Source organism: Adiantum capillus-veneris, chromosome 22 (genome assembly GCF_014529385.1).
Source record: "Adiantum capillus-veneris isolate H3 chromosome 22, ASM1452938v2, whole genome shotgun sequence".
In the NCBI taxonomy this organism is placed as follows: Eukaryota; Viridiplantae; Streptophyta; class Polypodiopsida; order Polypodiales; family Pteridaceae; genus Adiantum; species Adiantum capillus-veneris.
Window position 1 is genome coordinate 102,377,298 of NC_140952.1, and position 144,179 is coordinate 102,521,476.

Consider the following 144,179-nt stretch of genomic DNA (forward strand, 5'->3'; position numbering starts at 1 on the left):
GAAGACTTACTGGACTCCCTAGGGCATTAAGTAAGGGTGGCCGTATGGTATCACATGAGTGTACCATAGGGAGGTCATAATAAATCATAAGCGATAGATTTTACAAAGGAGGGTCCACGCAAGTGATGTCTCCCTAGTTCCACTGGCGAATCTCGCAAGCCAGATCAAACAATCATATGAACAGACACACACTCGACATGCCATATAAAAAGTCTCTCCCCAATTTGGTGGCTTAGGTATTAGATAACTTCCAAAGATGTAGGGAGACAAATGGCACGACTTCCAAATGAATGCTAAATATATAAAGGGACAAAAGAGTCTAAAAAGTGTAAATATGCGACACCACACATACAAATTTATGAGTGGAGAATTTTATGAAATCATAAGTTGCAAAATAGGTCTGTACCCATGTCTCTTTAATAGGAATCTAGAAAGATCCCTTAGGTTGAGAGATAGAGTAAAGAAAAGGGAAACTTTTCCTTGAACAAGAGGGGGGCAATCTCGCGGGGTGGGTGCAAGACAAGGCTTGCACATCGACGAGTGCAGGGGTGGGTAACTAGAGCCCCGGTTTTTTTTTTGGGGGGCCCTAAAATTTCAAAAATTTCTTAAAATACCCATATATCTATTTTGATTGGATTGTTTCAGATTTTCTAATCTTTATTCCTTTTTGACAATTGTGATTTGTTTCCGAGTGTTTAGAGCCAGGTCGCACGGGGGTTACAATATAATTTCTCTCTCTTTGATCTTACGGTAGCTAGAGCCAATGACAACGAAGCATCTTTACTAGATTTTTTGTACCCTAGTTTTTTTTTGCGCTGCTGTGATGCTGGGTGCAACTCGGGAGTCGGAGCATCCCACTCCCCCCACTGGCACGGATGAAATCCAGCTCTTAGGAGGTTATTTGTCAAAACTTACTTCGCAAAAAAACGATTATGTCTAAAAAATGATGAAGCAATCCATTTCCAGAGCCTGCATAACCAATGTCTTGTATTGATAGACGATCATTCTTCGTATGAAAAGCTACAATCTTTGGAGATATTTTACTCATCGAGTCTCTCTCTCTCTCTCTCTCTCTCTCTCTCTCTCTCTCTCTCTCTCTCTCTTTTCAGCGTGGAGTCTGGACGCATCCCTCTCTTCCGCGTGCAGGTCTCTTTCTCTCGAGATCTTTGCCTGGTAATGGCGAGGTCGGGTGCAGGAGATCGAGGCAGTCTCTCTCTCTCTCTCTCTCTCTCTCTCTCACACACACACACACACACACACACACAGTCTCTTTCTCGTTGTTCTTTATACGCAGGGAATGAATCTCTCTCTCTCTCTCTCTCTCTCTCTCTCTCTCTCTCTCTCTCTCTCTCTCTCTCTCTCTCTCTCTCTCTCTCTCTCTCTCTCTCTCTCTCAGGCGAAACCTGGAAAGAAGAATGGTGCGCATTTGGGTGGAGAGGAGGGGTACGGAATCACTATGTGGAAGGGGAGAGGAGGAAACGTGACTTCTCGGTGCAGAGGCGAAGAATTAGCCCACCAGCGCAAGAACCAACTGCAATTGCACACGGTGCAGACAAGCAGGGCAGCGGATGCGGCAAGGGGATTAATCTGCAGGCACATGAGTGCGTTGAGTTGCCAGTCCTGAGACCAAGACGGGTGGGCGATGATGCGCACGGGATAGTATCTCTCTCTCTCTCTCTCTCTCTCTCTCTCTCTCTTCATGTCCTCCTGTGAGGCTTGAGGCCAGCAGAGGTCGGCGACTGCCTTGAGGCCATAGGTACACAGAGAGCACCGCCCTGGGGGAAAGGGCATCTGCTGAGATTCCACTTAATAAAGCCGGACCGATTAGTAGGAAGTTGCCTAAGTTTTACATCAAAACTAGAAATATGATAACCCTAAATTTCAAAGCATGCTTGTTAGAGGTTTTGGAAAATTTTCAAAGTGAAAATTGTCACTTATTGACAATTGAAGGTAGCCTTGTGCTCAAATGATTCTCGGCTTGGCACTTATCGCCACAATTGAGCCATGGATTTTCTTGCTTCATTAAAAACCCGATAACATGATAAATCACCTCGACATACTCAACATGCAAGGAAAATGCGTCCCATTGATTATAATCGTCATCATTGTCTCCATCTTCTTTGCCATTGGTGGCCTTTTTTCATTTTGTACTAGATGGTTCAGCTTCATGGTTATCCGCACTCCGTCGTTTTTTTTGGCTAGGGGTGGGACTTTTTCTAGATGCTGTAATAAGTGCGTTTACTAACCACTATACTTGATGGCCTCTTCTGTTGAAAACTCTCCATCTAGGTAATATGACCACCATGGACAACTCATCCACAAAGTTTTATTTCGAAACTTTTCGATTCAATCCTCTGGGTAGAGTCTGATCTCCTCTCTCCCGCACTCATTTTTTTAAATCAATATTTTGACATAGACATAAATTCAAAATTATGATTTAAGGAATGCCTAAGGTCAAGTATACTTAACAATTTGATGAGCTTCGGCTTTATGTGTCTTACTAACTAGTGAGATCACTTGCCGTCTATTGTTTTGATGGTAAATGTTTCCTATCCGAAGCTCTTATGAAACATAAATAAAATTCTCATAACCAATTTTGATTTTCCCAATTCAATTCGATGGGAATTTTTCTATGTTCCTTGATACATGTAATCAGTATTCAAGGCTTGAATCACGAAGATGATTATCATAAATACCTCTTTTGATTTTGAAGCTTTACCAAGATAGATTTCCTTGATCTTTGCTCCAATTCTACAATACTTTGATCTTTGTTAGCAAAAAATTTCATGCGCAATTTTTAATTTACCTTGGCCTTCTTTATGCTCACAATTGGTTGTCGACCATGGTTGCATGTTTGCATGGATACTTCTTGTTAATCAAAACGTACACTCTGATGCCATTATTAGTACCAGATATGGGCTTCCACCCATTGAATCAACCTTGCCACGCTAGAGAAGGGAAAAGGAAGGGTATAATGGGGAAGATGTTACACACACACACACACACACACACTCTCTGGTTATTGACTAAATATGATAATAGCTCCTTCTGCCACTTATAACTTTGGAATCTGAGCCTGGGACTTTTAAAAAAATATATAAACACCACACACACACACACACACACACACACACACACACACATTGTGTTCAAACAAAAAAAAAATACCCATCTTTGATAGGAAGTGTATGAGTTTGGGAGAGAACGCACACACTCACACACGGAGTTCATTACCAAAACTTAAGTGATAACCTCTGTCACTATTATTTACTGTGGACTCGGAGTTAAAAAAGGTTTTCTTCTCTTTTAGGTCACACTTTACCCAGTCCTTAATTCGTCTCAACCTTTTTTAGGGGTCTCTCTCTCTCTCTCTCTCTCTCTCTCTCTCTCTCTCTCTCTCACACACACACACACACACACACACACAGTGCATTAAACAAAACCAGAGTGATTAACCCTATCACTATATATATATATATATATATTTGCTATAATCTCGGAGCAGAAAAAAGTTTTTCTAGGACACACTTTACAAGGCCCTAAAGTTGTCTTGAACTATTTTTCCTAACTATTCTCGATGAATACGATTAGACAATAAAAATCCCAATGGAAATGCACCCTATCAGTAGGAGTTTTTTCTTTTCCAACTACATTATAAAAACAAAACTGACACCCCGTTTTGGCCCTTCTGCAACTTGCAAAGACGGAATTCTGTACCGAAAACAAAAAATGAAATGGATTTCATCCTTTACTACTACTACACACACACACACACACCTTAAATGAATCTACCGTTTTGAGGTTACTGCATATCACACTGTATTTTGCACTCTCATTGCTTCATCATACCGGCAGTAAACAAGTTGTTTTCAACACACTTTACAACCCCCCCCCCCCCCCCCCCCCCCCCCCCCCCCCCCCCCCAACACACACACACACACACACCCCACCTTCCATACTGTAGCTAGTTATACTGACAACCGTGCTGCCTAGCAAAAATTGAATTCAACGTCTTGCTGGATACACATAGTATAGGCCTCGCTATTCTTAACACTCACTCCCCATGCTATTTAAAGAGCGTCTTGCAAGGACTCAATCCGCATATTGCTACATTCGATTCTCCATACCATATACTTGCAACGATGAAGAATTCTCTTCGGCATAATAGCCCATCCATTTATACTGAAGAACACTTTTCTTCAATATAAGCCCATCCTTCTATATGTAAGTTCTCGCCTCAGCGAAATTACACACTAAAGCTTAAGCAAGCACAGGGCCATAGTACATCCATCGTTGCCACCATTCATAAAAAGGAGAATTAGGTGGTGATACCTTGCAAATTTGGTAAGGAATACACAATCTCAAAGTTATCTATCGACAAATTCTTCAAAGTGGCCACTCTTATGGCGGGAATACAAGCAAATATTGGAACCGTTGATTCATCCTCCTCCTCATAGGTGGATTGTCTCCTTTACATAATTTGGGTTTTGTTTATCTTCCTAATGATTTGATTATCACAAAATCTGGGCTTATTTACTTTTTTAGACAGAAGAAAGAATGTTTTCATTGCAGTCTTCAGACATTCATAATAATAGCAGTTAAGAAATGTCTAATATACAATTTGCCATATGACTAATCATATATTGCTCACATACTACATAACTGTTTACCTATGCCGTTAAAAGGGTTTTTTTGATAATGGTGTACGGATAGGGCATATGACACCGAAAACCTATTTATTAGTGGGTTCTCAAGTATAACATAATTTCTCCAAAACCACGAGTAGTAGTGTTCTTCAACACAATGCTAAAAAACTTTGCTTGGGAGGTAGCTATCATTGCCTACACTCTAATGCCATTTTTAGTACCAGATACGGGCTTCTACCCATTGAATCAACCTTGCCACGTTGGAGAAGGGAAAAGGAAGGATAGAATGGGGAAAATGTTCTCACTCTCTCTCTCTCTCTCTCTCTCTCTCTCTCTCTCTCTCTCTCACACACACACACACACACACACAGAGAGAGAGAGAGAGAGAGAGAGAGAGAGAGAGAGAGAGAGGCAGAGATGTTCCCACACACATGCACACATAATAGTAAAGAAGATAAAAAGAGAGAAACTTGTACACCCTCTTACAACATGATAGGGAAGATAGAGACACACCAAGAGATATTTCATGGCCCAAGACTTAGTGTAAGAGAGGATAAAGGGAAAATTACTAGAATCTCACACAAAAATGGCCTAAGATCATATAGACCAAGGTCCAGTGCACACTTGTGTCCCTTAAGTGTGTCTCTCATGCTAGATAAGATGAGCATAAGAGTCATAAGTCCATTAATATTAAGAGCGTGGAGTGGAGTCCTACACCTTCTTTGTGAAGAATGCAACAAAAATCTCTCTTGTGGTGTATATTGTTCTTCATGCATTTACTTTGAGTGCATATAAAATTTATCATGATTGGAGAGTCTTTTATGCTTCCCACACATGCACCTATAGTTGACTACAATAGGCAAACACAATTTCCATCTTGTTATGCTGAGTTTAACGCCATCTCATGTTATAGTGATATATATTACTTTGGCAAGCAAATTATGATATATGTGTACCTTCTCAATGGTTCCCATGATTACTATTACTACATACATGTGCGTACAAAGAAGGATTTTTTTTCTTGGAACTAAGTTTTTTCCCTTTGGTCGTCAAGGTTAGTAAGAACCCAACGTAGCATTGCCTCTTTATGTTTACTATTGTATATAACACATAACAAATAATGTATCGTATTATGCAAATGCTACTACCATGGACATATCCTTCCAAACCACCTTGTAGTAGTCTCTTATCTTTTGGAAAAATGTTATTGGTGTAAAAAAAACCATTTTCGGATCTAAACCGGAAAAGATAGGTAAAGTATCCCAGTACGTGTCTAGAACAAAATAGTTACATTAGTATTTTCACAGGTCATTAGTATCCTACGAAAAGCTATGATCACATCATAAACATTTTAGCTTTTGGAGGTCAATACTTCCATGCAGAAAGAAGAGAGGAAGCACAAGAAGATGTCAATCTTCAAAGGCAGGAGCTTTTGTAGCTACATCTAATAAAAGTAACCAGGCTTGTTCCAAATGTTAAAAAAAAGGACATCTAAGGTTGTTACTCATTGTTTGCAAGAGGAAGGATCACCCTCCTTTCAAATTCTTTCAAAAGGACAAGGTTAGTAGCATCAACAACAAATCCACAGCATCAGTTGGTGTAGCAAAAAGTAGAAGTTGACAACAACCATGTATAGTGACTACTATGAGAGTGATAAAATTCTCTATAATTATTTACCTTTGCTCTCTTGTAGAGGAGTCAAGTTGGACATTAGTTGGATTAGTTTGGCCTCGGTCTTGTCTACATTGTTCAAAGGTGAGAGGTCCTAGGGTGTGGAAATCAATACTCCACATAGCCATCTTGCCCTCTACTTATATGGCAACCCATGTGTCAATTTTCCACTTAGCCCTTGGCCTCACATTACTCCCCATCATCAATTGGTGTAGAAAAAAGGAGAAGTTGACAACAACCATGTATAGTGACTATGAGAGTGAAAATTATCTATAATTATTTACCTTTGTGCTCTTGTAGAGGAGTCAAGTTGGACATTAGTTGGATTAGCTTGGCCTCGGTCTTGTCTACATTGTTCAAAGGAAGGTAAGAGGTCCTTGGGTGCGGAAATCAATACTCCGCCTAGCCATCTTCCCCTCTACTTATACGGAAACCCTTGTACGAGCCTCTCTCTCTCTCTCTCTCTCTCTCTCTCTCTCTCTCTTGTGAATAGATCTTTAGGTCCCTTTGGATAGTTTTCTATGACGTTGAAACAATGTTCTTCTTCTTCTTCTTCTCTCTCTCTCTCTCTCTCAAATCTTTGGGTGTGTGTGTGTCTCTCTGCTTCAAGCGCTGTGCCAAGAGCCCTAGGCAGTGCTTTTGGCAAGACCATGCAACTCTCTCATTCCATATGGGATTACCTTCACATATGGCCTACACAAGACGTCGGTGTTGTAGTAAGACATAGGGGCAAGAAGAACAAGTAAGAGGGGCCACGGCCGGGCAGCGGGGGGGGGGGATTTTTAGGTTTTTAAATATTGAATGAGTGTGTGGCTAGTATTTAAATGAGTTGGATTAAATTTAATCATTCATTAAAAAAATTAGTTTAAGTGAAGAAAAGTCTATGTGTTTTATTAGCCAATTGAAATTATATGTCTTATACACGTAAAATTTAAATACTAAAACCATTATGGCATTTAATTATGTAGTCCTACAATTGGTTGTGGTTCCCAAAGATGGGTAAGGGCTTACTTTAGTCATAATCTTTATGCATTGATCAAATCACTTCAATGTCTATCACCAAGGATTTTGATGATTCTGATAATCATGTTGATGAGAGTGAGAGTCTAGACATTGGCTTGGATTCAGTGGTTGAAGATCCAAACAAATGACCACGCTGCATCTTCAGCATCTCCTCACCTTACGAAAAAACATATCCCTGCCCCCATTGCACTAATGGTCAACCTGCTCGCGACTAGCCCCTCCCCACCCCCCCCCCCGATTTATGCAAACAAATTCTATAGGCCATTTGCGTTTGCTTCTGATAGGGCATCACCTCAGATTCTCATTAATACTGATTTTTTAGAAATCATTGGCACATACACGCTCGTTTTTCCATTGCTCGAAAAAACTCGCTCACCATCTTGCAAGACTCATTTTGTCGACTTCTGCTGCGCTTTCTATTTTTGAAAGAAATCTCGTAGAAACTTTAACTCTCCTAAGCCAGACGCTTGTGGCCGACCTTGATGCTCAATCACCACATTGTAAACCCTCGTTGCCAGTTGCTTTAAAGGCTGCTCATAGGGATTTTGCGTGAGAACGAACTCCTGTTATCTTTAAAATAATCAAGTATGTATCTTAATAAGCCTCAAAACTCGTCCTCCTGCACATTTCCTAGTCGCCTCAACTCAATACCCTCTGTTCGGCATGTCAACGGCTTTTTATTCCCCTCGCTGCCCAGTTGCAACTAGCCTAAACCATGGCGCTCCTCAACTCTGTTGCAAAATCACCAGTGCTCGTAGTGCCCTAATTCTACTTGTCCGCACCGGTACCTGGTTTGCAGAAGCCACCTCTTCCTATTTGTTGCCAAGCTCCTCCTCGCTGGCGCTTTTTCACTCCTGGTCGTCGGCGTCTCCTCTTTCCCTTTCTGCTAGCAACTCCCTGCAATTCCCGCCTCCCTTTCTTCTTGTCGTGTGCTACTCTCGGCCCTCCTGCTGCAATTTACGGCGCGCTCCATTCTCTCGCTCTACCACGGTGCTTTTTTCTCTGCTCGACGACTCTCTATCCTATTCTCTGCCTGCGCTATCTATAGTTGACGCCGACGATGATCCCCGCTTTTTTCTCCTCTCATACATATTCAGAGCTTCACAAAAAGTCTCTATTAATAAACAAAACTTGCTTTGTCTTTTTGGAATGGCGGCCGTTTAGACCCTTAATGAGCAACATTGCCCATTGATCCAAACTCCCCACCATCGAATTGCGGCTTAGGCTTTTAGAGAAGCCGATTTCCCTAATGGTAATGATGTCTCGCAATCCATATGGAATGCAAAGTTGCCTCATTATGATGTCGATTATGCCTCGAGTGCTTCGCTCGCTCTTCCTTATCGTTCATGAGTGCTTCAACCGCTCTTCTATCGGCATGAGTGATACTGTCAGCCAAGGTCAAAGCCCATAGCATAATCTTTACTCCAGAAATTTTTGACATTAACATTAGTTTGGTACCAAAACAAGACACTTTAAGTGTCCCTTGTTAACAAATTTAAATAAAATGCTACTTGCATTAGATGGTTTATTTAAGAAAACTCTTTTGATATGCTTAAATATGTTAGCTAGAGGGTCTTTTAAAAATATAATCTTGCATTTTAGAATCTATTATGATCAAGAACTATACTCATCAAGTTGACCCTCGTAAAACGACTCTTTGAAGAAATCGCCTTTATAAACTCAAGAAAAAAATGAAACGACCTTGTAAAAAATTTTAGGTGACTCTTCCACAATTTTGTTATAGATAATTGAAAGTTTCATGTGCAAAAAAATTACTTTGGAGTATATAAAATAATGAAAAGTTCCATGTGTTTGATATGGTCATTTCAAGCATATCGTTGTATACAAAGAAAAACATGTTTTTGATATATTTATGAGTTTTAGAAAGCGATACATTGCTTGCCCTTTCCATTGAGCACTCGAGATGGCAAGTAGAAGGGCTTTGGTATGCAACAAGTATTGGATCATTTTAAATATTCAAAACTGCATAAGAGAAAACTTTCATATTTTTATTCTTGAGACATAAGCATTCAAAACCTCAAATAATATCAAACTTTTCATGTAGATCAACTAAATGTGTCAAAGTACGCGGTACATACACAATTGGGGTGCGTAAAACCTTGGTTTCAATGTTATTATGAAGAACTCAAGATTCTTAAGAGTTTTTGCACGATAAAAAATTCAAGATAGAGTTCAAGCAACGACATTTACTTGAGTTAGGGAACCCAAAAAATACATAGTTCCTTGGTTTAAACATAGAAAGTCATTTGTAGTTGTCAAATTGCACTAGAATAGCACCAATTTTATCAGGGGACCTTTTGGAAACCAAAATTATGCTCTTATTCAGCACGTGCTCAAGTATGAAATTATGTCTATAGCTTACATATGACTTGAAAACTTATCTTTGAAGTGCATTCCATTGTTTTGTAACACTAAATGCTAGCATTGGCTTTTATAAACATAAAAAAAGGCCATCTCTGCAAAAAGATATAATAATTTTATGATTTTTTTGACAAAACAACTTAAAATTTTACTAAAATTTATGTCTTAGAACTTACGAGAATTCTCTCCATCCAGATTGTATTTTGATATGGAGAAAAATCCAGTGTCTTTCCCTCATAACCAATCTATGGTAGAAGCAAGGTGTGAAAAACTTCTTTTTAGCTTGACAAATAAATTGCCAAAACATGGTAGAAAAACAGGACACTTTAGTGTTTCAGGACACTTAAGTGTTCAATTACAGAACTAGTGTTAACAACTTCAAATTCCAAGTTATTGATATAAAAATCCATTCCCACGCCACATAACGGCCATTGCAAGGTTGCCTTCATGCGAAAATGCTATGGTCCCAACCATAATCCGAGCACTCATAAAAAACACTAAATATGTGACTCCTGCATAAAATTCTCCATACAAATGTACGATAGTACAACATCGTTGCTCGTTGTGGGAATGTGGTGAGAGAAAAGAAACAGCACAAGATAATTTAGTACAAACGATACCTTGGAACCTTAAGTTGTCATACTAAATGAACTTAAAATCTGGATACAAAAGAAACTTCACAGTAATAGGCATTAAGTGCTCTAAACTCTATCGAGATACTGAGCAAACGTGCAAAAGCCAAAGCTTTATGGCCTCAATACACTTCCCTTGCTCTTCTCGACCCCTTCCATGAGACAAACTTTTCCTTTCTTAGTTTCTACTTCGACTCTTCCCTGCTACAACGATACGTAGCCCTTTGATTTGTTACTTGTCCTCCTTATCTCTTGCTCAACGACTCGTTCCTCCTTGTCAACGGCTCCTCATCCCCTTAAAGTTCTCGTCGACAAGGAGAGTTGAACTCAAGACCTGTTGTGAGATATGTGTGTGTGTGTGTGTGTGTGTATATATATATATATACACTAAGCAAGTGCAGCATTGCAGTGTTGTGATTCGGCCAGGTAGCTGGAGGACAATAGAGGGAGTTCAATTGGCAAGCCGAATTTTTAATGCTCTTTCTCTCCGAATGCTGCACTTGCTTAGTAGCACCTCAATTTCCTCTCTCTAATGCCGCTTGTCTCATTGATCCCCTCTTTTTTGCTGCAGCTTGTCATTTCTTTATTTAATGCTACTAATGAGTTATTTGCCTGTCTCCCAACTCGTCCTCGTTCTTGGCCCTCACCAACTCGTCTAACTGCTTTCGGCCGCCATGCTCCCCTCAACGCCTCCTGCTTGCTCGCCAGCTCGTTGCCTTACCTACATCTCGTCTCGATCGCACCACAGACCCCTCTCCTCTTGGTCGACCTCGTCCAAAAACTTGGTCGACGATTACAATCTCCCTGTCGCCGCCTTGCAAATTGGCCCCCGTTCAGCAGCCCTTCTTGTTCTTCTTTTTCTCCTCTACAGATACCCTTGTCCTCTCATACCAGCCCTTGATTTCACGCTCCATATCCTTGTCACCAAGCGCTGCTTGGCGGCCTCCAAAGTTGATGGTCGATCTCCCTCTCTGTAGATGACTTGTGATGCCTTCTTCTACTCGTCGACGTAGCTGGTCTGATTGTTCTCGGCTCTATCGGCCCTCCCTAATCTGCACTTCGACAGCGGCTATGTACGACTCTTCAATTCCTGCAACCAGCGCTCGTCTCCAATTCCTCCCTCTCCTGCTGGCTTTGTCACAAGCAACCTCCGTCAGCTCGTCCTCCAGTTGCTCGACGACTCCTTTCGTATTCAGTCGCTCCGGGCTCTACTAAGCCATGCTGCCAAACTGATCCCGATGGGCAACAAGCTCCTCAAACACATTTTAAGCTTCTTTGAAGTACACCACATTGGAATACTTGAGAACATAAACATCACATAGCACTTCTATGGTTTACATATCAATCAAAGCATCTTCGATCACATATCAATTGAAGTATCCTTGCCACCGCTATGCTAGCCGCACTTAGTGCTCTCTAAAGTACACTGCAATAGACTTATGTATCAACCATGGATTTGCGGAGCACAACCCCACAAGAAATATACTCTAAGGAATGGCAATTAGTAATCCGTCTGGGCGATAATAATGCCTAAAATCTTGTGTTCTGTAAGAGCTTCACATTATGGACGTAGAGCGTCATAACATTCACCCCCTCTGAATCTGCACATTCTCTGGCATGTGCCAACCATCCTCAAAATTTGTAAGTATAAAACCAGTTGGCATGCAAGCAGTGGTCCATTGTAAGCATGCTACCAATAACCTTAAAAATTTTGACTTCAGGTAATCATAAGCCACCAGGATCGAAGGAAAAACTCAACAATTTTTTGTCAATAGAGTTGATCCATCGAGTAACCCATAAAAGTGCTACAGGGTAAAGCATATAGATAGCCTGCCATAACCTACAAGCATGATGATCACCACGGGGATCATACGATGTATGGGTCAACTTCCATAGAGTAAAACGTACCTAACGTTGTCCTCCTGGATCAAATGGCAACCGATGACATTGTGCATCCAAAAGAACCCAACCATATTCAACCTGCTTCGTAAGGACCTCAAAATCTCTTAGATAGCATTGCAAGCACATAGCATCTATGAGCCTCACAATAAAGTAAAACTTTCCTTGAATCATTATGCAACGCCCAAATCTCATAAAAACTTGACAGCTTTTTCTCAGCAAGCATATAGGAACATTGCATTGCTTTTATCGGCAACCATAATAGCACAGACATAAGCATTAGTAGAAAGAGTATACATAGCCAATAGCTCGCTTTAAAAATTGAAGAAGCATGTGCATCCCTTGCTTTATCCATAGTGATTTAGCATCATCACCCCCTCTGACTTCATAGTTATCACGAACCTCTGAATATCCTGGATCAGTATTAGAGACATCATTACTTGAAACTCCAGCCTGACCATGAAAAAGAGCTCTAACTTGTAAATTTTAATCTACCTTTAGATCAGTAGAGCATTGACTACCCTCATCATCTGTTAAAGAATTGTGGGTTGCTTCCTCTTGCAACTCATGAGAAATAACACAGGGAGAAACTTTGTGGGTATCATGTACTTCAGTCATGTCATAAATGTAGGCACATAAAGAACATCATCTAAGCACTCTTCATAAATCTCTTCATCACGCTCTGCTTCACACACTTCTATGGTACCCAAAGATTAATCAATACCCTGTGAAGATTCTTCATGCACCCCCTCTGAATAGGTACTAACAACAGAGAAGTCATCCATAATATGTTGCTTATAAGTACCATATTTAGATAAGAAAACATCAATAACGGCATCTTCTTCTCTTAACCCTGGCAAAGAAGCATCATTCTTAGCATCTTTCTCTCGCTCGGTGATATCAGCACCTGTAAACATATGGTCAATAGCAAGTGTAGACTCGTGTATACGCTCATGCACATCCTCTATTGACTCCATGATTTCTTGCACTTCATTGTTACAGTATAAATGATTTTATCTTTGCAATCGTCTTCAAGAAACATGATGTTCTACTTGGCCTCACATACTTCCATTGTGCTGAGAGGACCATCAACACTTTGTAAAGGATCATCTGAACTTCTTGAGAACAATCCATGCTGCAAAGATTACTAGTATGTGGAACACTCATAATAGAATTTTCACCTTCGTCTAATTCTTCACAAGAATCAATGATAGAGACAGCTACCATGTGAGCAAGCTCTGAAAAATTTTCATCAATGGCTTTAGTCTGAAATTCATTGTTTACCTGTGTTAGAATGCTTAAAGCATGACTCTCTAGGACAAAATCTTGTACTTACAAAGCTGCATCTGCTTTAGCTTTACTTCTTGCATAAATCTGCTCCCAAAATTCATCATAGCTGATTGTCTGTATATGATCTCCATCACCTTTACTGAAAGTAACCTGCTTTTGTTGATTCATCTGCTCTATTTCCACGGCTATGTGTTGGTCACCCAACTGTGCAACTGCTTCTTCAAATTTTACTCAGTTATCTGCGTACATACCGATCAGCTCATGTATTTGTTCACGTAATTCCGGATCTACTAATTGTTCGAACAGCTTGATCATGCGTTGAGTTGAAATACCCGGAAGCTCCATCTCTGACTTATAGCATGTAAGGTATCCATCACTATCGTAGCCATCAAACTTACCTCTTTCAACATAGACTTTATCCAAAGCTTCGTCCACCACTTCATCCGCTTTTGCTTGCTTTATCAACTTCATCCGGACGAGAAAATCCTCGCGATAAATCTGCTTTGCCCAAACCAAATTGCTCATAAGTAACTTGCGGTTGTTGCTGCTGCAAGAAGGCATTAAATAGTTGCATCACATCTGCTGCATCATTTCTACTTGAGATGTCGTTGTCATCCTCTTTGCCAAAATCTCCCACCCCAGCTCGCTTCGCGTCGGGTTCACCAAAGATGTCCAAGAAAAATAAGTGCCGTTGGTGAGCCGGGATCAACACTGGGTTGCTCGCTGTGGGAATGTGGTGAGAGAAAAGACACCACAAGATAATTTGGTACAAATGACACTTTGGAACTTTAAGTTCTTATACTAAATGAACTTAAAATCTGGATACAAAAGAAACTTCATTGTAATAGGCATTAAGTGCTCTAAACTCTGTTGAGATTTTGAGTAGAAGGGCAAAAGCCAAAGCTTTATGGCCTCAATACACTTCCCTTGCTCTTCTCGACCCCTTCCATGAGCACAAACATTGCCTTTCTTAGTTTCTACTTCGGCTCTTCTCTGTTGCAACGATATGTAGCCCTTTGATTTGTTACTTGGCCTCCTTATCTCTTGCTCGGCGACTAGTTCCTCCTTGTCGGTGGCTCCTTATCCCCTTAAAGTTCTAGCCGACAAGGAGAGTTAAACGAGAGAGAGAGAGAGAGAGAGAGAGATTTGCAAATGGGGCTCTTCCTCTCCTAATTCTTCTTGCCAATTGAACTCCCTCTATTGTCCTCCAGCTACCCGGCCTCTCAATCACAACATTGCAACGCTGCACTTGCTCAGTAGCACGTCCATTTCCTCTCCCTAAAGCTGCTTGTCTCATGATCAGTGCCCACATTTTTCGTGCAGCTTGTCATGTCTTTATTTAATGCTACTAATGAGTTATTTGTCTGCCTCCCAACTTGCGTGTGATCCTGTCCCTTTACATGCATAACAATACGGCCGTCCTTGTTCTCGGCCCTCAGCAACTCGTCTAACTACTTTCTACCGCCCTGCTCTTCTAAGTGCCTTCTGCTTGCTTGACGGCCCTCCCTTTGGATTGTAGCTTGCCATCTTGTTGCCTTAAATACATCTCGTCTGGGCCACACCACAGACCCCTCTCCTCCTGGTCGACCTCGTCCAAAAGCTTGGTCGACGACGTCAATCTCCCTACCTCCGCCTTGCAAACTGGCCCTCATTCGGCAGCCCTTCTTGTTCTTCTTTTTCTCCTCTACAGATACCCTTGTCCTCTCATATCAACCCTTGATTGCACGCTCGCTGTGGGAATGTGGTGAGAGAAAAGACACAACACAAGATAATTTGGTACAAACGACACCTTGGAACCTTAAGTTGTTATACTAAACGAACTTAAAATTTGGATACAAAAGAAACTTCATTGTAATAGGCATTAAGTGCTCCAAACTCTATCAAGACCTGCAAATACCCTTCTCCTCTCATTTCAGCCCTTGATTGCACGCTCCATATCCTTATCACCAGGTGCTGCTTGGCAGCCTCCAAAGTTGCTGGTCGATCTCCCTCTCTGTAGATGACTTCTAATGCCTTCTTCTACTTGTCGACGTAGCTGGTCTGCTTGTTCTCGGCTCTATCAGCCCTCCCTAATCTGCATTTCAACGGCGGCTACATACGACTCTAGCTTCAATTCCTGCAACCAGCGCTCGGCTCCAACTCCTCCCTCTCTTGCTGGCGTCACCAGAAGCAACCTCCGTCAGCTTGTCCTCCTGCTGCTCGACGACTCTTTTGCTGGTCCTCGTTATTTCCTGCCCTGCACTCGACGGCGACCTTTCTTTTCTTTATAAAGTGCTCGTCATATCTATTTTTACCTTATGAAAAATTATCTTAACAAACATCTTTCTTCTTATTACTTTGAGAGTCGTTCACACTGTTCATGAACATTCGTTAAAATATTGTCGATCTCCACATTCAAGACACACGTGTAGGTGAATGCTTTGAAGAGAAGCGGTCCCTTCGTATCTAGTAGCTCCAAGCTTTCCTAAGCCTTGCCGCCAAATTGATCCCGATGGGCAACAAGCTCCTCAAACACATATTAAGCTTCTTTGAAGTACACCACACTGGAATACTTGAGAACTTAAGCATCACATAGCACTTTTTTGGTTTACATATCAATCAAAGCATCTTCGATCACATTTCGACTGAAGTATCCTTGCCATCGCTATGCTAGCCGCACTTAGTGCTCTCTGAAGTACATTGCAATAGACATATGTATCAACCATGGATTTGCGGAGCACAACCCCACAAGAAATATACTCTAAGGGATGGCAATCAGTATTCGTCTGGGCGATAATAATGCCTAAAATCATGTGTTCTGTCAGAGCTTCACATTGTGGACGTAGAGCGTCACGACAACGTTGTTTAAACACCTCCTTGCGAAGCCTTTTCTAAATTTGTTCAGTGATGGTTGATGAACAACCAAAACTAGATGTCAATTAGCCATGCCAAATCAAAGCGTCAAAACCAAGATAACTTGTCACAACTGATCCGATACGATTATGAACGTCACAAATTTTCTGAAAGCAATAACCCTTAGAAGCAATATTTCAATTTTTCGAAGTCAGTTGACAAACTTGGCCGAGAGTTGCTCTAGCAAAGAATCACTTGTCTTAATAACAACCGAATCAAGTTATGATGGCTTGAATATTCGGTGTATATTTGTGTGTCAAAATAAAATTCTAAGATGTAGCCTTGAAGGCTACTACCTTGTTTAAAGTAGTGCTTCGCTTGATGGCAATTGCCTTTGCCGACTCCAAAATAGTCTCTCCAAGCTTTAACTTCCTTCGAGCTTTGCTTGATGTAATTTTTTCTTTTTGTAAGTTATTATGATTTTGAAAGGCAAAGACTTGGCAAACAATTCCTTGTCAACGCTCACGGTGATAAGGCTCAAGAAAGAACTACGGGGAACTGAGCTCTTGATTAAATTAAGAGACCAAAAAATTAAGGTTGTTGTGGTCCTTGAGTATGAACTCAAGACCGCCCCAACTCATCCATGGTGAGCTATGTAAGGTCTCTGACCTCGACCAAAAAGAGCACCCTTGTACCATGAAATGAACATAATGAAAAAAAGTTATTATTTTTAGCAATTTTTCAAATTCTATTAGTGCCATGATGTTTAGAATGTTTTAAAGCTTCAAAATGTGAGTTAAAATAATCTTTTGTAAAAAAAATCCAAAAATAGTAAGCTTTTGGTCACCCGACCCATCTAGTTTTGACGGTCTCGAAAAACTGCACCCGTACCTCGAATTTGAAAAAAATACATTTTCGGAGCCCGGGGGCTGCTAAATATGACAGGTACTCGGACCACTATGCCTTAGTTAGAGCTTAGTATAGCAATTTACGGCATTAAATTCCGACTCGTATGGGCCGTTTTAGCCTAAAACCAATTTTTCTTAAAGTTGTACGGAGAGGCACCGGGGCTTGAGGCTGTGTGGGAGCAGGTTCCAAGCCACTCTGAGCCAGCTTAAGTAGCTATGGGACGCCCATTGTCTTGTGGGAGTTGTGGGAGAGTTTCCAAGCTTGAGAGTGAGTGTGAGAGCCAGTTAGCTAGTCTAACTGTACACTTGGTAGGCAAGAAACTAGACTTGCCAATGCATGAAGTGAGTGCCTACTCATATGCTTATAGCAGCTAAGTTCAATTTTCAGCTTAAAGGAGCCTATTTAAGAGTGTGCTCACTCTCTCTCACACACACACACACATGCTCACACACACCCAATACACACATACACCTACACACATGCTCACACGCACAACCAATACACACACACACACACACCTTGGGGAGGTGCTGCCGGTACACACAATTTTTGAAGGAGAAGCAAAAGAGGAAAGTGCTGCCGGATTCTCGTCTTAAGAACTCATTTGGATCAGAAAATCGAGAGGATTTCAACCCCTAATCACGGTAATCATGATTTAATTTATGCTCGTCTGTAAACCTCTTCATCATTCTCTCAATTCTTCATCTACTATGTTTAATTCTAGCTATAATTCTCAATAGCAGCTCTCTAATTTCACCATATCAATATTCTATTACATAATCATCATCCAATAGCTAATTATGCAGCCATTCATCACTCTTAATCAATGATTAATACATGATTAAAAGAGAATTCTCTCCCTAGACAACATAGTAATTAATTGATTAGCCGATAATGATGTATATTTGATGAAATTCATTCTTTTACCACACAATATAGATGTAACTAAGTTAGATTCAATTTTCTCATACATTAAGATGTGATTAAGATAAAATTAATACATCATTAAACCACTAAGAAGAGAATTTTCTCTCATCTATGCATGCGGTAATTCTGCATCTTTCTAATTGCATTAGGAGAGTGATTGAGTTTGCTTAATTCATCTCTCTTGTAACTTAATTAGTAAAATTCTGAAATTCTTAATCATCTAAACCTAGTGATTAACTTTAGAGCCGGTTCCCATAGGACAAGTAAAGTATTATCCATAAAATTACTATGTCTCGAAGGAAAAATTTAACCCTCTTGTATAAGGAGGATTGTTCAATGATTCTAATCTATCATTTGGATTGTTATGATGCTCTCAGACTTTAGCACTTTTCTCCAAGTTTATCGTTTAAAGTAGTGAGTATAAAATGGCCCTGGTTAAGAGAACTCGCTTCGGTGGTGCCCACGACCGCGAGGCGGGAACGAGCAATGTGAATGAAAAAGGAAAAGCTCCCATGAACGAATAAGCACCGGCCATCTCACGAGCCATTGACGAGGAAATGGAAGAGATAGGTCACAATTTTATTCAAGTTGTTTAATTTAACATTGCACACGTTTAGCTACGAAAGAACATATTCCCAAACATGTTGGAGAAATCCGACGGAAACCTCGGCATTCGAATTTATCTGTATATTAAAGTATAACGTAGAAAAGAATGATTGACGGATATACTGTTTGCAATAGAAAAGAATGTCTGCTAGGGAAAATTTAGCTCGACATGTTCATTCTATTTCCAATGTTGAACTAGGTCTGATCCCTCTACTGATCACAAGGGACAAAGTTCCTGGTTAAGGGCTCTTGAATCCACGACTTGCTTTCTATGCGATGGATACCCACGACTTGCTTTCTATGCAGTGGTAACCCACGTCTTGCTTTCTATGCGGTGGACATACCTAGTTGTATGGCCAGCTAGGCCACAACGAGAGGAGTAAACTCTCACTGGAGGGAGAATGTTGTACCTCTAGAACATTGGAATATTAATAAATAAATTTAAGTAGAATTTTTACTAAAACTCTGTCTTGGTACCGTTTTACAATACTAGTTGAAGGGCTGTCTTAACGAACATTGTGAATCGGTATTTAATCAAAGAACTTTTATGTTGAACAACTTTTGTGGTAGTAATTAGGACACACAAGGAAGTGTGAGTATGGGGATCAAAAGTGGGGGCTTGGCTCAGGTTGCCAATGCCTATGAGAAGGGTGGTCCCGATTGGTCGAGAACTCTCTGTCCCCATAGTGTTTCAATCGACACTAGTAATACTCATTGCCCCTAGAGCGACGAAGTCTCAAGTGTACGTGCCTCTGAAACATGGGAAAAAAGGCACTCGAGATTTCTCTCATCTTGGAAGGTGGGTCTTACTATCACTAGATAGGTTAAATTACGCTTCCCCTGTGAGGTGGAGCGAGATCTCACTACTAGTAGGCTCGAACTCGGCTCACTTTGTGATGAGAGATCGTCCACTAGATGAACCCTGAACCACTTTGTTTGCTTCCGCTATAGATCTAGTGGCCACCAGGTTTACCATCAGATCCGCCGTTGATCCGACGGGGTGAAGACCTCGCTAGCTACACCCTAGCACGAGAGAGAAGACAACACACCGCCTTGTAAGGATGTCCTCGTGCCACGTGCCACAAGCAAAAAAGGAGACTCGAGTCATCGCACACCCACCAAGTGCAGTTGTGAGCAATATGATGCAGATCTTCAAAACCCTAAGTTTATGTTAAGAGTCCTTGCACACGACCGTCGCTCATCTCTATCACCACGGTTGCATGCTCCACGTAAATACATGCATCCATTTTCTCGCAAAATAGAATTGCTAACTCAAGCTCTGATACCACTACGAGGCCCTAGGATGTGGAAAACAATACTCAACCCAACTATCCTGCTCTCTAGTTATACAGCAACCCAGTTTTCCACTTAGCCCTCGAGCTCACAGAAGGTAAATTCATCTCTCTTTGATAACAAATGCTTTGTTTCGCAAATTGGGGGTAGTCTCCTTGATTAGCGATATTACTTTATTTGCTTCTAGATACTTTATTACTTTTTTGTTTCCCCAATTGGTGATGGTTTCCTTGATTAGAGATATTACTCTATTTGCTCCTAGATTGGTGTGTGTGTTGTTGTTTTTAAACTTATACTAATACACAAAATAACATAACATTTTAAAAGACAACTAACTTCAAACAAAGGACAATGATTAACACAAAAACAACTCAATCTTTGATTCATTTTTATACATCATAGTGAGAATAAGGTATCATTTTAGTGTTTTGTATATAAGATAGTCAAGAAAAACTTATTTTGAAATAAAAGAGATCAGATTCGACAGCGATGGATAGCAGCCAAGCAAAAAAGATCTTAAGTAAAGATAAAAGTCCTCACTTGCATCCATATAAACAAGACAACACATTCGTTAGCTTCGATTTCGTATTACAGATGTCAACGAACCTATCAATTGTTATCCATGTCCTACTTAAAACCTTTTTAACTTATGCTTACCATCCATGTAGCATTCAATATCAACAAGTATTCATTCTTAAAACATAGGCCAAAGATGAAAGTGACACGTGTATGTGTGTGTGTTATAACCATCCTTACTTTGTTAAGATCTACATAAATTTTTCATGAGTAAGAGTTCATTAACATATTGGAGGGAGAATCACACACTATCAAGTAATTTATCATGCACTTAATAAATAATTCTAACGATTGGAAAATATAACTGTAGACCAAGACAACCAAAAGGCTTATTGCCGAAGGGGGTTAACAAGTAGCCTAATATCCATCAAGGCTAAGTATGCTTAATCATCTAGTGATCTTGGAAGCTTAAACCATCTCAACTTTCTCGAGAGGCTAACAGGTAACTGCGGGGGTAACTATTTTGAGTCGGTAATTTAATATTGCACACCCATGTACTTGAAAAATCAAGATGATCCGAACAAAGGTGAAGGAGTAGGGTGTACAAGTACACCAATCTATCAAGTCGTTTAAATCACTTTTAGTTAATCTTTGCCAATTCCATTAGGCCAATTATTCTCTACAAGCCTTCAAAATGGAAAGGAGCTCTACATTGTATCAACACTCTTAGATAAAGGTTATAGAAGGTTCTTTGGCACGTCAATTGTACCCTAGGAGTATCAAACACATAGGGATCTACGTCAATATAACTTGGATTCTCACTCCCGAGTGACCTTTAGTCCTTATTTTCGCAATGTGCCCTTAACCCCTTCAAACTTCACCAGTTAAATGTCTTGTACAACAACAAATATGCTTACGCGCACGCACGCACACCCTCGGTTCATTCGCAATGGAGAGAGAGAGAGAGAGAGCAATGTTCTGCTATTATTAACAACATCCACGACTTACAATGACGGCAAGGGTATCCTTAAACACTCACAATGAACTTGCGTGATATAAATAGGTGAACTAAAGGGCTATATGACTAATCCGATGGAAGAGCCCTATAAGAGATGCTAAGTTAAAATAGTAATTTTGGGGGCAATTTTGTAAATCTAGTCATTTTTGTTAGGAGAATAAGAAAATGATTGACTACATTAAACACAAGATTGTAATATGGATTTTGTCTAGTTTCGGAATTTCATGGATGGCATATTTTGCTTGTGACATTCTTGGTAGTAACTACAATATCTGTTGGCTTCGCAAGGTAGCCATGACAATTGAGAAATTGAATTAAGATAGCTACCAAGGGATTGGAACAAAATCTCATATGAGGAATGGACTGCCGAGCTAAGGCCTTGTTGGGACACTTGATGGACAATGAGATTCATCCCTCCACCATGACTTACCGAGCAAGGATGACGTACGTCCCATGCAAGAGAAGCTTAAGGCGCAATATAGACGTAATCATGATTAGGACTCCCTCTCTCTTCTTCTTCTTCTTCTTCTTCTCTCTCTCTCTCTCTCTCTCTCTCTCTCTCTCTCTCTCTCTCTCTCTCTCTCCCCCCCCCCCCCCCCCACACACACACACACACACAACAAAAAGAACCCATTTGGCATCATTACAAACATGATGAAGAAGACCTTGTGAAGAACGCAGCCCAGAAATTTCACAATTATAATATAAAAATTCATTCAAAGTATCCAACAAACATGGCTCCTGGGCGTCGTCGGTTTTAATTGACACAAGGTCTCAACCATGGATCAACGGTCTCACGCAAAAGATGCCCCTTTGCTTAATCTCGATCGTTGATTACTGTGAAAAGTACTCATTACTTTCTTCAATTTATATCTTGACATGCTCACATCTATTTGAAGCAAACACAAGGTTAAGGTGTAGGGGGTCGAAAGATTAGGTGTAACCTCCCAAAATTAGTTTTTCTCCTACTAATCTTGGCATCTCCAGCTAGCTTTATCGATAGCTTGAATACGAATCTATAGTATCAAACATGTTAATATATCATTCAATCATGTTTGATACTATAGATTCGTATTCAAGCTATCGATAAAGCTAGCTCGAGATGCCAAGATTAGTAGGAGAAAAACTAACTTTGGGAGGCTACACCTAATCTTGCGACTCCCTACACCTTAACCTTGTGTTTGCTTCAAATAGATGTGAACATGTCAAGATATAAATTGAAAAAAGTAATGAGTACTTTTCGAAGTAATCAACGATCGAGATTAAGCAAAGGGGCATCTTTTGCATGAGACCGTTGATCCATGGTTGAGACCTTGTGTCAATTAAAACTGACGACCCCCAGAAATGAAACCACCCCACCTTCCCAAATATGGAAACTTGAATATGAATTTGGGTCAAGTGTAAGGAAATATTTTGTCGCATGGTTACTAAACAAACTCACCATGATGATACTTCAGCATAAACAAAAGCCTTCACAATTCTTCACTTAATCCGAGTACGGTGGTGTGCAATGTGGAGCACCTTGATCGTTCAACACGGTTGACTCTCATTTCTGGATATGGAACTTGAATATAAATTTTGAAAACTTGTACAGAACAAGTATATCCATTATGCCTTCTTCTGTGCCAAAGACCTTTAGGGGAATTCCACATCTTCATTTAAAACTTCTTAGGGCTCAATTCAAAGTTCTACTCAGCCTCATAGTCAACATATTTATACAAATTATACAAGGGCTGGTTGGAGGACTACTCAGCCTCATAGTCAACATATTTATACAAATTATATACAAGGGCTGGTTGGAGGACTACTCAGCTTAATGTTTATCTATATGTTTTGCGGAGAACATCAAGCATGAACCTATATCCTAGTCAATTCAATCCTGTCGTTAAAAAACAAAAATAACTGCACCAATGCAGTTTCAACAAACCCTCTCAAGGGTTGCTACTCCGTTGCTAGATTGGTATTTGCTTCTTATTTGACAAAGAAGATGTGCCTTCCATGAGGCTACTATACTCAGCTTATTCTCCTTATGTCTTCAGCTTGTATGAAACCACTAACCCTACCCCTTCTCATATACACTACCAGTGGCTTAGAGCTTCATATGTCCGTGATTATCGCTAGATAGATTGTCGATGCCAAGATCGTAAGAGCAGCCTTCATGGAATCTGGTGAAGAGGCTTAAATTGTTGATCAACCTTCTTAAATACTCCAAAACTGACAATTTTACAATGAGAGCAGGGGTATACCTCGCAAACGAATTTGCTTGACATAGATAGGTGAGGTAAAGGGCTTACCCGACTAGCCCTAAATTCCATACTACCCATAGCATGGTGGAATATGACGAAATAACATAAAAAATAAGCCCAGGACTGGGCACCCTTAAAAACATGCTAAAAGTGGCTTAAGGCCGAGAGCTGCTTTAGTGGTTGTTCTTGACCTAATGTGGTAGCTTCTCTAATTCTTGGTCATTAGTGCCATCTTTGTCACAAATGCTGACCTGTCAAAACCCTAAAGAATGGAGCCAACTTGCAGATGCTGGCCGAGGGGCCTAAACCCTAAGAGAACAAGTAACAGAAGAAGAAGTCCTACCAACTTATGGGGACCCCGTCCGATGGGGCCCCAAGTGACATAAAGGATTAAAATAGTAGGACCTGCACACACGCAAAAACAGATGACGTGGCAGATTTCCGAAAATTACGCTGGCATGATGACGTGGTAGGCTGTACGGATTTTCGCGTTTTGCGCAGGTCGATGACGTGGCAGCTGTACGGATTTCCGTGATATACGCTGGCAGCTTTTTGGCTTTGCTTTTGGACCAGATGCTTTTGAGTTTGAAGGCTTTTCACTGTAATTGCTTTTTAGGCTGAGGGTCTTTATATATGAGGTTAGGGCTCATTCTCTGGCATGCTTCCTGGAGAAGGTGCAGAGTCTGGAGTACCGGCTTGTACTGGGTTGATGCAATATAGAGAAATACCGGAAGGGGCGTCAAGGTTTGGGGCCAATACTCTCTGGGGTGGAATTCCGCCACTCCATGTCGCGTGTCGTCTCTCTCTATTTCAGTTGAGTTGTTATTGAAGTGCTAAAAGTCTGTCAAGTCTGTTCTTTTCTACTGGCACGTGGTGCCCGTCTTGTGACAATCTTCCCGCGGCCTGTATTGCTGGTTGTGCCCATTTACGAGGTGGACTATCAGCTCTGCTTCGAGAGATGACAAACTCTTTAACACCCTCTCTCAACTCCTGGGATGGAGGACACAACAACGGAGCTGCCAGGTGACAGCTGAAGAAGAAGCTATCTAGTCCATCCTGCTTCGACGTCCAGAAGAAGACAAGGCATGGTATCCCACACACTATTGTCTGACTCTGCTAGGTTGTAATTGGCGTATGTGAGCACATAACCAGTCTCGCACATCTCGGATCCTGGGAGCCGCGATGCTCAAATGTTGCCAAAGTGTGTTTTTGATGACTGGGAGTCGGGATGCTCAGTTGTTGCGAAAGTGCATGTTTATGGGCTGATTATGTAGTGCTCAAAGTGCTCTCCATGCATGTCTTTACGTCTCCTTCATCGGAGTCCGGACAGGAAAGTTATTAGCATTTTAAGATTTTCCAAGGATCGGGTCTGCATTTTTTAAACCGGCTCTGGAATGTGTGCCCGGGTGACCAATTTTAGTTTGCTAGGGTTTGGGTTGATAGCCTCTAACACAAGCTACGAGATGTGCTCTACGGTGCTTAAATGAGATTCCATCTAATCAAGTTATGTTCAAAACAGTTACAACTGAATAGCTTAGCCGTTTTTAGGCTTCACTAGACAAGGAAAATACAATGCGAGGGTGGAAAATTGAATTTGCTACCAAAGTTGATGTTTGAATTTCCTTTGATGAGTTTTAGATGTGTTCAGGCATTACTCCACCCGATTCGGGTTCCAAATAAGGTCTTATGGTTAATATACGACTTTATTCATCGATTTTTATGAGGGTTTTGGGCTTCCAATGCACAAGATTTTTCAAGTTACGGGCCAAACTCTAGGGTTTGGATGATGGCCGAGAGTTCGGAAGTTTGCTAAGCTTTTTGGTTCACTTGAGCTGCAAATAAGCTTGTTGTGGCCAAAATGTCATTTATGGGGCACTTTTATGGAGGTTTTTTAAGTCTCAAAGTGGAGTTCACCCTGGGCTGCCACGTGGCAGTCGCTTACTCTCACATGGGGTTTTTTTACTAAGATGTTTAAACTATATATAAAGCAAAGGGGACCTTGGCATCCAAGTTGAGGGGTGCTCCTCTCCCACGTGCTCGTGGAGCTCCAATCTTGTCAGCTATGGCCTGCCACAGGCCCTGCAGGGGCGGCCAACAATGGCTCGGATGGCGTCCCAATGGGGTTGTTCACATGGGGGCTTTGCCCGCTGCCAAAAATGGGGCCAAACCTTTTCAAAAGACATATAAGGGGAAAGACACCCCCCACCCCCCCAAGCCTTGGAGATCAAACAAAGTCCTAAAAATAGGAAAATATTGCATGAGCACAAGCAAGAAAAGCGGAGAAGATCTTAGAGAACTCACTCATGTTTTTTCCCTGGGGTGTTAGAAGAAGGGGAAGGAAAAGGAGTTGTGTATGGTGGGAAGAAGGAAGCAGAGCGACATCTATCTCTCGCTCTCAATCTCAGTATTGGCGAAGGAGAAGGAGAAGAGCATAGTGTGTGGTGACAAAGAAAAGAGGAAGACAAGCTAAAGGGAGGGACATCAAGCAACTCTCGATCTCTTGGCTTCCACTCTCGCTCGAAGTGGATGACGAGGGAAAAGGAGGGAAAGAAGCTCGTAGAGAAGAAAAAGGGTAAGTAAAAAACTAGGGCTCGCTCACGCTTTCTAATCTTTTTGGGTATGCATGTATCCTTGACGTATCTCTAGGGAGCAAGGGAAGAGGAAGAAGAAATGCAAGTGCCTAGAGCGAGGGGAAGAAGCAAGATACGAGAAGAGGAAGATGACATGTATGTATCCTTTTTGGGTATGCATGTATCCTTGACGTATCTTTAGGGAGCAAGGGAAGAGGAAGAAGAAATGCAAGTGCCTAGAGCGAGGGGAAGAAGCAAAAGATACAAGAAGAGGAAGATGACACCCTCTCTCTCTCTCTCTCTCTCTCTCTCTCTCTCTCTCTCTCTCACACACAATAAAAGAAAAAATTTAGTTTATTGGGTAACAGATTTGTGCAGCACAGAGGGGTTCAATCATTTCTCTCTCTCGAGATTGATTGCTAAGACATAGACCAATAATTTCTTGTGAACATTTTATCATATTAAAATAGAACAAGTGTTCATAGAACCTTGCATGCTATGAAGCTGAGATCAAGAGTCGAGGTGTTCTAGAAGATCATTGTAGCTTTTGAAGAAGTGAGTTTTAAGTTCAAAGAACAAGCCCGGGAGCTAGCAAGGATTTATCCCAAACAATAAGACCATTTTGCAAATGGTGTAATCCATGAAAGCTTAGAAATGATGGACTTAGCAATGACACAGGTTACTGAGTAGAAGTGGATTACTAACAGTAAAGGTGATGAGGATCAATTGCAAGCACTAAGCTGTGATGAATTTTGGAAATAAGTTTGTACGAGACTTAAAGCAAAGGAAGATACGGCATTGGAAGTAGCAGACCTTATCCTAGAAGATCATGTTTTGGGCAACTTGATAAAGGTGGATAATGAATATGAAGTTAGAACTGAAGTTGATGGCAATTTTTTAGAGTGCACTTGCCTCCATCAGTGACTCCAATGAGGATATAGATGAAGATAAAAGTCGTGTTGTAGTTTATTTGCAGGTTAGTGCCATTTGTATGGAGAATATATATACCTAGATGAATCCAGGATAAGCCCAGATTCACCCATAAAGGAAAGTGCAAGGTATTGACCCATGGTAGTCACCCACAAGACAATATAACCATCAGCTCCATCATGCATAGTATTGACTATACCACGACATCCCCTGTCTACTCAAGAGGATGCCTTTGATTGTGGTTTCAATGATTGGTAATCTATTTTGGAGGATGAGCATGATTTTGGAAGTGTTTATTGTGAGGGGGTCCAAGAAAAGACTGTATAGTGTATCAATGGATCTCTGGGTGCCATGGAAGCATGTGAAGCTAAAAAGAACGACAAGTTCACTAAAGAGAATTGCATAGATTAAACCATTTGTACGTCTTTTACATATGCAGAGACCGATGAAGTGCAGGGCATCTCGGAGATAGCACATGATATGCATGAATCTATGTTTGATGCTGATGACACACTTGCAGGTGTAGATGTCACAGGGCAAGACAAATATGTTATTATTGATGCTTCTTTATCGGAATTGGAGAAAAGGACATCGTTATTGATGTTTCCTTAGCAGATTGTGATGCATATAAACAGAACAATATCGATGGCTTTTCTGATGTACCTATGCAAAGGGGGTGCAGGAAGAGCCTTCACAAGGTATTAATGGATCTTTTGGTACCATAGAAGCAAGCGAAGCAAAAGAGAATGAGGAAACATATGAAAATTCCATGGGCGAAGTTTTTTGTGTCTCACATTCTTGAAATGGCTGACGTGCAAGATATCGAGGGAATTTCTCCTTGCATGCTTCCTCATGAGTTGCAAGAAGAAGCAACTTACATCTCTTTGACAGATAATGAGGGTTTTCAAGGCTCTACTAGTGCAAAGAATAATCTGCCATATTCACGTTTTTACGAGGGTGTTACAAGTTAAAACTATTTTTCATGATCAAGTTGGAATCCCAAGTGAAGATGTCTCTGATACAGACACAGATTGCTCAAAGGTTCATGATGGCTATGAAGTTAGAGGTGGTGATGATGCTAAATCACCATGGGTATTGGAAGAAAAGATGTTAGTCCTTCACGAAATCCATCCTGCACACATGACATGACACAAGCCATACGCATAAACGAGTGTTAGGTGCAGCGGAATGATTGTTTGCGCTTTGCTCAAGATGAGTGCTCCGAACTGTGCTCAAGGTTCCTTTTGTTCTTATGGAAGGTAGAGCCTTCCGTTCTTAATGAGAGAGTGCTATGATCACAAACAAAGTGAGTGCACACTATGTGTGCAAGTGTATAAGACTAAGAGATAGAGAGAGAAGAAAAATACGACACCAGAGACGTTGTAAAACCCTCCTCCGAAGGCCCCACTCTCGTCGGCGAGAGTGGTCTACTTATGATTGCACAAACTGGTACAAACTGAATGCATGTGACTGATGCAAGTCTAGGCTATGTTGACGACGACGACGGGGATGACGAGGCCGACACTAGGGCAGAAATCTGCAATCTTTCTACTGCTATCGAAAACGCTATGGGCTCAAATCTACGACTAGTCCAAAAACGCTGATTTTGGGGGTTGTTTCTATGGGTCTTTGTCGCTTAAAATCTGCAGGTTTAGGGCTGAAAACTGATGGTCTTTCCAGGCTGAATTTGCTACTTTCTTAGGGCTGAACTTGCTGGTGCTTCAATGCTGAAAACGCCCTGCTGAAACTGCCAAAAACGCTAGGTCTATGAAGCTTCTCAAAAACGCTAGGCATAGGGAAAAACGCCAGGTATGAGAGTTGCAGAAAAACGCTAGGTCTGAGTGTGTGGATGGCGATGATGCTGATGCAAAACGCTAGGCTTGGCTGGTCTTTGCTTCTGGCGATGATCTCCTTGATGAGAAAACGCTAGGGCTGATTCTTCTTGCTTGTAGGAAATCCACCAAGGGTTCTTGTTGGAGAAGTTGCCTGTTGAGCTTGGCTCCTGTTGCCTCTTCTGCCAAATAGTGCTAGCTCTAGTTTGCTTATATACAAACTTAGCAAAATTGCCCTACCTACTTTCCAACAAAAGTCACTTAAAAATAATAAGTGAAAAATATCAAAAATAGGTAAAATAGGCTAAATGCATTGGAAAATTCCCCTGATGGAATCTGATGGATTCTGATGGGAATATTGATGATCATGCTGTGTGTAACCGGAGGATATGCATCTACACTGAGTGACTGGGCATGCACGGTCTACGAATAGACTCACAAAAGTGCCAGATCACTTCTAATCTAGACTGATTGGACTGACTGAACCCTGATCATGCTGTAGCTTGTCCACGGACACATAGGGTTGGATGTGTCACGTGACATCCCCTCCTTTTCAAAGTGAGGTACTGGTACCGAACTGTATGGCGTCGAGGGAGATCGCCAATAGCATCCGGAATCCTGGAAGGGACTCTTCGGCGGCCCACTCTGATGTGTGGGTCGTGCGGTACTTGAACTTCATAAAGGTCTGCAACGCTTACTTCTTTGGGCCGCGCCAAAAGCGACGCAAAGTCTTTTGTGGCTCCTTCAATGCTTCAACTTCATCGAGAGTCATGCTTCTTTCTTCTTCAAGAATCTCCATGGCTGAAAATTCATGAACCCATTTCCAACACAAAACCATGAACATACCTATTCCATGTAAAGTGAGTGGAAAAAATCTTGTCTTCCTCAAAGACTATGTATGCAATGTAGATGAACAAAGAGACGGAGTGGCAAGCCGTTCACCACACACGCAAACAATGAGGTCAAACCTTTCTCTTATGATCTAAAGCATTCAACTGTGGCAATTCACAACGGAAATGCCCATGCTTGGTGCTCATACTTTCATGTGCTCGTTCTACGAATGTTTCATGCCAAGGAAGAGACATGGAATGTGACGTCCTTGAATGCATACTTTTCAGCTTTTCATGAACAATCCGCATACATTCGTGCTCATTCATGAGTGAAACGTGCTCAACGTACAATATGTCATGCCTAGGAAAAGGGATCACATAGAGACACTGACTAAAATACAAAAAACGATCACGAATGAAACACTCGTACAATGCGTGCGTATCAATCATGCGAATAAGACTTCCTTGGACCTAGGCTCGAGAGCCAAGATCGCTTCTTCCTGAATGATCGAATCGTCCTGTGGAGGTCCTTTGGACCTCGCTCGAAAGCCAAGATCGGTTCTTCATGATTGATCGAATCTACAACGAGGTTAGCTTCACTAGAAAAAGCATCCACTAACGCATCATCCTTGTGAACAATCACATCATCTTCATGCAAATCATCATGCTTGTGAGAAATCACCACATCTGGATCATCATGCAAATCATCATGCTTGTGAGAAATCATATCTTGATCATGCAAATCATCATGCTCATCATCATCATTCAAATCATTGGCATTCAAATCATCATGAGGCTTCTCATAATCATGCAAATCCTGTCTGTCATGCTTTGGAGAAGAAGAGACTGAGAGAGTCTCCGTTTCTTGAATCTCTTACATCTGTGCCTGAACTTGAGAAAAGAGTCGCAACATCTCTTGCATTCTTGCTCTGTTCTCACGATCAAATCTTGATTGACTTTCTGCTTCTCTTTCTTGGTCCAACTCCTCCATAGGAGTTAGCGCAATCCTTAACGTAGATGGGGAAGTGGGAGGGTCGGAAAAACCTCCTGGTGGGGAAAATTCTTCTTCGCCTCTCTCATGCTCATCACTTCCAAGCGAAGTATCCATTCCGCTTCGAGTGATGACCATCCACTGAAGTCGTGGGTTCTTGTGGGTTCTTGTGGTCTTGGGTTCTTAAGTTCACGAGGAACTTGGGTTCTTGGGGGTCTTGGTTCTTGGGTTCTTGAGTTCTTGAGGTTCTTGCGGCTCTTGAGGTTCTTAAGGTTCTTCTTTCACTTGCAATCTGTGTTTGAGAAGGATCTTCTCTTCACCAGAGTTCTACTCCTTTCTACGGACGCACCCCTTGGCGGCCTTGCGCTCACACCAAGGTTGCTTTTTCCCACCTCACGTCGATTGACCGGCCGCTAAGTGCACGGTTTGCTCTCAATGAGTGAAAAGAGACACAAGGGGAGGCTGGACAAGCCCTTCTTTCTTTGGATTCCTGTCACTCTTCAAAAACACGATTAGGAATCGACACGCCCAAGCGAACTTGGGTTCGTGCGACCTCAACAAGCAAAAAAAAAATTATGTGGTTCTTGTGGTTCTTTCCTTGAGTGATACAGAACACTGCTAAAGCTCTGATACCAATGTTAGGTGCAACGGAATGATTGTTTGCGCTTTGCTCAAGATGAGTGCTCCGAACTGTGCTCAAGGTTCCTTTTGTTCTTATGGAAGGTAGAGCCTTCCGTTCTTAATGAGAGAGTGCTATGATCACAAACAAAGTGAGTGCACACTATGCGTGCAAGTATATGAGACTGAGAGATAGAGAGAGAAGAGAAACACGACACCAGAGACGTTGTAAAACCCTCCTCCAAAGGCCCCACTCTCTATCGACGAGAGTGGTCTACTTATGATTGCACAAACTGGTACAAATTGAATGCATGTGATTGATGCAGGTCTAGGCTATGTTGACGATGACGACGGGGATGACGAGGCCGACACTAGGGCTGAAATCTGCAATCTTTCTACTACTGTCCAAAACGCTAGAGGCTGAAATCTACGACTAGTCCAAAAACGCTGATTTTGGGGGGTGTTTTTGTGGGTCTTTGTCACTGAAAATCTGCAGGTTTAGGGTTAAAAACTGAGGTTTCTTTAGGCTGAAAACTGATGGTCTTTCCGGGCTGAATCTGCTACTTTCTTAGGGCTGAATCTGCTACTCTTTAGGGCTGAACTTGTTGGTGCTTCAATGCTGAAAACGCCCTGCTGAAACTGCGAAAAACGCTAGGTCTATGAAGCTTCTCAAAAACGCTAGCCATAGGGAAAAACGCCAGGCATGAGAGTTGCAGAAAAACGCTAGGTCTGAGTGTGTGGATGGCGATGATGCTGATGCAGGCTTGGCTGGTCTTTGCTTCTGGCAATGATCTCCTTGATGAGAAAACGCTAGGGCTGATTCTTCTTGCTTGGAGGAAATCCACCAAGGGTTCTTGTTGGAGAAATTGCCTGTTGAGCTTGGCTCCTGTTGCCTCTTCCGCCAAATAGTGCTAGCTCTAGTTTGCTTATATACAAACTTAGCAAAATTGCCCTACCTACTTTCCAACAAAAGTCACTTAAAAATAATAAGTGAAAAATGTCAAAAATAGGTAAAATAGGCTAAATGCACTGGAAAATTCCCCTGATGGATTCTGATGGGAATATTGATGATCATGCTGTGTGCAACTGAAGGATATGCATCTACACTAAGTGACTGGGCATGCACGGTCTATGAATAGACTCACAAAAGTGCCAGATCACTTCTAATCTAGACTGACTGAACCCTGATCATGTTGTAGCTTGTCCACGGACACATAGGGTTGGATGTGTCATGTGACAACGAGTAAAAAGTGCAGACATCAGACTCACCTCCCAACCATAGAGCCAATACGAGCTCACTCTCGAGCCTAGGAGCCTGCAACCGACGGGCTAGCCTCTACCAGAAGGGCCGGTGCCCCATACCACCGAGCCCACACCAAACGGGTGTGCTGGTAGAGTTGCCAAGGGTCTAGAGTCCAAGTGTGGTAATCACACATCACACAAGATGTAAAGGGACAGCACGTGTCACAGATTCATTGTCGCAAAGTGATGACGTGGCGGACAGCAGAAACCCTAGTTTCTACCAAAAACCCTAAAATTCTTGCAAACCCTAATTTTTGCCAAAAACCCTAATTTCCGGAAATCGCGGAGGCTATTTATAAAAGTATTTTTATAAAAAATGGAAAATGATGAGCGACGCAAATTTTGCTTTTTTTTTTATAAAAAAAGAGAAAAGACTCTCTAAGAGAGAGAGAGAGAGAACTAATGCTTTTTTATTTTAAAAGCTTTTGGGGCTCTGCTTTTGGGCATCCCTTGTAACCTTTAAATTAGTGGTGAGGGCTTCACTTCTCAGAGCATCTGGACGCAAAGTCTGAGAGTGAAACCCTAGCCACTCTCTTGTACTTTGATTTGATTAATATAAAGAGAAATACCGAAAAGGGCACCAGTCTTTGGGGCCAATATCTCTAGGTACGGAACTCCGCCGGGCCACAGTACATCTATTGTGATCTGTGACTTGTTTTGAAGTGGTTATTTGGTGCTGTCGCGGTTGATTCTTGACTTGGAGTGTCCAAGTCTGTTACAGTGGTATCAGAGCACGGCCGATTTCTCTTCTACGAGAAATCCGATCCCCGAATTTTTTTTCCGCGGCACCTATGGCTTCAGGCAATGATCAATTGACTCCCTCTGCATCTGGAGATGCGGACAGGGATCACAACGAAGATTCCGGCAGAGAGTATGGCCCGCCTAGGCCTACTCAGACGGAGCAGCAAGAGATGGAGCATCGTCAATTGATTGGCGATGCAACAAAGATGATGCTCAATTTTGTCGAGGACCCGAAGATGGCAAAATATATGAACCAAATCTCTTTGGAAGAGGTACTGACGGAGTGGCAGAGAACCACAACACCACTCCCGAAACCCGCTCTCAAGAAACCTTTTGCCTCCAAGAAATATACGGAGAAGGAACTGGAGAACGTGGTTGATGCACGGATTGCACAGCTTTTCGACCTGCAAAAGAAAGACAAAAAGCACGGCAAAAAGCAGAAGAAAGGCACTGACTTCCCAGGATATTTGGGTCGTCGGTCGACATTCGACAAGGCAAAGAAACAGAAGAAGCGTGTTCGATTTGAAGGAGTACCCAGTTCTTCTTCTTCTTCTTCCTCTTCTTCTTCTTCTTCTTCTTCTTCTTACACTTCTTCTAACTCCTCGGATTCGAGCGAAGAAGACAGAAAAGGTAAAAAGCGAAGCAAGAAACAAAGCTTCGAAAAGGGCAAGAAAAAGGCAAAGAAGGCTACATCTCGCCCAGAGACTGACAGTTCTACTAAGGACTTGTCTACAGACAGCTCAAATTCTGATGACGGAAACATTTATGTGAACAAGAAAAAAAAAAATTACAAAGCTAACCAGTATGACTTTCTCGAAGATAAAAGCAAGAAAGTCCGAGAGTTTAAGGAAGGTGGCCACTCGATCAAGTTTGATACTTTTTCAGGATACTCAGATGCTTCGAAGGCTTTGTCTTCTATACAGCAGTTTGACATTGCTTTCGCGGGAGGACGCTATTCAGAGCACTCCAAGATTCGGAGAGCTACCTCTTACTCTAAGGGGAATGCTCGTACTTGGTGGTCCACTCTTCTTTTAAACAAGACTGTGCCAGTTGAATGGCTGAAATTTAAGAGGCTTTTTATTTCTTCTTGGTTGACTCAAGAGTTTGAGCGAGATATACGAGCTGCTTGGAACCATCTCCGGATGACCAAGAGCGATACAGTGAATTCTTACTGTGAAAGATTCTACAGCTCTTTTCTACCCGCCTCTTCATTCAAGAAGATCTCGTTCAGAGAACAGATTATTGAAAGTAGACGATCCAAACACTTAGATCAAACTCTCACAAAGCTATTCAAACCTGGCGATGACTGAAAACGCAGGTTTCCAACCTGATTTCGGCAGCATAATGGCGCCAGAACCACTGTAGATCAAAAGTACTTGTCTAGGACGGATTCCCTCGTAATTTTGAAGCTTTCTGGTGAGCCGTAACAGAAATTTCAGCGTGCTGTAATTCCCTGTTTTGCCATTGCCATGTGGCCAAAGCCCTGTCTAAGCATGTCAAGGCCTTCCTGAGGCTCCCCTGGTGTTCCCTTGCTGTTTAGGTGCGAAACCCTAAACGTGCAGAAAAACACAGCTGGCTGTAATTCTCTGTTTTGGATCATTTTAAGCGGAGCGAACACATCTACGTATGTCCCAAGGGCTCCCGCACACCATGGGACAGTTCCTCTGTAATTTGGACAGGTTCTCACGCGAGAAAACTCTCCAAGCTCGCAATTTTTCACAATGGAACTATGCGTACGTGTGGGGGATTAACAATTAGCTAATCCGGTATCTGTTCAGAAGGTTCTTGCCTTGGCTTATGTGCATAAAATCCTCATAAACATAATCATCTGAGAAGCCTAACTATGGGACATTATGATATGTGCAAAGGGGAGAGGTGAGAGCAAATCATCGCGCTACATGAGACAAAGGAGAGGCAAGCTTTCCATTAAAGCTGTGAACCTGCACCCACTACTCACACACACTCTGTAGATCACAATGATAAAAATCAGACTCCACTCTCAGTTTTGGGTGCCCCCTCTTGGGATGAGAGCCTAGAGTGTGTGTGTTGACTTGTAGGTTGCTTTCCTACTGCCACGTGTCCAATTTGCTCCTTTTGGTTTAAACTGTAATTCTCTAGTTCCCACCAACTTATAAAGTTGTAAGTGACTTGCCGAGTGGTCCAAATTCCATCTGGCGCACACAGGCTTCCATACTCATGAGAATTCAGTGCTAACTGGCTCGACCAGTCCCAGACTGACCGAGCTAGTCTCCTAATGTGAGAAACCCGTTTGGCCACAGCCGTTTCACATTGGCCATGCAATGTCCACTTACACCTTTTCAAGGGTTCCAGGGAAAACAAGTAATTTGGTATGACTGAGTGCAAACTTATCTCAACCCCTATGAATCTCAGTCAGAAGTTGTCATAGTATAATTTCCGAGATGTAATAGATGCTACAAAGTATCGGAAACTAGTTGGTTCTCTCTTCTCAACACCCGTTTGATGTCAGTTTCCCGGTGGGACTTCTCAATTCTTTCATGCTGAAACCTACCAAGTGACATTTGGAGCAGGCTCTTCGGACGCTATGGTGTTTAAAGGCGACCGAGTCATTAGGCATTCACTTAGCGCTATGTGGCTGGAGGTACTCGCCCTCTCGGTGTGTCATTGCTTGAAGTGCGTTCCCGTGGTTGTACATTGGCCGGTTTGTGCTAGAAGCTAGAGTACGAGGAGATCCGTTGCGATAGATCCGAGATTTATTGGCTGCTTGATCCGGAGAGGAGGTTTGCTCACGGTTGCAGACAAGTTCATCACCTAATTCACCCTTTTCTACTGCACCTTTGGCATGTTCAGTATGTTCTTTTCCATTGGCATGCGGTGCCCTCCCGTTGGATGCGGTCTGGGGGTGGTCTTAATGTAGGAGGGCCATGTTGTAGCTTATGAGAGTAGAATGTCCTTGTGACCAGAGCTGGTTGCACTGCCGAGATGTGCCCTTGCTCCCCGTAACCAAAACACTTCCCCTCTTTGAGATAGTCGGCTCACTGTTCTGCAGTCAAACGGGTTCGTGCATCCTTCTTTTTCTGGGAGTTCTTCTTCTTTCTATTGTCGTTTGTTGAAGTCTGTATGGTCCTCTGAGTCAAAACTTCATCAGTGGGGTAGGTCAAGTTACCCAAATGTATCGAGGATTTGTGCTTAGCATGTCCCATCTTGTTGTATGGACTCGGACTTTTGCTCAAGGCAGTAGTCTCGGATCTCTGTAGGGAGCCCACAACAAAACCGCTCAATCTATTCTTTGAAAGTGACCTTCTTAAACGAAGAGGTCGATAGAAAAGAATCCCAAAACCTTTCACAATATGCATCCAAAGTGTCACCCTTGGTCATCCGAAGATGGTTCCAAGCGGTTCTCACATCTCATTCGTATTCCTGGGTCAACCAGGAAGAAATAAAGAGCCGTTTGAACTTCAACCACTTGGTCGGGGCTTCTTTCCTCAAAAGAAGAGTGGACCACCATGTTTGTGCATTTCCCTTCAAAAATGATGCTGCCCTCTTGATCTTGGAGTGCTTTGAGTAGTGTCCTTTAGAGAAGGCTATATCAAACTGTTGAATGAAAGCCTAAGCCTTCGGAGCATCTCAGAATCCAGAAAAAGATTTAAATTTCATTGACTGTCCACCCTCCTTAAATTTTATTTTCTTTTTGTTCTTGTCTTCGAGGAAATCATGTTGGTTGGCTCTGTAAAAGTGTCTCTTTTTTGCATGATCGTTGGAGTCGAACTGTCAGAAGATGAATCCCCCGTAGAACTGTCAGAAACTGGTCAAAATCTGACCTTCTTTGCCTTTTTCTTGTTCTTTCCGTTTCTTGCTTCGCTTTTCGCTTTTCGCTTTTCGCTTTTTGCCCTTTCTGTCCTCCTTGCTCAAGTCGGAAGAGGAAGAGCTAGAAGAACTGTCGGAAGAAGAGGAAGAAGAACTCGGTAGTTCTTCGAAATGCAAACGCTTCTTCTGTTTTCGTGTAGTTGCAAAAGAAGATTGACGGCCCAAGTAACCGGGGTAGTCAGTCCGTTTGTTGTGCTTCTTCACTTGCTTCTTTGTGTCTAGAAGCTGATCGATTCTGGTCTCGACAACATCATGGAGTCTCAGTGAACATCCTCGGAGTAGGAGGTTTCTTGATTGCCGGTTTGATTGGTGTCTCAATGGCTTTCTGTCAATGAGTATGCACTTCACTTATGGGGTGCCGGGTCAAAAATTTTGCATACTGGGGATCCTTGGCAAACGGAAACATTTGTTTTGCGCACTCGTCAACTTGCTGTTGACGTTGCATCTCCATGAGTTCATACTACGAGGGCCGAGGTGACCCGTACTCATTCTGCTCTAATCCGCTTGAATCTCCGTACTTCCTCCCGCTTCAGTGGTGGAAGATGGAGTTGTCTGATTCTTTTCGGAATCCATAGGTGCTGTGAGAGGAAGGATCGGATTTCTCGGTAGAAGAGAAATTGGTTGTGCTTTGATACCATTGAAACAAACTTGGACACCCCAAGTCTAATTTTTGTCCCGACATGAGAGAGATTCACTTATCACACTTATCACACTTCCTAAGGGCCCTTCTATTCTTACAAGGCAAAAGCAGAGCCCAAAAGCAGTTAAACTCAAAAGCACTATTTCCAAAAGCAAATTGGTCCAAACAATGCCAAAAAGCAGTCATCGCAATTTACGAAAATCCCGTACAGTTGTCTACGCAAATCAGGAGGGTCCGTTTGTTCTACCACGTCATCATCGGTCCGCGTTTGTCTGGGTAGGACTGCCACGTCATCAATGTAACAGACTTGGACACTCCAAGTCAAGAATCAACCGCGACAACACTAAATAACCACTTCAAAACAAGTCACAGATCACAATAGATGTACATTGGCCCGACGAAGTTTCGTGCCTAGAGATATTGGCCCCAAAGACTGACGCCCCTTTCGGTATTTCTTTTTATATTAATCAAATCAAAGTACAAGAGAGTGGCTAGGGTTTAACTCTCAGACTCTGCGTCTAGATGCTCTGAGAAGAAGCCCTCACCACTAATTTAAAGGTTACAAGGGATGCCCAAAAGCAGAGCCCCAAAAGCTTTTAAAATAAAAAAGCATCAGTTCTCTCTCTCTCTCTCTCTTAGAGAGTCTTTTCTCTTTTTTTATGAAAAAAAAGCAAAATTCACGTCGCTCATCATTTTCCCCTTTTTTTTTTCAGCGTCCACGATTTTCGGAAATTAGGGTTTTTGGCAGAAATTAGGGTGTGCAAGAATTTTAGGGTTTTTGGGAGAAATTAGGGTTTTTGCTATCCGCCACGTCATCACTTTGTGACATACCCCCCTCTTGAAAGCATTGTAATCGACCGCGATTACGTCTGCAAAACCGACAAAAGCCATAAACCGTCTTAGCAGACACTGACTGGTAGTACCTACGTACTGGGAACACACATCTAGCACATGTACAAAATCGACAGTCACATCACACGACATCACAGGACATCACATGACATTCAACATTCATTCGGATCTTAGACCATGATTTATCGGGATTCGGCAATGTAGCTAGCAATCACATCTAGGTCCAATTGGGACCTCATCGATGTCCGATTGACTAACCCCTATTGCAACCATGTCTATTCGAGATCAATCAGACCAAAATGCTGCAGTCATTTCGGTTATCATTTCTTGCACTCACAAGAAGTCAAGAACAAATCAGTATCATTATCAGGAATTCCATTTCATAAAGTCAACCAGCAGAATACTGTTAGCTCTCAGTATCCCTGAAGCTCAAACAGACATCAGTGACTTTAGTATCAAAATCAAGGCATCTGTTGACAAAGGAGTGGAGTAACTCCCCTCTTGTGCATCCCACTGCACTAGATCTCCGGCCAAGCTGAATTCTGGGTTCCGTTTGGAGTAGACTATGCTAAACCAAAACATCGATGTAAAGTTTCACAATCCGAGGAGTATCTGCTAGGTCATCCTCCTCTATCCACTTCGCATCAAATGCAGGAAAGTTCTTGAACTTAACCAAGAACCGCCTTCGGACTTTACCTTTCTTCGTATCATTATGTGCCAAAATCTGTTTAGGAACAAGGATCTCCTCGTTTTCTTCCACTTCGGGTTGCTCATCAGGCTCCCCATCATCAGGCACATCACCCTTAACAGGTTTCAAGAGACTCACATGCAATGCATTGTGAATCCTCCAAGTATCTGGCAGTTTCAATCGGAAGGAGACATCATTTATCTTGTCAGTGATCTGGAAAGGTCCGTAGTATCGCATACTAAGCTTTGGAAAAAGCCTTTCCTTTCCCTTTTTCTTTCGTAGGCGTGCCTTCTCAAAAGTAAGAGCATCCAATCATCCTCCTTCAATTTCAAGTCGCGACGATGGCGATCCGCTGCCTTTTTCTGTCGTTCTTGAGACTCCTGCAAAGTCTCGCGAACCTTGGCAAAAGCCGTATCCAAATCTCGCGAATATTCATCCGCTTCAAATTTCTAATCTTTCGTGCTCAGGAAGGATGGAACCTTCGCAGCAGTTTCAACAATCTCTCATGGCGTCTTCCCCGTCGAAGAGTGTATCGTGTTATTGTAGGCAAATTCCACCAAAGGTAAGTTCTTTTCCCATTGAGTCTTCTGATGCGAGATACAAGACTTCAATAAATCTAAAATCAATAATTTGGCAATCTCAAATTGCCCGTCAGTCTGCAAGTGGAACAATGACCAGAACTGCAACTGCGTGCCAATGTTCTCCCAAATTGCCTTCCAAAACAAACTCATAAATCTGGGGTCTCTGTCTGAGACAATCATCTCAGACGTGCCATGTATCGGAAAATCATCGTGATCGTTCTGTGTTCTCGGGAGATCAAAAATGATATCCATTTCAATACTTTTCCAGGGGCGGGTGGTATGGGTAAAGGCTTTAACAATCCCTGTGCCTTATGCCTGTCAAAATTGACCTTCTGGCATACTGTGCACAACTCTTCCATGTCCTTTTTGAGTCACGGCCAAAAGAAGTATCTCTCTACCCCTTTCATGGTGGTAGCAATGCCGCGATGACCCGTAAAAGGTGGACAATGGCATTCAATCATAACCTTTTCCCTCAACTGCTGTGTAAAGCACAACATAGTCTTTTTCATCAAGTAGCCTTCCCGAAGGGAGTATCCAGCTACTGTCTCCCCATCTCGTATCCGTGTGAAAAATATTTGCAAAATCTGTATCTGTGGCATACCGATCGACTATATCCTCGAAGCTCCTATGATGTATCGCGGAAATAGCCAGAACCAACGGTTTCCGAGACAAAGCATCTGCCACCACATTCTTCTGTCCCTGCACATGGACAATCTGGAAGTGGAACTGTGACAAGATGTTCGCCCACCGCATTTGCTTTTCCGAAAGCTGCTTCTGTGACAAGAAGTAGCGCAAACTCTGATGGTCTGTAAAGACAGTAAAATCCGCTTCGAGTAGGTAATGCCGCCATTGAGTAAGAGCATGGATAACCGCCAAAAGCTCTTTCTCATAGATCTGTGCTGTCATCTACGGCCTAGAGAACAAATGGCTCTCGTAAGCTATGACATGGCCTTCTTGCATCAAGACCGCACCCAGACTACGACCACAAGCATCACAATATACTTCAAATGACTTCTGCAAGTCCGGCAAAGTCAAAATAGGTCCCGTAGTCAATTTCTCTTTCAATGTCCGAAAGGCAGTCACCTTTGTGGGTCCCCACGAAAAAGGTAGTCTTTTCTGTGTCAAGGTATGCAAAGGGGAAGCAACCTCTGCAAACTTTTGTATGAACCGCCTATAGTACGAACACAGTCCCAAGAAGCTTCTTACTTCATGGACATTCCTCAAATCGGGCCAATCACGGATAGTCTCTATCTTGGCCGGGTTTATTTGCACTCTTGCTGCTGCTGACACAATGTGTCCCAAAAAGTGTATCTCTGGTAGGAAAAATTCACTTTTCTTTGCATTAATCACTAACGTGTGATCTCGTAATGCCTGAAAGACTTGAAGCAGATGATCTCTGTGTTCTGCCTCATTCTTGGAGAAAACAATGATGTCGTCAAAGAAAGTGCCAACAAATAGCCTGTACTCTTGAAAAATCCTGTCCATCATCCGGTTAAATGTCGCAGGAGTATTGGTTAAGCCAAAAGGCATCACCAAAAACTCAAATAACCCAAAAGTAGTCCGAAAAGCAGTGTTGTAGACATCTCCTGGCGCTATCCTGATTTGATGATATCCACTCTTCAAGTCAATCCTGCTAAAGCACGAGGATCCCTGTAACTTGTCGAGTATATCATCAATCCTAGGAATCGGAAATCTGTTCTTGATGGTGATTTCGTTGAGAGTGCTATAATTGATGCACATTCTCCAAGATCCGTCTTTCTTCAAAATTAACAACACTGGAGAGCAATACGGTGAAGTACTAGGCTGGACACGACCCTTTTCCAAGAGGTCTTTCACTGGGTTCATAATCTTTTCATTCTGTACTCGGCTCACACGATAAGGTGGCCGATTCGATGGCGTGCTTCCAGGTATCAGATCAATGGTTTGATCTTCAGGCCCTCTGAAAAGCAATCGGCATGAGTGTGGAGAAAAATCTTGGCGTTCTTTTGATCAGGTCAAAACATATTCAACCTTTATCCAGTGTTCAGTTCTCTCCCAAAAGAATGAGTAAGAAATTGAAGTTCATCAAGTACAATCTCTAAGCCCTTCATTTATCAAAGTCGCTTTCTCGGCCCGGTAGTCAACGACGGCGTAGTTCTTGTGGTACCAAGGGATCCTGAGCAGAACGTCACTCGCATGCCCTAAACACCCCTGTCATTGCAAACAAAGTTTGCCAATGCTCGGTGTAATGGCAACATCCCATCCGGGTGCCAGTCAAACTACCTCCGCCTGTGGCGTCAGTCTGTCGGGTGTAATTCCAAATCGAGCCGCCAATTCCAAGTGAAAAGAAGTTGGCCTTGGCTCCTTCAAAAGAGCTTCTTGATCCTTCACTTTGCCCCAAAAGCGGTAAAGTTTGTACTTTCATTAATTAGATTCGGTGCAGGTCCCACGCCATGTGGTACCAGTTCTGCTTTTCTATCTGCCTTTTCTGCCACATTCCTCAGCTGCTCTCGAACTCTCAGACCTGTCGTCGTCTTTATCATTCTATTCTTTCTGTGCCTTATTAGGGCACTTCGCGGAGATATGTCCCTGTTCCCCGCATCCAAAGCACTTCCCCTCTCTGATGAATCGAACTCTCTCCTCAGGAGTAAGCTTGGGTCGTGCATCATTTTTCGCTGGGTTGCTCTTTTTCTTTCTACTTTCATTCCCAGAAGGTTGTTCGGATCGTTGTGTCAAGGCCTCATCTGTGGGGTAGGTCAGACTGCCAGAGTGAATGGCAAAGCCACGCTTCGCATGACTCATCAACTCTTGAATAGATGCTGACTTCTGTTCCAAGCAGTGATCTCGGATCTCTGTAGGTAGACCCACCAGGAAGGCCAGATGTAGCAATCTGCGTCGTAAACTTCCTCTGAAACAAGGAAAGCCAAACTAAACAGTCTACACTGCAGAAGCTGCCGTAAGCTGCAACAATCACCGATAGACTACACGGACCACCACCGGATGGTATCCTTTCAGTAGGTAGGGTAATCCAAGATGAGGGGAAAGACTCAACAGTCTGCGTTGTGAAGGGCCTCTGAGAAGAGGCGTGGTCAGACCAAGTTGTATGCACTGTAATCATCCTGTAGAAGTAGTCTGCGCTGTGAATAATGTCACAAACTGCTCACATGTCAAGTGTCACCAGGAGGTGTATTTTCCATTTGCCTTCTTTCAATATGTACTACATATTTTTATTTATTTTTACTTTTATCTGTTTTCCCCGGAACCCTTGAAAAGGTGCAAGTGGACATTGCATGGCCAGTGTGAAACGACTGCGGCCGAACAAGTTTCTCACATCGGGAGTCTAGGTCGGTCAGTCTAAGATTGGTCGGGCCAGTTAGCACTGGATTCTGATGAGTATAGAAGCCTGTGTGCACCAAATGAAATCTCGGCTACTTGGAAAGTCACAACTTTATAAGTGAGTGGAAACTAGGAAATTGACTCAAAGGGGCAAACTGGACACTTCGCAAAGGAGAGCAACCTGTAGGACACCTCAGCAAGAGGAGGTGCCCAAATGAGGCTCGGGGCTGATTTGACCTACACAAGTGACCTACAGTAGTGGGTGCAGGTCTACAGCTTTAATGGAAAGCTTGCCTTATCCTCTATCTCATGTAGCGCACTGATTTACTCTCGTGCATCTCTCTCTTCCCTTTGGCACATATGGTTATGCCCCACTAGTTGGGCTACTCACGTGAATATGTACAGTTCTGGGGGTTTATGCGTGTTTGCCAAGGCAAGAGCCTTCTGAACAGGAACCGGATTAGCTCATTTATGATCCCACGCGTATGCACAGTTCCATCGCGAAAGATTCCAAGTTTGGAGAGTTTTCTCGCATGAAAACTCGTCCAATTCACAGGGGAACTGTCCCATTGCGTGCGGGAGCCCTTGGGATGCACGTAGGCTTGTTCGCTTTAGAGAATTACCGCCTACTGTGTTTTTCTGCAGGTTTAGGGTTTCGCATCTAAACTACAAGGGAACACCAGGGGAGCTCCGTGAGAGCCTTGGGATGCGTGTACAAGGTTTTGGGCACCCGACAGCAGAAAAACAGAGAATTACAACAGGTTGAGATTCTGTTACAGCTCACCAAAAAGCTTCTAAATTGCGGGGGAATCCGTCCTGGACAGGTGTTTCTGACCTACGGGCATTCTGGCGCCGTTATGCTGCCAAAATCAGGTCAGAAACCTGCACTTTCAGCCCTCGCCAGGTTTGGACAGCTTTGTGAAAGTATGGACTAAGTGTTCGGATCGTCTACTTTTGATTGAATAAAGAAATACCGAAAGGGGCGCCGGTCTACAGGATGTCGGTCTCGAGTGCACGGTGACATTCTAGTCGCTGGACGCAATCGTGTTCTCTTTTCGTCTCAATGCTCTGTGTAAAGTTAACAGGTATTTGAAATAGTACCGCCCTCTACTGTGTACGAGCCGGTTATATGGTTCCATTGCCTCAAGTCACTAGAGAATAGAGCCAACCTTCAGATCACGGCCAAGGGGCCTAAACCCTAAGTGAAGAACTAGTAGCAGCATGAGAAGTTTTACCAACTTGCAAAGTCTTGCCGAGTGGCCTATTTTTAAAGAAGAGTTCCCACCAACTTATGGGACCCCGTTCAATGGGGCCCAAGTGACCTAAAGATGTTAAAATAAAACAGGACCAGCGCGCGCGCACACACACACAAGCTTACTCGCGTGGAGCTTGATGACGTGGCAAGCCAGTACGAAATTACGGATTTTAAACTGACTTGTTGATGTGGCAGCATGTACGGATTGTTGGGTTAAAGGCCTAAATAACCCCTTTTTGTACATTTTTATACTTTGTCCAGGTTCATATTGAACCTCGACAAATATGAACCTGGACACATTTTTTAAAGGTCACTTATAATAAAAGTGGGAAAACCCAAAACTCACTTATTGAGTTTTCCCCAAAAACGTGAGCTCTCTCTCTCTCCCTCTTCTTCTGCTAGTGCTTCCTCTCCTGCTGCTCTTCGCCTCCCCTCTCTGCACACACACTGCACTTCCTCGCGTGCTCTTTCACTTGCACACACCGCCGCGCGCTCATCAACTGGTATCAGAGCCGGATTAGGGTTTGCCCCCAAACCTGCAAACGCTGAATTTCAGCCAAGAAGGTCAACTTTATCGCGAGATTTTGCAATTTCGTCGCCAAAGGACTCGTCCTCAAACACTAGAGAGCTCCCGGCAACCCAAATTGACCTAAAACAAGCTAAAATTAGGTCAAAAACAAAAAATTACAGGTTATGACAGCGAAAATACAGGTTTTGCAAATGATGTATCAAAGTGTTGGAATACTTTTGCTAAGTCCCTGCTACCCGAAAACCCTGAAATTGCCGAAAAACAAGCCCTAAAACAGGTATTTTAAGCAAATTTCAGATTTACGCAGGTTTTACAAGTGTTTTTATAGTGTGATTACATTTGGGAAAGTGCAAATTGATGCAATCTACGCACATTTGACAAATTTTGTCGATGTATTACCATTTGTGGCTCAATTTCATGCAATTTTGATGCTACAAATTGGGGCTTTTGCACTTACATGCTTCTAAAGGCTGTGTATTAGCCTCATGTGTGTCTTCTGAGGCTAAAAACAACTAAATTCGTTGTTTTCGAGCACAAATTCGATCGCTAAAATTTCCTGCGCATAAATTTCAGAAATTGAATTTTGTGCCCAAAACGTCCTATTTTGCCCCAAATTGCTCCTGTGACCATTTGGAGTTATAGTGCACATCTCTGTGAGGCTATACTCCAATTTTTGTGCATTTTGCCCAAAAATTCAGCGTATTATCCCTCTTATTTCGTGCAACTATGGCCTCATCTTCTTCGGATGTGAAGAATCTCTTTGAGATTAGGAGGTTTGATGGTACAGGTTTTGATCTTTGGAAAGACAGGATTCAGGGAATCCTATTTCTTAAGGATTGCGAAGGGGCACTTGAACAGGTGAAGCCACAAAATATGACAGATGAAGCATGGGTTAGCATGAACAGGAAAGCCGTTACATACATTAAAATGGCCATGACAGATGAGACCGTCATTGATGTGAAAGGTCTCACGACTGCTTTTGATGTGTGGGAGAAGTTAAAGGGAATGTATGAAAATACAACGCCTGTCAACCAGGTGCACTTGATGCGAAAACTTGTTGGCATGCAACTAGATGAGTCCAAGAGCGCGGCAAAGCACTTGTCATTGTTCGCAGGTACTTTGTCGCAGTTACAGGATTCTGTCTTGCCCCCTTTTGATGATAAGCTGAAAGCTATCTTCTTGCTTATGACCTTACCTGAGTCATGGGAAACTTTGGTGGTTTCGTTGTCCAATAACCCCAATTTGACCTTTGATGGTGTTAGGGGTTCTATCTTGAATGAAGAAATCAGGAGGAAAGCAAGTGGAGAGGGAGGCAGCTCTGCCAACATGGTTAGAGGCAAGACAGAAAAGAAGAATGCTTATGCACAAAGGAGTAAGAGTAAGAGTAAAGAAAGGGGAAATGCAAACAAAGGCAAGGGTGATGTGACTTGCTATCAATGTGGCAGGAAAGGTCACAAGAAACCCGATTGCAGGTACTATAAAGCTGAGTTAGAAAGAAAAAAGAATGGCGGAGACAAAAAGAAAGAGAAGAAGGAAGTCCAGGCAGATACACAGGATAGCTCAAAGGACAAAGAGAAGGCCAATGTGGCTTCTAGTGTCGTGATTGAGGAGCTGTCAGATGTAGAGGACATCTTGTGTGTCACTTTGTCAGATGATGATGCTTATGACTTTGATGCCTCTCTAAATGTTCATTCACAAGACATGCAGATCACCAAGAGTGATCTTATTGATGCTTTATTGACTGTCAATGATGCATTGTCCCAGACTTGGATTGTTGATTCCCGTGCTTTATTTCATGTGACTCCTATCAAGGAGTGTTTCTCTACTTTCGATACGGGGAAGCGTGGCCATGTATACCTTGGAAACAATCATGCATGTTCCATTGAGGGTATTGGCACTGTGCATCTCTCCATAGATGGCACAAATGAGCTTGTCTTGCATGATGTTCGATATGTGCCGGGAATCAAGAAGAGTCTGCTTTCTGTTGGTCAGATGGATATGCATGGTTACAGCATCTTGTTTGAGAGAGGGTCATGGAAAATGACTAAAGACTCAAGGCTGATTGTAAAGGGCACAAAGAAAGGGACACTTTACTGCATACATGGAAAGGCCGTGTTGGGCAAGTTTATTGCATTGGCTGAAATTAACTCTCACATGGAGTTATGGCACAAGAGGCTTGGCCATATGAGCCAAAAGGGTCTTTCTAAGCTTTGTACTTTGAACAAGCTTGATGCTAAAGGCACAAAGCTTGACTTTTGTAATGAATGTCAATATGGCAAGCAAGTAAAGCGTTCTTATTAGTCCGGTGTCTCTCGTAAATCTTGTGTGCTTGATCTTGTACATTCCGATGTATGTAGCATGCCTACTAAGTCTATGGGTAGTGCATGTTATTTTGTCTCCTTTGTTGATGATCATTCTAGAAAAATTTGGGTTTATTTGCTTAAGTCTAAGGATGAAGCCTTTGCTGCGTTTAAGAGATTTCATGCATTTGTGACCACCCAAACTGGTAGAAAGCTAAAATGCTTGCGTACAGACAATGGGGGGGAGTACACAAGTGCTGAATTTAACAAGTTTTGTGAAAATTTGGGCATTAAGAGGGAGCTTACTGTGCCATACAACCCCTCTTCTAATGGTGTGGCTGAAAGATTCAATAGGACACTTTGTGAGAGGGTGAGATGCATGCTGTCCACAGCTAATCTCTCTCATGGACTTTGGGGAGAAGCTTTGAAAACTGCAGTGCATATATGCAATCGATCCCCTCACATGTCTTTGAAAGGTGACATCCCTGAAGAGGTTTGGTCTGGCAAGCCTGCTTCATACGATCACTTACGCATTTTCGGTTGCGAAGCTTTTGTGCATGTTAGACCTGAGTTGAGGAGTAAACTAGATGCGAAGTCCATTAAAGGCCTCTTCATGGGATATGGTGAAGACGGCGAAATGGGTTACAGGATTTAGTTACCTCAGCTCAAAAGGGTTGTACGCAGCCGGGATGTTTTTAATGAGGCAAGGCTGCTTCAAAACAATTGTGCCTCAAAGCATGACCATAAAAGGGTGAAATTTCAACATGACCAGCCACCTGTTATACCTATTTTTGACCCTCAGGATGCACCACAAATGGCTGAAAATGTAGATGATCCAGTGGTGTTTGAGCCAGATGATGTTGGACAGCAAATTGAGGCTCTTGAAGGGCATTTGCAGCCAAGAAACAATGCTGAAAATGGTGCTGAAAATGATGTACAGCAGCCCATTGTTGATGATTTTGTAGTGCCACCTGATGTAAACCCATTGCCGGATAATGTGGATCATTGGGTGAGGCGGTCTACTCGTCAAAGACGGCCTGTGAGTCGATATGACCCCTCTTTGCATTACATTATGTTGACAGATGAGGGAGAGCCTCTTACGTATAAACAGGCAAAGACATGTGAGCACAGCGACAAGTGGGAGCTTGCTATGCAGGAAGAGATTAAAGCTTTGCATGCTAATCATACTTGGGATTTGGTTGAATTGCCCAAAGGAAGGAAGGCTATTCCTAACAAATGGGTGTATAAAATCAAGACTGTTGATACAAAACCCGAGTATAAGGCAAGGCTTGTGGCAAAGGGAGTGTTCTCTCCTGTTGTGAAGATGACCACTTTGCGTGTATTGTTTGCCATTGTGGCTGCTCTTGATTTGGAAATGGACCAAATGGATGTACATACCGCTTTTTTGTATGGTGATGTGGAAGAAGAGCTTTACATGAAGCAACCCGAGGGTTTTGTTATCCTTGGCAAGGAACATTTGGTATGTATGCTCAATAGAAGCTTGTATGGGCTGAAACAATCGTGTAGACAGTGGTACAAGAAGTTTCATCACTTCATGCTTAAACATGGTTACAAAAGAAGCCATGCAGACCATTGTTTGTATACCAAACGTGATGAGGATGGCAACCCTATCATTCTTGTGATCTATGTAGACGATATGTTGATAGCTGCAAAGAAAAGAAGCACTGTTGATGCTCTTAAAAAGAAGCTGAAATCTGCGTTTTCAATGAAAGACTTTGGGGCAGCTAAACATATACTTGGAGTGCGTGTTACACGGCAAAGAGACAAGCGCCTATTGTATTTGTCGCAAGAAAAGTACATTGAAAAGGTGCTGGACAGATTTAACATGGCTGAAGCAAAGCCTCTTGGTGTGCCATTACAGCCATATGTTAAAATCTCCAAGGATGATTGTCCCAAGTCAAAGGAAGAAGCCAATGACATGCAAAGTGTGCCTTATGCTTCAGCTTGCGGTTCACTTATGTATGCTATGGTTGCTACAAGGCCTGACATAGCCCATGGAGTGGGAGTTGTGAGCCGGTTTATGGCTAATCCAGGCAGGTTGCATTGGGATGCAGTGAAGTCCATTATGAGGTACTTGAAAGGGACTAAAAACAAATGCCTCTGCTATGGTAAAGGACCAATGGAGTTGAAGGGATTTTGTGACTCTGACATGGCTGGTGATGTGGATACACGGAAATCCACAAGTGGTTATGTATTTACTCTTGCGGGAGGTGCTGTTTCATGGTGTTCTAGATTGCAAAAGATTGTTGCATTGTCTACGACACAGGCTGAATATATTTCAGCCACTGAGGCTTCCAAAGAAGCTATTTGGTTAGCACGCCTATGCAGTGAGTTTGGTTTGCCTGCCAAGGCACCTATGCTTGGTTGTGATAGCCACAGTGCCATATGTCTGGCAAAGAACGCCATGTTTCATGCACGCACAAAGCATATTGATGTGCGGTATCACTTCATACCAGAAGTGCTTGAGAATGGCCTTATTACATTGGTTAAGGTCCATACATCACAAAATCCAGCCGATGCTCTCACTAAGTGCTTACCCAAAGCACAACATCATCTATGCATAGAGATGGTGGGAGTCACGTAGCTTAAAGGCGCCATTTATGCCTTTAAGTGGGAGGTTGTTGGGTTAAAGGCCTAAATAACCCCTTTTTGTACATTTTTATACTTTGTCCAGGTTCATATTGAACCTCGACAAATATGAACCTGGACACATTTTTTAAAGGTCACTTATAATAAAAGTGGGAAAACCCAAAACTCACTTATTGAGTTTTCCTCAAAAACGTGAGCTCTCTCTCTCTCCCTCTTCTTCTGCTAGTGCCTCCTCTCCTGCTGCTCTTCACCTCCCCTCTCTGCACACACACTGCACTTCCTCACGTGCTCTTTCACTTGCACACACCGCTACGCGCTCATCACGGATTTCCGTGATTTACGCTGGCTGATTTTCAGCGCCAGCTTATGGGCCACTTGCTTTTGGGTTTCAAGTTTTTCATGTAAACTGCTTTCAAGGCCATGGGCCTTTAAATAAGTGCAAAGGGCTCGATCTCTGGCACGCTTCAGTGTGAAGGTGCAGGGATTGGAGTATCGGCATTGTACTCGGTTGAAGTAATATAAAGAAATACCGAAAGGGGCGCCAAGATTTGGGGCCAATACTCTCTGGGGTGGAACTTGGCCACTTCTCGTGTTCTCTCTCTCTCTTTTAGTTCAGTTGTTATTGAAGTGCTAAAAGTCTGTTCAGTCTGTTCTTTTCTATTGGCACGTGGTGCCCGTCTCGTGACAAATAATCTCTTAGAAGAGGAAAGGCTAAACCAATTTGCTGCGCCGTCTTGCTTGTATCTCCTGCCTCCGATCCTCCGGTGTCCACCAAAAACAAAATCCACACCAATAACGCCACCAAACCGCAACTTGGTGTGGCTCTCAATGTGAATGAGCCGTAAGTGGCCTACTGCCCAAGTCGGGGGATAAGTCTGCTGTAAGGTTACCGGGGTGAGTGTAAGCAACTCTGAAGGTAGCAATCCAAATGATCAGTAGTGTAGAACAGCACCTGCACTACCATCTAAGCTCCGGGTGACTTCGGATGTAGTCGCAGGATGCATGATCTCTCGCATCTCGCGGGTAAACTCTCCAAGAGAGTCCAAAGCACTGAAGTCCCACTCCAGTCTATCGATCCAAGCGATGAACCTGTCCAAGATGAGATCCAAGATCCTCTCCCTAAGTCCATGTAGATGCTCCTGTGTAAGCAAGTGATATGGCGTGTCGAGGTCAAGTGGTGTCTGTCCGCCCAAGATGCTGGTGTCTTTCTTTGGGAATGTCGGAATCCCATATGCCATGAGCATGGCCATATCTCATGTGAACTCCTCTGATGAGTGCATAGGTGTGTCCATAGCAAACCACAAGTCACCACCCCCTCTGAAGTGCGCAACCGCCGAATGATGGTTGGAATGAATGGATCTCCCAAGGATCGTGCGCCTGTAGATAATCAAGCCGATGTCGAAGATATCGTGTATTGCAGCAGTCACTGAGAGACCGCATGAACCACCATCGAATGGTGTCCTTGCAGGAGGTCTCATCCTCTGTAAAAATCACAAGCCAAGAGGCTTCTGTCCACCAAAAACACAACTGCGAGGTGATGAAAACACTGCTGTCCAACAATTTTCAGCGTGCTCGTACGCTTCCGGTGTCATAAAGTGATGATGAGGCTACGGACAGCAGACACCCTAATTTCTACCAAAAACCCTAAAATTCCTGCAAACCCTAATTTTTGCCAAAACCCTAATTTCCGAAAATCACAGAGGCGTTAACACAAAAGAAAAAATAATAATAATAATGATGATGATGATGAGCGACGCAAATCTTGCTTTTTCTCTACGCAATGAGAAAGAGAGAGAGAATGCTTTTGCTTTCAAGTTTTGACTCTCTGTGAGAGAGAGAGAGAGAGCAATTGCTTTTGATTTGAAGCTTTTGGCGCTCTGCTTTTGGGCATCCCTTGTACCTTTAAATTAGTGGTGAGGGCCTCACTTCTCAGAGCATCTGGACGTAGAATCTGAGAGTGAATCCCGAGCCACTCTCTTGTACTTTGAACTGATTAATACAAAAAGAAATACCGAAAGGGGCGCCAATCTTTGGGGCGAATATCTCTAGGCACGGAACTCCGCCGGGCCAGTGCAAATCTATTGTGATCTGTGAATTGTTTTGAAGTGGTTATTTGGTGTTGTCGCGATTGATTCTTGACTTGGAGTGTCCAAGTCTGTTACAGTGATATCAGAGCACGGCCGATTTCTCTTCTACGGGAAATCCGATCCCCAATTTTTTTTCCGCGGCACCTATGGCTTCACGCAAGGATCAATCGACTCCCTCTGCATCTGGAGATGCAGGTAGGGATCACAACGAAGATTCAGACAGAGAGTATGACCCGCCTTGGCCCACTCAGGCGGAGCAAAGAGAGATGAAGCGTCATCAATTGATTGGCGATGCAACAAAGATGATGCTCAATTTTGCGAAGGATCCGAAATTGGCAAAATATACGAGCGAGACTTCTTTTCAGGAAGTGCATGCACAGTGGCAGAAAACCACTACACCACCCCTGAAACCCGCTCTCAAGAAACCTTCTGCTCACAAGAAATATTCAGAAAAGGAATTAGAAGAGGTGGTTGATGCACGGATTCCTCAGCTTTTTCACGCGCAAAAGAAAGCCAAAAAGCACGGCAAAAAGCAAAAGAAAAGCATTGACTTCTCGGGATATTTGGGTCGTCAGTCAACATTCGACAAGGCAAAGAAGCAAAAGAAGCGTGTTCGATTTGAAGGAGTTCTTCTTCTTCTTCTGACAGTTCTTCTAGCTCTTCAGATTCGAGCGAAGAAGACAGAAAAGGTAAAAAGCGAAGCAAGAAACAAAGCTTTGGAAAGGGCAAGAAAAAGGGAAAGAAGGCTAAATCTCCCCAGAGACTGACAGTTCTACTGAGGACTCGTCTACAGACAGCTTAGATTATGATGATGGAAACTTCTATGCCAACAAGAAGAATTTTTACAAAGCCAACCAATATGAATTTATCGAAGATGAAAGCAAGAAAGTCCGAGAGTTTAAGGAAGGTGGCCACTCGATCAAGTTTGATACTTTTTCACGATACTCAGATGCTTTGAAGGCTTTGTCTTTTATACAGCAGTTTAACATTGCTTTCGCGGGAGGACGCTATTCAGAGCACTCCAAGATTCGGAGAGCTGCCTCTTACTTTAAGGGGAATGCTCGTACTTGGTGGTCCACGCTTCTTTTAAACAAGTCTGTGCCAATTAAATAGCTGAAATTTAAAAAGCTTTTTATTTCTTCTTGGTTGACGCAAGAATACGAACGAGATATATGAGCTACTTGGAACCATCTTCGGATGACCAAGAAAGATACAATCAATGCTTATTGTGAAAGATTCTGGAGCTCTTTTCTACCCACCTCTTCATTCAAGAATATGTCTACCTACAGAAATCCGAGATCACTGCTTGAAACAGAAGTAAGCTTCTATTCAGGAGTTAATGAGTCATTCGAAGCGGCGCTTTGCCATTCACTCTGGCAGTCTGACCTACCCCACAGATGAGGCCATGACACAACGAGCCGAACAGACTTCTGGGAATGAAAGTAGAGAAAAAAAGAGCAACCCAGAGAAAAAGGATGCACGACCCAAGCTTACTCCTGAGGAGAGAGCTTACTTCATCAGAGAGGGGAAGTGCTTTGGATGCGGGGAACAGGGACATATCTCCGCAAAGTGCCCTAAAAAGGCACATAAAGAACAGAATGATAAAGACAACGACACGCCTGAGAGTTCGAGAGCAGCTGAGGAACGTGGCAGAAAAGGCAGATAGGAAAACAGAACTGGTATCAAATGGCGTGGGACCTGCACCGAAGCTAATGAATGAAAGTACAAACTTTGCCGCTTTTGGGGCAAAGTGAAGGATCAGGAAGCTCTTTTAAAGGAGCCAAGGCCAACTTCTTTTCACTTGGAATTAACGGCTCGATTTGGAAATTACGCCCGACAGACTAACGCCACAGGCGGAGGTAGTTCGACTGGCACCCAGATGGGATGTTGCCATTACACCGAGCATTGACAAACTTCGTTTGCAATGACAGGGGTGTTCAAGGCACGCAAGTGACGTTCTACTCAAGATCCCTTGGTACCACAAGAACTACGCAGTGGGTGACTACCGAGCCGAGAAAGCGACTTTGATAAATGAAGGGCTTTGAGATTGTACTTGATAGACTTCATTTTCTTACTCATTCTCTTGGGAGAGAACTGAACGATGGATAAAGGTTGAATATGTTTTGACCTAATCAAAAGAACGCCAAGATTTTTCTCCACACTCATGCCGATTGCTTTTCAGAGGGCCTGAAGATCAAACCATTGATCTGATACCTGGAAGCACGCCACCGAACCGGCCACCTTACTGTGTGAGCCGAGTACAGAATGAAAAGATTATGAACCCAGTGAAAGACCTCTTGGAAAAAGGGTCTTGTCCAGCATAGTACTTCAGCGTATTGCTCTCCACTGTTGTTGGATTTGAAGAAAGACGGATCTTGGAGAATGTGCATCGATTATAGCGCTCTCAACAAAATCACCATCAAGAACAGATTTCCGATTCCTAGGATCGATGATATACTCGACAGGTTACAGGGATCCTAGTGCTTTAGCAGGATTGACTTGAAGAGTGGATATCATCAGATCAGAAAACGCGGGGAGACATCTACAAGACAGCCTTTCGGACGACTTTTGGGTTATTTGAGTTTTTGATGATGCCTTTTGGCTTAACCAATGCTCTTGCGACATTTAACCGGATGATGGATAGGATTTTTCAAGAGTACTAGCTATTTGTTAGCAAATATCATTGTTTTCTCCAAGAATGAAGCAGAACACAGAGATCATATGCTTCAAAGATACATTTTTTTTTTTTGGGACACTTTTGTCTCAACAACAAGAGTGCAAATGGACCCGGCCAAGATAGAGACTATCCATGATTGGCCCGATTTGAAGAATGTCTGTGCAGGGACAGAAGAATGTGGTGGCAGATGCTCTGTCTCGGAAGCCGTGGGTTCTGGCTATTTTCGCGATACATCATAGGAGCTTCGAGGATATGGACGATCAGTATGCCACAGATACAGATTTTGCAGATATTTTCACACGGATACGGGATGGGGAGACAGTAGCTGGATACTCCCTCCAGGAAGGCTACTTGATAAGAAAGACTATGTTGTGCGTTACACAGCGTTGCGGGAAAAGGTTATGACCGAATGCCACTGTCCACCTTTTACGGGTCACCGCGGCATTTCTACCACCATGAAGGGGTAGAGAGATATACCTTCATAAGTTCAGAATAGTCTGAACTCACGAATTATAAGAGGAAATAAAGCACTCATAAAACTATAAAAGCAAGGGACACAAGAAAAGAAAAGAAAAACGAAAACTAACTAACTAACTAACTAAATCACTTTGTTTGCTACGAAACAAAACTAAATAAAACAAAACATTATTAACTTAAAAATGTTTTTAGAAAAAGCATGTGTAAAATAAGTTGACGCAACGTATTTTGCTTAAAACAAGTACTCAACTTTAAGCAAAATATAAAAAAAGGATAAGACATCTTAAAAACTTAATCCTAGAAATCAAACATCACACAACAATTTCTAACAAAACACATTTTTAAGTCCTCAGGTAAGCTAAATACAAAATCGAAAAATGAATACTATTACAAACCTATGAAGAGCAAAGAACCAAACTTGACAATATGTGATCTCAACTTCGCTGCTTGTCCAAACAAGAAGAATAAGATTATCACCTTTATCATGCATAGCTTCGACAACAGCTATGACATCCCTACTCACGTCGTCAGTGCCCAAGAGTAGGTGAAGGTTTATATAGAGGTCATTCATGCTTTGAACATACTCTACAAAACCAACGAGCTGAGTTTCTATCACCCTCCGGAGGTGATGGGCATACTCAGCCATGACAAAGGCTAGCATTTGTCAAGCTATATTAAAAATACTAGAAGCGCTAAAGATCAAAACAACAACATAAGGTGTTATTAAGTCAAACAATAAGTGGGCTTTTTAGCTCCCCACTTCTGTTGAATTTACTACTACTTCTATTGAATTTACTACTGATTATCTTGAACATTCCAAAGGAAGAAACATTAAAAATAAACTTACCACGATGCAAAAATGAATGAATGTTTTTCATGATTCTTTTGAATGAGTATCCTTTTTCAACTAGTAAAGAAATAAGATGGCAAGATTGAGCAACAAAAGTAGATTTACTAGAACAAAGACGAGAAATCTAAATAGTTGAGAGCAAATGACACTGTACTTAGCTAAAAGAGAAATGTTCAAAGAAATGTGAGGCATACGGATGATTTTTAGATTGGCATATTCTAGTTCAAGGCGCTTATCATAGATATCTACTTCTAATCCCAAGGGAGTCTAAAAAATCTTAAGGTCTAAAAAGGCACAACAATCACTATTTGTGGTACAGTTAAGTTGACAAAACTCCTTGGGATAAATTCCTCCGCCTAAAGAACTCGAATTCAAGTACATAAAATCTTGAAAAGAAGGAACGTTAGGGACAAAAAGATCATCTACAAAGCGTCTTACATTGCATAACTTGTGCAAAAATATTGGGCAAGTGTTAGCAAGGACAAGACGCTCCATAAAATCAAACTCATAAGTAAAAAGATAGAAATTAGCAAGAAAAACAGCACAATTGGTACCCATAGGGATGCCAATTGTTTGCTTGAAAAGAGAGTCGCCGATGGTTATATATAAATTGTCCAAAAGAAAATCTAACCAAGATATGATGTCAATGTCATCTACAATCCTGGTGAATTCTTTCTTCCTTTGTCTACATCTACATTCTTATTTTTCATCCATAAGAAGTCAAAGTTCAAGGCTGATATTTCTACTAGCAATGACTTGTACCTATCCTTCTCAAGCTTGTACGCAAAAACTTTTGAAATAAGAGACTTGAATCTAAATTTAAGTCCTCCAAATTTAGCTTTGTGTATAGCGTTGTAAAATCAAAAGTTTGGAGACGTAAAGATTTCTCCTTGAGGCTTCTTGAAGAGTTCAAAAACTTTAAAACAGGAATCACACCTACTGAATCATTTAAAATCCAACTTGAATCGGTAGGTACGTCTGCTTCCTTTAGCATATTTTTCCACAATTCATTTACGCTAGGTAAAATGTCTTTGAAACAATAACTAAGCCATTTGGAAACCTCGGTCAAAGAGGTGTTACAAGAAGCAGCTATAAATCTAGGCTTTATAGGGTTCTTGTGGAACTTCCAAACGGTATATAAAAAAAGGTAATTTAGGCTGGCACTTGAAACCAAAAGACTTGCAAAAGTCTTGATGTTTCAAGATAACCTCTTGCATTGAAAGATCACAATCATTGTAAGTCTGAGAGTTTACTTCACCTAACAAACATTCTAAATAGAACTTTTTGCATGTAACAACAAAGTTATTAGAGCACTTATCTACATAAGAGATTACAAAATCGCGATGAAATTTCCTAAGAGCGTCACGATCAGAAGAAGATAAGCTATTCCTTCCTGAAGAAACGTTCCGAGAGCAAGATGCTAATTTCAAAGAAGCTTTCTTGAGGATTACATGCTTCCAATGGGTAAAAACACCTTGAACTCCTAAAGACTCCTCAAACTTTACTACGAAACTAGAAATTCATTTTTCTATGGCTTTGAGAAGGCAAGAGTCGTTTGAGGAAGGGAGCCTATATTTAGTACCTCTTGAGAAAAGGTCTTTCAAGGAATCCGAAGATAGGATAGAACAATCGGCAGTAACTACATGACCCAAAGCTCCATTTACGTAAGAAGAAAAGGCAGTTTTACTACAAGGGCGATCAATACTTGAGATTGCTAGCCTCTCTTGCTTTTTAAGATTACGTCCTATGTCACTATAGTTGAAAGCTTTTTGTCCTAAAGTTTTCACATATTTGAAAGCTACGACAGGATGGTTCCATACCTTTCTCACACAAGGAGGGAGAGCATCCAAAGCTTCTTGAGATCTCAAAATAGAGCTTAATCCAATCTTGTCTAAGTCAGGGGAGGTAAAGATAGTTATCAACAAATCTTTCTTTCCAACCAATGGATTTTTCAGACTAGGACATTTGGACTTCAGAAATTTGCCTAACAGTACTCGAAGTTGAGTACTATGAGACTCTCTTAGCTCCAAATCTTCATAAGAGTAGTTCTCAAGGGTATACAAGAGCTTAAATAGGATCCTTATATTATACCTTTCAAATAATTTATAAGAAAAATAACCAAATTCCATGGCTCTAGATAGGTAAATCAATCTCCGTTTGAAATCTCTATAAGCAAAAATTATATGGTTAGAAGGGTCGTCACTCTCAATTCTAGAGATTGAAGCCCTAGGGAGACCTTGTACTCTACTAGAAATAGTGTTGTGCAAGACAACTGGATTGATTTCAAGGATAGAAGGCGGATCTGAACAAGAACCTTTAGGAATCCAAGTTCTTTTAAACTGACTTGAAGGGAGAACTAGCTCGGGTTTGGGATGCCTTCGCCAAAGCATAGGTTTCTTATGGTAAATTGTCTTATTTTTACGTAAAGAAGACTTTCCTTCCAAGTTAAACCTTTAGGGAAAAAAGTATGCAAAGTTCTCATCCAAAACAACTCTCGAGGCCACGCTGATTTATAGAACTCTTTAGAGTTTCTAAAATTACCTTCTATGTGTTCAATGGGAAAACAACGGAAAGACTCAAACCCATGTTTTGCTATTGCCGCATACAAGGGTTTCACACTTTCACGTACGGTGCTCTTACTTTGAACTTTTCTCGCTTCTCTTACATGTTCTTGAAAACGGACAAAAGTTGTTCGAAAGGTTTGGTCAACATACATCATAGAACTATCGTCAATATTATAAATAACATAAATAACTTGAGAGGTATGAACCGGACTTAGAGGACGATCTACCGCAAGATGTTTTTTTCTTAAACGCCTCAAACGATTGAGGGATTTTATGGAAGAACTTGTGTAATGAGTACTAACTAAGACATTCTTAAAAGAAGCCCAACGAATAGAACCATCACCACAAACATGCAAATTCTTCAAATTAGACTTAGCTAAAAACTTAAATCTTTCTTGATACATATTATGACTACTTCTAGCTACTGAAAAGAAAGAAGGGTCGAAAAGAAGTACCTGAGAGTCATTAACATTGCTGGTTGAAGCTGAAGAAGAAGTAAAAGTGTTTTTCATTTTTGTAGTAAGGTAAGTGTTTCAGATCAACGCCCGCCTCAAGGCTAAAGATCCTAAGGCTAGATTGGTGCTAGCCACACCCCTCATTTGTATAGCAGGGCTGCTGCCAAGCAGTGAGGTCCTTAAATAAGGCTGCTTGCTACACTCAAAAGATCATCGACAATAGCGTGCAATCGAGTGCCCGTGATCCCTTGCTAGAATCACTACTCAACCTCTCCTCTCACAAGAGATATTTCATGAAACCACATAAGAAACCCTTGATCCAAGGGACCAAAAATTAAGATGTTATTTTTATTTTTTAAGATACTTCTTTTGGCCGAGGCTCAAAAAGGATGTGGAAGAGTTTGTGCGTAGTATGCCAGAAGGTCAAGTTTGACAGGCATAAGGCACAGGAATTGTTACAGCCTTTACCCATACCCACCCGCACCTGGGAAGATATTGAAATGGATTTCATTTTTTATCTCCCGAGAACACAGAATGATCATGATGATTTTTCGATTACATGGCACGTCTGAGACGATTGTCTCCGACAGAGACCCCAGATTCATGATTTTGTTTTGGAAAGCAATTTGGGAGAACATTGGCACGCGGTTGCAGTTCTCACCATCGTTCCACTTGCAGACAGACGGGCAATCTGAGATTGCCAATTCAATGGTTTTAGATTTATTGAACTCTTGCATCTCGGATCAGAAGACTCAATGGGAAAAGAACTTACCTTTGGTGGAATTTGCCTACAATAACACGATACACTCTTCGACGGGGAAGACACCGTTTGAGATTGTTGAAAGTGCTGCGAAGGTCCCATCCTTCCTGAGCACGAAAGATTAGATATTTGAAGCGGATGAATATTCGCGAGATTTGGATACGGCTTTTGCCAAGGTTCGCGAGACTTTGCAGAAGTCTCAAGAACGACAGAAAAAGGCAGCGGATCGCTATCGTCACAACTTGAAATTGAAGGAGGATGATTGGGTGCTCTTACATTTTGAGAAGGCATGCCTAAGAAAGAAAAAGGGAAAGGAAAGGCTTTTTCCAAAGCTTAGTATGCGATACTACGGACCTTTCCAAATTACTGAAAAGATAAATGATGTCTCCTTCCGATTGAAACTGCCAGATACTTGGAGAATTCACAATGCATTGCATGTGAGTCTCTTGAAACCTGTTAAGGGTGATGTGCCTAATGATGGGGAGCCTGATGAGCAACCTGTAATGGAAGAAAACGAGGAGACCCTTGTTCCTGAACAGATTTTGGCACATACGGATACGAAGAAAGGTAAAGTCCAAAGGCGATTCTTGGTTAAGTTCGAGAACTTTCCTGCATTTGATGCGAAGTGGATGGAGGAGGATGACCTAGCAGATACTCCTCGGATTGTGAAACTTTACATCGATGTTTTGGTTTAGCATAGTCTACTCCAAACGAAACCCAGAAATTCAGCTTGGCCGAAGATCTGATGCAGTGGGATGCACAAGAGGGGAGTTACTCCACTCCTTTGTCAACAGATGCCTTGATTTTGATACTAAAGTCATTGATGTCTCTTTGAGCTTCAGGGATACTGAGAGCTGACAGTATTCTGCTGGATGACTTTATGAAATGGAATTCCTGATAATGATACTGATTTGTTCTTGACTTCTTTTGAGTGCAGGAACTGATAGACGAAATGACTGCACCATTTTGGTCTGATTGATCTCGTCTAGACATGGTTGCAATAGGGGTTAGTCAATCGGACATCGACGAGGTCTCGATTGGACCTAGATGTGATTGCTAGCTACATTGCCGATAAATCATGGTCTAAGATCCGAATGAATGTTGAATGTCATGTGATGTCCTGTGATATCTGGTGATGTCCTGTGATGTCATGTGATGTGACTGTCGATTTTGTACATGTGCCAAAAGTGTGTTCCTAGTACGTAGATACTAACAGTCAGTGTCTGCTAAGACGGTTTATGGCTTTTGTCGGTTTTGCAAGCGTAATCGCGGTCGATTACAATGCTTTCAAGAGGGGGGTATGTCACAAAGTGATGACGTGGCTACGGACAGCAAAAACCCTAATTTCTGCCAAAAACCGTAAAATTTGTGCAAACCCTAATTTTTCCCAAAAACCCTAATTTCTGAAAATCGCGGAGGCTTTTTTTTTAATGATGAGCGACGCAAATCTTGCTTTTTCTCTACGTAATGAGAAAGAGAGAGAGAGAGAGAGAGAGAGAGAGAGAGAGAGAGAGAATGCTTTTGCTTTCAAGTTTTGACTCTCTGTGTGAGAGAGAGAGAGAGAGCAGTTGCTTTTGGTTTGAAGTTTTTGGGGCTCTGCTTTTGGGCATCCCTTGTAACCTTTAAATTAGTGGTGAGGGCCTCACTTCTCAGAGCATCTGGAGGCAGAGTCTGAGAGTGAATCCCGAGCCATTCTCTTGTACTTTGAACTGATTAATACAAAAAAGATATACCGAAAGGGGCGCCAGTCTTTGGGGCCAATATCTCTAGGCACGGATCTCCGCCCGGCCAGTGCAAATCTATTGTGATCTGTGAATTGTTTTGAAGTGGTTATTTGGTGTTGTCGCGATTGATTCTTGACTTGGAGTGTCCAAGTCTGTTACACTCGGAACGGACCGGATCGGTGCAGAGGGTCCAAAAAGAGTTTATCTCTGTGTGCACAGTCGTCAAAGGGTTGAAAACAGAGAAAAAACAGCACCATAATTCCTGCAAAACAGTGCCAAAGGAGAGAAATCTGGGCCGGTCCAAGCACCGGATGCCTAACCGGGTAGAGAATGGAAAGATTTGAAGCCCCACTGTGCTGCGCAGCCCACCCCAAGCCAAAACGTAGGGGATCCTCCTAAAAACGTAGGTCAGCCCCAAAAAAGCAGGAGGCTGAAAAAAACGAAGGTGTATAGGATGTACTTTTGGCAACAAATCTGTCCCAAAGGAGGGCCGCCCATGGAGGAAGGGAAGATCTTAGATGTGCAGCCAAAACGCAGGGGAAGAGGCAATCCATCACGATGAAAGCCCCCTACGGGTTGGCACCACCCCTCCATGTTGAAAACGCTGGAGAGATCTTTACCCTGGGAGAAAACCTGAAGCGGAGGTGATGCGCTGGGTCTCAACACCAGTAAGAGTTGAAGCTCTTATACCATATGAGAGTGCGTGTCACCAGAAGGTGTATTTTTCCTGTTGCCTTCCGTAAATAAGTACTAGGTATTTTTATTTATTTTTATTTTTACTTGTTTACCCCGGAACCCTTGAAAAGGTGCAAGTGGACATTGCATGGCCAGTGTGAAACGGCTGCGGCCGAATAGGTTTCTCACAGCGGGAGTCTGGGTCGGTCAGTCTGGGACTGGTCGAGCCAATTAGCACTGAATTCTGATGAGTATGGAAACCTGTGCGCGCCAAATGAAGTCTGGGCCACTCGGAAAGTCACTTATAACTTTATAAGTCAATGGGAACTAGAGAATTAACTCAAAAGGGGCAAACTGGACACATGGCGGCTCCTGGTGAAGTTTTCCACTTCCATCAGCAAGAGGGGGCGCCCAATTTGAGAGAGGAGGCTGATTTGACTCATAAGTGAGCTACAGTGTGTGTGTGAGTAGTGGGTGCAGGTCTACAGCTCTAATGGAAAGCTTGCCTTCTCCTCTGTCTCATGTAGCGCCATGATTTGCTCTCGTGCATCTCTCTCTCCCCTTTGGAACATATGGTAATGCCCCACTAGTTGGGCTACTCAGATGAACATGTACAGTTCTGCGGGTTTATGCGCGTTTGCCAAGGCAAGAGCCTTCTGAACAGGAACTGGATTAGCTAATTGCTAATCCCCCACAGGTACGCAGAGTTCCATCGCGAAAGATTGCGAGTTTGGAGAGTTTTCTCGCGTGAAAACTCGTCCAATTCACAGGGGAACTGTCCCATTGTGTGCGGGAGCCCTTGGGACACGCATAGGCGTGTTCGCCCCGCTAAAAACGATCCAAAACAGCGAATTACAGCCTGCTGTGTTTTTCTGCAGGTTTAGGGTTTCGCACCTAAACTGCAAGGGAACACCGGGGGAGCCTCGTGAGAGCCTTGGGATGCGTGTACAAGCTTTTGGGCACCTGGCAGTGAAAAACAGGGAATTACAGCCCGCTGAATTTCTGTGACAGCTCACCAGAAAGCTTCCAAATAGCAAGGGAATCCGTCCTAGACAAGTGCTTTTGACCTACAGGGGTTTTTGCGCCGTTATGCTGCCAAAATCAGGTCGAAAACCTGCGTTTTCAGCCCTCGCCAGGTTTGGACAGGTTTGTGAAAGCTTGTGCGAAGTGGTCGGATCGTCTACCTTAATTTGAATAAAGAAATACCGAAAGGGGCGCCAGTCTTTGGGGCCTACAGTTGTCGGTCTCGTGTGCGAAGTGACATTCTAGACGTTGGACGCAACTGTGTTCTCTTTCCTTCTCAGTGCTCTGTGTAAAGTTAACAGGTAATTGAAATAGTACCGCCCTCTACGTTGTACAGGCCGGTCATATGGTTCCTGTAACAAACTGCTGACGTGTCAAAGCCTAAAGAATGGAGGCAACTTACAGATGATGTGGCTGCCCGAGAGCAAAAACCCTAACCTTAATTTCTGCCAGAAACCCTAACTGTTGAAACCCTAATTCTAGAAACCCTAACCATAAACCTGCAAACCCTAATTTTGGAAACCCTAACCCTAAAACCTGCAAACCCTAATTCTAGAAACCCTAAGAAGAACAAGCAACACGAGAAGAAGTCCTACCAACTTATGGGGACCCCGTCCGATGGGGCCCCAAGTGGCATAAAGGCATTAAAAATAAAGCAGAACACACTCAAAAGACTTTGCAAATCAAAATATGATGATGTGGCACCTGTACGGACGTCCCGAAATTCACGGCGGATTTTTAGGGAAATCCCGAAATTTTAGGAAAGTGAATTTTTGGGGTCAGCTTTTCATATTTGATGCTTTTAGGCTTTGGGCCTTTAAATATGAGCCTTGGGGGCCCTCTCTGGCACTCTTCAGCGCGTAGATTGCAGAGGAGGTGCTCCCCGGCTGTTGTACTTCGCGAATCAGCAGTAATATAAAGAAATACCGAAAGGGGCGCCAAGGTTTGGGGCCAATACTCTCTGGGGTGGAATTTCGCCACTCCGTGTCGCGTGTCGTCTCTCTCTCTCTCTCTCTCTCTCTCTCTCTCTCTCTCTCTCTCTCTCTCTCAGTTCAGTTGTTATTGAACAGTTGTTATTGAAGTGCTAAAAGTCTGTTTAGTCTGTTCTTTTCTATTGGCACGTGGTGCCTGCCTTGTGATAGTGGTATCAGAGCATCAGGCGTGTGCTTTTTTGAAAGCATACCGGTCCTACAAAAGAGCAGACAGAGCTATTGGAATTGAATTATATTTGAGGTATCAGCCACTCCCACCCTTACTTCATCGCGCATCGGGCGCGCTCCCGTCTTCACCGCTCATGTCCTACATGGCATAAGCCATGCAAGAGAAGGATCCAGATTTGTTTCAAGTCACTGTTTTTCTCAGAAGCAGTGCCATGCAGATGTTGATGTCTATAGCTACCAAGCAACATACTCCAAGTACTTGGCAAGCTTTCAAGAAAATTTTTGCCCGAAGTTATATGGTTTCTGACATCTTCCTTCGGAGTGCAACTTCTGGCAGAGTGGGGTATCCTGAAATGCTTGCCATGGAAACCCTAGCAGATCATAACTTGAAATTTCTCGACATCTCTCGGTAGATGTCTCTTCACAAGCAGATGACCTTGGAGATTCGGTGCGATTGCTATCTTGGGACTACCATCGCCGCCAAAGAAACACTGTCTGTCCAAGAGCTGATGGACCATGCTGTGCTCGGCTACGACCTTACGGAATGAACCTAACCCTAATTTTTGGTGCAGGTTTCAAGATGGAAAGTCAGTCAAATTTTCGAGCTCGACTAATGTCGAGATTGCTTTTTAAGTTTGAGTTTTGTTTGATCTTGTTTGGTGATCCTGTTTGGAATTTGTTTGAAATGGATGGTATCTATTTTGAACCTGTTTTGGTGCCGATTTGAATTGTTTGACTCTGGTTTTAATACTGGTTTCAATGATTGGTGATTTTACTCCCGAGTGGAGTAGTGAGAAATTATGTATGAGAATGCTTGTTCATACTCATGGCCCGGACCCTTGTGGTTATTTGCGGGGGGAGTATTGAATGATTGAAAAGTGTTGTTACTCATGGCCCGGACCTGGATGGTTATGCGGGAGGAGCATTAAGAAGTCTGAGCAGTGGTTACTCTCAGCACCTCCAAACGACGCAGGCTGCGGTCTGGGGGGCGTTTGGTTGTAAAAGGCCTCTATATCTCATGGCCCGGATCTTTTTAGGTTATTTGCGGGAGGAGTGATGAGGGAGTCGTTGAACAGCTCATGGCCCGGACCTGGATGGTTATTTGCGAGGGGAGTGTTCATCGGCGGCTTTATGTTTCTATGTCTTGTAACATGCATATGTGAGCATTTGTGTTGCATTGTGATGTGCCAACCACTGAATATTCCTAATTGGATGAGATTGCCTGGGTATGTAATTTTAGTGCATCAAGACACCCGTGGAAGATCAGTACGGTCTGGGTGTGATGGCTAATTTTACTACGCCGGAATATCAAGAGTTCCGATCTAGACGAAAGGAGAAGCTAACTCCTTGATCAAAACAGCCGATAGGAGCAGCTAACTCCTTGATCAAAAGAGCAGAAAGGAGAAGCTAACTCCTTGATCAAAAGAGCAGAAAGGAGAAGCTAACTCCTTAATAATAAGAGCAAACTGATTGTCCCTCGAAATGTCCCTCGGAAATTTTTGAGCTAACTTGAGTTGTTTTGCAGATATGCTGTAATCGCGGATGATTACTCTCTTTCAAGAAGGGGAGATGTAACAAACTGCTGACATGTCAAAGCCTAAAGAATGGAGGCAACTTACAGATGATGTGGCTGCCCAAGAGTAGAAACCCTAACCTTAATTTCTGCCAGAAACCCTAACTGTTGAAACCCTAATTCTAGAAACCCTAACCATAAACCTGCAAACCCTAATTTTGAAAACCCTAACCCTAAAACCTGCAAACCCTAATTCTAGAAACCCTAAGAAGAACAAGCAACACGAGAATAAGTCCTACCAACTTATGGGGACCCCGTCCGATGGGGCCCCAAGTGGCATAAAGGCATTAAAAATAAAGCAGAACACACTCAAAAGACTTTGCACATCAAAATATGATGATGTGGCACCTGTACGGACGTCCCGAAATTCACGGCGGATTTTTAGGAAAATCCCGAAATTTTAGGAAAGTGAATTTTTGGGGTCAGCTTTTCATATTTGATGCTTTTAGGCTTTGGGCCTTTAAATATGAGCCTTGGGGGCCCTCTCTGGCACTCTTCAGCGCGTAGATTGCAGAGGAGGTGCTCCCCGGCTGTTGTACTTCGCGAATCAGCAGTAATATAAAGAAATACCGAAAGGGGCGCCAAGGTTTGGGGCCAATACTCTCTGGGGTGGAATTTCGCCACTCCGTGTCACGTGTCGTCTCTCTCTCTCTCTCTCTCTCTCTCTCTCTCTCTCTCTCTCTCTCTCTCTCTCTCTCTCTCTCTCTCTCTCTCTCTATCATGGAGATGAAGATAAGTGAATGGGCTGAAAAGAATGGCAAACGTGCGCTTGGCCAAGCAGGTTTTCGAAAGCATCATAGCACTATTGATCACCTTATCACTCTTCGAGTTCTTATGGAAGCGTCTCAATTGAAAGGAAAAAAGTTGTATTGTTGCTTTGTGGATTTCAAGAAAGCTTTTGACATGGTACCGCGAGGAAATCTTTGGAGACGTATGCAAAGCCTTCAAGTGCCGAGAGAATTTATGCATGCAGTATTTCGCATCTACCAAAAAGTGATATGTCGATTACGTATGGGAGATGGAATTTCACAATTTTTTGCAAGCACTATTGGTGTCAAACAAGGATGCCCACTTTCCCCAACCCTCTTTGGGCTACTCATTGATGAATTGGAATACATGGTTCTTGATTTTATGCAGCAAGAAGGCATAGAAGAGGTTAAGATTGGAAATGCGGTGATCATGCTTTTGCTTTATGCCGATGATGTAGTGCTCTTGGCACATACCTTAGAAGATGCACAAAAGCTTATGAGTGTCTTGGAACGCTTTTGCCTACATAGCGGGCTGATCGTGAATGGATCCAAAACCAAGATTATGCTTGTAAAGACCCTCAATGACGAAAATCCATGCATTGTATACAACAATGAGAAACTTGAAGTGGTAGATCACTTCAAGTACCTTGGCCTTGAGGTTCCATCCAATCATAAATGGAAGGATTGTGCAATGCGTCGCTTGGAAGCCGGAAAGAGGGCTTATTATGCATTTGAGAACATGTACAATGCAGGAGAGATCAAGTGTTGGGCTCTCAAAAAGTACCTCTTTGACACATTGGTGACACCGGTGCTTCTTTATGGAGTGGAGGTGTGGGGTGGAAGCATCGGGAAGTCTACTTGGAAAGAGTTTGAGAATGTCCAAAAGCGTTTTCTCACCAACTTTCTCCAAGTCAAGACACAAACACCCTACATGCTCTTACTTCTTGAGTCCGGATCGCTTCCCATTGAGGTCTTGGGCTTGGAAAGGGTTGTGGAGTACATGCGTAAGACACAACGTAGCCCTTTGCATCGACTTCCTAGAATCGCATATGAAGCAAGTCAAAAGGTTCAAAAGACATCCAAGAGCAAAATACTAAGTTCGGGGTGGATGCTTGATATCAAGAAATGGTTTGGAAGATGGGATGCATGTCACTTGGTCAAGGATGCGTCGATCGACTCCCAAGTTAATGAGGCCTTCTTACAACGCCAATGTATCATGGCTTGGGAGAAATCCAGAGGTTCTCGCTTCAGCCATTACACCACACACGTTTCCCCAAACTACAAATCTCTCTTCTTCTCGGAACGAGGTAACCGAACCCATTCCTATATCCTTGAGCCCATCCCGTTGAGTGCGATCCGCACCATTGCCTCCATTCGTCTTAGCTCCCATTCTCTACGCTGCGAGACAGGACGTTGGGGCACTGGCGAGGAGTGTCATCGACTTTGCACCTTATGCCCTCGTCAAGTGCGAGAGAGTGAGTACCACACACTACTTGAGTGCTCAGCTTTTGACCACATTAGGTCCTCTTTTCCCCATATATTCAGCCATGAGCTCTCCCTACATACCTTCCTCTCCCAACCACGATGTGGACTCTTTATTGCGACGCTCATTTCAGCCATTTTTGAGCATCGAGAGTCACTTATGAACTCCACTCACACCACGTGACATGTTCATTTGGTCCCATAGGTCATATTTGACCTCCCAGGACGATAATAGAACTATCTATCTATATCTCTCTCTCTCTCTCTCTCTCTCTCTCTCTCTCTCTCTCTCTCTCTCTCTCTCTCTCTCTCTCTCTCTCTCAGTTCAGTTGTTATTGAAGTGCTAAAAGTCTGTTCAGTCTGTTTTTTCTATTGGCACGTGGTGCCTGCCTTGTGACAGTTCCATCGACGGGATAGTCACTTTTTCTTCAAAAAGTGCAGTGTGGATTGTTGTGGGTGAAAGCAACACAGAGCTTGTCGATATGGCAGAGAAGAGAGACCAAGTACCTGAAGAGGGATCTTCCTCACATGGCACAGAGAGTTCCTTCAACTCTTCAAGAAGAGGACAGGTTGTTTAGAACTCAACTGCGCTGCTGCATGGACATGTTTCAGCAGTTGGCTAACAACCCAAGGATGCAGGAGTTCTTACAGGCTCCGACACAAGGTTTTCAGCCTCCTACACAGGGCACGACTGAGCCGTTGCAGGAAAAGGAGATTTCCAATGCGCAGAGGACTCATGATGCTCGAGGGAAAGCCCATGTGGTTGAGCAACTAGCGGTGTCCAATGATCCAAAGCAACTTGCTTTAGTTGGACAGGAACCGTTTGTGAATGGTCAAGGGAGTAATAAACACGCTATGCGTCAAACACTTCCATTACCTAATACTTATCCTCGTTATTTTGGAGGTGGTTCAGTGTTTCAAGCTATGGCTGGACCTTCCACAGGTTATATGCCAGGGAATGTATTCGGGACAATGCAAACAGGCATGGTAACCGTATGTATGCGAACATGGGTGTCCAACCAGGTTTTCAGGGTGCATATGGCCAGTTTCGAGTGCCTGGAACACAATTTGGTATGGCTGGTTTTTCGCAGCCATACGTACCAAATGCAGATACCACAGGTAAAACAGTTGATGCGAGTGCCGGAATGAACAATCATGGAGCACCACTGTTACAGGCACCTGTTTATGATAATGTGGCTCCTTTGAGTCAGCTTAAGGATTACAAGGAAGGTGGGCAGGGAGTGAAGTTTGAAACTTTCAGAGGAACTGAGGATCAATTGAAGGCTTTGACCTTCATACAACAGTTCGATGCAGCTTTTGCTGGAGGAAACTTCACGGAATCTTCAAAGATACGCAAGGCTGCCACTTTCTTGAAAGGGAATGCGCTTCAATGGTGGACCGCATTGGTGAACCAGGGTCAAGCCCCAACAACGTGGGTCCAATTCAAACAACTTTTTGCGCCTGCATGGTTGACAAACACTTTTGAAGTGGATGTGATGACAAAATGGCACGAGTTGAATGCTAAACAATGTGCAAATCTGGAAGAGTACAATAAATAGTTTTGGGCCGCGCTGTTGCCAATCACCTCTTACAGGTTTGTGCCATTGTCAGAACAAATTGAGAAGTATTGTTGCGGATTGCCCAAGAAAATCAAGGACTACTGCACAAAGACTACTGTCATGAATATGTTTCACTTGATAGAGAATGCAAGAGTGGCCAGCAATCTGTCGAAGGAAGATTCCGATGGATTTAATAGCCACAAGAAAGGGTCCCAGGGCAAACAGTTTTCAGCCGAGGGCAATGTTGCAGCAAAGCCTTCTGAGCCTCCCACAAAGAACCCCTCCACTGATTAAGGTGATACGTCCAAGAAGCAGTCTAAGTCTTCTTCGGGACGAGGACAAGGACAAAAGAGACATTTTTCTGGCAAAACTTTTGAAGAACGGAAAGCTCTTAGGGAGGCCAAGAAATGCTACATTTGTGAACAGGAAGGACATTTTGCAAATGAATGCCCACAGAAGAAGTCACAGGATAAGGATGACAAGTCACACCATAAAGGGAACAAGCCAAAGCCAAGTGCAGGACTTGTTCCAGATTTGGTTGGAGACCAGCCAAACACAGATGCCACAGAGCTGTGCAGAGCTTGGGGCAAAGTTAGAGACCAGACAGTGCTGGTTTTCTTTGATCCAGGAGCCCGTGCAAATTTCATATCACCAGAATTGGCATCAAAGTTGGGCATTCGTGCAGAGGAGATGGGTACGACAGGGGAAGCAGGTTTGGCATGCCCAGGTCATTCAGAGCCCGTTACTCCCATTTTGGGGAAGCTTCGTCTACACATTCAGAGCTATGTGGATGCGGAAGAATTTCATATTATGCCACTTGAGGGCTGTGATGTGTTACTGGGTATCCCATGGTGTTACAGGTTGCATGCTATGGTGGATACTTACAACAAAAAGATTACCCTTGTACATAGAGGAAAGACTCATGTCCTTGATGTAAACCTTAAAGGCGAGTCTGTTCCAGTTGTTTCTGCTTCTGCTATTTCATCTGTAATAAAGAATCATCTTTCTGCGTACTTGATCTTTGCAAAAGAAGTACCTCAAGTTGTATCTAATTTGTCTACCTTAGATAAACACAGGTCAACTTTTTTGAGTGGTTTCAGTGATTGTTTTTCGGACTCTTTGCCAGGGGAGTTACCTCTTGAGAGACATGAGGATCGTACTATAGATCTTGTGCCAGGTTCTAGTCCACCGAATAGACCACCATACAGGGTTAGTGCAGCCCAGCAGAAAGAGATTATGAGTCAGGTCAACGAGCTTTTAGAGAAGGGGATGATTCAGCCCAGTTCATCCCCTTTTTGTTCGCTTGTACTCTTAGTCCAGAGGAAGGATGGTTCATGGCGTATGTGCATTGACTATCGCGCCTTGAATAAGAATACTATCAAGAACAGGTTCCGCATACAGAGGATAGATGACATTCTTGATCGGCTGTCATTGTTTACAAGAATAGACCTAAAGAGTGGGTACCATCCGATACGCATTAGGCCAGAAGATGTCCATAAGACTGCGTTCAGGACAACATTTGGTCTCTATGAGTTTCTTGTCGTGCCATTTAGTCTCACAAATGCTCCTGCCACGTTTGATAGAATGATGGACAGAATTTTTAGACCACATAGAAACTTCGTGGGTACCTTCTTTGATGACATGATTGTCTATTCGAAGTCTGAAGAGGAGCATAGGGATCACTTGACTGCAGTTTTCAATGAGTTACGTAAGAACAGGCTACTCATTAATGCGAAGAAAAGTGAATTCTTTTTGCAAGAAATTCACTTCCTTGGGCACATTGTTTCAAAGGATGGGGTACACATGGATCCCGCTAAAGTGGAAGCAATTAGGTCATGGCCAGACTTGAAGTCCGTACATGACATTCGAAGCTTTCTAGGCTTATGTTCCTACTACAGGAGGTTCATCCGAAATTTTGCTGAGATTGCTTCTCCACTCCATGCACTACAAGGAAAAGGAGTTACTTTCAAGTGGACAGCCAAGGAAATTTTAGCGTTCAAACACTTAAAAGAGAAGCTGACTTCAGATCCGGTAATCATTTTGCCAGATCTTTCAAAACCTTTTGTGGTTCAGTGTGATGAGTGTGGCCATAGTCTTGGTGCAGTTCTAATGCAGAATGGCCGAGTAGTCGCATATGAGAGCAGAATTCTTTTGAAGACTGAAAGGAACTTGCAAGTCTATGAGAAAGAATTGCTGGCAGTAATTCATGCTCTCACTAGTTGGAAACACATTCTGCTAGGGGCTGATTTTGTTGTCCAAACGGATCATCAAACCTTGCGATATTTTCTCACACAGACGAAGTTGTCTGAGAAGCACATGCGATGGGCAAACATCTTGTCAATGTTCCATTTTCAGATTGTGCATGTGCAAGGGAAAAAGAACGTAGTGGCTGATGCGTTGTCACGAAAGCCCCAAATTTCAGCAGTGTCAATTCCGTACCATTGTGAACTAGACGAAATGAAGACACAATATGCTGAAGATTCAGATTTTGCACGGATCTATGACTAGCTTGTTGATAGGCAACATCATGAGCACTATATGCTTAAGAATGACTTTCTCATGATGCATGGAAAGTTATGCGTTACTAAACAGTTACGGCCAAAGATTTTGATGGAAAGTCACGCTCCACCTTATGATGGGCATCGTGGAATTGATGCGACAGTGAAAGGGGTTGAGGCATTCTTCTATTGGCCAGCTTTGCATCAAGATGTTGACACATTTGTAAGATCATGCTTAGTATGCCAAAAAGTCAAATTTGACAGACAAAAGCAACCGGGATTGTTGCAGCCATTGCCGATCCCTGATAGGCCATGCGAAAGCATAGCAATGGACTTTATCTTTGATCTTCCAAGGACGCAAACAAGCAATGATGGGATTTGGACTATCATTTGTAGGTCCAGTAAGCAGGCCCATTTCATTCCTGTGAGGAAGAAGATAAAGCCAGAACACATGGTCAAGATATTTATGAGCAATATCTTTAAATATCACGGGATGCCTCAGTCAATTGTCAGTGACAGGGATCCACGTATGACGAGTCTTTTCTGGAAGGCATTGTTTGAGAACATGGGCACTACGCTAAAGTTCTCTTCTTCGTTTCATCCGCAAACTGATGGACAGTCAGAAGAGGCAAATTCTATTGTTCTGGACCTGCTCAAATGTTATGTATCAGAGCACAAGGCAACTTGGGAACACCATCTTCCATTGGTTGAATATGCTTACAATAACACTGTGCATACGTCAACAAGTAGGCACCATTTGAGATAGTGAAAGGAGGGAAGAAAGTCCCGCCCATTTTGCAGACTAAGGACAAGATTTTTGAGGCAGACAAGTATGTGCAAGATATGGATGAAACATACAGGAAGATAAAGATTGCTCTTGAGAAGACTCGGGCTAAACAAAAGAAAGCTGCTTATCGTCACCGTCGTGAACTTGTATTTTCACTTGGCGATTGGGTGCTTTTGCGCTTTGAAAAGGCCATGTTAAGGAAAAGGAAAGGCAAGGAACGCTTGTTTCCTAAGCTCAGTATGCGATATTATGGTCCTTTTCAGATTTCAGAAAAGATCAGCGATGTAGCTTACAGGTTAAAGCTACCAGAAGGCTAGAAAATACATAATGCTTTTCATGTCAGCCTTCTAAGACCCTTTGTTGGCGATGTGCCAGAGAATATGCTTGATAAGGAACAACCCGAAGTGGAAGAATTGGATGAAATCCTTGTTCCTGAACAGATATTGGCACATAAAGAAAGAAAGGTTAGAGGAAAGGTTGCAAGACGCTATTGGGTGAAGTTCAAGAACTATCCATCGTTGGATGCCAAATGGATGGAAGAGTCTGAATTGGTTGATTCACCTCAGCTATTGCAATTGTATCTTGAAGCCTTTCAGATGGAACCCACAGTGACTTGATGTAGCCTTTTCTGGAGCAAGGCAAGAGCATGGTTCATGATGCTCAAGAGAGTAGTTAAGCAATTGTATCTACTCTTTCCATACAGAATTTAGCTAGAGAAGTTTGTGCTTGAGAGTACACTAGAAGACTTCTATGCTTGATATATGTGTCGTAGCCAAGTTGGTGGGATTGTTTAATCGTCCAACCCTACATTTCCGGAAGCATGTATATCTTGAATTTCCATCATAGAATATGTGTGATATCAAGAGATACCGCATGTATTATTGGCATGAAAGCGAGGTCGCTTGCAGTATTTCAAGGGTGGGGTGTGTCACCAGGAGGTGTATTTTTCTTGTTGCCTTCCGTAAATAAGTACTAGGTATTTTTATTTATTTTTATTTTTACTTGTTTTCCCCGGAACCCTTGAAAAGGTGCAAGTGGACATTGCATGGCCAGTGTGAAACGACTGCGGCCGAATAGGTTTCTCACAGCGGGAGTCTCGGTCGGTCAGTCTGGGACTGGTCGAGCCAGTTAGCACTGAATTCTGATCAGTATGGAAGCTTGTGCGCGCCAAATGAAGTCTGGGCCACTCGGAAAGTCACTTATAACTTTATAAGTCAGTGGGAACTAGAGAATTAACTCAAAAGGGGTAAACTGGACACATGGCGGCTCCTGGTGAAGTTTTCCACTTCCATCAGCAAGAGGGGGCACCCAATTTGAGAGAGGAGGCTGATTTGACTCATAAGTGAGCCGCAATGTGTGTGTGAGTAGTGGGTGCAGGTCTACAGCTTTAATGGAAAGCTTGCCTTCTCCTTTGTCTCATGTAGCGCGATGATTTGCTCTCGTGCATATCTCTCTCCCCTTTGGCACATATGGTAATGCCCCACTAGTTGGGCTACTCAGATGAACATGTACAGTTCTGCGGGTTTATGCGTGTTTGCCAAGGCAAGAGCCTTCTGAACAGAAACCGGATTAGCTAATTGCTAATCCCCCACAGGTACGCACAGTTCCATCTCGAAAGATTGCGAGTTTGGAGAGTTTTCTCGCGTGAAAACTCGTCCAATTCACAGGGGAACTGTCCCATTGTGTGCGGGAGCCCTTGGGACACGCGTAGGCGTGTTCGCTCCGCTAAAAACGATCCAAAACAGCGAATTACAGCCTGCTGTGTTTTTCTGCAGGTTTAGGGTTTCGCACCTAAACTGCAAGGGAACACCGGGGGAGCCTCATGAGAGCCTTGGGATGCGTGTACAAGCTTTTGGGCACCCGGCAGTGAAAAACAGGGAATTACAGCCTGCTGAATTTATGTGACAGCTCACCAGAAAGCTTCCAAATAGCGAGGGAATCCGTCCTAGACAGGTGCTTTTGACCTATAGGGGTTTTTGCGCCGTTATGCTGCCAAAATCAGGTCGAAAACCTACGTTTTCAACCCTCGCCAGGTTTGGACAGCTTTGTGAAAGCTTGTGCGAAGTGGTCGGATCGTCTACCTTAATTTGAATAAAGAAATACTGAAAGGGGCGCCAGTCTTTGGGGCCTACAGGGTGTCGGTCTCGTGTGCGCAGTGACATTCTAGTCGCTGGACGCAACTGTGTTCTCTTTCCTTCTCAGTGCTCTAAGTAAAGTTAACAGGTAATTGAAATAGTACCACCCTCTACATTGTACAGGACGGTTATAGTGCGCGTGTGAGGTAGCATGAGAGAGGAGAGACAGAGAGTCAGAGACAAAGACAGAGACACAAACGCGGATATGGGGAAAACGGGGCGATCAGCCCCCCTAACTACTAGAGCATAAGACCATACAATGCTAGATGCTATATATGTGTACCCCCTGGCCCCATATATATGAGTGCCCAAGGTGGGCATCCAACTCAAGTGGGGGGCCGGCCCTAAACTTGGGCGGCCAGACAAGGTACAACCTAGACTATATGGGTGGCCAGCCCGGAGACACTAGCCGTACAAGGAGGTGCCCTAGACCTGTGTGAAGCAGCAGAGTGGTGTAAATCTAACAACTACCTCATCACTCCCCCAGCAAATAACCTAAAAAGGTCCGCGCCGTAAGCTCAGAGGTCTGGTATAACCAAACGCTCCCCAAACCGCAGCCTACGTTGCTTGGAGGTTCAAGCATACAACCAAACGCTCCCCAAACATCCCATCTGTCGGTTGGAGGTATTCTATTACGAGGCTGTGGCAACCACTAACCTTAGTTGTTGGTTTCTTTCCATTGAGTTTTCTTTAATTTTTGGGACCCTCTTTTTGAAGTCACAAATGGCCAGACATTGTGTGGCCAGTATGAAACGGCCGATGGCCAAGAGTTTCACTCGCAATCGGGAAGGGCAAGTCGCCACAAGATGGTCCAGCCAGTCGGCACTAAAATCCGAGCGGTAATAGGGTGTCTAGGCTCAGTTTCGTCATGTGCGTACTTCACTTGCGCCAGGCACCTTTGTGAGCCTTTAGCAGGACATGCATGCCCAGGCCGATCATAATTGCATACCCTCTCTTGCACAGAACAGTTATCCCATCATGAGCATTCCAGAGCACACAACCCTTTTTTCCAAAGTACACATTTTTCACTTATTTATTAATAAGTGACTTTTGTTGGAAAAGTAAGTAGGGCAGTTTGCTAAAGAATTATAAAAGAAAACCATTGGGCACTCAATAGAAGCAAAAGAAGAAGGGCAGCAGAAGCAGGACACAGAAGACCAGGCACCCGCAGCAGAGCAGGCAGGCACCCACAGGTCCCAGCGTTTTCTCAAGCTCAGCCTAGCGTTTTCAGCCACTACCACCAGTGTTTTCAGTTTCCAGCCCTTAGCCTCGCGAGAATCGGCATCCTCTGGTTGCAAATCTTCACCAGATTCCCCATCTAGTACCAGATCAGCCTAGAGTTTTCAGAATTCAACAGATCAACCAGCATTTTCAGATTTCATCCAGGTCAGCCAGCATTTTTGCATTTCAACCCAAGTCCAGCGAAGCAGTTGCAGTTTCAGGCAGCAATACTGCCACAGTAGCAGATCCCCAGCAAAGCATCTGGCGCTTTCAGTTTTCCGCATTGACACCGTCATCGTCAACACCATCGTCATCGTCGACATCATCATCGCAAATCCTTATCTTGACGACAAAACCTTCGTCATCGTCATCGCAGATCCCTATCTTGACGACGACACCTTCGTCATCGTCATCGTCATCGCAGATCCCGGACTTGACGATGACATCATCGTCACAGTCGTCATCGTCATCATCGACATAGTCATCATCAAGTACCACAGCATCAGCACCCCTTAGCATCAGCATCTCAGCATTTAGTCATTGTATCAGCATTGTGCAAGAATAAAGAAAGTACTTGCTCTAGCAACGGAGCAAGGGGGCCCTTGAAGATTGGGACCCGACATCCCTATGTCGTCTCTTTTCTCTCTCTTGTCCCTCTCTTTCTTTCAATTCAATTCAGTCTTTCAAGTGAAGCAAAGTATGCAAAGTACTAGATCCGAGCAAATCCTTATTCTCTTCCGCTGCACCTGAAAAGTTCAAAGTCATCTAGGCTCCTCGCTATACTAATAAGTCGGTGGGTACTAGGAATTAACTCAAAAGAGGCTAAGTGGACACTTGGCGGCTCCAGATGCATTTGCTAGAATCATCAGCAAGAGGGGGCGCCCAAACTGAGAGAAGGGGCAGATTTTGATCATAAGTGAACCACTGTGTGTGTGAGTAGTAGGTGTTGGTGATCACAGCTTTAATGGAAAGCTTGCCTTCTCCCTTGCTCTATGTAGCGCGATGATTCCGCTCTCGTGCACCTCTCTCCCCCTTTGAATACAGAATCGTAATGCCCAGCTTAAGGGCTTTCGATCTGTATGTTCAGTTGTGTCGGTTCATGCGCGTACGCTGAGGCAAGAGCCTCTTGTCCAGGTACTGGATTAGCTAATTGCTAATGCCCCGCAGAGATTTCACACAAAAAATCTCGTCTAATTCAAAGGACAAGTAGCCCTACAAGTGCGGGAGTACAAGAGCTAGCTACGGATGCGGCTGGCACGCGAAAAAGGAGCCCAAAACAGTAAAATACAGCCTCCTGTGTTTTTGCAGGTTTAGAGTTTTGACCCTAATTGATCCCTAATAACCCCAGGAGCTTCGGGGAAGCGATGCGATCGCTATGCGGGTGATCTGGTGCATTTACGGGGCAAAAAACAGAGTATTCAACGTGCTGCATGTAACAGACTTGGACACTCCAAGTCAAGAATCAATCACGACAGCACCAAATAACCACTTCAAAACAATTCGCAGATCACAATAGACTTGCACTGGCCTGGCGGAGTTCCGTGCCTAGCGATATTGGCCCCAACGACTGGCGCCCCTTTCGGTATTTCTTTATGTATTCACTCTCAGACTCTGCGTCCAGATGCTCTGGAGAGTGTGAGCCCTCACCGCTTATTTAAAGTTTACAAGGATTGCCAAAAGCAGAGCCCCAAAAGCTTCAAAGTAAAGCAATATACCTAGATGAATCCAGGATAAACCCAGATTCACCCTTGAAGGAAAGTGCAAGGTATAGACCCATGGTAATCACCCACAAGACAATATAACCATCAGCTCCATCATGCATAATATTGACTAAATACCACAACATCCCCACTAACGTCATCAGTGCCCAATAGTGGGTGTAGAACTAGGTACTAACATATGCTCCCCAACACAACACACACCACACGCGCACACATATGCACATACATCAACACAAAGTTCAACGTACTGAGTTTCTGTCATGACTCCGGAGATCAAGGGCAGACTCGGCCATAATGAAGCCTAGCACTAAAAGAAGCATGAAATCGAAAAAATTAGCACAAATGAGGTAGTTGATAGGGCATACGCACCACAAAAGATAGAAAGAATTAGCACAATATCAACTTCGTAACTCGGACGAAAACTTCACAATGTGAAGTCTGCATGTCCGCTATACGACTAAAAAATATACCTAAATGAATCCAGGATAAGCCCAGATTCACCCTTGAAGGAAAGTGCAAGGTATAGACCCATGGTAGTCACCCACAAGATGATATAACCATCGGCTCCATCATGCATAGTATTGACTAAATACCACGACATCCCTACTAACGTCGTCAGTGCCCAATAGTGGGTGTAGAACTAGGTACTAACATATGCTCCCCAACACAACACACACCACACGCACACACATATGAGCATACATCAACACAAAGTTCAACGTACTGAGTTTCTGTCATGACTCCGGAGATCAAGGGCAGACTCAGCCATAATGAAGCCTAGCACTAAAAGAAGCATGAATCGAAAAAATTAGCAACTCTGTTTCTCTCACAAGCCCTCTCCAAGGCTTTAATAAAAATAAAGCAGTGCAATTTTCTCTCTCATGCTAAAATTGTGTCACTCAAAAGCTGGCCCTCTGTAATTTCCGCCGCAAAAAGCGGGCAGGGCCGTACAGTGCCACATCATCTTGCTCAGCGCATTTCACAAAAATTGCTCCTACTGCTAGGGTTAGGGTTTCTGGCAGATTTTAGGGTTTGCAGGTTTTAGGGTTAGGGTTTGCAGAATTAGGGTTCTCAACAGCAGTCAGGGCTAGGGTTTCCCGCGTGCTCTCAGGCAGGCACGTCATCACTTTGTGACATACCCCCCTCTTGAAAGCATTGTAATCGCCCTCGATTACGCTTGCAAAACAGACAGAAGCCATAAACCATCTTAGCAGACACTGACTGTTAGTAACACAGATCTAGCACATGTACCAATCGACAGTCACATCACACGACATCACAGGACATCATTAGACATCAGAGGACATTACATGACATTCAACATTCATTCGGATCTTAGACCATGATTTATTGGCAACGTAGCTAGCAATCGCATCTAGATCCAATCGAGACCTCATCGATGTCCGATTGACTAACCCCTATTGCAACAATGTCTATTCAAGATCAATCAGACCAAAATGCTGCAGTCATTTCGTCTATCAATTCCTGCACTTAAAAGAAGTCAAGAACAAATAAGTATCATAATCAGGAATTCCATTTCATAAAGTCATACAGCAGAATACTGTCAGCTTTCAGTATCCCTGAAGCTCAAAGAGACATCAGTGACTCTAGTATCTAAATCAAGGCATCTGTTGACAAAGGAGCGGAGTGACTCTCCTCTTGTGCATCCCACTGCACCAGATCTCCAGCCAAGCTGAATTCGTGGTTCCATTTGGAGTAGACTATGCTAAACCAAAAGCATCGAGGTAAAGTTTCACAATCTGAGGAGTATCTGCTAGGTCCTCTCCTCCATCCACTTCGCATCCAATACAGGATAGTTCTTGAACTTAACCAAGAACCGCCTTCGGACTTTACCTTTATTCTTTGTATCCTTATGTGCCAAAATTTGTTCAGGAACAAGGATCTCCTCGTTTTCTTCCACTTCGGGTTGCTCATCAAGCTCCCCATCATCAGGCACATCACCTTTAAAAGGTTTCAAGAGACTCACATGGAATGCATTGTGAATCCTCCAAGTATCTGGCAGTTTCAATCGGAAGGAGACATCATTTATCTTTTCAGTGATCTGGAAAGGTCCGTAGTATCGCATACTAACTTTGGAAAAAACCTCTCCTTTCCCTTTTTCTTTCTCAGGCGTGCCTTCTCAAAACGTAAGAGCACCCAATCATCCTCCTTCAATTTCAAGTCGCGACGATGGCGATCCGCTACCTTTTTCTGTCGTTCTTGAGACTTCTGCAAAGTCTCACGAACCTTGGCAAAAGCCGTATCTAAGTCTCGCATATATGCATCCGCTTCAAAAATCTTATCTTTCGTGCTTAGGAAGGGTGGAACCTTCGTAGCACCTTCAACAATCTCAAATGGCGCCTTCCCCGTCGAAGAGTGTATCGTGTTATTGTAGGTAAATTCCACCAAAGGTAGATACTTTTCCCATTGAGTCTTCTGATCCAAGATATAAGACTTCAATAAATCTAGAACCACTTAATTTGCAATCTCAGATTGCCCATCAGTCTGCGGGTGGAACGATGACGAGAACTGCAACCACGTGCCAATGTTCTCCCAAATTGCAGATCCTAGATCCACCACTTGTCCATTGAGAGTAACAATTGGTAAGTAGGGACATCAAAGATCTACCACTTGGCCATTATAACGAAGGTTTGAATTGTGGATCCAATTGTTGGTGTCTCCTAGAACCACCACCTAGCCATTCTAACCATGCCTTAAAGTTAGGTGCATTCAACACTTGGCCATCAGAACAGTTGTGATTTTACACAATGTTTGTGGGATGAGTACATCCTAGATCCACCACTTGCCCATTTAGACTAAGGAAGTAAGTGCATCAAAGATCCACCACTTGGCCATTCTAACCATATCTTAAAGTTAGGTGTAATCAACACTTGGTCATCATAATACTTGTGATTTTACACAATGTTTGTGGGATGAGTAGATCCTAGATCCAACAAATTGGCCATTTAGACTTCCAAAACAAACTCGTAAATCTGGGGTCTCTGTCGGAGACAATCGTCTCAGGCATGCCATGTAATCTAAAGATCTGGGCCACAAACAGTCTCACTAAGTGATCTGGCTTGACTGTTTTCTTCACTGGAATGAAATGAGCATGTTTGCTAAATCTGTCAATAACAATCCATATACCATCGTGACCACACTGTGTTCTCGGGAGATCAAAAATGAAATCCATTGCAATACTTTCCCAGGAGCGGGTGGGTATGGGTAAAGGCTGTAACAATCCCTGTGCTTTATGCCTGTCAAACTTGACCTTCTGGCGTACTAAGCGACTGCGCACAAACTCTTCCACGTCCTTTTTGAGTCTCGGCCAAAAGAAGTATCTCTCTACCCCTTTCATGGAGGTAGCAATGCCGCAGTGACCCGTAAAAGGTGGACAGTGGCATTCAGTCATAACCTTTTCCCTCAACGGCTATGTAACACACAACATGGTTTTTCTCATCAAGTAGCCATCCCGAATGGAATATCCCGCTACTGTCTCCCCATCCCGTATCCGAGTGAAAACGTCTAGAAAATCTGTATTTGTGGCATACTGGTCGACCATATCCTTGAAGCTCCTATGATGTATCGCGGAAATAGCCAGAACCAACGGCTTCCGAGACAAAGCATCTGCCACCACATTCTTCTGTCCCTACACATGGACAATCTGGAAGTGAAATTGTGACAAGATGATCGCCCACCGCATCTGCTTTTCCAAAAGCTACTTCTGTGACAAGAAGTAGCGCAAACTCTGATGGTCTGTAAAGACAGTAAAATCCGCTCCGAGTAGGTAATGCCGTCACTGAGTAAGAGCATGGATAACCGCCAAAAGCTCTTTCTCATAAATCTGTGTTGTCATCTCCGGCCTTGAGAACAATCAGCTCTCGTAAGCAATGACATGACCTTCTTGCATTAAGACCGCACCCAGACTACGACCACAAGCATCACAATATACGTCAAATGACTTCTGCAAGTCCGGCAAGGTCAAAACTGGTCCCGTAGTCAATTTCTCTTTCAATGTCTGAAAGGCAGTCACCTCTGTGGATCCCCACGAGAAAGGGACTCCTTTCTGTGTCAAGATATGCAAAGGGGAAGCAACCTCTGCAAACTTTCGAATGAACCGCCTGTAGTATGAACACAGTCCCAAGAAGCTTCTAACTTCATGGACATTCTTCAAATCGGGCCAATCGCGTTACAGTCTCTATCTTGGCCGGATCCATTTGCACTCCTGCTGCTGCTGAGACAATGTGTCCCAAAAAGTATATCTCTAGTAAGAAAAATTCACTTTTCTTTGCATTAAGCACTAACTTGTGATCTCGTGATGCCTGAAAGACCTGAAACAGATGATCTCTGTGTTCTGCCTCATTCTTGGAGAAAACAATGATGTCGTCAAAGAAAGTGTCAACAAATAGCCTGTACTCTTGAAAAATCATGTCCATCATCCGGTTAAATGTCGCAGGAGCATTGGTTAAGCCAAAAGGCATCACCAAAAACTCACATAACCCAAAAGTCGTCCGAAAAGTTGTCTTGTAGACGTCTCCCGGCGCGATTTTGATCTGATGATATCCACTCTTCAGATCAATCCTGCTAAAGCACGAAAATCCCTGTAACCTATCGAGTATATCATCGATCCTAGGAATCCGAAATCTGTTCTTGATGGTGATTTTGTTGAGAGCTCTATAATCGATGCATATCCTCCAAGAGCCGTCTTTCTTCAAAACCAACAACATTGGAGAGCAATACGGTGAAGAATAGGCTGGACAAGACCCTTTTCCAAGAGGTCTTTCACTTGGTTCATAATCTCTTCATTCAGTGCTTGGCTCACACGGTAAGATGGCCGGTTCGGTGGTGTGCTTCCAGGTATCAGATCAATGGTATGATCTTCAAGACGAGCAGGTGGTAACTCGCCTGGTAGGCCTTCTGAGAAGCAATCGGCGTGAGAGTGGAGAAAATCTTGGCGTTCTTTATCAAGTTCAGACATATTTGTCCTATCCTTATCGCTCAATTCTTTCATAAAGATCGAGTAAACAAACAGACTGGATTTCATTAATTTAGAAATGGCCAAAGCCGATACAATGGGGACAGACTTGCCCTTCAGTTTAATATCAAGTACAATGGTTCTGCCCTTCTCTGTAGTCAATGTCGCTTTCCTCGCTCAATAATCGACCACGGCGTTGTTCTTGTGGTACTAGGGAATCCCTAAGAGAACATCACAACCCTCCAAAGGCATTATGAAAAAGTCCTCATGCCCCAAATATTCCTCACAATGCGACCGGAGTTTGCCAATGACAAGTGTAATGGCTACATCCCTGCCGGGTGCCGCTAGAACTGCCTCTGCAAATGGTCCCATCCGATCAGGAGTGATCTCGAGCCGCGCCGCCAATTCCGGTGAAATGAAGTTGGCCTTGGCTCCTCCATCAAAGAAGATCAGGCCCTCTTGGTCTTTCACTTTTCCCCAAGCTCGGCAAAGTTCTGTACTCTCGTCCATGGTGTTGGGATCGGTACCCACACAATCTGGAACCAGTCCTGTTTTCATCTTGCTTTTTCGTCCACGTTCCTCAGCTGCTCTCAAACTCTCAGGCTTGTCGTCGTCCTTATCAATCTGTTGTTTCGGTGCCTCTTTAGGGCACTTCGCGGAGATATGTCCATGTTCCCCGCATCCAAAGCACTTCCCCTCCCTGATGAAGCGAGCTCGCTCCTAGGAATAAGCTTGGGTCATGCATCCTTCTTCTCTAGGTTGCTCTTTATCTTTCTACTTTCATTCCCAAAAGTCTGTTCGGCTCGTTGTGTCATGGCCTCATCAGTGGGGTAGGTCAGACTGCCAGAGTGTATGGCAAAGCCCCACTTCGCATGACTCATCAACTCCTGAATAGAAGCTGACTTCTGTTCCAAGCAGTGATCTCGGATCTCTGTAGGTAGACCCAAGGTGAACCGCTCAATCTGTTCTCTGAACGAGATCTTCTTGAATGAAGAGGCGGGTAGAAAAGAGCTCTAGAATTTCTCGCAGTAAGCATTCACTGTATCTCTCTTGGTCATCCAAAGATGGTTCCAAGCAGCTCGTATATCGCGTTCATACTCTTGCATCAACCAAGAAGAAATAAAAAGCTTCTTAAATTTCAGCCATTTAACTGGCGCAGTCTTGTTTAAAACAAGCGTGGACCACCAAGTGCGAGCATTCCCCTTAAAATAAGAGGCAGCTCTCTGAATCTTGAAGTGCTCTAAGTAGCATCCTCCCGCGAAAGCGATGTCAAACTGCTGTATAAAAGACAAAGCCTTCGAAGCATCTTGGTATCCTGAAAAAGTGTCAAATTTGATTGACTGTCCACCTTCCTTAAACTCTCGGACTTTCTTGCTTTTATCGTCCAGAAAGTCATATTGGTTGGCTTTATAAAAAATTCTTCTTGTTCGCATAAAATTTTCCATCATCGGAGTCTAAACTGTCTGTAGACGAGTCCTCTGTAGAACTTTCAGTCACTGGGCGAGATTTAGACTTCTTTGCCGTTTTCTTGCCCTTTCCAAAGCGTTGTTTCTTGCTTCGCTTTTTGCCTTTTCTGTCTTCTTCGCTCGAATCTGAAGAGCTAGAAGAACTGTCAGAAGAAGAAGAAGAAGAAGAAGAACTGGGTACTCCTTCAAAGGGAACACGCTTCTTCTGTTTCTTTGCTTTGTCAAATGTCGATTGACGCCCAAATAACCCGGGAAGTCAGTGCCTTTCTTCTTCTTTTTGCCGTGCTTTTTGGCTTTCTTTTGCGCGTCAAAAAGCTGAGCAATCCGTGCATCAATCACCTCTTCTAATGCCTTCTCTAAATATAGCTTGTGATCAGAAGGTTTCTTGAGAGCGGGTTTCAGGGATGGTGTTGTGGTTTTCTGCCACTGCGCATGCACTTCCTGAAAAGAAGTCTCGCTCATAAATTTTGCCAATTTCGGATCCTTCGCAAAATTGAGCATCATCTTTGTTGCATCGCCAATCAATTGACGACGCTTCATCTCTCTTTGCTCTGCCTGAGTAGGCCGAGGCGGGCCATACTCTCTGTCGGAATCTTCGTTGTGATCCCTGCCCGCATCTCCAGATGCAGAGGGAGTCAACTGATCCTTGCGTGAAGCCATAGGTGCCGCGGAAAAAAAATTGGGGATCGGATTTCCCATAAAAGAGAAATCGGCCGTGCTCTGATACCACTGTAAGACTTGGACACTCCAAGTCAAGAATCAATCACGACAGCACCAAATAACCACTTCAAAACAATTAACAAATCACAATAGACTTGCACTGGCCCGCCGGAGTTCCGTGCCTAGAGATATTGGCCCCAAAGACTGGCGCCCCTTTCGATATTTCTTTATGTATTAATCAGATCAAAGTACAAGAGAGCGGTTAGGGTTTCACTCTCAGACTCTGCATCCAGATGCTCTGCAGAGTGTGAGCCCTCACCGCTTATTTAAAGTTTACAAGGGATGCCAAAAGCTTCAAAATAAAGCAAACTCTGCTTCTCTCACAAGCCCTCTCCAAGGCTTTAATAAAAATAAAGCATTGCAATTTTCTCTCTCTCTCATTCTAAAATTGCGTCGCTCAAAAGCTGGCCCTCCGTAATTTCCGCCGCAAAAAGCGGGCAGGGCCGTACAGTGCCACGTCATCATGCTCAACGCATTTCACGGAAATTGCTCCTGTTGCTAGGGTTAGATTAGGGTTAAGGTTTCTGGCAGATTTTAGGGTTTCCAGGTTATAGGGTTAGGGTTTGCAAAATTACGGTTTTCAACAGGAGTCAGGGCTAGGGTTTCCCGCATGCTCTCGGGCAGACACGTCATCACTTTGTGACACTGCAAATTCTCGCCAGGTCTGGTAAAGTGCTTGTATGCATCGGGGAAGTCACCTTTTGCATGGGGATTCTATCTATGAAGCTTCCTATTGCGGTTATGCTGCCGAAATCGGGCTAGAGTAGGTCATTTTTAGCCCGGTAATAACAAGACATCTCGTAGGAAGTTGCAGGTTTTATCTCAAGTTTTATCTCAATGGCCAAGGGGCGCCGATGATCCCTATTACAATGCCCATGTTGCAAACAATTCCCTATGATAATTTGGGAGCACTGGAAAAGCCAAAGGCATACAAAGAAGGTGGTCCAACTATGAAGTTTGATACTTTCAGCGGCTTTGAGGACAAGACGAAGGCTCTTACTTTCCTCCGACAGCTTCATACAGCTTATGCAGGGGGGGGGGGGGGGGGAATTTACAAAGGCCTCCTAGGTCAGGAAAGCTGTCATTTTCTTGAAAGGCAATGCACTTACATGGTGGACGATACTGTTGATGTGTAAGGTGCAGCGGAAGTGAATGTTGAACTTTGCTCAAAATGAGTGCTCCAAACTGTGCTCAAGGGTTCCTTTTACTTACGGAAGGGAGAGCCTTCCGTTTCTTTAGTGAGAGAGTACAAATGATCACAAACAAAGTGGATAACACTGTGAATGAAGGTATTGAGACTGAGAGATAAAGAGAAGAATACGACACCAGAAAAGTTGTCAAACCCTCCTCCAAGGGCCCCTCTATGGATGGTAAGAGAAGTCTATGCTATTGATTGCACAAATTTGATACAAGGTGCCGATGCAAGTTCTTGACGCAATGATGCAGTGAGGATCTAGGTCGGAGACGATGGCGACGACGAGGACGACGGCTGGCTGAAAACGCTGGATTCAGGGGCTGAAAACGCTGATATGTGTGGCTGAAAACGCTGGAAAGCAGGGCTGAAAACGCTATCACAGCAGGGCTGACAACGCTAGGTTTGTCTGCTGAAAACGTTGGCGCTGAAGTTGATGTTCTTGCTGAAAAACGCCAAGTCTTGTTGAGGGTTCTTGCTTGAGAAGAAGTGCTAGAGGGCATGCTGCAAGAGGTTGCCTTTGCTCTCTTTGCTTCTTCTGCTCTATTGAGTGACTGCCAGGTTTCTTTTATATTAACTTTGCAAATTTGCCCTACCTAGTTTCCCAACAAAGTCACTTATTAATAATAAGTGAAAATGGCTAAAATAGGGAAAATAGGTTCTATGCACTAAACAATGCTCCTAATGGCTACTGATTGTAACACTAATGATCATGCTATGTGCAACAAGAGGAAATGCAACTACTCTAAGTGTCTCGACATGCACGGCCTACGCACAAGCTCACAAAGGTGCCAGAACACTTCCTAAGACAACACGAACCCTGGACTTGAAGTAGCTTGTCCACATGCACATAGGGTTAGATGTGCACATGACATGATGCAAGGACAGGCACCCGCCACATGGGTATACTTCAAGAAAATGTTCGCATCTGCATGGCTGTCAAATGAATTTCAAGCCGATGTCATGACAGATTGGCACCAACTCACTGCGGCTACTTGCAAGAGCCTACATGAGTACAATCGAAGGTTGTGTAAAGCGTTGCTCTCGGTAACCTCTTACAGGTTTGTGCCACTGACAGAGCAGATTGAGAAGTATTGTTGTGGGCTGCCTCAAGCGCTTCGAGATTACTGTAAAAAGAACATAGTGACTTTCCTCACTTAGCTTATGGAAGTAGCCAACACTGGTCTTGCCTTGTTGAAGGGAGAGGACACTGGGTTTCAGGGCAACGTGAAAGGGGGTCAGCAAAAGAAAAATTCAGCAAAGAAGCTCATAGTGGAAGTGACTCCTGAAGCGTCCCAGGGATCAGAAAAGGCAAACAAAGGCAAGGACTCAACCAAAACGTCTGAAGGACAGACTAAGAAAAAGAAAAGGAAGCCTTTTGTGCGCAAGTCGTTCGAGGAAAAGAAGGCTTTAATGGTTGAGAACAAATGTTTCATATGCAGCCTGGTCACTTTGCTACAAATTGTTCACAAAGAAGAAGACCAGCTGATTCGGATGACAAAGAGGACAAGAAAGGCAAGAAGTCCAAACCCACGACAGGTCTAGTGCCAGATATGGTGGGCGATAGGCCAAGTTCAGATGCCAGTGAGATATGCAAAGCATGGGGTAAAGTCAGAGACCAGACATCACTTATCTTCTTTGATCCAGGTGCTAAAGCAAACTTTATCTCACCAGAATTGGCCATCAAATTGGGCATCAAAGCCGAAGAGATGGGGTACACAACAGAGGCAGGGTTGGCATGTCCTGGCCACTCAGAGTGTGTTACGCCTATCATTGGAAAGCTGCGTTTGCATCTTCAATCATATATGGACACATACGAATTTTATATCATGCCACTGGAAGGGTGCGATGCGCTATTGGGAATCTCATGGATGTTTCATATACATGGAGTGTTGGATGTCTTCGACAAAAAGATCACCCTTCACCATAGGGGCAAAACTCACATCCTAGACGTAAAGCTTAAAGGGGAGTCTGTCCCTATCTTATCTGCTTCGGCTATCACTTTTGTAATTAAAAATCATCAATCTGCATACTTGATTTTTGCACGAGATGTTTCAGATAATTGTCGGTCAAATTTATCTGTGTTAGATAAAGACAGGTCAGCATTTTTTCGAGAGTCTAATGATTGTTCTTCTGACTCATTACCGTCTCGGTTGCGGCCTAAGGATCATGCAATAGATTTGGTGCCAGGTTGTAGCCCACCAAATAGGACTTCGTACAAGGTTAGTGCGGCTCAGCAAAAAGAGATTATGGGCCAAGTAAAGGAGCTGTAGAGAAAGGGCTGATTCAACCTAGTTCTTCACCCTTTTGCTCCCCAGTGCTTCTAGTGCAGAAGAAGGATGGCTCTTGGCGCATGTGTATTGATTACCGTGCGTTAGATAAGAATACCATCAAGAACATGTTTTCTACCCATGGATTGATGATATTCTTGACTGACTAGAGAGCGCTGCAGTTTTGAGCAGGATAGACCTTAAGAGTGGGTACCATCAGATTCGTATCAAGCCAAAGGATGTGCATAAGGCTGCGTTTAGGAGGACATTTGGTTTGTATAAGTTCTTAGTGATGTCGTTCAGTCTTACAAATGCTCCTGCTACGTTCAATAGGATGATAAATCAAATTTTCCGCCCACATCAAAAACCCGCCATGTTGCATGTAAAACAACAAGAAGATGCTCTTATATGAATGTTGATTTTGCACGCTAACCAAACATAAGCCAAACATGCACAGACCACCACAAGGCATAGACATCTAGCTAACCTTCAAGAATAGAGCCTCGTTGGCTCACCCTCAAAGACCTATAAATACTCCGACCTAGCGCACACCTCAAGGAGTGGCTTCTCACACCACAAACTCCAAGCGTCCGGCCACGCACTGCAAGTAGGGGTCTCTAGTCGTAATCAATCACCACACTAGATGTCCTTAGAATATGATTTCATGGTCCAATACTTAGGATTCCTCAACCGCCCTAAGGTAAAGGCCTTATTAACATCCACCAAACATATCTCAATTACCACCCTAATATCCACATACATAACACATTTTTATTTGTTGGAGCTAATACATTATGTAAGGCCAAAAAGACTTCAAACATAGTCATGGGAAGCGGGATAACAAGAAATAAAATGGAAAATGTACAAAAAAACGGAACATAAAAATTACGAAGTTTTTGGGGAGTTTTGAGTAACTAGAACAATTGAGGAAAACGGAAACAGTAACAAAATCGAGAATGAGGAAGTAGGATAAAAAAAAAGTTTTGAAAGAGTGGGAGTTTGGATAATTACGGTTTCAAACTTAGAAACAATAAGAGGGACTAAAACACTTGCATAGAATAGAGAATCTAGACACATAAAAACCTATAAATAAAGAAGAGTAATAAAACAAAACTAAGCGAGTTAAAAGCACAACAAAAATGTCCTTAGTCATTTCTCCTTAGTCTCCCTAGACAGTGTGTAACAGACTTGGACACTCCAAGTCAAGAATCAACCGCGACAGCACCAAATAACCACTTCAAAACAATTCACAGATCACAATAGATTTGCACTGGCCCGGCGGAGTTCCGTGCCTAGAGATATTGGCCCCAAAGACTGGCGCCCCTTTCGGTATTTCTTTTTATATTAATCAATCATCAAAGTACAAGAGAGCGGTTAGGGTTTCACTCTCAGACTCTGCGTCCAGATGCCCTGAGAAGTGAGGCCCTCACCACTAATTTAAAGGTTACAAGGGATGCCCAAAAGCAGAGCCCCAAAAGCTTCAAATCAAAAGCAATTGCTCTCTCTCTCACAGAGAGTCAAAACATGAAAGCAAAAGCATTCTCTCTCTCTTTCTCATTTAAGTAGAGAAAAAGCGAAATTTGCGTTGCTCATCATTTTCCAAAAAAAAAAAATTATTTTATTTTTTTTTTAATAATCCGCCTCCGCGATTTTCGAAAATTAGGGTTTCTGGTAGAAATTAGGGTTTTCGTTGTCCGCCACGTCATCACTTTGTGACATACCCCCCTCTTGAAAGCATTGTAATCGATCGCGATTACGCCTGCAAAACCGACAAAAGCTATAAACCGTCTTAGCAGACACTGACTGTTAGTACCTACGTACTAGGAACACACATCTAGCACATGTACAAAATCGACAGTCACATCACACGACATCACAGGACATCAACAGACATCACAGGACATCACATGACATTCAACATTCATTCGGATCTTAGACCATGATTTATTGGCAATGTAGCTAGCAATCACATCTAGGTCCAATCGGGACCTCATCGATGTCCGATTGACTAACCCCTATTGCAACCATGTCTATTCGAGATCAATCAGACCAAAATGCTGCAGTCATTTCGGCTATCAGTTCTTACACTCACAAGAAGTCAAGAGCAAATCAGTATCATAATCAGGAATTCCATTTCATAAAGTCATCCAGCAGAATACTGTCAGCTCTCAGTATCCCTGAAGCTCAAAGAGACATCAATGACTTTAGTATCAAAATCGAGGCATCTGTTGACAAAGGAGTGGAGTGACTCCCCTCTTGTGCATCCCACTGCACCAAATCTCCGGCCAAGCTGAATTCTGGGTTCCGTTTGGAGTAGACTACGATAAACATCGAGGTAAAGTTTCACAATCCGAGGAGTATCTGCTAGGTCCTCCTCCTCCATCCACTTCGCATCAAATGCAGGAAAGTTCTTGAACTTAACCAAGAACTGCCTTCGGACTTTGCCTTTCTTCATATCATTATGTGCCAAAATCTGTTCAGGAACAAGGATCTCCTCGTTTTCTTCCACTTTGGGTTGCTCATCAGGCTCCCCATCATCAGGCACATCACCCTTAACAGGTTTCAAGAGACTCACATGCAATGCATTGTGAATCCTCCAAGTATCTGGCAGTTTCAATCGGAAGGAGACATCATTTATCTTGTCAGTAATCTGGAAAGGTCCGTAGTATCACATACTAAGCTTTGGAAAAAGCCTCTCCTTTCCCTTTTTTTTTCTTAGGCGTGCCTTCTCAAAAGTAAGAGCACCCAATCATCCTCCTTCAGTTTCCAGTCGCGACGATGGCGATCCGCTGCCTTTTTCTGTCGTTCTTGAGACTCCTGCAAAGTCTCGCGAACCTTGGCAAAAGCCGTATCCAAATCTCGCGAATATTCATCCGCTTCAAATTTCTAATCTTTCGTGCTCAGGAAGGATGGAACCTTCGCAGCAGTTTCAACAATCTCTCATGGCGTCTTCCCCGTCGAAGAGTGTATCGTGTTATTGTAGGCAAATTCCACCAAAGGTAAGTTCTTTTCCCATTGAGTCTTCTGATGCGAGATACAAGACTTCAATAAATCTAAAATCACTGAATTGGCAATCTCAGATTGCCCGTCAGTCTACAAGTGGAACGATGACGAGAACTGCAACCGCGTGCCAATGTTCTCCCAAATTGCCTTCCAAAACAAACTCATAAATCTGGGGTCTCTGTCGGAGACAATCGTCTCAGGCGTGCCATGTAATCGGAAAATCATCGTGATCATTCTGTATTCTCGGGAGATTAAAAAAAATGAAATCCATTTCAATATTTTCCCAGGGGCAGGTGGGTATGGGTAAAGGCTGTAACAATCCCTGTGCCTTATGCCTGTCAAACTTGACCTTCTGGCATACCAAGCAACTGCGCACAAACTCTTCCACATCCTTCTTCAGTCTCCGCCAAAAGAAATCTCTCTCTACCCCTTTCATGTTGGTAGCAATGCTGCGGTGACCCGTAAAAGGTGGACACTGGCAATCAGTCATAACCTTTTCCCTCAACGGCTGTGTAACGCACAACATAGTCTTTTTCATCAAGTAGCCTTCCCGAAGGGAGTATCCAGCTACTGTCTCCCCATCCCGTATCCGTGTGAAAATATCTGCAAAATCTGTATCTGTGGCACACTGATCGACCATATCCTCGAAGCTCCTATGATGTATCACGGAAATGGCCATAACCAACGGTTTTCGAGACAAAGCATCTGCCACCACATTCTTCTGTCTCTCCACATGGACAATCTGGAAGTGGAACTGTGACAAGATGTTCACCCACCGCATCTGCTTTTCCGAAAGCTGCTTCTGTGACAAGAAGTAGCTCAAACTCTGATGGTTTGTAAAGACAGTAAAATCCGCTCCGAGTAGGTAATGCCGCCACTGAGTAAGAGCATGGATAACCACCAAAAGCTCTTTCCCATAGATCTGTGCTGTCATCTCCGGCCTAGAGAACAAACGGCTCTCGTAAGCTATGACATGGCCTTCTTGTATCAAGACCGCACCCAGACTACAACCACAAGCATCACAAAATACTTCAAATGACTTTTGCAAGTCCGACAAAGTCAAATCTGGTCCTGTAGTCAATTTCTCTTTCACTGTCCGAAAGGCAGTCACCTCTGTGGGTCCCCACGAAAAAGGTACTCCTTTCTGTGTCAAGGTATGCAAAGGGGAAGCAACCTCTGCAAACTTTCGTATGAACCGCCTGTAGTACGAACACAGTCCCAAGAAGCTTCTAACTTCATGGACATTCCTCAAATCGGGCCAATCACGGATAGTCTCTATCTTGGCCGGGTTCATTTGCACTCCTGCTGTTTACACAATGTGTCCCAAAAAATGTATCTCTGGTAGGAAAAATTCACTTTTCGTAGCATTAATCACTAATGTGTGATCTCGTAATTCCTGAAAGACTTGAAGCAGATGATCTCTGTGTTCTGCCTCATTCGTGGAGAAAACAATGATGTCGTCAAAGAAAGTGCCAACAAATAGCCTGTACTCTCGAAAAATCCTATCCATCATTTGGTTAAATGTCGCAGGAGCATTGGTTAAGCCAAAAGGCATCACCAAAAACTCAAATAACCCAAAAGTCGTCCGAAAAGCTGTCTTGTAGACATCTCTTGGCGCTATCCTGATCTGATGATATCCACTCTTCAAGTCAATCCTGCTAAAGCACGAGGATCCCTGTAACCTGTCGAGTATATCATCGATCCTAAGAATCGGAAATCTGTTCTTGATGGTGATTTCGTTGAGAGTGCTATAATCGATGCACATTCTCCAAGATCCGTCTTTCTTCAAAACCAACAACACTGGAGAGCAATACGGTGAAGTACTAGGCTGGAAAAGACCCTTTTCCAAGAGGTCTTTCACTGAGTTCATAATCTTTTCATTCTGTACTCGGCTCACACGATAAGGTGGCCGATTCGGTGGCGTGCTTCCAGATATCAGATCAATGGTATGATCTTCAGGCCCTCTCAAAAGCAATCGGCATGAGCGTGGAGAAAAAAAAATCTTGGCGTTCTTTTCTTCAGGTCAAAACATATTCAACCTTTATCCATCGTTCAGTTCTCCCAAAAGAATGAGTGAGAAAACTGAAGTTCATCAAGTACAATCTCTAAGCCCTTCATTTATCAAAGTCGCTTTCTCGGCCCGGTAGTCAACCACGGCGTAGTTCTTGTGGTACCAAGGGATCCCGAGTAGAACGTCACTCACGTGCCCTGAACACCCTGTCATTGCAAACGAAGTTTGTCAATGCTAATGGCAGCATCCCATCCACATGCCAGTCGAACTACCTCCGCCTGTGGCGTCAGTCTGTCAAGCGTAGTTCCAAATCGAGCCGCCAATTCCAAGTGAAAAGAAGTTGGCCTTGGCTCCTTCAAAAGAGCTTCCTGATCCTTCACTTTGCCGCAAAAAAAACGGCAAAGTTTGTACTTTCATTCATTTGATTCGGTGCAAGTCCCACGCCATGTGGTACCAGTTCTGCTTTTCTAGCTGCCTTTTCTGCCACATTCCTCAGTTGCTCTCGAACTCTCAGATCTGTCGTCGTCTTTATCATTCTGTTCTTTCTGTGCCGTATCAGGGCACTTCGCGGAAATATGTCCATGTTCCCCGCATCCAAAGCACTTCCCCTCTCTGATGAAGCGAGCTCTCTCCACAGGAGTAAGCTTGGGTCGTGCATCCTTTTTTTTTTCTCTGGGTTGCTCTTTTTCATTCTACTTTCATTCCCAGAAGTCTGTTCGGCTCGTTGTGTCATGGCCTCATCTGTGGGGTAGGTCAGACTGCCAGAGTGACTTGCAAAGCCCCGCTTCGCATGACTCATCAACTCCTGAATAGAAGCTGACTTCTGTTCCAAGCAGTGGTCTCGAATCTCTATAGGTAGACCCAATGTAAACCGCTCAATCTGTTCTCTGAACGAGATCTTCTTGAATGAAGAGGCAAGTAGAAAAGAGTTCCAAAATCTTTCACAGTAAGAATTCACTGTATCGCTCTTGGTCATCCGGAGATGGTTCCAAGCAGCTCGTATATCTCGCTCAAACTCTTGAGTCAACCAAGAAGAAATAAAAAGCCTCTTGAATTTCAGCCATGTAATTGGCACAGTCTTGCTTAATAGAAGCGTGGACCACCAAGTGCGAGCATTCCCCTTAAAGTAAGAGGCAGCTCTCCGAATCTTGGAGTGCTCTGAATAGCGTCCTCCCACGAAAGCGATGTCAAACTGTTGTATAAAAGACAAAGCCTTCGAAGCATCTGAGTATCCTGAAAAGTATCAAACTTGATCGAGTGGCCACCTTCCTTAAACTCTCGGACTTTCTTGCTTTTATATTCGAGAAAGTCATACTAGTTGGCTTTGTAAAAATTCTTCTTGTTCGCATAAAACTTTCCGTCATCGGAATCTGAGCTGTCTGTAGACGAGTCCTCAGTAGAACTGTCAGTCTCTGGGCGAGATGTAGCCTTCTTTGCCTTTTTCTTGCCCTTTCCGAAGCTTTGTGTCTTGCTTCGCTTTTTGCTTTTTCTGTCTTCTTCGCTCTAATCCGAGGAGCTAGAAGAACTGTTAGAAGAAGAAGAAGAAGAACTGGGTACTCCTCCAAATCGAACACGCTTCTTCCGTTTCTTTGCCTTGTCAAATGTCAACCGACGACCCAAATAACCCGGGAAGTCAGTGCTTTTCTTCTGCTTTTTGGCTTTCTTTTGCGTGTCAAAAAGCTGAGCAATCCGTGCATCAACCACGTTCTCCAGTTCCTTCTCCGTATATTTCTTGGAGGCAGAAGGTTTCTTGAGAGCGGGTTTTCGGGAGTGGTGTTGTGGTTCTCTGCCACTCCGTCTGTACCTCTTCCAAAGAGGTCTGGTTCATATATTTTGCCATCTTCGAGTCCTTGGCAAAATTGAGCATCATCTTTGTTGCATCGTTGATCAACTGGCGACGCTCTATCTCTCGCCGCTCCGCCTAAGTAGGCCAAGGCGGGCCATACTCTCTGCCTGAATCTTCGTTGTGATCCCAGCCCACATCTCCAGATGCAGAAGGAGTCGACTGATCATTGCCTGAAGCCATAGGTGCCGCGGGAAAAAAATTCGGGGATCCGATTTCCCGTAAAAGAGAAATCGGCCGTGCTCTGATACCACTGTAACAGACTTGGACACTCCAAGTCAAGAATCAACCGCGACAGCACCAAATAACCACTTCAAAACAATTCACAGATCACAATAGATTTGCACTGGCCTGGCGGAGTTCCGTGCCTAGAGACATTGGCCCCAAAGACTGGCGCCCCTTTCGATATTTCTTTTTATATTAATCAATCATCAAAGTACAAGAGAGCAGTTAGGGTTTCACTCTCAGACTCTGCGTCCAGATGCCCTGAGAAGTGAGGCCCTCACCACTAATTTAAAGGTTACAAGGGATGCCCAAAAGCAGAGCCCCAAAAGCTTCAAATCAAAAGCAATTGCTCTCTCTCTCACAGAGAGTCAAAACATGAAAGCAAAAGCATTCTCTCTCTCTTTCTCATTTAAGTAGAGAAAAAGCGAAATTTGCGTCGCTCATCATTTTCCACAAAAAAAAAATTATTTTTTTTTTTAATAATCCGCCTCCGCGATTTCCGGAAATTAGGGTTTCTCGCAGAAATTAGGGTTTTCGCTGTCCGCCACGTCATCACTTTGTGACACAGTGTCACTTCAAGGACTGTTATTCCACATAAGGGCTCAAGAGTCGTCCTCTAGTCTATCTACATATTATGGAGGAAATTGCACACCTAAGCTCTTGAAAATAATTCCCAACTTCCAAGAGAGACGAGGATAACCATCCAAGCCATCCTCCTCATGAGCTTTTTTAAGATCAGCCTGAGCTTCTAGGAGGAAGGAAATCCCCTTCTGCCAACCAAAATCCACAACCTGGTACAAAGGTGCAATTGAGTCATCAACATACTACCCCTCTTTGAAGACAGGAAGAAACTCCACACCTGCCTATGCAAGTTAAGGGAAGTCCAAATCAGCCTACATGAAATCCTCCATAGGGATATCTCTATCAATAGTTCCAAAGTGCAATTGCAAAAGACACAGAAAATCAGCCAATCCACCTCCACGAAGAAAATACAACCATAGGAACCTGCTCCACAAGCGTGGAAGAAGATCCCACTACTGTCCAAACAGCTCTCTGAAGAACCCCGAAAAAATTATCCCCCTCTGGATCCGAAATCCGCAAACCTGCACGGCAACACAACTCCATCAAGGAAAACCAGAGCAATCCAGCAATGCTTCACATCCTAAAGAGGTCAGGGTAAACAAGGGCAGAAGACGGGGAAGTCGTAGACGAGAAGCCAAGCAGCCCCAAACTAGAGAACAGGGAAAAAAACAGCAAGCTTCTTCTCTCAAACAAGTCTAATACGCCACCGGATCAGCCTACACCGAGCATCCAAGGTGGTCAAGACACCGAGGCTCTGATACCACGTAGATAAGGCAGCCGGTGGACACCTCGACTCCAATCTGGCTCAACTCCAATAGGATCCTCTGACACTAGAGAACACCTGCAATCCGACACACATATACAAGGCAACTGCGGAGAAGAGAAATCTCTGAGGTATAAAGAGACAGGACATCTGAATGTGTGTGTGTGTGTGTGTGTGTGTGAGAGAGAGAGAGAGAGAGAGAGAGAGATCTGGGAGAGGCTCTCCATGTTGATACAAAGCTGCAAATACAAGTGCCCAAGGGTGGTTCAGCATCGATGTGGCATGCCCTTGATGGATAGACCCCTAGTACACAAAATTGCTGCTACTACTCTGTCCATAAACAAAACCTCTGCTCTCCTAGGCTTGCAGCTAAGATAACCTGCCTCTCCATGAGATCACCCATCTGTGGACTGCCCTGTGAAGAGGATGTCGCAAAGATGCTGACCCGTACCCTCAACTTGATAGTAAACGCTGGGGGCTGCCCACCCCATCTCACAAGGGCTCGCCCACGCTGGGGCGCCGTTTGGCTGGGCAGTACATGCATAAGAGCACACACCCCCAAGCCCCTCATGTATTACAGAAGGTGCCCAACCCACCTATACAGCCCCACGACAACGAAAATAAGGGCAAAGAAACTGGGGCACCAGAGGCCCCTAGGGCCCAGGGGGAAATCTGCAAGGTTGGGAGTTAGGAAATATCACGACCCTCTAGACGAATCCAAAGAGATGCGAGACTCTTAACAAGAATAGCCACTGCCATAAACTGAAGCGAATGCCTTCGATTTGCATGGTACATAATTGCTTTTGACAGTTTCAAAAATTAAATTGGTCACTACCCCTCGGTCATCTTTCAACCAAATGGAAGCCGCAAACTCAAACCTACAAACCAAAAAACCACACAACCACCGTACCTCAAAAGTCTCTCATATAACCGTGTTACGTATCTCAGGCAACAAACAGTGACAAACATTGATACATTCTTGAGAGCTCAAAATCATTTCGGTTACCTTCAAAGCAAGGAATGGAGCACAGAATGAAACGGTTGCTCACCTTTTACTCCACAAACTCAATTTGGCGAACCACATGAAGCCTCAAAACTGTGTACAAATGCATTCCATTGGGATGAGGCATTTTGAAATTGCAATTTGGTACATTTGTTGCTAGACTTAGCAAGTCATGTTAAATAAACGCCCTTCAATGATTATGCATGAACATCATAAGCTTTCGGACTTGAAAGCAGAACCACCAAGGATTTCAATATCTAATCTCAAGCAGGCTTGTGTTTGCATGATCCTACAAACGGCAAAAGGCCCTTTGAATGGGCTTGTAAGACCACCACAAGTCTCACATGTCTATATCTAAAGCCACAAGCATCAAATCTAACACTTTTTCTTGCCACTAAGAGGATCATCCAATAGAATGTAATGCAATTCTGAAACCAAAAAAAAAAACACTAACATTACCAATTTATTCGTAATTGGGTAACGCTTAATTATCCAAAAGAGAAAACTTACACATGTGAAGATTATGATTTATTTTTGAATCGGCAACACTCTGAAGCACATTGTGCTCAAGCGCAGATCCACTCTGGCTGGAGCCTGCATGAGCTATGATCAGTGAAGCTCTTAAACTACAGTATTACAGAAGCATGTGCAATATCAATTCAGTTGCTTACCTGCCGCTGTTCCAGGTGGCTGGCCAGTGTGTGCACCTGCAACTCCCACCTCAACACTATTTTGGGCAACAGATGCACCCTCTGGAAGGCCGCTAGCATTTGCATCAATCAGGCGGTTGGAAACCGTTTCCTCTTTCTCAAAACCTTCTGCTAATAAATCACCAACATCCACAAGATCATCAACAGCTTCTTCATCCGAAAGTATCTCCACGGCGTTAGTGGGAAGAACTCCATTCATCCCAACAGTATCACATTGAGCGGCAGAGTCTGACTTTGATGCCCTCACAAACACAGAGCTCTCTAAAATGCCTTCTGGTGCCGCATCAACCTCACTACCTTCACATATCCTTGAAAGTCTCTGGTCCTTAGGGAAAGGTGGCAAAGATCCACGCTGCCCACTTCCCACCAAACCTGTTGTTGATTGCTGTTGGGGTGGCTTCCGAACAATATGAGAAGACACGAAAGGAGACCCGCTCACATCTGTAGATACAACAGGCGGCAAAACTCTTCGCTGATGGTGAGAAAGATTAGCTGTCGCGGCAGCTTTCGAGATATCTGGAACACTGCCAAAAGTTTTCCCAACAACCCTATGATGAGGAGGCATAAATACTTTCTGGTGGGACTTGTCATCCAGCCCCACAGCAGGTTGACTTCTCGCATCCCCCATGTACACACCTGATTGCAAATTCCTTATAGTCGATTGCAAGGGAGTAGCTACTGAAGTTTGTCTGTGCGCTTCAAGTCTCCACCTCAATTCCTCCAATCCTGCCCTGTGAGCAACATCCAGGGCTGATTTTGCCAGTTTTGCAGCTTTAGCAGCAACTGCTGCACAGGCTCTAGCTCGAACCTTAGCTTCTTTAGCCTCCTTGGATGCAAAGACGGACACAATCTGTGCTGCAGCTAATGTTTCCTGATATTCAAGACTACAGCTGTCATCTGTGCGAGACCTCTTCAGAGAAGGGTTTCCTTGCTGATTTTCTGCAGAAGAGTCATGATGGCAATACTGGCAGGCAAAAAAGAATGAATCTGTGGGAAGCCCTGCTTTCTGAGCACACTCCATGTGGCAAAACCGATGGCACTTGGAACAGGTAAGCCAAAGAGCAGGGTCTCCCAGTTGATCAGGTGCAGCATAGACATGGAAACATTGACTACAGTACATACCTTTGTACTGGAAGAGCACACAAGTGGTGCAATGAAGCTGAACGGCACCATTCTTTTTTATACGGTGCACGTCATGCCCAACTCTCTGACAAGAAGAGCACCCTGTAGCTCCGTCACTGCCATGGGAGGAAAGGCTCTCTGAGCATTGGCTTGCACCTACTCTTTGAACCTGGTCAGAACCATCCACACTACATCCTGTGTTTCCCATGCCTCCAAGCACTCTGACATCACTGCTAGTACATTTTTGCAGCTTCCCTGCCTCATCATAAGAGTTCCTGTAGACAGTTCGACGTTCCTCCCTACTCTCCTGCATTATGCCTGCGTAAAGGCAGCTAGAAGCTTCACACAAGCGCAAGTGGGGTTTTCAAGGGCTAGCCCTTTAAGGATGATGGGTAGCGATGAGCTTTGAGATAGTCTTCGCATGCAGTGCAAAATCAACAAGACGAATAGACGCCTGCGTTTATAGTGCTAGCACAGCTGCAGAGAAGAACACACAGAAAAGCATAACAGCATTATTGGCTCTTGGCACTTACCGAGGACAATAGGCAACCAACGGCAGCTTCCATGGCGAGCTTTAGGAGGCCAGCTCTCAGCGCCGCCAAGGGCAAACGACAATGGGCTATGTGAAGATTGGAGAGTCAATTTGCTTCCAATGAAATGGCCCACCTATTGAACATAAGGCATCACACTCTGCAGATTGCAATGGTTCACCTGCCCCGCAAGGGTTAATTTGCTGGGCTCCACTAAAATGTTCTAAAAGTATTTAATTTCCTTCAAGATTCCACATAAATAAGTAGGGAGAATTCTTTAAAAAGTGAGAATCGAGAAAGATGCACTGCTGATTAATTAGCAAAGGCAAGCGAAAGTAGATGTGCTGGCAATGAGTAGAGAGATGAGAGGAAGATGGTGCAATGGCATCGCATGTAGGAGCCACGCTAGGGAGCTGGAGTAGAGGTTTTTTGTTTTCTTTCTTTGCGCCAACACATTCAATGTTGCAAAGAAAGAGAGTACACGAACACATTAATTAGTAGACATTCATGTGAGACAGAGAATATTGCAAGTAAATTTAATTGTTGAAACGTCCCAACATATTATTCAATCTTATTACTAATGCATTAAGTTTGTTCACCTGCACTTTGAGAGATGTCACCTCCTTTCGCCCAACGATGAAATTTGTTCTTCCAAATGAGACATTTGGACATCCATGACATTAACTTGACACTCATGAATGATGGACTTTACTGACTCTATCGCCTCTTAGACATCTAGTATTGCAATCATGGACTTGCATCCGTATCTGAAGCAGGATTCCTGCAATTTATCGATTGCACCTTCCTCTCCAACGTTTGAAGTCTCTGGCGCGTCGATGTTCTGCATAGGGTTGGATGGACTCCCTCCTTCATAGTGATTCACAAAATATCCAAGCCAAAAATTAGAATGTTGTGTTCTTGAATGACATTAGTAGAAAAATGAAAATCAAAGGATTTGCAAGCAACAATGATGACATTTTAGAACCTAAATGCTATACATTAGTCTTAGAAAGCAAAGATGTAATAATTCGTGAACAAAGGAGTTGACCTTCAATGGTTCATTGATCGATATAAGGATATAAGAAAGTATAAGCAAGAGGCATGTACTTGTTCCCTAATTATGGTCTTCGATGTTGTCACTATGGTCAATAATGAAGACATCCATCTTTGTATTCTCAAGATCGCTGTGTGAAGCGCAACCATGTTAGTTAGCTCCTTGCTTTTCACTCACAGTGAAAGCTAACTTTACGTTGACAATCAAAACAAAACGTCTACCAGGAAAAATGAACATGTGATACTAATAGCATTCCATTGTGACCTAAAGCAATCAAGTCTTGGTTGCGTGTTCTCATACAAGCCATTGGAAGTGCAAGCGGTATACATTGCCCCCTGTCTACTTGTCTACTTTTAATGAAAATGGACTATGAACATTGAGAATAGCGGAATAAAGAAAACTATAGTGAGCATTTTTATGAGAATACTTTGAGAAAATAGAGGGTGAACTTGATTAGCGGTAGCAACATAACCATTATACTTAATTAACTTGGCATGAACAATACTTTGCAAGAGAGAGAATTAGAGAACTTGACAACAATTGAGGACCGGATTTATGTGGAGCCGATCCTCCAAAAGGCTTTTAAATTATAGTTTCTTCCATAAAGAGAGACTTGGTACAATACAAGCATTGTGTTCCTTGAAACCTTGATGGTGCAATGAAGATAGAGAGCTTTACGCACCACAATCATGCCCGTAACTAAGCTTAATGAAAGCATTAATTTGTCCTCGATCTCAGTCCCAAGACCTCATACACTTTCAAAGGTGGAGAGAGCTAGCAGAGAATGAGAGTAGGGAAGAGGAAGAAGAAATAACTTACGAGAAAGAAGTAAGGTCCACTCATACCATTACTCATAGAGCTTAGCATAGCATAGTAGCATAGTAATGGAGGAGAAGAAGATGGCTAGCATAGCATTGAACCATGGCTCTTTGTTGGATTTGCACTCCATAGCCAAGAGTTGTTGGTGTAGGCTCTCAACTTCTCAAGCTTGGAGAAGGAGATGGAGTTCTTGCACTTTCACCAAAGTGAGAATGAGAGTATGTGAGTGTGTGTAGAGAGAGTATACCCCCCAAGCACACCCCCATCTTGCTTTGGTCGACCCCTCCTTGTAGCTCATCCTTGAATTTGATTGGACCCCTTGCAAGCCTAGCCAATCACATGCTTACTGCATACTTGGACCCTTGCAAGCCTAGCCAATCACATGCTTGATATGCACTAAGCATGTGATTGGCTAGGCTTGCAAGGGTCCAATCAAATTCAAGGATGAGCTACAAGGAGGGGTCGACCAAAGCAAGATGGGGGTGTGCTTGGGGGGTATACTCTCTCTCACACACACTCACATACTCTCATTCTCACTTTGGTGAAAGTGCAAGAACTCCATCTCCTTCTCCAAGCTGGCAACTCTTGGCTATGGAGTGCAAATCCAACAAAGAGCCATGGTTCAATGCTACGCTAGCCATCTTCTTCTCCTCCATTACTATGCTACTATGTTGTGTATCTTTATGACAATGACATTTTCTTTCACTCCCACATAGTGCTCTCTTTCCATGCTCCTCTACTGCCTATGCTAGTGCTCATAAAAACCTAATCCGTAATACCTTCAACAATACATAAATAAAAAAATAACCTTCACTACTTGTTGTGCATCTGTTTCATCATGAATATTCTTCGAATATGTGTGTCTTTATGTGTGTGAGGGTGCACGTACTAGGCAAAGGCATGGTTCCTCTCCCCCTTGTTTTCATATACCAGAACTTAGAGAAGTGGTAACATGGGATATAAGGGCAAAACAAAGAAGAAAAACAGTATAAAAAACATACAACTATATCTACCTAGCATTCCAATACCCACAAGCAACAACAATTTTCTGACAATTCAATTCAAATGTCCCACAACCCACAACAATTATCAAACAAGAGTTGTTGCTTCAACCCATGAATATGGATTGTTTATGATGCAATTCATTCAAAGTTGGGCCCCGAGGTCATTGTGTGTGTGTTTTTGTTATTAACATATATTACCCACAAACAAACATTTACATGTTCAAAGACCAAGGTACCCATATAAAGATAAGGTTTTTGTACAAAATACACTTAGATAGTAAATTTTGTACAAATGAATAAAATCAGGTTGGTACAAGTCACCATCCTAATAGGTAGAAATTCCTTCACAAAATTCAAACCAGCAACCAATCTTCCAAATAGTATAGTAACCAAAAAGTTGAACCAAAGAAAGTAGCCCTCACCTGCACCCATAGAAACAACACAACATTCAGTTAGCATTGGCTTTGTATGCACGTGATGCATGGGCATCTTAGTTGTTATCCATGTCATCGAGGTACAACGTTTTGGTGAAAGTAAACAAAAGTGGGAAACTTCCTCTTAATAACACCAATGTTTTCCCAAGTGGCACCTTCCTCGGGTCGATCTTTCCACTTGATTAAAGCTTGTCGATGTTTCTCATCAGCGTACTTCTTATACCGATCCTGCGCTTGTCGGACGTTCTGACGAGCGAGTTTCAGCATATCCATGTGGTCTTGGAGAAAATCCTTAACTTGTTGGAGTTTTTCGGTTGCCAACCCCACCGTAACTGGTGATCTAGGTTGAAAACCATACATGAGCATGAAAGGACTAAATCCAGTCGTGACATGCTTAGCACTGTTGTAAGCAAACTCAAGAAGAGGTAGATATTCTTCCCAATCTGTTTGTTTCTTGCTAATGTATACACGTAGCATATCCTCTAGCACTTGGTTAACTCGTTCAGTTTGACCATCCATTTTTGGATGATCGGCTGTACTGAGGTTTGGTTGTGTACCCAATCGTTTAAACACAGCCCTCCAAAAATGACTGTTAAACTTGGGATCACGATCACTGACAATGTTACTGGGAAAAACCATACAACTTGTATAGGTTGTCCACAAATAACTTGGCTAATTTTGGAGCATTAATCGTTGATTTGGTTGAAATAAACTTACATAGTTTAGTCAACCAGTCTACAACCACCCATACCGAGTCATGACCTCATACAGTCGTTGGTAAACCCATAATAAAATCCATAGAGATACTTTTCCATTTACCATTGGGAATCTCCAAAGGATGTAAGAGTCCTCCTACTTTTAGGCACTTTGCTTTATTAACCTGACATTTTTGGCAATGCAAGACATAATCTTAAACAAAGCCATGTAAACCTGGCCAGTAAAACTGTTGTCTACGAGAGCATAAGTCTTTCTAATACTCGGGTGCCCTGCACTTGGACTATCATGACATTCATAAAGGATTTGGCGCCGAATGTCTATGTCCGTCGGTACACAAACTCTCCCCTTGTGGAGTAGGTACCCATTATCGATGGTAAAATTCTTCCATCGTTGTAGTTCATCACTCGACAGAGGAGAACTGTGTGTGGAGGTTAATGCTACACTACCATCATTGGATTGAGAAGGATCCCTCATTTGTACATGGCTCCACACTTTGGAATATGCGTCATCTTGCTCATATTTGCCCTTTAGAGAATCCAAAAATTCACTACAAAGTTATGTGAACAAGAGAGAATTGATCTTGGCATACGACTAAGAGCGTCAGCCACCACATTGTATCGTCCTTTACGATACCGGAGCTTGGCGTCATACCCCCGAAGAATCTCAGCCCACCTGGCTTTCCGACCCTTCAAATCGATTTGTTGTGTAAACCATTTAATGCTTTCATGGTCAAACACAATCTCAAATTGAGCACCATACAAATAATGTCTCCATGTTTTCAAGGCAGACACTATTGCATAGAGTTCGCGTTCATAAGCAGAATAGTTCTGATGTGCTGCATCAAGCTTATTGCTTTCAAATGCAATTGGCCGCTATAGCAAGACTGCTCCAATAGCACGGTCACTCGCATCCGGTTCCAAAACGAATAGTTTTAAAGGATCCACAATAGTTAGTATTGGAGTTGTAGGTAATGCATCCTTGAGCGTATCAAAACTATATTGTTGAGAGGGTCCCCACTGAAAAGCTTTGCCTTTGCCTTTTAGTTGGTCCGTCATGAGAACAACAATATTAGTGTAGTTTTTAACGAACCTTCGATAAAAACCAGCAAATCCTTAAAAAAACTGTAACTCTTCCAGATTTTAGGAGAAGGCCACTGCCGAACGGTATCCACTTTGGATTGATCCATATGTAGCCCAATAGCTGAAATAACATGCCCAAGATAGTGAACTTCTTTCTTCAGAAAATCACGCTTAGATTCCTTGGCATATAATTGATTTGTTCGTAACAATTTGAACACCTGCCTCAGATGTTGTAAGTGTTCTTCTTGAGAAGCACTGTATACTAGAATGTCATCAAGAAAAACGATGACAAATTTGCCCAAGTACGGCCTCAAGACACTATCCATAAGTGTCATGAATGTTGCGGGCGCATTGGTTAACCCAAAAAGCATAACCAAAAACTCGTAGTGTCCAAACCTTGTTCTGGAATGCAGTTTTGGGTATATCAGTATATCAGTAAGTCGAATACGTACTTGGGGTGATAACCTAACCACAAGTCTATTTTCGTAAAAATACAAGCATGAGTGAGCTTGTCGAACAACTCATCCACGCGTGGCAATGGATACTTGTTCTTAACAGTAACGCATTTAAGCCACGGTAGTCTACGCACATGCGCATACTACCGTCTTTTTTCTTCACTAATAGGATAGGGGAAGCCCATGGTGAAGAATTGGGTTGGATAAACCCTCTGCTAAGATAGTCAGCAAGCTAACGTTCCACCTCAGCAGCTTCAGAGTAACTCATGGGTAGGGTGGTTTACTGATAGGTTTACTGCCTGCAACCACATCGATGCTATGTTGCATGATCGTGTCGACGATAACCCTAATGGCAAATCATTAGGAAAAACATCTTGAAATTCCTTTAATATTTTTTTTAATCACTAGCAACCTTTGCTTATTGAGAAGTAGCCATTGGTGAAAGAGAAGAGAGAGAAGCATGCGGCGTTGAGGAATGTTCAACAGATTCAATGTTAGAGAGAAACTGAGACAGTGAGTAACACAATAAAATTTGATCTATTTCATTATCAGAAACGAGCTGTATAAGCTCAGCTGTACATATCAGTGGTGAAGAAGGTACATCCTTCTCTCCTAACAACAACACATGTGCGCCATGGGATTCAAACATCAAGATGTTGTGCTCATAGCTACGCTTCAGTGATGGTCCTAGGCTATGCAACCATGCCCTACCAAGGACCACGTCTGCCCGCTCCATGTTCATAACCTGAAAATCCAAGGATGTAGAGTAGCCTTGTACTTCCAACGGTACAGCTCGGACTTGAGTATCCTAGATTTCGGCGTCATATCCATTCATCATTGCTACCTTGTAGCGGTGGGTACTCAGAGTTTGAGGCAATTTGAGTTTTTTCACCAATCCATAATTGATGAAATTGTGAGTAGCACCGTCATCTACCAAGATACACACCTTGTGTCCTTGCAGAGATCCGTGCATACGTACTAACTCATGTGGTCCGAAGGTCTGTTGCCACATGGAAGCTGTGAAACAACATTCATACACCACCTCGGTGTGTGTTACTTTCACTATAGAGAATCGTGAGGAAGACTCAAGAGGCAATGGTTGCACCGTGTGCACTGCTTTCTCCTTGCCATGAGCAGTAGAATCCATTTTGCCCTGACCGCTTCCCAAGCATTGAAAACATAATTTCTCTTTTTTAGCCTTATCAAAATCCTCAGGAGAGAGAGGACCTCTAGACCCCTTGGGTTTTTTAGCTGCTTCAGAATTGGCTACTATAAATTTCCTTTTATTGTGCCCATATTGTGTGCGTGTATTACCATGTGTATTAGCAGGCATGTGATTATTATGTGATTTCTTTTCATGTGGATCATCATGAATGTGTGCTTTCACTATGGCTTCCTCAAGTGTTTTAGGGTCTTGAGTCTTGACGTGCTTCTTAAGCTCTGGCGTCAGACCGCGGATAAACCCACGTACTTGCTGAAAGGTGTCTAGTCCTTCCAACTTGAGGATAACATCCCGATAGTGAGAGATATATTCAAGTAATGATGGGTGTTGGCACATGGAACACGTGTCCCAAGCCGTCCAATTCCGATATGTCTCATTTGTAGGCAAGAATTCTTTGTGAAACATAGCCTCAAAAGCTGTCCAACTTTGTGGTATGATATTCTTCTCCTTGAGAGACATCCATCACTTGTAGGCCTTGCCTTCCAGAGTCAAGCTTGTTTGCAGTGCTCTGACTGCGTCCGGAGTACGCCGTAAGACGTAAATTCCATCCCACTTGCTGAGAAAGATATTCACTGCATCCTTATTGCGATCTCGGTCTTCTCCCTTAAAAGTCGATGGTTTGGTGTTTTTCAACAACTCATCCACCTCCTTTGCAATGAGAGTGTGCAAAGAATCTAGCGATGGACCCTGTCCATGATCAGAAGGGCCTTGCCCCTGAGTAGCAGTTTGCTCATGCATGTGTGTGTCAACAGGTCCCTTGGCCTGCTGCTGCGTGAGTTGTATCACTAATGTAGATAATTTAGTGACGTTTTCATTTAAAGATGCAAAATTTCCTTCCATGACTAATATGCGTGTCTGAAGTGCACAAAATTCTTGAATATCAAGCAGTCCATAAGCATCGTCACCCACCGTAGCGTCGCGGGCACTCTCCGTGAGAGCATCCGACCGTGAGCCATCACGGACAGGATCAAGCGTATGATGCTCAAAATCAAAATTCATATTGATATCTGAATCCATGGCAACACTGTGCAGTGGAAGAAATAGAAGGAATAATACCTGGAGTAAAAAAATAATCCCGTCATCGTATGATGCACCGCAACAAGTAATTAGCCGTGCTAATTATGTCTGTGTTCCAAGCTTGAAGCGACCGGTAATTTGGTTGGTGGTCCAAGCTTGTTAATTCAACAGTTCAAGGGTACTGAGTGGCTTTGGTGGAGTCGGCTTAAGGTTTCAAGGTACGTATTGATTCTGGACACCAAGGGGGTAATCAAATTTTTTTGCAGTTTAAGCTTGTTTGTAGCAAATGGATTCCCTTTCAGAGTGCCTTCGTCCTGGTTGCACCCTCAAGTGAGGTCGATGGCCTGCTTAGGGGGTATCCTTTGCATGTTAGGTGGGCATGCCTCCTTAGCCAAAAAAAAGGTCCACTTTTGGACCTTAGGGCAAGCCCTATGTGAAAACGAATCGCCTGTTTATGGCGATGGCGCTGCAGGCCACCTTGGCTTGTCGAAGAAGATCGTATCACCCCGTGTGGTGCTCCACGGGGGTCGCTGAAGAAGCGTGAATTACTCGCAGGGGCAGCGCACGCCGGATGAGCTCAAGAGCGCTTGCAAGGGCGGAGGTCGAGCTCTGCTCCCTCCCTTGGCCAAGCTCGGCTGCACACGCTCTGCAGGTGCATTTTCTCTGCGGCTTAGCAGGCGGCCATGCCCGCCTCCAACTCCCTTTTCCTCAAAGCTTGCATGTGCATGCCTAAAAAAAGCAGTGGTCCATGACCCACCCCTCTTGCCTAGAATAAAAACCTTGCTCTTGATACCAATGTAAAGCCTAGGGGTGACTAGAGCCTGGAATCCACCTCCCAACCTCCCACTTTATAGGCAATGCTCCTAGCCCTTTGCCCTAGCTGGATTCCCTTTCCACATTGCCTAGTCCGGCCCTTGGCCCAGTCCATGACTCCCTGGCCTTGCCCTTGTCCTGACAATTAGTCAAGTATACACCAACACCAGCTCAACTAGATCAGCCACCTCCTCATCAGAGTCAGCACCACAGGCTGGAATTCTGTAATTTTTTCCAAGGAAGTACTATTCGAAAATCAAGTAAACCTATACAATTCTGCAAAATTTAGGTAAGAATGTCACACCAACCATGCCTTTCCAAGGTTCCGTGATATTACCAGTTATCAAAATTTTATTAAGCTTCCATAAACCAAATACCAAACAACAGAAAAAAACATTTTTTTGCTACAACTACTATACAGTGTCAGACAAAGGAAATAACTGTTGAACCATGTGTACATAAATTAGAAGGCATAACAAGATCAAGAACCCTTTAGTAGCACAATGGAAAAAGGTGCATGTTTAATTAAGTTCAGTGAGCCCTTCCCATAAATCCAAGTTGATTCCCAGCCAGAGCAAAAGGGGTCATAGGTTATCACATACCAACCAAAGTGGGAACCAAATAATGGCTTACAATAGCATACTAGACCAAGGTAGCCACCAAAAAGGAAACAAATCAACTCGCGTCAGAAAAGCTATGTACATGAATCAAAGAGATTCATTCACATATCCAACATGAAGCCAACTGAGGGTCCAGCCCCCTCATGTAATTACGAACATCTGCCCTCTCCATCCAGAATAACTATTTGCAAGCAAGAGTCGGCACCCAACATCTGAGGCATACTCATGCCATAAGCTCACAACCACTTACATTTAGAGAAGACATCCATGCTATCATTTATCCCGTAAAAAGTTATCAGCTTCAAAAATATTTACACCAAACAGAAAAAACCCCCGCCTGAGATGAAGCCAGAGAATGAACTTCCAAAGCTTGTTGCTTTTCTTTCCCCTTAGACATAGTGTATCTCACACAGAGTAAATCCACTCAAATAACGCATACACTTCAACACAATCAGAGACTAAAAGTATACAAGCCCGCTAAGCGAGGGAAAACCCTCACCTTTAAATAGGGTTGTGTCTGTAAAGCAATAAGTAATTGTCCCGTCCACACGCACGCATCACCTCCACATCAATAAACAGCTCATGCATTATCCATAGTAGGTGGCCATTCTGTGCTTGCAATGATTGAAGACATGTGAACTGCCAACGTATGCATCCCAGAAAAAGGTGGATTCGCTCTCACTTTCAACATAATCACTGATTGTTATTATGCAGGTAAGTATACATAACTGTTACGAAGTGAAAAAAACAAGCCTTACCCAACTTCTACAATGCTTCAAAGTGTTTTTATCACAAGTGTAGCCAATGGTTATCATAAAAAATAACCCCTTACCAGTGTGTTATTATACAGGCCTTGCTTTTAGGCTAGGGCAGGCCGATACCTCCAAACACTTAAAAGCCAGGTTTAGGTGTTAGCCAAGCTAGCATGCTCTGGTACTTTATAAGAAGACAAGGACTAAGATTCCACCTAGAGAGACATTTTTGTGTGTGTGCACGCGTGCGCGCGCCCACCCATACCCAGACACATACCCAATGAGGCAGTAAATCCATTAGGTATGGGCCTACTTCCTTAATAGTAAACCAGGGTCAATTATGGCACATGGCCAATCATTTAAGAGAATAGTGTTTATAATACAAGTAATAAGTTCTTTCCGAAGAAAACCATTATTACAAAACTTGCCTATTAGTTTCTTCAAAGGAAAAAAAGTTATCCGAAAACGAGTATATAATAAGAGACAAAATACCTAAGCAGGTATCACCCACATTTTTTATAGGTATGTTACTTTTTCTCTTAACAAATTCAACAGGATTAAATAACATCATCTCGCTTCCAAAAGAAGCGTATAGAGTATTATCCAATAAAGGGAGAGTGAAGTAGAATTTCCATATTCAAAAAGCAGGTAAATTTAACAATAGTTTTATCATCAATCACCAACTCTAGTGAGGTTGGTTCTATCGTGAGGCTGGTGGAATTAGGGTTGCAGAGAAACGCTCACAGCTTGGAGAAGACAAAGGAAGCTCAAGGCACACAATAGAGAGTGTGTTACTTAGTGTGCAATGGAAAGATAGATAGCTCTAGAATGAATGCGCGTATATACAATGCACAAGGAAAAGAACCTCCTAAAGAGGGAAAAAATGCCCCGGCGGTCCTAGTGTGTTCACACACATCACTACCACATGTATATGGTAACAAATCCCCCCTGGAGTGATGCAATGAACGAGAGCTGGTACATGAGTAAAGGGAAGTGCCATGCTGTTAACTGAGCCGACATCAATTAACAGGAGCTGCTAAAGACCAAAGACGTACGGATGCACATCAAAGATGAATATGAAGAAGCAGTGAAGATTGGAGCTACACACTTTTCACATTTTTCCAAAATGGCCATGTATTATAATTTCCCAATTTATTTAGCCATTGTGATAATTGTAACGTGTTACGCGCTCAATAAGAGCTCCAAGATGTAAAGCATAGGAAGTTAGTGTACCTTGGTTGCAGATACAATAAGTGTGGAGCCTTAAAGGTCTTGGGCGCCGGACATTACACATTTTAGACCTTGGCTAAGGTATTATAAAGCCAACTTTGTAAAGTTTTAATTAAGTTTTGGATAATGAAATACACAGCGTGAGCTAACGACGCTCACTCCTCTCCTTCTTGCGCTTCCTACTCCCTCCCCGGTTGTCACATTGCAGTCGCGTTATGCATTGACGTAAACACATCACAGTAATTTGTGATTTTTGGCGTAGTCGACCTGCGGCCTAATTTCATCCTAACTAGAAACTTACACTTTCAAATCAAAAACTAAGCATAGGCGGGATATTGGGACATCATTGCTAAGCATTTAGATGTATTTTGGGTCAAAAACGACTAGGTCAAAAATCCACTGCTGTTAATAATCGCGATTTTGAAACTTGACCTAAAGTGGGGTTTGAGACCATAAGCATGAGTGCTTAGGTCTTATAAACATGTCCTAGAAGTTTCATTACGTTTGGATGTCATTTGATGCTGTAACGGATGTGATTTGTTTGCCGATGAGCGATTGACATTTGGTGATTTCAATCACTTGAGTGTAGCTTGAGTTAGATACGAGTTGTTAGTTGTTTTCCGAGAGATTGAAAACCTCTTGTAGCCTCTAAGCATTAGTCGAGTCAGCTTTGACAATTTAATCGTGGTTCTCGCTAATACTACAATAAGATAGATGGTGAGGTTAGACATGCGTCCCACATTTGACGTCGTTGCCGGGGACCGAAGAAACCTAAACTAGGAGAAAACACGAGCGTCTTGTGTAGTTGTCCATTAACTTCCTCTACGTTCACTTAGAGTAAAACTTTCTTTTTAGAAACCGCATAGATTAAGTTTGTCGTCTTTTGTTGTGTAAAGGTAGCTTGGAAGTAATCGTGCTTGCTGAGTGACTTTAGGATTGTAGGATTGTAGATTTGGATTCGGGTTTGGAGAATGATTGAAAGGCGAGACAAGTCTTAAGTCAAGGCTCTGAAAACCGTAAAAAACAAGAAAACGAGTGTTTGTGGACACTTTCCACAACCCAATTGCAGTAGTACCTAGGAGAAGAATAAGTAGAATCCGAGGTGGGATCTCAGAACATTGCTCACTCCAAACGAATCATCTGTGAGTTGTTTATGTGAAGTTACAGAGTTTCAGGTCTACGACTAGAAATAGCACGAAAAGACTCCAAACCACTCAATCCAACTGGAGAGTAAGCCTAAAAGTGGTATGAACCAGTGGGTAAGCTTAAGGACACTTTGAGGTTAAAATTTCAAGAGTTGGCTAAAACTCAAATTATTTACTTTTTCTTGACATTTTAGGCCAAATTTTTGACTTGATTCTTAGGCTCAAAATAGATCATGAAAAGACTGTCCAGTGAAAAAGTTCAAAAAAGTGTCAGTTTTGGACAGAAAGTAAATAATCACGATTATTTACTTTCAGCTCAAATTTGACCAAGGTTTATACCAATGACTCGTTACATGTGTACAAACAACTTTTGTAAAGGCATAAAAGATTTGGATCACCAAACTGACAAAAAACTAGGTAAAAACTAAAGTTTGTACTGATTTTTTGAAACTTGAGTGTAAATTGGGAAAAAATTTATCCAAACTTGATGAAATTTGATTCATAGGCTTATATTGATGTCATAAACATGTGTATATGATCATTTGACAAAAAAGATGCAAAAAGTTGTCAGTTGTAAATAATCACGATTATTTATATCTGTCCCATTTTTCAACTTTTTTGACCAATCAGCATACCACTAGTTTTACCATGTTGTAATAAGCTCACAAACCAAATTTGGTAAGATTTGGATCATTGGATTGAAAATTGTGACCAAATTTGCAAAGTCAGTCCGCGGACAGAAAACTGATGACCATTTGACTAAAAATTGTCCAAACTTGATGAAATGTGGCTAGAGACCTTCAATTGAGTTCCTTAACAGATCTATGTCAAGATTGGGACAAAAACTTGCAAAAATTTAGATGGAATAAATAATCGCGATTATTTACATCTGCTTCAAAAATTAACTATCTTACACATTTGAGTATACCACAAGGTCAAGCATACCAAGTAGACCACAAAAATCAATCTTGACGAAATTTGGATCACAAAATTCATACTTAAGCCAGATTCTTGAAAATTGAGTCTGCGGACAAAAAATTGTTGATAACTTGAACAAATCTTGTTCAAATTAAGTTTTAACTTGACTCAGAGGCTCAAAATAAATCATACTGAAAAGGTTGAAAAAATTGTCCATTTTAGGTCAAAAGTAAATAATTACGATTATTTACTTTTGGCTCAAAATTGATCAAGGTTGATACCAGAGACTCTATGCATGATTACAAACATCTTTGTGAAGGCTCATAGAGTTTGGATCACAAAACATGCCAAAAACTTGACAAAAACTGAAATCTATACTGATTGTCGAGAAATTGTGTCTGACTTGATGAATCTTGTTCAAATTAAGTTTTAACTTGACTCAGAGGCTCAAAATAAATCACAAAAAGACTATCCAATGAAAAAGTTGAAAAAATTGTTCATTTTAGGTCAAAAGTAAATAATCACGATTATTTACTTTTGGCTCAAAACTAATCAAGGTTGATACCAGAGACTCTATGCATGATCACAAACATCTTTTGTGAAGGCTCGTAGAGTTTGGATCACAAAACATACAAAAAACTTGACAAAAACTAAAATTTGTATTGATTGTTGAGAAATTGAGTGTGACTTGGTAAATCTTATTCAAATTCAGTGAAACTTGACTCATAGGCTTATATTGATGTGTTAAACAAGTTTACATGCTCAGTTGACCAAAATTATGCAAAAATTGCCAAAAGTAAATAATCGTGATTATTTACTTTTGAAGAAATTTTTTTTAAAAAAAATTAAATTAAAATTTAAAAAACCTTGTAGTAAATAATTGTGATTATTTACATTTGCTCCAGAATTGAGAAATTTTGCACAACTGAGTATACCACATGGTCAAGCACATCAAGTAGACTCCACAAATCAAATTTGGTGAAATTTGGATCACAAAATTGAGACTTAAGCCAGATTCTTGGAATCAGAGTCTGCGAACACTAAACAGTTGATAACTTGGACAAATCTTGATCAAACTCAACCAAACTTGTCCAGAGACCAAACAAGGTAATTACTTGGCAAAACAAGCCTAAAAAGTGTAGAAACTAAGAAAAGTAAATAATCAAAATTATTTACTTTTGAGTCCCAGAAATAAGATTTTGGACTTTCGAGCTTGTATAGTGTTAGAACAACATCATACAAGGCCACTGGCCAAGTTTGGGTTCCATCGGATCAAAATTAATACATGATAACTCAGTTTTCAAGTTGCAGATTAGTCCTTTAACTCCTTGCATGGATAGAATTTGGAAATCTCAATTGCTAACTTACTTAGCTCAGATTGAAGAACCAGGTTGTAGACAAAGAATTGGGAGCTTGACAAGAGTTGAATTCAAGTCAAGTGGAAAAAATGGATAACAATCTAATTTACAGGTTAGGTTATTTAAGGCCTAGATTTTCATCATTTCAAAAGCTGCAACAATTTTGACACTTTCGAACTAGAGTTAATCAACTCTTGTGAGTCTAAGAGAAATCAAATGCCAAAAGTACTTTGGCAAAAGCAGTTTTATCAAACCCGAGTTTTTTTTTTTTTAAATCAATACCAAAATCTGCTAGGAGACAGTTTTTACAGAACCACTCGACATGGACTCATCTCGAGCTAAGAGTTCAAGTACAATAGAGCAAGCCAGTAGCAGTGGTAACACATGTACAAGTGCTACTGTCTTGCTCTATTGTAGATTCAGAAGGCCATAGATATCTAATGAGCAGCAAAAGCACTATAGGAGCCAAGATCTTATTGATCAGAGTAAAGCCAGATTTAGAGAACTCCCACATGTTCACAGACTTCAGTGAGCCAGGTATTGCAAGCTCAAAGATGAAGTGCAGATAGAAGTTCAGATAGTCAGTCCAAGTGCTTATCCAGAAATCTGCACAAGCCAGTAAAACATACAGTTAGTGCATATGCAATCAAGGTCATTGTACATGGACTATAGCGGTCAGATCTATAATCAAAACCCAGAAATGAAAGATCCAATAGATCTACCAATTGAAGCCAATCTAATTGGAGAACAGAGCCAAAGTCGGTACAAAGGTCAAGATGGAGCATTCTACAACTTGATGCTTAGTGTTTTAAAAGAAGATGCTGACAACTTGGCCAACATAGAAGCAGAAACTTCTCAACTGATCTTGACATGATAGAACCAAATGAAATACCACCAGTCATGGCGTATTGCCCAGATTGTGGACGAAAAGGTGGACATTTTTCTGAAGATTGTCCAAGAAACCCAGACAACAAGGACACATCAACCACCAAGCAAGGTACATAGCAAATTGGAAATGCGAATCTCGATGTAAGTGCGTTTAACTCGTCACTTTTAATGCAATCAGATGATTTTGCATTACCATTAGAAGCACAATTCAAAACACTGCAAGTTCAAAATCAGCATAAAGATGCACATGCACCTGAAAAGCTTAAAATGAATTCTTTGAACAACAAATTATTGCATGAATTTAGTAAAGGTGTCGAGAGATCACCAAAGGGTGAAAAGACTGTTAGGTTTGCAAATGATTCTGCATCCATTGCCACAAGTGTGCAATCATTCACGAGTCTAAGGGACACAACAAATAGAATGATGTTAGCTTTGTATGGTACACATAATTCATATGCACACTATGTAGACCAGAAAGGAAAACTGTACAAAAAGGATCAACTTGTGTTTGAACGGCCCACATACCAGCTCATAGAAGTGCGTCCAGTGATAGATCAGAAAGGATGACTCATTTCAGAGGAAAGAATATATTATAGCCCATCCTCTCTAGAGATGAAGGATATTACCCGAGTGAACCCATAAATCTGTTCAGAGCCAAATTCCCCTCCATTAGAAATCAAGCTTCGATGTTGTGACCAAACGAGCATATACTTTGACCAAAATAGTCGTAGATATAGATGAGACTCTAGCATCTATGATGCCTTGGCTCCTGAAACCACAGAAGCTCATATCATAGGAGATCCATGGGATAGACAATATCATGGCAAAGATAATGCTATCTACAACTTGACTTGGAGAATAATTTGTCATGTTTCACGAAGATACATAGGAAACTATGCAGAAGGTTTACAGATGCCAAACATCAACAGTGCTACTCAAAGTGTACCTTCACAATCCCAAAAGTTGAGACTCAACCAGAGCCAAACAGTTTTGAGCTCTCACAATGAAGCAGACTATAGTGATCACCCTAGGAAGGGGGGAGCTGCAAATTCACGAAGCTCAGCTCTAGTACCAGAAAATGCTACACCAGTTATTAGAAGCCCAAGAACTTCTAGACAGCAGACCCCTTCAAACCAAAAACCATTGGAAGACCATATAGTTGTTGGAAGTTTTCCATTGACCCAAAAACCATCAAAATCTATAGAAAAATTCTTGTATGAAGATCAATGGGGGCAAAATTTTCAATTGATCTCCACAAGTCAAAAGCCAAGAAATCCCATAGTGTTCAAATAGTTGCATGAGACCAAGCTCGCATATGCATATCAAGATGCACATGGTAACGAATATCGGCAAGATCTTGACCTTGTACAAACCCATGTGGATGGTACGACTGAAGTCAAAGACTATCTAAAGATGATGCAAAACCTCAAGTTGCCAGAACAGGTGATAGAAAAATCAAGATCAGCGAAAGCTAAAGTCCCGAAAGATACACAAAGGTCACCACCAAAATATCCTCCGAAGAGACAGATTCTGCCAGAAAGTACGGTGGATCTTCTAAGATCAAAAGTTACTCAAATGCATGTACACAATGCTCAAAAATTTCAAGAAAAAGGTTCGGTATTACAACAAAACGAGCCAACATCAATTGAAGCAGGTGATCAAAGAAAAGAAGATGCAGATAAAGCTCAACCAAAGGACACTGCCACAACAAAAACAGTCAATAAAGAAAGAAATCCTGAGACGATCAAGTGCAACATTGTTGGTGAGAATGAAGAAAAGTTGTCAAAAGAAGTAAAGCTAGATTTTCAGCTAGATAAGAACCTCACGTCCTTTCGCACTTCGAAAAGATATGGTCAACCACAACTAGAAGATGCTCCTGAATTTGTGAGCATATCAAGAAACAACGAGTAGAATGATGGGGAATCATCTCGACTACCATTGAAGTAGGTTCACAGATCATCATAGCTCAATTCTATGTGATCATAGCAAAAGATATGCCATTGACCCAGAAGATGTTAGAGATACAGGATGTAAACAGGATGCAGTCTTCAGAGACAATAAAGAATGAAGACCAAGACTGGTCACCCGTGGACGACAATACAAAGTCCTCAAGCACAGTTAAAATGGAGACTGATGCCAAAGCAAAGCTTATTGAAGATGATTCATCTCCATCATTTAGAACTTCAAAACAGCTTAAAGCAAATCAGGCAATAGCAAGTGCAAATCAAACATAACAAAAAGTAACCATGATAGCTATTGAGCAAAGAATGCCACCAGAGCCAGAAGTTAAGAAGAATAGGTTGCAAACAACCAGGAAGAAATAGGAAGTCCAAAGATCAATCAGACAGTGCCAGTCGAATCAGCTGATGCAAGCCAGATTGGAACACAAAGTCTCAAGCTACTCTCCATAGAGACACAATTAGATCAAGATGAGACCATGGAAAAAGCGGGTCAAAAATCTTCAATAGAACCAACAATGAGAATAGCTGTAGTTCTCAGCAGTACAAAAGGAGCAAGTGTCAGATGCAATGCTCTACTCAATAAAGAAGCAAATTACAATATGGTTGCAGACAACATCCAGAGCATTCTAGAGATTACTCCATGCAAACATGATAGCAAAACAATGCTAGATTTGCATACATGTAAAAAAAAAATGGTTGTTACCCTTAACATCCAAAATCATGAAGAGCAGGTGAAGTTTCAGGTGAAGCCTTCAAAGGAAATGCTTGCATATGTTATCCTTGGACATCGGTGGTTAGATCAACACAAGGCCTACAAAGAAGATACAATGCTAATACTCTCTTTTTCAAGAGGTAGCAAGCAACATTTACAGGTACCATTAATGCTAGATTCAAAGTTGCAAAAGTCACAGGAATCAAAGACAAATCTTGCAGACAAAGGTAAACCTAAAGTGGACCTTCCACCGATTAGCAAAGAAGGTGTGACAACGTATGCCTCTACATCAAAGAATCCTCATGGATCAACTTCTTCAAGCAAGTCAGGCTTTCAAAACTTCAAGTCAAGTGCTGACCCAACAAAAACCTCCAAGGAGACACCCAGAAAAGCAAAGATATTTCAGCCAAAGTACTCAAGAAAGCAAAGGAAAGTCAAGCAAGTGTTTGTTCAAAACAATTTAATCAAAGTCAATGATCTGGTTTGGATTAAAGACAGGGAGTCAACACAGAAAGACAACACATGGGATGGATAGCATCAAAATGGAGCTTAAAGGAACAGGAGTACTATGGAGGTAACAGACAAATATGGGTGCCAAAACCGAAGGTTAGGGCATATGAAGTAACTTCAAGTCCCCCCTAGGAAAGAAGGCCCACAAGGTATCAACCTTGACAATATCTTAGGATACCTAAGAAGAGGTATACAAAAGAACAACATCGAAAGATGCTAAAGTCTACCACAACTCTCAAGGGGATATAGAACAAAGACGGATCTCAAGAATCCTCCTCTTGGACAAGAATTCCACACAGGTTATACAAAGATTTGGCTACCAGTCAACCATAAGCCAATTGCAACTACACAAGACCTACATAAAGATCTCAAGAACTTGAAAAAACCTAGAACGAGGCAAAATCAACAATGGAAATATAAAGGTCATCAAGAGATTTGGATTCTTAAGTCTTCCAATGCTCCTAATAAAAAATTTGATGTCGACAGTGAACAAAAGGCGTACAACAACATCAAAAACTCCTATCAACATGCCTAATTGGAGAATCAAAAAATAATGGAGTCTTCACAGTCAAAGAAGGACGGCTCAACCAACGTGACTGCAGATTCAAAGACATGTATGGCAAAAGAAACCTTCAATGCCAACTGGTCCTTCACGAACCCTCTTTTTGAGGACTCAAGCTTACTTTTACCCAAAGAAATGTTTGTAATAAGCACAAGAATGTAAAAAATCAAGTCGCCAGGGTGCAAAAACCACTCTTTGGCATAGTCAGAGTCGGGCTACTGAGCCATAAAATGAGCAAAGCATTAGTCCCCAAGCTTCAAGTCATATTAAACTATGTGCTAAGAGTCGTAGTTATTAGGCTTACGCTCAAGCTGGAAGAGTTGAGCATATCTAAATTCATATTGCTTATGCTGGATGAGATGAGCATATGAGTCGAAGTCTATTAACTTACAATTGGTGGAGTCTCGTAGAGTCCAACACTCACGCACAGTGCATAGTAAGATGAGAGCACATATCCTCGTCAACGAAAACCATTTTTAAAGGGGTGCCAGCTTGCAAAGCCATGTCATATTCTTTAGCTACACCATCTTTCTGAAGCACCCCTCAAAATCCTTCTTGCATATCATATTGTTTTCCATGCATTTCTGTTAAGCGTAAATAGGATGTCCCACCATTAGACATATGCATTAGACACTCTTTTTGCTTCCACCTATGCACCTAAGGTGGACTACAATAGGCAAACCAATGTTCCATCATGCTCCCTCTCATATTTGCTGCCTTTTTAATTCCATTTCTATCAACAAATAATCCCTTGAGTACTTTATTAATATTTTCCATGCCAGTAAGTACTCCAATAATGCGAGTATTCCAAAGGCACTTTTTTCCCACTGGGTTTTTTCCCTTTGGTTGTCCAGGTATTAGATCTTAATTTAGATCCTCATCATTTTACTTCTCTTGTATATACTTTTCATAAATAAATAGCAGCCTCATCATTATGCTATTACAACGGACAAATGCAACATCATCTCTCACATCAAAAATATTTGGACCAATCAAGATGTTGCGGCAAATTCAACCTCATCAAGAAATTTAACGAAACAGAAGACAACCAGTCCATCAACAACCAATCAAAAACCTTCCACAACCTCCACGGACACTTTTCAATAGTGCTCGAGGACGGGCACTAAAATTGGAAGGAGGGAATGTTAATTGAGCCGACGTCAGTTAACAAAAGCTGCTAAAGACCAAAGACGTACGGATGCACATCAAAGATGAATATGAAGGAGCAGTGAAGATTGAAGTTACACACTTTTCACATTTTTTCAAAATGGCCATGTATTGTAATTTCTCAATTTATTTAGCCATTGCGATAATTGTAACGTGTTACGGGCTCAATAAGAGCTTCAAGATGTAAATCATAGGACACTTAGTGTACCTAGGTTGCATATACAATAAGTGTGGAGCCTTAAAGGTCTTGGGCGTCGGACATTATACATTTTAGACCTTGGCTAAGGTATAAAAGCCAACTTTGTAAAGTTTTAATTAAGTTTTGGATAATGAAATACATAGCGTGAGCTAACGGTGCTCACTTTTCTCCTTCTTGCGCTTCGTACTCCCTTCTCGGTTGTCACATTGCAGTCACGTTTGTTGCATTGCAACCGCAGGTAAGAGCTCTAGGCATTGACATAAACACATCAAAGTAATTCGTAGTTTTTGGCGTTGCTGACCTGCGACCTAATTTCATCATAACTAGGGATTTACACTTTCAAATCAAAAACTAAGCATAGGCGGGGTATTGGGGCATCATTGCTAAGCATTTAGATGCATTCTGGGTCGAAAACGACTAGGTCAAAAATCCACTATTGTTAATGATCGCAATTTTGGAACTTGACCTAAAGTGGGGTTTGAGACCATAAGCATGTGTGCTTAGGTCTTATAAACATGTTTTAGAAGTTTCGTTATGTTTGAACGTCATTTGATGCTGTAACGGATGTGCTTTGTTTGCCGATGAGCGATTGGCTTTCAGTGATTTTAGTCACTTGAGTGTAGCTTGAGTTAGATGTGAGTTGTTAGTTGTTTTTTGAGAGATTGACAACCTCTTGTAGCCTCTAACTAGTCCAGTCAGCTTCGTTCCATGGATTGACAATTTAATCGTGGTTCTCGCTAATACTCCAATAAGATAGGATGGTGAGGTTAGACATGCATCCCACACATGCCCTAAGGACATGATCAGTCCACAAAGGGGAGTAAACCCAAAGCTTTGCGGAAAGCTTCGAACTTCTCACGAGACAATGCCTTTGTGAAAATATCTGCAAGGTTGTCCTGTGTTGGCAAATAAGCCAAGCTGATCTCTCTTGCTGAGAGCCTCTCCTTGACATAGTGGTAATGCATTTCAATGTGCTTTGTGTGAGCACATGAAAATCTGGGTTCCTCGCAACTGCCAATGCGCTCTGACTGTCAGTGTAGATAGTGTTGGCAGTGTCATATCCAACACCCAAATCAGCCCATAAGGAGTCTGAGCCATACACACTCAACCGTAGCTGTAAAGACTGCCCTGTACTCTGTCTCACAACTGAAAATGGTCACAGTAGGTTGCTTCTTGCTTAACCATGATATACATGAACTCCCAAGCATGAAACAGAAACCACTTGTGGACACTCGCGTGTCAAAACAACCAGCCCTATTTGAGTCCGAAAAAGCACGTTTGGTGGCAATGATCCCCTCTTGGGATAAAAAAATCCAGGATGTAAAGTGCCACTCAGGTAGCAAAAAATCCTCTTGACAGCTTGCCAATGCTTAGACCCTCGGCTATGCATAAATCTTGACCTATGAGACTGCAAACTGAATATCCGGTCTCATGTTGCATACATAAATGAGGCATCCAATAGCATTTTGGTAAAGAGTGACATCTGCAAGATCACCAGCATCATGAAGACTCAATTTTAAACATGTTTCCATGGGAGTGGCAATAGGTTTGCAATCCTCAAGTCCAAACTTACATAGCAATGTCTCTATGTAACTTTTCTGAGACAAGGCAATACCACCATCACACTGCTAAACTGCATGCCCAAGTAATGATGCAAGAGTCCCAAATCTTTCATCTTGAAAGTAGCATTCAATCAGCCTTAAATTCAGCAATAAGTGCCTCATTGGGACCACTGATTAGCAAATCATCTACATAAAGAACAACAATGAGAAGTACATCGCCCTCACGCTTTACATACAATGTGCTTTTTGTTGGACTGTTATGAAAGCCTTGTTTTACCAAATGAGTGCCAGCTTTCTCATACCAAGCATGAGGAGATTGCTTCAACCCATACAAAGCCTTCTTACATCTGCACACTTTGTTCTCTTGTCCTTTTATGACAACACTGCGAGGCTGCGTTACATAAACTTCCTCAAATATGTCACATTTCAAGAAAGCAGTAACAGTGTCTGATTGATGTACATCCCAACCAAAATGAGCTACCAATGCACATAGAAAACGAACAGTAGTCATACGACAAGTGGGAGAAAAATTCTCTTCATAATCTATGCCTCATAGCCTTTTGCAATAGGTAGAGCCTTATGGCGATCACCCTCACCATCCAGCTTGCGTTCAACTTGTAAACCCACTTTGTACGAATGGCTTTTTTGCCAGGAGGCAAATCACATAAAGTCCATGTGTCATTTTCTATAAGTGCATCATATTCTGATTGCATAGAATCCATCCAATTTTTTGAGTTATCTGCTTCATCAAAAGACAGAGGCTCCTCAACATCATGTAAGCTAGACATAGCCAAAGCATAACAATCTGATGCATGGCGAGAGCTGAACGAGTACAACTAGACAAAGGTGCATCCAATATATTGTCACGCAAAGTGTGCACCATCCATTTTGGCATACCTCTAGCCTGCTCATTTTCAGCCCTTTCCTCATCAAGTACATCATGTACATCTGCATCAGTAATAGGATGATCTGTAACATTTTCAAAAACCCCCATGGGTTGTACATTTGCCTCGTTGGATTTTACATTTGGACTTCCACCACTGAAAAGAGGCAACAAAGCGTCATAATGTCCTCAGAGCTTACATAATTATTATCTCTAGTACATTTGGATTTTACATTTGAACTTCCACCACTAAAAAGAGGTAACAAAGCGTCATAATGTCCTGTGAGCTTACATAATTACTATCTCTAGTACATGACAGCAAGGGAAATTCTAATGAGGCAAATGTACAGCCTATGGGGGTTTTTGAAAATGTTACAGATCAGCCTATTACTGATGCAGATGTACATGATGTACTTGATGAGGAAAGGGCTGAAAATGAGCAGGCTAGAGGTATGCCAAAATGGCTGGTGCACACTTTGCATGACAGTAGATTGGATGCACCTTTGTCTAGTCGTACTCGTTCAAGCTCTCGCCATGCATCACATTGTTATGCTTTGGCTGTGTCTAGCTTACATGATGCTGAGGAGCCTCTGTCTTTTGATGAAGCACATAATTGAGAAAATTGGATGGCTGCCATGCAATCAAAATATGATGCACCTATAGAAAATGACACATGAACTTTATGTGATTTGCCTCCTGGAAAAAAGGTCATTGGTACAAAGTGTGTTTACAAGTTGAAACGCAAGCCGGATGGTGAGGTTGATCGCCATAAGGCTCGACCTATTGCAAAAGGCTATGCGCAACAGAAAGGCATAAATTATGAAGAGAATTTTGCTCCAACTTGTCGTATTACTACTGTTTGTTTTCTATGTGCAATGGCAACTCATTTTGGTTGGGATGTCATCAATCAGACATTGTTACTCTTTCTTGAATGGTCACATATTTGAGGAAGTTTATGTAATGCAGCCTCGCGGTTTTGTCATAAAAGGACAAGAGGACAAAGTGTGCAGATGTAAGAAGGCTTTGTATGGGTTGAAGCAATCTCCTCATGCTTGGTATAAGAAAGTTGACACTCATTTGGAAAAACGAGGCTTTCATAACAATCCAACAGAAATCACATTGTATGTAAAGCGTCAGGGCGATGCACTTCTCATTGTTGTTCTTTATGTGGATGATTTGCTAATCAGTGGTCCCAATGAGGCACATATTGCTGAATTTAAGGCTGATTTGAATGCTACTTTGAAGATGAAAGATTTGGGACTATTGCATCATTACTTGGGCATACTGTATAAGCAGTGTGATGGTGGTATTGCCTTGTGTCAAAAAAGTTACATAGAGACATTGCTATGTAAGTTTGGACTTGAGGATTGCAAACCTATTGCCACTCCCATGGAAATAGGTTTGAAATTGAGTCTTCATGATGCTGGTGATCCTGCATATGTCACTCTTTACCAAACTGCTGTTGGATGCCTCATTTATGTATGCAACACGAGGCCAAATATTCAGTCTTACAGGTCAGCAAATTTATGCATAGCCTAGGGTCTAAGAAATGGCACGTTGCGAAGAAGATTTTTTGCTACCTTAGTGGCACTTTACATCTTGGCTTGTTTTATCCCAAGGGGGCGTCATTGCCGCCAAACTTACATGCTTTTTGGGACTCAGATTAGGCTGGTTGTTTTGACACGCGAGTGTCCACGAGTGGTTTCTGTTTCATGCTTGGTTGTTCATGTATATCATGGTTGAACAAGAAGCAACCTACTGTGGCCACTTCGAGTTGTGAGGCTGAGTACATGGCAGTCTTCACAGCTACAATTGAGTGTGTATGGATCAGACGCCTTATGGCTGATTTGGGTGTTGGATAGGACACTGCGAACACTATCTACACTAACAGTCAGAGTGCTATGGCAGTTGCGAGTAACCCAGTTTTTCATGCTCGCACAAAGCACTTCGCTTTACTCATGTACCAGCTCTCGTTCACACAACATCACTCCAAGGGGGATTTGTTACCATATACATGTGGTAGTGATGTGTGTGAACACACTAGGACCGTCGAGGCCTTTTTTTTCCCTCTTTAGGAGGGTTTTCCCCCCGTGCATTGTAAATACGCCCATTCATTCTAGGGCTATCTATCTTTCCATTGCACACTAAGTAACACACTCTCTATTGTGTGCCTTGAGCTTCCTTCGTCTTCTCCAAGCTGTGTGTGTTTCTCTACAACACTAATTTCAACAGATAAGGCTATAAAATGTATTTTTGTAGGTTATAGTGCTGAAAGCAAAGGTTATAGGTTATATCATCCACAAACAAAGCGTATTTTGTTTCACGGGATATAGTGTTTGTGGAAGATTCTGTTCAGCCCTTGCTGTCATGTACTAGAGACTGTAATTATGTAAGCTCACATGACATTTATGACACTTTGTTGCCTCTTTTCAATGGTGGAAGTTCAAATGTAAATTCCAATGAGGCAAATGTACAGCCTATGGGGTTTTTCAAAAATGTTACAGATCAGCCTATTACTGATGTAGATGTACATGATGTACTTGATGAGGAAAGGGCTGAAAATGAGCAGGCTAGAGGTATGCCAAAATGGCTGGTGCACACTTTGCATGATAGTAAATTGGATGCACCTTTGTCAGTCGTACTCGTTCAGGCTCTCTCCATGCATCAAATTGTTATACTTTGGATGTGTCTAACTTACATGATGTTGAGGAGCCTCTGTCTTTTGATGAAGCACATGATTCAAAAATTTGGATGGTTGCCATGCATTCAGAATATGATGCACTTATAGAAAATGACACATGGACTTTATGTGATTTGCCTCCTGGCAAAAAGGCCATTGGTACAAAGTGGGTTTACAAGTTGAAACACAAGCCGGATGGTGAGGTTGATCTCCATAATGCTCGACCTTTGCAAAAGGCTATGCGCAGCAGAAAGGCATAAATTATGAAGAGACTTTTTCTCCCACTTGTTGAATGACTTTTGTTCATTTTCTATGTGCATTGGCAACTCATTTTGGCTGGGATGTCATCAATCAGACATTGTTACTGCTTTCTTGAATGGTGACATATTTGAGGAAGTTTATGTAATGCAGCGTCGTGGTTTTGTCATAAAAGGACAAGAGGACAGAGTGTGTAGATTTAAGAAGGCTTTGTATGGGTGGAATCAATCTCCTTGTGCTTGGTATGAGAAAGCTAACACTCATTTGGTAAAACGAGGCTTTCGTAACAGTCCAACAGAAAGCACATTGTATGTAAAGCATGAGCGCGATGTACTTCTCATTGTTGTTCTTTATGTGGATGATTTGCTAACCATTGGTCCCAATGAGGCACATATTGCTAAATTTAAAACATAATTGAATGCTACTTTCAAGACGAAAGATTTGGGACTGTTGCATCATTACTTGGGCATACAGTTTAAGCAGTGTGATGGTGGTATTGCCTTGTGTCAGAAAAGTTACATAGAGACATTGCTATGTAAGTTTGGACTTGAGGATTGAAAACCTATTGCCACTCCCATGGAAATAGGTTTAAAATTGATTCTTCATGATGCTGGTGATCCTACAGATGTCACTCTCTACCAAGATGCCTCATTTATGTATGCAACATGAGGCCGGATATTCAGTTTGCAGTCTCACAGGTAAGCAAATTTATGCATAGCCCAAGGTCTGAGCATTGGCAGGTTGTCAAGAGGATTTTTTGCTACCTTAGTGGCACTTTACATCTTGGCTTGTTTTATCCCTAGGGGGGATAATTGTCGCCAGACTTACATGCTTTTTCGGACTTAATTTTGGGCAGGTTGTTTTGACACGCCAGTGTCCACAAGTGGTTTCTGTTTCATGCTTTGCAGTTCATGTATATCATGGTCAAGCAAGAAGAAACCTACTATGGCCACTTCAAGTTGTGAGGATGAGTACAGGGCAGTCTTCACAGCTACGGTTGAGTGTGTATGGCTCAGATGCCTTATGGCTGATTTGGGTGTTGGACAGGACACTGCCAACACTATCTACACTGACAGTCAGAGCGCACTGGCAGTTGCGAGGAACCCAGTTTTTCCAACTCGCACAAAGCACATTGAGGTGCATTACCACTATGTCAGGGAGAGGCTCTTAGCATGAGAGATCAGCTTGGCTTATGTGCCAACACAGGACAACCTTGCAGATCTTTTCACAAAGGCATTGTCTTGTGAGAAGTTTGAAGCTTTTCGCAAAGCTTTGGGCATACTCCCCTTTATGGATTGATCATGTCCTTAGGGCATGGCACTTCCCTTTACTCATGTGCTATCTCTCGTTCACCACATCACTCCAAGGGGGATTTGTTACCATATACATGTGGTAGTGATGTGTGTGAACACACTAGGACCGTTGGGGCATTTTTCCCTCTTTAAGAGGTTTTTTCCTCCATGCATTGTATAAACACCCATTCATTCTAGGGCTATCTATCATTCCATTGCACACTAAGTAACACACTCTCTATTGTGTGCCTTGAGCTTCCTTTGTCTTCTCCAAGCTGTGTGCGTTTCCTTGCAACCCTAATTCCAACAGATAAGACTGTCAAATGTATTTTTGTAGGTTTTAGTGCTGAAAGCAAAGGTTACAGGTGTAACATCCGCAAACAAAGCGTAATCTGGTTTCACGAGATGTAGTGCTTGTGGAAGATTTTGTTCAGTCCTTGGTGTCATGTACTAGAGACAATAATTATGTAAGCTCACATGACATTTATGACACTTTGTTGCCTCTTTTCAATGGTGGAAGTTTAAATGTAAATTCCAATGAGGCAAATGTACAACCTATGGGAGTTTTTGAAAATGTTACAGATCAACCTATTACTGATGTAGATGTACATGATGTACTTGATGAGGAAAGGGCTGAAAATGAGCAGGCTAGAGGTATGCCAAAATGGATGGTGCACACTTTGCGTGACAGTAAATTGGATGCACCTTTGTCTATCGTACTCGTTGAGGCTCTCGCCATGCATCACATTGTTATGCTTTGCCTGTGTCTAGCTTACATGATGTTGAGGAGCCTCTGTCTTTTGATGAAGCACATAATTCAAAAATTTGGATGGCTGCCATGCATTCAAAATATGATGAACTTATAGAAAATGACACATGGACTTTATGTTATTTTCCTCCTAACAAAAAGGCCATTGTTACAAAGTGGGTTTAAAAGTTGAAACGCAAGCCGGATGCTGAGGTTGATTGCCATAAGGCTCGACCTGTTTGCAAAAGGCTATAAGCAGCAGAAAAGCATAAATTATGAAGAGACTTTTGCTCCCACTTGTCGTATGACCACTGTTCGTTTTCTATGTGCATTGGCAACTGCTTTTGGTTGGGATGTCATCAATCAGACATTGTTAATGCTTTCTTGAATGGTGACATATTTGAGGAAGTTTAAGTAACGCAGCCTCGTGGTTTTGTCATAACAGGACAAGAGGACAGAGTGTTCAGATGTAAGAAGGCTTTGTATGGGTTGAAGCAATCTCCTCGTGCTTGGTATGAGAAAGCTGACACTCATTTGGTAAAACGAGGCTTTCGTAAACAGTCTAACAAAAAGCACATTGTATGTAAAGCGTGAGGGCGATGTACTTCTCGTTGTTGTTCTTTATGTGGATGATTTGCTAATCAGTGGTCCCAATGAGGCACATATTGCTGAATTTAAGGCTGATTTGAATGCTACTTTCAAGATGAAAGATTTGGGACTGTTGCATCATTACTTGGGGATACAGTTTAAGCAGTGTGATGGTGGTATTGCCTTGTGTCAGAAAAGTTACATAGAGACATTGCTATGTAAGTTTGGACTTGAGGATTGCAAACCTATTGCCACTCCCATGGAAATAGGTTTAAAATTGAGTCTTCATGATGCTAGTGATCCTGCAGAGGTCACCCTTTACCAAACTGCTGTTGGATGCCTCATTTATGTATGCAACACAAGGCCGGATATCCAGCTTGCACTTTCATAGGTCAACAAATTTATGCATAGCCCAGGGTCTAAGCATTGGCAGGCTGTCAAGAAGATTTTTTTCTACCTTAGTGGCACTTTACATCTTGGCTTGTTTTATCCCAAGGGGGGATCATTGTCGCCAGGCTTACATGCTTTTTCGGACTCAGATTGGGTTGGTTGTTTTGACACGCGAGTGTCCACAAGTGGTTTCTGTTTCATGCTTGGAAGTTCATGTATATCATGGTTGAGAAAGAAGCAACCTAATGTGGCCACTTCGAGTTGTGAGGCTGAGTACAGGGAAATTTTCATCGCTACGGTTAAGTGTGTATGGCTCAGACGCCTTATGGATGATTTGGGTGTTGGACAGGACACTGCGAACACTATCTACACTGATAGTCAGAGCGCATTGGCAGTTGCGAGGAACCCAGTTTTTCATGCTCGCACAAAGCACATTGAGGTGCATTACCACTATGTCAGGGAGAGGCTTTCAGCAAGAGAGATCAACTTGGCTTATGTGCCAACACAGGACAACCTTGCAGATCTTTTCACAAAGGCATTGTCTTGTGAGAAGTTCGAAGCTTTCCACATAGCTTTGGGCTTACTCCCCTTTGTGGATTGATCATGTTCTTAGGGCATGGCACTTCCCTTTACTCGTGTGCCAGCTCTCGTTCACCGCATAAATCCAAGCGGGATTTGTTACCATATACATGTGGTAGCGATGTGTGTGAACACACTAGGACCGTCGGGGCATTTAATCCCTTTTTAGGAGGTTTTTTCCCTCGTGCATTGTATATACGCCCATTCATTCTAGGGCTATCTATCTTTCCGTTGCACAGTAAGTAACACACTCTCTATTGTGTGCCTTGAGCTTCCTTCGTCTTCTCCAAGCTGTGTGCGTTTCTCTGCAACCCTAACTTTAACAGATAATGCTGTTAAATGTATTTTTGTAGGTTATAGTGCTCAAAGCAAAGGTTATAGGTTATATCTTTCGCAAAAAAAGCGTATTTTGGTTTCACGGGATGTAGTGTTTGTGGAAGATTCTGTTCACCATTGAAAAGAGGCAACAAAGTGTCATAAATGTCCCGTGAGCTTACATAATTACTGTCTCTAGTACATGACAGCAAGGGCTGAACAGAATCTTCCGCAAACACTACATCCCGTGAAACCAGAATATGCCTTGTTTGTGCCTGATATAACTTGTACCCTTTGCTTTTAGCACTGTAACCTACACAAATACATTTGACAACCTTATTAGGGTTGCAGAGAAACACACACAGCTTGTAGAAGACGAAGGAAGCTCAAGGCACACAATAGAGAGTGTGTTACTTACTGTGCAATGGAAAGATAGATAGCCCTAGAATGAATGGGTGTATATACAATGCACGAGGGAAAAAACCTCCTAAATATGGAGAAATGCCTCGACGGTCCTAGTGTGTTCACACAAATCGCTACCACATGTATATGGTAACAAATCCCCCTTGGAGTGATGCTGTGAACGAGAGCTGGCACATGAGTAAAGGGAAGTGCCATGCCCTAAGGACATGATCAATCCACAAAGGGGAATAAGCCCAAAGCTTTGCGAAAAGCTTTGAACTTCTCACAAGACAATGCCTTTGTGAAAAGATCTGCAAGGTTGTCCTATGTTGGCACATAAGCCAAGATGATCTCTCCTGCTGAGAGCCTCTCCCTGACATAGTGGTAATGCACCTCAATATGCTTTGTGCGAGCATGAAAAATTGGGTTCCTTGCAACTTCCAGTGTGCTATGACTGTCACTGTAGATAGTGTTGGCAGTGTCCTATCCAACACCCAAATTAGCCATAAGGCGTCTGAGCCATACACACTCAACCGTAGCTGTGAAGACTGTCCTGTACTCAGCCTCACAACTCGAAGTGGCCACAGTAGGTTGCTTCTTTCTCAGACCTGAGGAGGTATATCGGTTAGGACGTGGAGATCCAATGATGAGACCATCGTAGAATTAGACCTTCTCAAGTGCAAAATGGGTAAACAAGAAATACACAGGAAACAGAGACCCAAGAGATCATGTAGCAGTCTTTGTGTGTGTAATTAGATCTGAAGAGGTGTTAGACTTCCCTACACAATTTGTAGGGTTTGGAATAACCCTAGAGGATGACGCTGCCACTTGGTTTGACTCTATAGAGCGTAGAGACTTTGAGTCTATGGAGGAAGTGTTTGACGAATTTATCGAGGAATTCTCACAAAGGGGGATAGCTCATAATACCGTCTCACAAATCCATAAATTCAAACAGAAAGATGGGGAATCTGTACGAAAGGCAGCCCTAAGACTAAAAAGATCTGTTAAGTTCTGTCCTGTGGAAGAATTGCCAACTCAGTCCAGACTTATGCTTATATTCATCCAAGGACTAAGGAATGCAGATCTTTAGAAAGACTTACATATGAAGAGGAGCACGACGTTGAATGAATTGACCAAGGAGACTCTTTACCTTGTGGACAATTGCGCGGTATACAAAGAGGGGGAGTTCAAGGACCTTGACGACGATTCATCTTCACATCAAAGTGGAAGCAAGTCTTCTAAGACAGCACCGAAGGGAGAAGTAGCTGTAAACAAAGAGTAGCTTGTAGATGAAGTGCTAAAAAAGATTAACTTGTACGCCGAACCCCAAGCTAAACAGCCCAAGTGGTATGCTATTGAACAAAAATGGACAAACCATGGGACAGAGGAATGTTATTATAACAAAGGATATGCGAGAGAGAGACCTTACGCTCCCCAAGCTCAGGAAGCTTCGCCTCAAGTTCCATCGATGCCTAGGTATCAAGCAGGCAACCTACCAGGACTTGTAGGTGTAGAAAGACCACAACCGGTGTTGGGGTAACAACCACCCCTACCAGGATTACGACCAGTCGGTATAAGATACACACCAACCGTAACCGAATCAGAGGGTAAGGCTTTGGTACCTATGCATGCATATTATGAAGGTCCCAATGGATATGCGGCAAACTCTGTCTATTATCCACCGAAAGAACGCTCGACACCAGAACCATGGAGCATGATAGGAAGTACTGGACCACCAACAGCTGCACAGGCAGCAAGAGAAGGAAGATATAGCTTAGATAAACGAACATTGTTGTTCATAGCCAACGGAGGCATGGGTGGACAGAGACATGCATACCAACAAAGAGAAGCTCAAGGAGCACCTCAACAACCCAAGGGACCCTGCTACAAGTGTGGTGGAGACCATTGGCTAAGAGACTGCCCTCATGATGAAATCATTAGAGTCAACGCATATTGCACCGAGTGTGGAGTTACTCATCTGATTCCCGATTGCCCTAAGAACCCAAGCAAAGGAGCAAAAACTACCTTGAACATGCTAGAAGCAGTACCTTCCAGTGGAGGGTCAAAAAATGAAACAATCATACCTATTCAGGCGGTAACACGAGCCCAAGCTCAAAGAACGACGAACAAACCCATAGTTGAAGAGCAAAAAACCGATGCCCAAAGTTTAGAAACGAAAAATTAGAGAAGCACTTGGAAAGCTAGAAAGGCGCGTATGAAAGCCAGGAAAGAACGAGAGCAAACAGCTCTATCCAAGGAGTTGAAACATACTAAGGATAGATTAGAGCGGTTAGAGAATCTAGCTAGCTTAAGCTCACACACCATGACAACCATAGCAACCAAGCAAATAGCAGAGCCCAAAAGTGCAGGATCAGGAGGATCTGTACTGGCAGACAAGGTAAATGAGCAGTCGGATGCGCTTCTAAAAGCCTATGAATCCAGACTCAAAAAGATCCAAACCCAGCAGCAAAGATGGATGACTTATCCATATGTGGAAATAGAAAAACAAAGGTTAGAAATGTGTAAAAAGATGATTGAAACAACTCAATCATTGATGGAAGACCCGCTGGGTAAACCTACAAATTTGCATGAAGCACCAATTCCAACCCCTATCCAACCAACTTTAGAGGAACAAGTAGAAACAAAGGAAAGGCCTACTATTGCCTATGAGTCCAGAGGAGAGCCTATCACATAGTGCCAAATACAACAGATGAGGCAAGTGACGGGTTCGAGCCTAAAACATTGACAGAAATGGGTAAGGACTGTAACGGTCTAGATGATTTGTGGAGGCAAATCCGTGAGGCCAACGAGGCTAACAGGATGAGTAACCACATGAATAGCACGAGAAAAGAGAAGAATGTGATCTTACCTCCTATTGAAGAATTTGATGCAAAATCACAAATGAACTTTGAGATACATTCACAAGGGGGAGACCAGGGATCAATTAGTTCGGGGCACAGCCAACCAGACTCGCTGAAAACTTTACCCTCTTACCTAGGAGAGTATGAAGCCAAGTCGGAAGTGAGAGCAATCTCATCTCAAAGAATTTCTTCCAACAAAGTGATGGATTCACAAGGGTTGATTGAGTTATTGTCCAACCCGGTGGCATGCACAATCACATTAGCCGAACTCCTTAGGTTACGACCAAACATGTGGACCACAGTAGGTAAATGCCTAGAAAAAATTGGAGTGAAAGACCCCACCTTGAAGCTACAGGAAGGGATCCGAGAGTTGGACATGCCTCAACTAAACACTATGCCAGTACCATTAAACAAGGTTGGAGAGTATTACGAGGGAGAAGATGGAAACACCACGCTACCAGTAGAATTCCAAGGAGTAGTTTCCAAAGCTATTCTTGACAGTGGAGCGTAGTTGCTATCGCCACCAAGAAAATCTGGAAAAAATGGGGAAAACCAGCTTTAAGAGCTACCAGAAGGAAATTGCAATTGGCAAATGGGTTCATGGAGAAGCCTCTAGGACTCTTAGAAAAGGTGATTGTCACTTCGTGTGGAATCGAGTATGAGCATACATTTGCGATAGTCGATTTCGACAAAAAGAACAATTATGAGATCATCTTGGGAATACCATTCATGCGACAATTGAAAATGGTCCAAGATTGGACCACATATACCTCAGACATGGAAAGACAACAACTAAAATACACCTGAAAAACCATAGTTACAAAGATGTGAACCAAACACCTGTGGAAGAGTTTGATTTAGCTACAGTAGCAGGATCGGAACTCCCAGCATGGTTAGGGCAACAAAAAGAGCTATGGATGTGCGGAGCTTCACATTGTGGAAGCTTAAGAAGAGAGGAATGCGTCTTAGAAAGAGCGATTGAGGACAAGGAGTATATTCCGAAACCTTTCCCTGAAGATGCTTTGGAATCGCTAGAATGGGAACACATACTAGCAACATTGGATGTCTGTACCATTACAGATAGTCCAACAATAAAATTTTGCGATAAGGATGGCTATGATGTGCTACCCTACTACATGGTAAGCATTATACCAGGAGAAGATGAAACGATAGAACCACCAGAACAAGAAGAGTTTTATAACTCCTCTGAACATCTGGAAGTAAATGATGATGCAGATAACGAGTGTTCAGACACCTCAAGTGAGCGCGGAAGGGAAACCGAGAATATCAAGTTTTATGACTTTGCTAATCAGCACCCTAGACGCCAGGAGCGCTATAGGAGGAAACGAGCAGGAAACAAAGCAAGAAAGAACCTGATGCCCAGGATAAAAGGTAAAACTCACTATTTGATGCTTGTAAAAGCAGAGGATTGTGTAAAAGATCAAATATCAGGAAGATTCTCAAAAGATCGAAGGGAAAGAACGCGAGAGGAAATAAAACAGGAACGAAAAGCTAAAACAGAAACAAAATCATAAAAATCTCAAAAATCAAAAAAACAAAAAACAAAAGACCAAGAGTGGACCAAACTGGAGCGTAAACAGAAATATCAAGAACTGAAGCGGTCTTTACGTGAGATATGGACTACTGAAGAAGATAGTAATGGTAAAGGGGAGTCAGAAAAGTGAAACATGAATGTACCATCACACTATCGAAAATTTACCATCCAGGACAGAAAAAAATCATCATGACACCACCGGTCAGGGAAAGAACCAACCAAGAATCTTACGATGGGCCAGAAAATGCAAAAAGGATAGACCTCGTGGAACCAGGTGAAAAGCCTCAGCCGGTCTATATAGCAAACGATTTGGAGCCTGAGGAAGAAGAACGGCTAACACAACTTCTCAAGCAATATAAAGATGTGTTTGCATGGTCCTATAAAGACCTCAAAGGAGTTGATCCATCGATATGCCAACATACAATTCCATTGAAATCGGATGCAAAACCGAGCAAACAATGTCCTTATACATATAATGACACATTTGCTAAACGAATCAAAGAGGAGACTGACAAGCTGATGGAAGATGAATTCATCTATGAAATTGAACATACAGATTGGGTGTCACCCATTGTGGTAGTTCCAAAAAAGAACGGAAAACTGCGAGTGTGTGTAAACCTCAAAAAGGTAAATGCAGCCACCATAAGGGATAATTATCCCTTGCCAATCATAGAACATGTACTTGAGCGGGTGGCCGAAAAATGGGTTTATTCCTTTTTGGATGGGTTTTCAAGATACAACCAACTGGAAATTGCAAGGGAGGATCAACACAAAACAGCGTTTGCCACAAAATGTGGAATTTATGCGTATCAAGTTATGCCGTTTAGCTTAACTAATGCCCCAGCTACCTTCCAAAGGTTAATGACGCACACGTTCAAAGAATACCTGAGAATATTCTTAGAAATATACATGGATGATCTTTGTGTACACTCCCTTCTACGAGAGGAACATATTGACCATTTGCAAAAGGTATTTGAAAAATGCAAGACATATCGAATTTGTCTTAATTCGGAAAAGTGTATATTTATGGTTAAGCAAGGCCGCATCTTAGGACACATTGTCTCAAGAAATGGCATAACCACTCACCTAGACAAAGTCATAGTCATACTAGACCTACCCAGGCCTACTAATGCCAAACAAGTGCAATCCTTCATGGGACACTGCGGATATTATGGAAGATTCATATACATGTATGCAGTCATCGCACAACCTCTGTATCGTTTACTACTCAATTTTGATTGGACCGAGGAGTGTGAAATTTCATTCCAAAAGTTGAAGGAAAACCTTATATCAGCACCTGTGCTTAAAGCACCAGATTGGAAAAATATATTCCATGTTCACATTGATGCTTCTGCATATGCAATTGGAAGTATTCTGGCTCACAACCTGGAGACGGAACAATGGATTTTTCAGTTTGTTATGCAAGCTAACAGTTAAACAATGCGGAAAAGAACTATACAACCACCAAACGAGAAGGGTTAGGAATGATTTATGCTGTAAAGAAATTTCGGCATTATTTGCTCGCAAACAAATTTGTGTTCTTTACGGATCATCAAGCTCTTTTGTATCTGGTAAATAAACCATGCAATACAGGGAGAATTGTACGCTGGTTTATTATATTGCTAGAATTTGATTTCATCGTGGTGGTCAAAAAGGGTAAAACCCATCTATGAGCGGATCATCTTTTGAGGATACACAACGGGGAAGCTTCTGAAGGAGTAGATGATGACATACCAGATGCTTATCTTTTCAATGTTGAAATGATATCCAAATGGTCCAAGGAAATTGTTAGCATTCTTTCCTTTGGAAGTAGGTTTGATAATACGAAAGACAGATCCAAACAACAAATAATTTGACAAACAAAAAAATTCCAGTTGATAGCAGGACGGATGTATCATCTAGGATCGGACCAAATCCTACGATTATGTATAAATCCGGAAGAATTCGAATGCTACCTTGAAGAAGCACATGTCCAAGATTGTGCATTTCATTGTTCAACATGTATGCGGACACACATTCTTATGTTACCAATTGTACTATATGTAGTGCCAAACGACCAGTGGATCACACGACATTGTTTCAGGTAAACATTGCACCTACATGGAGTCAATATATCATTCATTTCTTAACCACCAGGACGTTTCCTGAGAACATCACAAGAGCTCGAAAAAGGGCTATAGAGTTGGAAGCTCGCGACTTTCAGATAATTGGGAACCAACTCTATAAGCGAGGAAAGGACAATCAACTTAGAATCTGTGCAAGTGAAAGCGAATACCTGCTGATTCTTCAACATGCACATAGCGGAGTAAGTGGAGGCCATTTTTCAGGCGATAAGACGATAAAAATTGTCTTAACCGTAGGAATTTGGTGGCCTACATTGCATATGGATGCTGAAGAGTTTGTAAAATGTTGTGACGAATGTCAGCGCACCAAGGTGCCAATAAAGAGAGATGAGATGCCACTACGGCCAATGATGAGAGCAAGAGCATTTGCAAAATGAGGCATTGATTTTGTGGGACCTATCTCACCACCTGCATATCGCACCCATACCCAATATATCATTGTGGCTACGGACTATCTCACAAAATGGACGGAAGCCAAGGCAACGCAAAAAGCAGATGCACGAACTACTGCACAATTTTTGTATGAGAATGTTTTTGTACGATACGGTTTACCAATAGAAATTGTCAGTGATCGTGGGACACATTTTCTTAATGAAGTCATTGAATATCTGCTAGAGGAATTCATGGTCATACATAGGAAATTTGCTCCATACCATCCACAGGCAAATGGACAAGCTGAGGCCACAAATAAAACACTATGCACGGTTCTTACTAAAATAGTGTTAGAGTCAAGAACAGATTGGGATAAGCAGCTACACTCAACACTATGGGTATACATGGTAGCTTACAAAACATTGATAGGAACAACACCGTACAACATGGTGTTTGGCCTAAATGCTATACTACCCATAGAGTTTTTAATTCCAACTGTACGAGTAGCGAAACGCTTAGAATGGACAGAGCATGAGCTCTCTTCAAGAATAGACGATCTTGAAAAGCTAGATGAACTCCGTTTGAGAGCTGTAGCTTCAATCTATGCTAAAAAGAGAAGACAAAAAGAGTTTTTTGACAAGCATGTGCGCACTAAAGAGTTCAAAACAGGTGATTATGTACTTGTTTATACTTTGAAGCAACATGCCAAGAAACTTAAAAAGCGACGGATGGGACCCTTTGTGATTAGTAATCTATCACAAAGTGGAGCTGTCAAGCTTGCTACATTAGCAGGTGAAGAAATGCCGAATTGGATTAGTGGATGTCGACTGAAGAAATATCATCTACCACTCACACAGGATATGCTTCAACAAATTCATCAAGGAAAACAATGAATGAAGGAAAAACAGAGAGTACGAGAAGAAGCTCAAGCAGAAGCAAAAGAACGCATTGCAAAAGGAAGACTTCTGCGACAACAACAACAAAGTGGAGCACCATTGCGAATCAATGCCATTCGACTAACAAAGTTGGATGAAGACACAATGGAGTCAATAATTGCAGTCAAAGTGGGTAGCAATCAAGTTGAATCGACGACATTGCTTGATTCTGGAGCTCAAGCAAGTTTGATCTCTTACGGATTATACCAACAGCTCAAATCCACAGGTCAACTTCATCCTACTCCTCAAGTGCTGGAAAGTAGTATATCACACTCGTTGAAAACATTGGGCTGTACTATATTGTATGTACAAGTACATCAATCTATTTACCCACACAAATTTTACGTAGTCGGGGATGAAAGCACACAACACCCAATGATGTTGGGACAACCTTGGCAAAAAGAGTACAATGTGCAGAGAGATTGGAATGCGAATGCAGTCAAAATTCAGCATGCACACGAACAACAGGTAATAGCCTTTGCTCAGCAATACCGGAATAATCAGCTGCCAGCCATGCAATCACTGGAAAAAAAGCCAAAAGCAAGCATGCCACCAAACAACAACATGATACCCAAGGCCAACAGACAGATAAAAGCCAACCATGCTAACTACATACATACGAAGTCACCGACCGCAGTGCAAAGATCTAGGTTACAAAAACAAGGAAAACAAGTATGGATGCGGAAGGATAGAAATGACATGACAGACAAACAACCATGCAACGAAAGAATTCAACCGAGGCAGATAGTTCAACAAAAAACCAAGGGCATAAAATAGATATGGATCCCAAAGAAAATGCTTAGCAATAACCCAACTGTTACTCGCATTTGGATACCGAAACAAAAGGAAAAGGAACTCCCTTCAGTACAAGCAACAACGGAAGGCAGACATCTGCATTTGAAAAAGGACAACCGACTTATGTGGATGCCAATCCGCAACAAAACAGTGGCAACCAAGGAAGTAGCAAAACACCTACAAAAACCGGCAAAAACAAGCTACCAATGGACAACAAAAGAAATACAGTCCACAGCCATTCCGGCCAAGCCCATCCTCTCCATAGAAACAACTACGGCTATATCAACAGTAGCGGCAAAGCGATTGCATTTTGCAAAAAAGACAATTAAACAAAGAGCAGTAGTGTTACAGCTGTTACTTGCAAAGAAAACACAAAACCTCGACGGCGAATGCCAATAAGCATCTGACTTATTCCCTTCTCTTGCACAACATTAATTTTTCCATGCATTGACCGAGTATGCATAAATTAGGGCCACATTAATCGGCCAAGGATTAGCACAAATTTTTCAACCTATGCACGTCACATACTCCGAGGCAATACCTTGTCGTCCGGGAGGACTCCGGCTAGGAGGGGGGGGGGAGGCATTCTCAAATACGAAACCAATAGCAAAAAGAGCAAAAAAGGGCATGATTTTCGACTATTTTAAGGGTTGTTGTTTGATTGCGGAATTTTCTGGACTAACCCAAGTATATATGCCCTTATACAGCATGTATCTATAGGTATATGGGGCCAAACGCCAAATCAAGCCCCTAGGTGTGTGTATATAAGTAGAAATAGCCATTTTTCGAAAAAAATATTGATAAAACGGAGAAATCCAGCCATAAAAATTGCATTGGAGTGTATATAATGTTTTGCGGTGATGTTTGTGATTTATTATGATTTTTGGGGATTTTCTGGGTTTGATTTGCTATTTTCCTTTTAATTTTGCTAATTTTCAGCAGAAAAACTTCAAAAATACAAAAAGCAGGTGAAAAACGATCGTAATGAAAATAAAATAAAATGGGGATGATCAGTGACTATAGGACAACCTATGGTATAGTGGGGGTGCAATTATGAGACTAGAGCAGAAAGCGTGTTTTGGCCAGGTTTTGACTGAAATGCCAAATTTTTGGTAAACAAGGCAAATGAAGTCCAAATCAAGAAATTTTTGAGCCTAAACCGCATCTCGCAAGAAGTTGGGATCACATGTCAAATTTCATGAAAAGTGGTTCGGGGACCTCCATTATAAGAATTTTTCACCTCATTTTTAGCTCATTCTCACTATTGACCTTTTGGAGAGAGCTTCTGCCACCTAGAGCGAACGGACCTTCCAACAGCTTCTATGACGTGCACGACTACTCGACCGGATTCAGACATGAGAGGTAGGCTCACCACCTTGAGCTTTTCGCGCATGTTTGTTGTTTTGTCGCGAAAACTAGCGTAGAGTTCACACACAAAGCGGGCGGTAGAGACCTACAAGTAGAAGCGGCCACCCAACGGCTAACCCAAAAGCACCGAGACTTCATCGGCAGCTTACCCTAGCATAGGAGACCAGTCTTGGATGTCCAAAGGCGGTAGATAACCATCGAAAAAAACCCTAATTCCAAGAATCCCGCAAGAGGCCACCAAATGGGAAATCGACGAAAAGATGCCCAAATGCTACCAAAATTCATGGGTAGGAGCATCTCGACATGCTCGACAAGTCTATGTGACCCACATGACCAAAAAGTGACATCAGACACACAAAGCGTCAAATTGCTCTCGCGGCCAAACCGCATGCTTGTTTGCCACCAAACTTCACGAGCGGCTTTCCTAGACCATCAACAACAGAGTCCTATGGTGGTAGACCACCACAAATCATCGAAGACATGTAAACGCAACCACGGGTGCTTTTAGAGCGACAAATTGCCAAATGAAGCTCCGGTGAAGCCAAAGTCGACAAAAACCATACGGCAAGGATCCCCAAGGGATCGGGAAGCTATGGAGACCAACATCAAGAAATTTCATCGCCAAAAAGCACTCCAAAAGTCAAAAAACGGCTCGGAGGCTTTGAAGTTCACACAGGGAGTTACTTTCTATCCATTTGACTTTTTTGTTGAAATTAGGCTTAAAAGGGACTCAGGGGGACCAAGGGTAGATACTAGTGGCACATTCCATGAAAAAATCATCAGGAGACATCCTACGCGTAGGATGTCTCAAGGAAATTTCTGGGCACAGATCCCAACATTTTTCATCACACACATTTTTTGAATGACCTTTACATGCTAGCCACCAAGTTTCATCACATTTGGACCAACATTGACCTCATATGCATGGAAAAACGCAAAGTTAGGGCATAGAGGCAATAATGGGTCATAGACCTACCAAATCTTTTCCAAATCACATGAAACTTGCACAACACAGTCACAAGCACATCACCAATCAATCTGTGTGGTCAGAAGCAAAAATTGGTGAAGTAGACATCCTACGCATAGGATGTCTATTTGACATTTTTGGCCTACAAAGGATGTTTGTCCATCCCAGATCTAATCACATCATCATCAAGAGCTCATATACCAATTTTGAAGCCATTCTAATCATTTCTGACCCTCAACACCTTCAAGCTACACTTTTTGAGCCCAAAAACACTACACAGGCTCTTGCAAGCATCAATCCTTGTCCAAATCCAAATCCAAGAGCATAACCATGTTCCATAGGCCAAGGACTACCCACAGAACAAATCCCATGCCATTTTGATGAAAAAGACATCCTATGCGAAGGATGTCTCCAGCATAATTTAGGCCTTCTATGCAAAGAGTGACATCATGGGAGCCAATAAACCAATTTTCAACCCATTTGGACATCACTTGCTACCTGTTATGGACTTTCTACCCAATTTGTGACCTAAAGCTTGAATCAGCCCAAAAAATCCACTTTTTGATGCCCAAATCCATATCCAAGCACATAGCCATGTTCCATAAGCCATGCACTACCAGCATGTCAAGTATCAACCAATTCTAATGAAAAAGACATCCTACGCATAGGATGTCTAAATGGAAATTTTTGGCCAAAATGGCATTGTGAGCACATGCACAGATTCACAAGTTCCTTTTAAGCTTTATTTTCAATTTTCAAGTCATTTGGATAGTTAAAACTCAGTTTCTCAGCTAATATGGAAAAAACGCTAACTTCGGACTACTGAGTGCAACAGGATCTATGGCAGCCGCGAAGTCAGCGGCAAAAAAGAAAAGAATGACCATTAAGGATTGTTAACCCTCACGGCACACGGACACCCTATGATCTATAAACGTTGTATTATTTAGAGTCAGGTACCGGGCTTGTCGGACCAATAGGAACAGGGTAAGGGTGATCGCCGATGACAGGCGCACTCTAACTGGAATATTCAAGGAGTTAGTTGGCTAAGTATGGGCGCCCAAGTGTGAATGGGGTGAGCTCATATAAAAGCCACTAAACCTATTTTTTACTCATTCTCTCATTGTGCAATAGAAGCTGCTCTTGCTCCATCTCCACCTTCTCCTTCACCATCTCCTTGTGTGTGTGTGTGTACGTGTGTGTGTGAGAGAGAGAGAGTGTGTGTGTGATCGAGCGTTGCGGTGGCACGACGGCGGCGAGGCGATTGAGCGCGGCGTAGCGGCGTCTCCCTCTTCTTCGCGGCGCGGGAATCCTTCATTCGCAACTGCGCAGGAAGGTGAGTGACGCACCATTCTTCCTTGTGAGCTTGTCTGTTGTATGACTGTGTGCTAGGAGCCTTTGTGGCTTGCACACGGCATGTAGCAAGTCCCTAGCCGTGACATTTTTGGCGCCGTTGCCGGGGAGCTGCTGCGCGTGAAGCTCCAATGGCGACCTGTAAATTGTATTGAAGCTATTTTTTATGTAAGAAAGGCGCGGCTTAAGTTTGGTTATTGTTGTTCTGCAAAAACAGTAGAGAAAGACACAATGTTGTTGACTGCATTCAAGTTTTCTGTGTTCTGTTAAGCTCTGTTTTGCTAGTTCTATTAAGCTCAGATTTGAGCTTACACAGTTAGCATTTCTTGCGTTTCTGCGTTTTCTGCATTTTCTGGTTTGCACTGCACAGTTCTGTCAAGTTTCAATTTTCTGCATTTTCTGGTTTGTGCACAGTTAGGCGCACAGTTAGTTAATTAAGTAGGTTAGTAATTAGGTGAACCACTGATTAGTAGTTCAGTAGGTAGGTGGGACAGTAAATAGTTAGGTGAGGTCAACGCGCACCAAAACGCGTACCAAAAAATAAAAATAAAAAAATAGAAACGTGAGTGAGGGGGAGGTCATAAAAACGGACGGGAAAAATCGAAAAT

The 144,179-nt window shown here is 42.6% G+C and overlaps 1 protein-coding gene across 1 annotated transcript; it reads right to left on the reverse strand.

Annotated features, from left to right (window-relative positions):
* Positions 1-23,301: 23,301 nt before the first annotated feature.
* LOC147429930 (uncharacterized) lies at positions 23,302-108,695 on the reverse strand. Its single transcript, XM_086495073.1, has 5 exons — positions 108,606-108,695; positions 100,916-101,048; positions 99,222-100,700; positions 99,061-99,144; positions 23,302-23,809 (listed from the first exon to the last, which is right to left on the reverse strand). Exons 1-5 carry the CDS (start codon positions 108,693-108,695, stop codon positions 23,742-23,744), a joined length of 1,854 nt encoding a protein of 617 aa, XP_086351199.1. The 3' UTR covers positions 23,302-23,741.
* Positions 108,696-144,179: the final 35,484 nt, after the last annotated feature.

What these genes read in the sequence shown, in the direction of transcription:
- LOC147429930 (XM_086495073.1), bottom strand. Translation starts at nt 108,695, where the DNA reads ATGAATTTTGATTTTGAGCATCATACGCTTGATCCTGTCCGTGATGGC. An exon ending in GCCACCTGGAACAGCGGCAG is followed by an intron (nt 99,145 to 99,221) that starts GTAAGCAACTGA and finishes TAGCTCATGCAG; the next exon opens with GCTCCAGCCAGAGTGGATCT. An exon ending in AAATCATAATCTTCACATGT is followed by an intron (nt 23,810 to 99,060) that starts GTAAGTTTTCTC and finishes CCTCTTCACCAG; the next exon opens with ATTCCATGAAGGCTGCTCTT.